General features: G+C 38.7%; 1 protein-coding gene across 1 annotated transcript; it reads left to right on the top strand.

Annotated features, from left to right (window-relative positions):
- Window positions 1–38,793: 38,793 nt before the first annotated feature.
- On the top strand, window positions 38,794–133,444 carry COL6A5 (collagen type VI alpha 5 chain). The gene is made up of 40 exons (XM_025376711.1): window positions 38,794–38,860; window positions 41,403–42,002; window positions 44,592–45,224; window positions 50,272–50,832; window positions 54,038–54,592; window positions 56,650–57,225; window positions 60,341–60,916; window positions 62,668–63,008; window positions 63,115–63,196; window positions 66,351–66,493; window positions 67,078–67,170; window positions 68,932–68,985; window positions 70,892–70,963; window positions 71,297–71,323; window positions 71,435–71,479; window positions 71,571–71,624; window positions 74,611–74,673; window positions 75,292–75,357; window positions 75,762–75,815; window positions 79,124–79,159; window positions 79,648–79,710; window positions 81,216–81,278; window positions 82,330–82,392; window positions 84,441–84,503; window positions 86,698–86,748; window positions 86,870–86,905; window positions 88,269–88,331; window positions 89,388–89,450; window positions 92,024–92,059; window positions 92,177–92,213; window positions 95,396–95,407; window positions 97,300–97,784; window positions 104,995–105,088; window positions 105,639–106,298; window positions 108,970–109,057; window positions 111,583–111,794; window positions 125,193–125,879; window positions 127,267–127,363; window positions 128,064–128,308; window positions 133,416–133,444. Exons 1-40 carry the CDS (start codon window positions 38,794–38,796, stop codon window positions 133,442–133,444), a joined length of 7,845 nt encoding a protein of 2,614 aa, XP_025232496.1.
- Window positions 133,445–144,179: the final 10,735 nt, after the last annotated feature.

Below are 144,179 nucleotides of genomic sequence, written 5' to 3'. Positions count from 1 at the left end.
ATAAACTTTTTACCCCTAATTAGAATATTTTAATGAATTCTCAATGTTCTTAGAATAAAGACTAAAATGTATCTTCACAAAGTCTGTGAAGACTTATTTAATGTAACTATAATTTTACATTTATTTGTGTTATCATTTTTTAAATGTCTGGTAGCCTCCAAGATAACTGTCCCCCACCCAGCCCAAGATTCTTACCTTCTGGTATTTGTGCTCAGTGTAGCTCTCTCCCATATTGAATGAAGCTGACATATATGAAACTTAGAATATTGTGGAAAAGATAATGTGTGACTTCTGCAGTAAGATCGTAAAAGATATCTCACTTCTGCCTTGCTCTCTTGGGTCACTCACTCTGGAGAAAGTCAGCTGCCATGCCATGAGGCACTGAAGCAGCCATATGAAGAGTTCACATGGTAAATAACTGAAGCCTCCTGCCAGCAGGCATGTGAGTGAGCCATTTTAGAGGCACATCTTTCCTCTGCAGTCAAACCTTCATCTGGCCAACATTGTGACTGTTAGCTTATGAAAATCTTTGAGCCAGAACCACCCAATGAAACCACTCCTAAATTCCTGACTTACAAACTTTGTGAGATAATAAATGATAACTTGTTTTAAGCTACCAGGTTTTGGGATAATTTGCTATACAGCAAAAGATAATAATAGATAACTAATATAATGTCCATGTCTTCCCCTACACTGAATACTTCATGAAGCAGAGACTGTGTCTGTTTTTGCTTACTCTTGCATGCCCTGTGCCTGGTGAATAGCAGAGACTTAAGAAATATTTGTTGAATCAACAAATAAAGCAATGAATGTAAAGATTGTATATCCTTAGTCTCTAGCAAAGATTTCATGACAAAAATGCCAAAAACAATTGTGACAAAAACAAAAATTGACAAGCTCATTAAACTAAAGATCTTCCGGACAGCAAAAGCAAAAACAAAACCTATCAACAGAGTAAAGAGACAGTCTACAGAATGGGAGAAAATGTCTGCAAACTATGCATCTGACACAGGTCTAATATCCAGAGTCTAAAGGAACTTAAATTAATAAGCAAAAAACAAATAACTCCATTAAAAAGTGGGCAAAGAACATGAACAGACACTTCTCAAAAGAAGACATACATGCGGCCAACAAACATATCAAGAAAACTCAACTTCACTGATCGTTAGACAAATGCAAATTAAAACCATAATGAGAAACAATTTCACACCAGTCAGAATGGTTATTATTAAAAAGTTAAAAGATTACAGATGCTGGCAAGGTTGCAGAGGAAAAGAAACACTTAAACACTGCTGGTGGGATTGTAAATTAGTTCAACCATTGTGGGAAGCAGTTTGGCGATTTCTCAAAGAACAGAAAACGAAATACCTCATGTTCTCATTTACAAGTGGGAACTAAACATTGATCATACATGGACACAAAGAAGGGAACAACAGACACCAGGGCCTACTGGAAGGTGGAGGGTAGGAGGAGGGTAGGAGGAGGGTGAGGATTGATCACCATTCAACCCAGCTTCCCATTTTTAGGTATGTACCCAAAGGAATAGAAATCATTCTATCATAAAGACACATGTATGTGTATGTTCATTGCAGCACTATTCACAATAGCAAAGACATGGAATCAAACTAGATGCCCATCAACAGTAAACTGGATTAAAAAAATGTGGTCCATATACACCATGGAATACTATGCAGCCATAAAAAATGAGATTTTGTCCTTTACAGCAACATGGATGCAGCTGGAGGGTATTATCCTAAGCAAGCTAACATAGGAACAGAAAACCAAATACCTCATTTTCTCATTTACAAGTGGGAGCTAAACATTGATCATACATGGACACAAAGAAGGGAGTAACAGACACCAGGGCCTGCTGGAAGGTGGAGGGTGGAAGGAGGGCGAGGATAGAAAAACCACTTATCAGGTACTATCCTTATCATCTGGGTGATTAAATAATCTGTACACCAAACCCCTGTGACATGCAATTCACCTAAATAACAAACCTGTACATGAAATCCTGAACCTAAAATAAAAGTTAAAAAAAGAGAGAGATGGCATGTCCTGTGCAATAGAAATGACCAGAAGAATCCTATGCTAAGAAGCTGCTAGAAAAATTATCTTGACATTATATAATGACCAGTATTTTCCTTAGAGACTGATAAATTTTAAATTTGGAAGATGTTTATGCAGAATCTGCTGAAGTTAAGGGGTTTTCAAAATATTTGGGCAGTAAAAGATGACAACAGGGATCAGGCTAAGTTGTTCTCATCATTGAAGATCCTTAAAAGGAAACAAAACATCACAAATGTTTAAAAATGGCTTTGGTTCTATTTCAAAGTAAGAATTAAAAGGGGAAAGATAAACCAGAATTTGAGTATGTGGATGTTCCTGGGTATGGGTGTATGTGTTCGTTGCAGTAGTGGTGGTGGCAGCATTCGTGGTAGTAATGGCTCTGGGAATGAGGGTAGAAGTGCCTCACCCCATCCTTCTGCTTATCTAGTCTTGGCCCTTCCAACAAGGAAGGGTTAGAGATTATTCCAAGTGCCTATTTTCCAACAAATAATAGTTCAAGTCTTTCTTCTTCTAGAAAGCTTTCTCTGACTCTCAGGGGCCACTCTCTCCTTTCGATTGCATTTATCGTTTTTAAGAACTTCATGAAGGTCTTAGTTCATTACTTTATATTATGGTTTACCGCCCCCCCCCCTTTTTTTTTCTGACATAGTGCCTCTCTGTCTCTTACTCTCAGGCTGGAGTGAAGTGGTGTAATCATAGCTCATTGTAATCTCAACCTCCTGGTCTCAAGCAATCCTTCCCAAAAAACTGGGATTAGAGGTGTGAGCCACTGAGCCTGGCCTGGTTTATGCATATTTATAAGTATGCTATGTACTTGATTTCCCTCCGTGGAACAGAAAGCATTATCAGCAGAAAGAAGATTCCCTCAGTTAGAGTTGCTATTCAGAGCAGTGGGAAATACACACAGTAGGACTGGTGGAGGAGATAGTGGAGGTCATTCCCAGAGTCCTAGAGGATTGATTTCAGTTTCAGCCTCAAGCGATAAGTGCATAGCCAGAGAGAAATACTATGATGAGGCAGAGTCAGAAATCAGCCAGGAAGTGGACTGGAAGGCAAGAAGAGACAAAAAGATCCTAGATGCAGGTGCAAAAATGCAGGATCAAGAGTTCAGTCTTATTGGGTATTGGCTGTATGGTCACCAGAGCATATCACCCAACTGAAAGTTGCAGACCTAGACTGACGTCCTTTTCCAAACTAGACTATGTATTCCTCAAGGATTGGTATTTGTACTCATCTCTATCCTCAGGGTATTGCATAGGGCTCTACATATAATAGCTGCCCAGCACATTTATATATATACACACACACACACATACATATATACGTATATACACATATATATACACACACACATATATATATAACTTTGAATTGAATTTTACTGTATTTATATTTGATTTTCATATAGCTAGCTGTGTGAGATTAATCTTTACTAGGTAGATAAAAGGGTTGAAGCTTATTAGTTGTGAGTAATATACATACTACAAAAATAGGCCATTGTTGGTGAATCTCTAAAATACAATTGAAATAAAACCTTTACCTACAACATCATCTGAGCTAACTACATACTGTCATATAGATTACTTGAACCAACCTTAATAGAGGAGTCATTTGTAACCAGGAAATAAATTGAATACAAATAAGATTTGCTAAAGAATGTGGTTTTCTTTTGCAATATTTCCTTATTTGTGACATGTGTCTAAATTATTGCTACTCTGAATTAATGAGGTTGAAAGGAATAAGGTTCAATTGCTGTGTGATGAGTTAAAATATTAATTGTGTTTATTTTTCTATATTTGTTCCTTCTGCCATTTCAAGCAGGTAGCCAGGACCTAGATAATTCCTGTGATTTTAATTCATTTTAAAATTTTAATTTTAATTTTTGGCAAGGCTGAAACCTGAAGCTACTCGAAATAAAAGGATCTTCACATATTTGTTGGAACCTAAATTCACTGAAGAGAATTCCAAGTGAAGAGATTATACCAAGTGCCTTTGAGGAACAATTAGGGAAGAGAAGAGTGGATATAGAACTCTGGCAAGAAATGTGTTTGGAGTGCACAATAGCTTTAAAATGCTTTAATTTAAATGTCTATAGATGGGGTGAACTTTACTCCGATTGACACAGTCCCTTCCTGTTTCTGACATTTGACTTGAGAACTTCTGCTAACAAGCAATAGTAGGAAAAAGGGGGAGGCTTTTCCAGACTGAAAAAGGCAACCTGAGGCCATGAGGTAGGAGAAAGCAGCACCGCAGCACAAGGTGTACCTAAGAAGAGATGAATGTAGATTTGATTTGCATTTCTCTGATGGCGAGAGATGATGAGCATTTTTTCATGTGTCTGTTGGCTGCATAAATGTCTTCTTTTGAGAGGAGTCTGTTCACATCCTTCGCCCACTTTTGGATGGGGTTGTTTGATTTTTTCTTGTAAATGTAAGTTCTTTGTAGATTCTGGATATTAGCCGTTTGTCAGATGGGTAGATTGCAAAAATTTTCTCCCATTGTGTAGGTTGCCTGTTCACTCTGATGGTAGTTTCTTTTGCTGCCATCTCACACCAGTTAGAATGGCAATCATTAAAAAGCCAGGAAGCAACAGGTGCTAGAGAGAATGTGCAGAAATAGGAACTCTTTTACACTGTTGGTTGGACTGTAAACTAGTTTAACCATTGTGGAAGACAGTGTGGTGATTCCTCAAGGATCTAGAACTAGAAATACCATTTGATCCAGCCATCCCATTACTGGGTATATACCCAAAGGATTATAAATTATGCTGCTATAAAGACACATGCATACGTATGTTTATTGCGGCACTATTCACAACAGCAAAGACTTGGAACCAACCCAAATGTCCATCAATGACAGATTGGATTAAGAAAAAGTGGCACATATACACCATGGAATACTATGCAGCCATAAAAAAGGATGAGTTCATGTCCTTTGTAGGGACATGGACGAAGCTGGAAACCATCATTCTGAGCAAACTATTGCAAGGACAGAAAACCAAACACCGCATGTTCTCACTCATAGGTGGGAATTGAACAGTGAGAACACTTGGACACAGGTTGGGGAACATCACACACCAGGGCCTGTCATGGGGTGGGGGGAGGGGGGAGGGGGGAGGGATAGCATTAGGAGAAATACCTAATGTAAATGATGAGTTAATGGGTGCAGCACACCAACATGGCACATGTACACGTATGTAACAAACCTGCACATTGTACACATGTACCCTAGAACTTAAAGTATAATAATAAAAAAAAGAAAAAAAGAAAAAAAAAAGAAGAGATGAATGTAGAGACTACCTTTCAGTATCTGAGACCTAGAAGCTGAATTTACTGCTGGTTTCATAAGAGAGAGCTCTGCTGCACAGGCAGGGCTTCACTGAAAAATGCAACCTGCTATCTGACAATGGGTTGTTGGTAAGTCTCTTTGGGTTGTGTTGTTTCTAGAGGCAGGAGTCGATTGACCTCAGCCTTAGAAGCTGTTTCAATGGAGTGAGTTCACCACTTACTGGTTGATTTCCAAAGTGGGAGGCTGTCATTGATTTGCTGGCTTTCAGAGGACAGTACGTTGCCGCTGAATGGAGTTAGCAGTTCTGGTATTTACTTGTAACTGTGCCTATAGAACTACCAGTTTTTTCGTAGAAGAATGGGATTTTTAGTTTTGATTTTGCTTAATTCTCAGAAAGATGGGACCTTGTTCTTATCTAGGCAAAGATTTACAAGTGCACATCATATTTCTAAAACAGGGAGTTTCCAGACCATGGACGACCACTGGGTTTTGGACATGAGGATGTGAGGGGCTAACACAAGGGCATGGAGGTGAAAGGCCTTCCCTGTTCTCCAGGTGTCATGGAGATCTCATGGCTTCTGCTGTCATATAGAAAAGAAGGTGCCCACAGCAGTTAATAGTGAATTGCCTCCCAACCCAGAGATATGGATGTTAAAAGCAAGATTTGAATTGATTTAAAGAATATAAATAAATGCAGTACTTCTTGCAACCCTGTGTTTGTAGACTGATACCATTTTCCCCATTTTATGAAAGGGGATGTTTATGATACATACTTGTCATTAAAAGATGGAAGAACGTGAAAGGAACAGTAAAAATGGGACTGGGGATTTTGTTTAAATGGGTAAGGGGCAGGCGTTTGTAGCACAAACATTTCTTCCTTGGCCTCTCAAAAGAAATTCACCTTTTCTGAAATGAAGGAGCTGGGCTAAATCATCTCTAGGGTCACTCGCAGATCTAACCCACCAATTCCCTTGATTTTTATTATTATTATTTTTAAATGTAATATTGTTTTTAACAGGACAATCACAGCAGATTCCAAGTTTCAGAATGTAACTGCATCTTGTTAAGAAGCAAAATCTATTCATTCATTAACACCAGGGAAAAGTAAATAAGCTTAGTTATTTTACATACAATTGTAATGTTCTACATTTGTAAAATGACTTCATGCCACTCTTCTCACTTTATACTCAATAAAACTGTCAAACTCTTATAGGGTAGGAAATATTAGAAGTGCCCAAGAATTCTAGAGCCCTTCCGTGGCTCTAGTACTAACACTGGGAGGCGTGAGGAGATGGACACAGAGCTCCTAGACCATCATCCCCAGTACTCAGGGATTCACCATCCTATCTGCTCTGGAGTCTTGCAGTCTATCCTATCATGCCCTCTATCCCTTTTCATATCAGTCACCACAGAAAGCCAATACCTTCGCGTCTTCCAACATCACCTGGACTCCCATCCTCAGGAGGCTCTGAACATTCCCTAATTCTTCTACTCCTCCTTCCTCCTGCTCCCAAAGACCCCAAACCTCTCACTGCATCTCCTGAAGCTCTATCGGTCACCAGCTAAGTCCTCTGTGCCCTCCGCCTCCTCTGTGAGGGTTCTCTTCAATTGCTTGTTCTCACCGGACTCCTAAAGAACCATGTTCCCATAAGGCCTCTCAGGTGAGAGCCATTTTCTCTCTCACATCACTCATACCACCGTGTAGAGAGGCAAGGATCCTTATCGTTGCATCTAGGATGTTTCTCACTTCTCCCTAATGGCCTAACTTTTACTCTTATGCTATTGTAATTCTGCTACACCATCCCCACTGTGAGCCTCAGATACCTTCAGATTCCTCAGTCACTTCATAAAGATTTTAGCTCGTGGCTCACAGTCACTCTCTCCATCACTACCCCTTCCCTCCTTCCCTCATTCTTGATGATATCAGTATCCACGTGGCTCACCCTTCCAATATCCTGGCTTCTCAGCTCCTTGGCTTTTAACAAAGATCCTACCTGCTTCAGTTAAATACTCCCAGAACCCACAACGGCCCATGTCATCACCTATACTGCACACTCCATTATCTTGAATCCAAGCATCTGGGTGTCTGACTGTTTCACCTCACTGCTACTGGTATCCAGAGACCACACTGAGATCTATGATCCATTGATCCTGTCACCTTTTGACAGTCTGCCTCTTTTTCCCGTCATGCCTCCACTTCTTAGATTCTAGAAATCATCGTAATCATTTCCTTATATGCACCTTCAACTTCCTTGTCCCTCTTTTCTGTCTCCATATTCATCTGGAAAACTTGACCTTGGTAAAATACAGCTCTCTACATCCTTGCCACCTGCATCAGGCAGTGAGTGTGGCTGGGAGAAAATGAACAACTATGTTGACCAGTGGTGCTGGCCAGCAAATTGAAATTACATTTTTCTTCCCTCTTGCTACTCAACATGTAGTTCATAGTTCCAAAGCATCAACATTTGAGAGATGATTAGAAATGCAGGATCTCTATCCCCAGCCCACTTAATCACAGTCTGCATTTTAACAAGGTCCCCAGGTATTTCCTGTGCACATTAAAGTATGAAAATAATGACCTAGAGGATGATTTAAAACTTCACTGGCTAGGCACAGTGACTTACCTGTAATCCCAGCACTTAGGGAGGCTGAGGCGGGACAATCACTGGAGCCCAGCAGTTCAAGACCAATTTGGGCAACTTAGCAAGACCTCATCTCTACAAGAGGTAAAAAAATAAATAAAATAAAATAAAATAAATAAGATAAAATAAAATAAATAAAATAAAATAAAAATTACCCTGGCATGGTGGTGTGTGCCTGTAGTCCCAGCTATTTGGGTGACTGAGGTGGGAGGATTGCTTGAGCCCAGGAGGTGGAGGTTGCAGTGAGCTGAGATCGCACCACTTCACTCCAGCCTGGGTGACAAAGTGCAACCTGTCTCAGAATAAATAAAATAAACAAATAGAACCTTCTTTCTTCTTAAACTTCCAATACTTCCAGGCCATCCTTATTCTCAGCTGATGAGTTCACTTCCTGTTTCAATGAGAAAAAAAAAAAAGGCAATCTGAAGAAAACAAGCACATTTCCATTCCTACCTACCAACTGTACAGAATGTGTACCTGTATGCTCTGTCCTTTCCTCTCTAACTGTGGGTGCACTGCCAATTCTCTTTTTTTAAATTAATTAATTACTTTTTTATTATACTTTAAGTTCTAGGGTACATGTGCACAACGTGCAGTTTTGTTACATATGTATACATGTGCCATGTTGGTGTGCTGCAACTTGTCATTTATATTAGGTATATCTCCTAATGCTATCCCTCCCCCCTCCCCCCCACCCCACGACAGGCCCCAGTGTGTGATGTTCCCCTTCCTGTGTCCAAGTGTTCTCATTGTTCAATTCCCACCTAGGAGAGAGAACATGCTGTATTTGGTTTTCTGTTCTTGTGATACTTTGCTGAGAATGATGGTTTTCAGCTGCATCCATGTCCCTACAAAGGATATAAACTCATCCTTTTTTATGGCTGCATAGTATTCCATGGTGTATATGTGCCACATTTTCTTAATCCACTCTGTCATTGATGGACATTTGGGTTGGTTCCGAGTCTTTGCTGTTGTGAATAGTGCCGCAATAAACATACGTGTGCATGTGTCTTTATAGCAGCATGATTTATAATCCTTTGGGTATATACCCAGTAATGGGATGGCTGGGTCAAATGGTATTTCTAGTTCTAGATTCCTGAGGAATCACCACATTGTCTTCCACAATGGTTGAACTAGTTTACAGTCCAACCAACAGTGTAAAAGTGTTCCTATTTCTCCATATCCTCTCCAGCACCTGTTGTTTCCTGACTCTCAATGATCGCCATTCTAACTGGTGTGAGATGGTATCTCATTGTGGTTTTGACTTGCATTTCTCTGATGGTGAGTGATGATGAGCATTTTTTCATGTGTCTGTTGGCTGCATAAATGTCTTCTTTTGAGAAGTGTCTGTTCATATCCTTCACCCACTTTTAGATGGGGTTGTTTGTTTTTTTCTTGTAAATTTGTTTGAGTTCTTTGTAGGTTCTGGATATTAGCCCTTTGTTAGATGGGTAGATTGCAAAAATTTTCTCCCATTGTGTAGGTTGCCTGTTCACTCTGATGGTAGTTTCTTTTGCTGTGCAGAAGCTCTTTAGTTTAACTAGATCACATTTGTCAATTTTGGCTTTTGTTGCCATGGCTTTTGCTGTTTTAGACACCAAGTCCTTGCCCATGCCTATGTCCTGAATGGTATTGCCTAGGTTTTATTCTAGGGTTTTTATGGTTTTAGGTCTAACATTTAAGTCTCTAATCCATCTTGAATTAATTTTTGTATAAGATATAAGAAAGGGATCCAGTTTCAGCTTTCTACATATGGCTAGCCAGTTTTCCCAGCACCATTTATTAAATAGGGAATCCTTTCCCCATTTCTTGTTTTTTTCAGGTTTGTCAAAGATCAGATGGTTGTAGATGTGTGGTATTATTTTTGAGGGCTCTATTCTGTTCCATTGGTCTATATCTCTCTTTTGGTACCAGTACCATGCTGTTTTGGTTACTGTAGCCTTGTTGTATAGTTTGAAGTCAGATAGCGTGATGCCTCCAGCTTTGATTTTTTGGCTTAGGATTGCCTTGGCAATGCGGGATCTTTTTTGGTTCCATAAGAACTTTAAAGCAGTTTTTTCCAATTCTGTGAAGAAAGTCATTGGTAGCTTAATGGGGATGGCACTGACTCTATAAATTACTTTGAGCAGTATGGCCATTTTCACAATATTGATTCTTCCTATCCATGAGCATGGAATGTTCTTCCATTTGTTTGTGTCCTCTTTTATTTCATTGAGCAGTGGTTTGTAGTTCTCCTCAAAGAGGTCCTTCACGTCCCTTGTAAGTCAGATTCCTGGGTATTTTATTCTATTTGAAGCAATTGTGAAGGGGAGTTCACTCATGATTTGGCTATCTGTTAGTCTGTTATTGGTGTTAAGAATACTTGTGATTTTTGCACATTGATTTTGTATCCTGAGACTTTGCTGAAGTTGCTTATGAGCTTAAGGAGATTTTGTGCTGAGACAATGGAGTTTTCCAAATATACAATCATGCCATCTGCAAACAGGGACAATTTGACTTCCTCTTTTCCAATTTGACTTCCTCTTTTCCCTTTATTTCTTTCTCCTGCCTGATTGCCCTGGCCAGCACTTCCAACACTATGTTGAATAGGAGTGGTGAGAGAGGGTCTCTTGTGCCAGTTTTCAAAGGGAATGCTCACAGTTTTTGCCCATTCAGTATGATATTGGCTGTGGGTTTGTCATAAATATCTCTTATTATTTTGAGACATGTTCCATCCATACCGAATTTATTGAGAGTTTTTAGCATGAAGGGCTGTTGAATTTTGTCAAAGGCCTTTTCTGCATCTATTGAGATAATCATGTGATTTTTGTTTTTGGTTCTGTTTATATGCTGGATTATGTTTATTGATTTGTGTATGTTCAACCAGCCTTGCATCCCAGGGATGAAGCCCACTTGATCATGGTGGATAAGCTTTTTGATGTGCTGCTGGATTCGGTTTGCCAGTATTTTATTGAGGATTTTTGCATCAATGTTCATCAGGGATATTGGTCTAAAATTGCCTTTTTTCGTTGTGTCTCTGCCAGGCTTTGGTATCAGGATGATGTTGGCCTCATAAAATGAGTTAGGGAGGATTCCCTCTTTTTCTATTGATTGGAATAGTTTCAGAAGGAATGGTACCAGGTCCTCTTTGTAACTCTGGTAGAATTTGGCTGTGAATCCATCTGGTCCTGGACTTTTTTTGGTTGGTAGGCTATTAATTATTGCCTCAATTTCTGAGCCTGTTATTGGTCTATTCAGGGATTCAACTTCTTCCTGGTTTAGTCTTGGGAGATTGTGTGTGTCCAGGAATTTATCCATTTCTTCTAGGTTTTGTAGTTTATTTGCGTAGAGGTGTTTATAGTATTCTCTGATGGTAATTTGTATTTCTGTGGGGTCGGTGATGATGTCCCCTTTACCATTTTTTATTGCATCTATTTGATTCTTCTCTCTTTTCTTCTTTATTAGTCTTGCTAGTTGCCTATCAATTTTGTTGATCTTTTCAAAAAACCAGCTCCTGGATTCACTGATTTTTTGGAGGGTTTTTTGTGTCTCTATCTCCTTCAGTTCTGCTCTGATCTTAGTTATTTCTTGCCTTCTGCTAGTTTTTGAATGTGTTTGCTCTTGCTTCTCTAGTTCTTTTAATTGTGATGTTAGGGTGTCAATTTTAGATCTTTCCTGCTTTCTCTTGTGGGCATTTAGTGCTATAAATTTCCCTCTACACACTGCTTTAAATGTGTCCCAGAGATTCTGGTATGTTGTGTCTTTGTTCTCATTGGTTTCAAAGAACATCTTTATTTCTGCCTTCATTTTGTTATGTACCCAGTAGTCATTCAGGAGCAAGTTGTTCAGTTTCCACGTAGTTGAGTGGTTTTGAGTGAGTTTCTTAATCCTGAGTTCTAGTTTGATTGCACTGTGGTCTGAGAGACAGTTTGTTATAATTTCTGTTCTTGTACATTTGCTGAGGAGTGCTTCACTTTCAACTATGTGGTCAATTTTGGAATAAGTGCGATGTGGTGCTGAGAAGAACGTATATTCTGTTGATTCGGGGTGGAGAGTTCTGTAGATGTCTATTAGGTCTGCTTGGGGCAGAGCTGAGTTCAATTCCTGGATATCCTTGTTAACTTTCTGTCTCACTGATCTGTCTAATGTTGACAGTGGGGTGCTAAAGTCTCCCATTATTATTGTGTGGGAGTCTAAGTCTCTTTGTAATAAAGTCTCTAAGGATTTGCTTTATGAATCTGTGTGCTCCTGTATTGGGTGTATATATATTTAGGATAGTTAGCTCTTCTTGTTGAATTGATCCCTTTACCATTACGTAATGGCCTTCTTTGTCTCTTTTGATCTTTATTGGTTTAAAGTCTGTTTTATCAGAGACTAGGATTGCAACCCCTGCCTTTTTTTGTTTTCTATTTGCTTGGTAGATGTTCCTCCACCCCTTTATTTTGAGCCTATGTGTGTTTCTCCAAGTGAGAAGGGTCTCCTGAATACAGCACACTGATGCGTCTTGACTCTTTATCCAATTTGCCAGTCTGTTTCTTTTAGTTGGAGCATTTAGTCCATTTACATTTAAGGTTGATACTGTCATGTGTGAATTTGATCCTGTCATTATGATGTTAGCTGGTTATTTTGCTCATTAATTGATGCAGTTTCTTCCTACCATCAATGGTCTTTATATTTTGGCATGTTTTTGCAGTGGCTAGTACCAGTTGTTCCTTTCCATGTTTAGTGCTTCCTTCAGGAGCTTTTGTAAGGCAGGTCTGGTGGTGACAAAATCTCGGAGCATTTGTTTGTCTGTAAAGGATTTTATTTCTCCTTCACTTATGAAACTTAGTTTGGCTGGATATGAAATTCTGGGTTGAAAATTCTTTTCTTTAAGAATGTTGAATATTGGCCCCCACTCTCTTCTGGCTTGTAGAGTTTCTGCCAAGAGATCTGCTGTTAGTCTGATGGGCTTCCCTTTGTGGGTAACCCAACCTTTCTCTCTGTCTGCCCTTAACATTTTTTCCTTCATTTCAACTTTGGTGAATCTGACAATTATGTGTCTTGGAGTTGCTCTTCTCGAGGAGTATCTTTGTGGCGTTCTCTGTATTTCCTGAATTTGAATGTTGGCCTGCCTTGCTAGGTTGGGGAATTCTTGTGGATAATATCCTGCAGAGTGTTTTCCAACTTGGTTCCCTTCTCCTGGTCACTTTCAGGTACATCAATCAGACATAGATTTGGTCTTTTCACATAGTCTCATATGTCTTGGATGCTTTGTTCATTTCTTTTTACTCTTTTTTCTCTAAACTTCTCTTCTCGCTTCATTTCATTCATTTGATCTTCAATCACTGATACCCTTTCTTCCAGTTGATCGAATCAGTTACTGAAGCTTGTGCATTTGTCCCGTAGTTCTCGTGCCATGGTTTTCAGCTCCATCAGGTCATTTAAGGACTTCTCTATGTTGGTTATTCTAGTTAGCCATTCATCTAATCTTTTTTCAAGGTTTTTAGCTTCTTTGTGATGGGTTCAAACTTCCTCCTTTAGCTCGGAGAGGTCTGATCATCTGAAGTCTTCTCTCAACTCATCAAAGTCATTCTCCGTCCAGCTTTGTTCCATTGTTGGCGAGGAGCTGCGTTCCTTTGGAGGTAGGCAAGCAGTCTGATTTTTAGAATTTTCAACTTTTCTGCTCTGTTTTTTCCCCATCTTTGTGGTTTTATCTACCTTTGGTCTTTGTGGATGGTGACATACAGATGGGGTTTTGGTATGGATGTCCTTTCTGTTTGTTAGTTGTCCTTCTAACAGTCAGGACCCTCAGCTACAGGTCGGTTGGATTTTGCTGGAGGTCCACTCCAGACGCTGTTTGCCTGGGTATCAGCAGCGGAGGCTGCAGAAGAGTGAATATTGCTGAACAGCAATTGTTAACTGCCTGATCGTTCCTCTGGAAGCTTCGTCTCAGAGGGGTACCCAGCCATGAGGTGTCAGTTTGCCCCTACTGGGGGGTGCCTCCCAGTTAGGCTACTCGGGGATCAGGGACCCACTTGGGGAGGCAGTCTGTCTGTTCTCAGATCTCAAACTCAGTGCTGGGAGAACCACTACTCTCTTCAAAGCTGTCAGACAGGGACATTTAAATCTGCAGAGGTTTCTGCTGCCTTTTGTTTGGCTATGCCCTGTCCCCAGAGGTGGAGTCTACAGAGGCAGGCAGACCTCCTTGAGCTGCAGTGGGCTCCACCCAGTTCGAGCTTCCTGGCTACTTTGTTTACCTACTCGAGCCTCAGCAATGGCGGGCGCCCCTCCCCCAGCCTTGCTGCCACCTTGCAGTTAGATCTCAGACTGCTGTGCTAGCAATGAGGGAGGCTCCGTGGGTGTGGGACCCTCTGAGCCAGGTGCGGGATATAATTTCCTGGTGTGGCGTTTGCTAAGACCCTTGGAAAAGCACAGTATTAGGGTGGGAGTGATCCAATTTTCCAGGTGCTGTGTGTCATGGTGTCCCTTGGATAGGAAAGGGAATTCCCTTCCCCCCTTGTGCTTCCCAAGTGAGGTGATGCCTCGCCTTGCTTTGGCTCTTGCTCCGTGGGCTGCACCCACTGTCCTGCACCCACTGTCTGACACACCCCAGTGAAATGAACCCGCTACCTCAGTTGGAAATGCAGAAATCACCCATCTTCTGCCTCCCTCATGCTAGGAGCTATAGCCTGGAGCTGTTCCTATTCAGCCATCTTGAATGTAGGCACCAATTCTCTTTTCTAAGGCTATTCATTGTACTTGTGCTCTAGCTCTCCTCCCCTCTGCCCTCCCCAGGGAGACTACTTCAACTGTCTCTCGTGTCCTCAATTTTTCCTTCTTCTAAGTCTTTCGTATCAGCAACCTACCATTCTATAATTTTTCTCATCTTAAAAACTAAGCACACAGATTTTAAAAAAAAGCACTCATCCTTTGCTACATTCTCATGAAGCTGCCCATTTCTCTGCTCCCTTTTATAAAACTCTCCTGAAAGTGTTCTCATTCTCCTCTTTTTTCCCTCCAATCAAGCTTTCATCTCAATACTCCACCAAAACTGCTCCAATTGTGGGCATCAGCGACTTCTATGTTGCTGAATCCTATGCTCAATAAATCCCCTTTTCACTTGACCTTCAACAGTAATTACTCAGTTGATCAAGCCTTTCTTGAAAAAACAAAAAAAGAAAACAAAAAACCCCCACTTTCTTTGCTTGAAACAATAAAAGCCCCAAAATGTGTTTACTTTCTACTTGCAATCAATTCTTAGTTTAAGTTTACAATTCTAGATTAAATATACATCTCCTTTAGCATTGCTAAAGCATTTTTCCTTGTCTTTTTTTAGACTAAAGTATTGTTGGAAAGAATGGTGATACTATAATTCCTGGTCCATTGTATTTGACCTGCTTTTACTTTCTTGAAGACTTTAGGATTTACAATTCGTCACTTGGGTTCAGAAATTTCACGTTGATATGCTTTTTTGTGTGTGGTTTTTTATTTATTATACTGGATTCACAGAAGACTTCTTCATCTAAGTGGTCACGTCCATCAGTTCAGAAAATTTTTCTTAATTACTTTTAAAATAATTTTTTCCTATACTTTCTATGTTCTCTCTTTCTGAAATTCCTACTACTTGGATATTGGATTGCCTACATTGATTCTTTAATTTTCTTTTTTCTTCAAAAATTTTCCCCTATCTCCTTTGCACTTTTTTTTTAATTGTCATTCTACTTTCTGGGATTTCCTTTATCTAATTCCAATTATTATTTTTTATTGTTGATATCATATTTGTAACTTATAGGGGCCCTTTTTGTTTGTAAAACTACTTTTTAATAATTTTTTCTTCTTGTGTAAAGGATATGATTGCTTCTTTTATCTCTCTGAGGATATTAGTTCTGGTCCCACATCTTCCTTCAGTTGTCTCCTTGCATTGCTTCTTGCATCACTTCTATTTCTTCCTAATTTATTTTTTTCTGTTTATTATTTTGTTCTATTGTTTAGTCTTTTTTTCCCCCAAATGTCCTGCGATTGGTAGTCTTGGATTGAATTTAAGAGGAGGTCACTGAGGGCGGAGCAAGATGGCCGAATAGGAGCAGCTCCAGTCTTCAACTCCCAGCGCCAGCGACACAGAAGACCGGTGATTTCGGCATTTTCAACTGAGGTACTGGGTTCATCTCACTGGGGAGTGCCGGACGATCGGTACTGGTCAGCTGCTGCAGCCCGACCAGCGAGAGCTGAAGCAGGGCGAGGCATTGCCTCACCTGAGAAGCGCAAGGGGGAAGGGAATCCCTTTTCCTAGCCAGGGGAACTGAGACACACAACACCTGGAGAATCGGGTAACTCCCACCCCAATACTGCGCTTTGAGCAAACAGGCACACCAGGAGATCATATCCCACACCTGGCCGGGAGGGTCCCACACCCACGGAGCCTCCCTCATTGCTATCACAGCAGTCTGTGATCTACCGGCAAGGCAGCAGCGAGGCTGGGGGAGGGGCGCCCGCCATTGCTGAGGCTTAAGTAGGTAAACAAAGCTGCTGGGAAGCTCGAACTGGGTGGAGCTCACAGCAGCTCAAGGAAACCTGCCTGTCTCTGTAGACTCCACCTCTGGGGGCAGGGCACAGAAAACAATAACAAAGCAGCAGACACCTCTGCAGACGCAAATGACTCTGTCTGACAGCTTTGAAGAGAGCAGTGGATCTCCCAACACGGAGGTTGAGATCTGAGAAGGGACAGACTCCCTGCTCAAGCGGGTCCCTGACCCCTGAGTAGCCTAACTGGGAGACATCCCCCACTAGGGGCAGTCTGACACCCCACACCTCGCAGGGTGGAGTACACCCCTGAGAGGAAGCTTCCAAAGCAAGAATCAGACAGGTACACTTGCTGTTCAGAAATATTCTATCTTCTGCAGCCTCTGCTGCTGTTACCCAGGCAAACAGGGTCTGGAGTGGACCTCAAGCAATCTCCAACAGACCTACAGCTGAGGGTCCTGACTGTTAGAAGGAAAACTATCAAACAGGAAGGACACCTACACCAAAACCCCATCAGTACATCACCATCATCAAAGACCAGAGACAGATAAAACCACAAAGATGGGGAAAAAGCAGGGCAGAAAAGCTGGAAATTCAAAAAACAAGAGCGCATCTCCCCCGGCAAAGGAGCGCAGCTCATCGCCAGCAACGGATCAAAGCTGGACGGAGAATGACTTTGACGAGATGAGAGAAGAAGGCTTCAGTCCATCAAATTTCTCAGAGCTAAAGGAGGAATTACGTACCCAGCGCAAAGAAACTAAAAATCTTGAAAAAAAAGTGGAAGAATTGACGGCTAGACTAATTAATGCAGAGAAGGTCATAAACGAAATGAAAGAGATGAAAACCATGACACGAGAAATACGTGACAAATGCACAAGCTTCAGTAACCGACTCGATCAACTGGAAGAAAGAGTATCAGCAATTGAGGATCAAATGAATGAAATGAAGCGAGAAGAGAAACCAAAAGAAAAAAGAAGAAAAAGAAATGAACAAAGCCTGCAAGAAGTATGGGATTATGTAAAAAGACCAAATCTACGTCTGATTGGGGTGCCTGAAAGTGAGGGGGAAAATGGAACCAAGTTGGAAAACACTCTTCAGGATATCATCCAGGAGAACTTCCCCAACCTAGTAGGGCAGGCCAACATTCAAATCCAGGAAATACAGAGAACGCCACAAAGATACTCCTCGAGAAGAGCAACTCCAAGACACATAATTGCCAGATTCACCAAAGTTGAAATGAAGGAAAAAATCTTAAGGGCAGCCAGAGAGAAAGGTCGGGTTACCCACAAAGGGAAGCCCATCAGACTCACAGCAGATCTCTCGGCAGAAACTCTCCAAGCCAGAAGAGAGTGGGGGCCAATATTCAACATTCTTAAAGAAAAGAATTTTAAACCCAGAATTTCATATCCAGCCAAACTAAGTTTCATAAGTGAAGGAGAAATAAAATCCTTTACAGATAAGCAAATGCTTAGAGATTTTGTCACCACTAGGCCTGCCTTACAAGAGACCCTGAAGGAAGCACTCAACATGGAAAGGAACAACCGGTACCAGCCATCTCAAAAACATGCCAAAATGTAAAGACCATCGAGGCTAGGAAGAAACTGCATCAACTAATGAGCAAAATAACCAGTTAATATCATAATGGCAGGATCAAGTTCACACATAACAATCTTAACCTTAAATGTAAATGGACTAAATGCTCCAATTAAGAGACACAGACTGGCAAACTGGATAAAGAGTCAAGACCCATCAGTCTGCTGTATTCAGGAGACCCATCTCACACGCAGAGACATACATAGGCTCAAAATAAAGGGATGGAGGAAGATTTACCAAGCAAATGGAGAACAAAAAAAAGCGGGGGTTGCAATACTAGTCTCTGATAAAACAGACTTTAAACCATCAAAGATCAAAAGAGACAAAGAAGGCCATTACATAATGGTAAAGGGATCAATTCAACAGGAAGAGCTAACTATCCTAAATATATATGCACCCAATACAGGAGCACCCAGATTCATAAAGCAAGTCCTTAGAGACTTACAAAGAGACTTAGACTCCCATACAATAATAATGGGAGACTTCAACACTCCACTGTCAACATTAGACAGATCAACAAGACAGAAAGTTAACAAGGATATCCAGGAATTGAACTCATCTCTGCAGCAAGCAGACCTAATAGACATCTATAGAACTCTCCACCCCAAATCAACAGAATATACATTCTTCTCAGCACCACATCGTACTTATTCCAAAATTGACCACGTAATTGGAAGTAAAGCACTCCTCAGCAAATGTACAAGAACAGAAATTATAACAAACTGTCTCTCAGACCACAGTGCAATCAAACTAGAACTCAGGACTAAGAAACTCAATCAAAACCGCTCAACTACATGGAAACTGAACAACCTGCTCCTGAATGACTACTGGGTACATAACGAAATGAAGGCAGAAATAAAGATGTTCTTTGAAACCAATGAGAACAAAGATACAACATACCAGAATCTCTGGGACACATTTAAAGCAGTGTGTAGAGGGAAATTTATAGCACTAAATGCCCACAAGAGAAAGCAGGAAAGATCTAAAATTGACACTCTAACATCGCAATTAAAAGAACTAGAGAAGCAAGAGAAAACACATTCGAAAGCTAGCAGAAGGCTAGAAATAACTAAGATCAGAGCAGAACTGAAGGAGATAGAGACACAAAAAACCCTCCAAAAAATCAATGAATCCAGGAGTTGGTTTTTTGAAAAGATCAACAAAATTGACAGACCACTAGCAAGACTAATAAAGAAGAAAAGAGAGAAGAATCAAATCGACGCAATTAAAAATGAAAAAGGGGATATCACCACCGACCCCACAGAAATACAAACTACCATCAGAGAATACTATAAACACCTCTACGCAAATAAACTGGAAAATCTAGAAGAAATGGATAATTTCCTGGACACTTACACTCTTCCAAGACTAAACCAGGAAGAAGTTGAATCCCTGAATAGACCAATAGCAGGCTCTGAAATCGAGGCAACAATTAATAGCCTACCAACCAAAAAAAGTCCAGGACCAGATGGATTCACAGCTGAATTCTACCAGAGGTACAAGGAGGAGTTGGTACCATTCCTTCTGAAACTATTCCAATCAATAGAAAAAGAGGGAATCCTCCCTAACTCATTTTATGAGGCCAACATCATCCTGATACCAAAGCCTGGCAGAGATACAACAAAAAAAGAGAATTTTAGACCAATATCCCTGATGAACATCGATGCAAAAATCCTCAATAAAATACTGGCAAACCGGATTCAGCAACACATCAAAAAGCTTATCCACCATGATCAAGTGGGCTTCATCCCTGGGATGCAAGGCTGGTTCAACATTCGCAAATCAATAAACATAATCCAGCATATAAACAGAACCAAAGACAAGAACCACATGATTATTTCAATAGATGCAGAAAAGGCTTTTGACAAAATTCAACAGCCCTTCATGCTAAAAACGCTCAATAAATTCGGTATTGATGGAACGTACCTCAAAATAATAAGAGCTATTTATGACAAACCCACAGCCAATATCATACTGAATGGGCAAAAACTGGAAAAATTCCCTTTGAAAACTGGCACAAGACAGGGATGCCCTCTCTCACCACTCCTATTCAACATAGTGTTGGAAGTTCTGGCTAGGGCAATCAGGCAAGAGAAAGAAATCAAGGGTATTCAGTTAGGAAAAGAAGAAGTCAAATTGTCCCTCTTTGCAGATGACATGATTGTATATTTAGAAAACCCCATTGTCTCAGCCCAAAATCTCCTTAAGCTGATAAGCAACTTCAGCAAAGTCTCAGGATACAAAATTAATGTGCAAAAATCACAAGCATTCTTATACACTAGTAACAGACAAACAGAGAGCCAAATCATGAATGAACTTCCATTCACAATTGCTTCAAAGAGAATAAAATACCTAGGAATCCAACTTACAAGGGATGTAAAGGACCTCTTCAAGGAGAACTACAAACCACTGCTCAGTGAAATAAAAGAGGACACAAACAAATGGAAGAACATACCATGCTCATGGATAGGAAGAATCAATATCGTGAAAATGGCCATACTGCCCAAGGTAATTTATAGATTCAATGCCATCCCCATCAAGCTACCAATGAGTTTCTTCACAGAATTGGAAAAAACTGCTTTAAAGTTCATATGGAACCAAAAAAGAGCCCGCATCTCCAAGACAATCCTAAGTCAAAAGAACAAAGCTGGAGGCATCACGCTACCTGACTTCAAACTATACTACAAGGCTACAGTAACCAAAACAGCATGGTACTGGTACCAAAACAGAGATATAGACCAATGGAACAGAACAGAGTCCTCAGAAATAATACCACACATCTACAGCCATCTGATCTTTGACAAACCTGAGAGAAACAAGAAATGGGGAAATGATTCCCTATTTAATAAATGGTGCTGGGAAAATTGGCTAGCCATAAGTAGAAAGCTGAAACTGGATCCTTTCCTTACTCCTTATACGAAAATTAATTCAAGATGGATTAGAGACTTAAATGTTAGACCTAATACCATAAAAATCCTAGAGGAAAACCTAGGTAGTACCATTCAGGACATAGGCATGGGCAAAGACTTCATGTCTAAAACACCAAAAGCAACGGCAGCAAAAGCTAAAATTGACAAATGGGATCTAATTAAACTAAAGAGCTTCTGCACAGCAAAAGAAACTACCATCAGAGTGAACAGGCAACCTACAGAATGGGAGAAAATTTTTGCAATCTACTCATCTGACAAAGGGCTAATATCCAGAACCTACAAAGAACTCAAACAAATTTACAAGAAAAAAACAAACAACCCCATCAAAAAGTGGGCAAAGGATATGAACAGACATTTCTCAAAAGAAGACATTCATACAGCCAACAGACATATGAAAAAATGCTCATCATCACTGGCCATCAGAGAAATGCAAATCAAAACCACAATGAGATACCATCTCACACCAGTTAGAATGGCGATCATTAAAAAGTCAGGAAACAACAGGTGCTAGAGAGGATGTGGAGAAATAGGAACACTTTTACACTGTTGGTGGGATTGTAAACTAGTTCAACCATTATGGAAAACAGTATGGCGATTCCTCAAGGATCTAGAACTAGATGTACCATATGACCCAGCCATCCCATTACTGGGGATATACCCAAAGGATTATAAATTATGCTGCTATAAAGACACATGCACACGTATGTTTATTGCAGCACTATTCACAATAGCAAAGACTTGGAATCAACCCAAATGTCCATCAGTGACAGATTGGATTAAGAAAATGTGGCACATATACACCATGGAATACTATGCAGCCATAAAAAAGGATGAGTTTGCGTCCTTTGTAGGGACATGGATGCAGCTGGAAACCATCATTCTTAGCAAACTATCACAAGAACAGAAAACCAAACACCGCATGTTCTCACTCATAGGTGGGAACTGAACAATGAGAACACTTGGACTCAGGAAGGGGAACATCACACACCGGGGCCTATCATGGGGAGGGGGGAGGGGGGAGGGATTGCATTGGGAGTTATACCTGATGTAAATGACGAGTTGATGGGTGCAGTAGACCAACATGGCACAAGTATACATATGTAACAAACCTGCACGTTATGCACATGTACCCTACAACTTAAAGTATAATAATAATAAATAAATTTAAAAAATAAAATAAAATAAAAAAAATAAAATAAAATAAAATAAAATAAAAAAAAAGAGTGATATTAAAAATAGTTAACAATGACTACGCATTGACCAGTCAGAATGGATGTTGATTTCAACTAGTATGGTCAATCCAGTCTGACAATTTTTAAGGACTTTCAAATGGTTAAATAAGTATGGAAATAGATTGACTGTTAATATGATTATTAATACAGTATAAATGAGGTAGGTACATTTAGGAAGAATATTTGAGCCATCAATTGTTTTTAAAATTTAAGAAACAATACCAGGCAGAATAATAGAGATTATATAATAATAGTAAACTTGTATAATTGTTTTGTGCAGGTTTAACAACTTGCCACCAAATAAAGTTTTGTTGGAGCACAGCCATGCAGGACCAATTTATCCATTAGGCACAGTGTTTTAGAAGCCTATGACATGTTTAATTTAAAAAAATTAGAAGAAAAATGAATATTTAGGTCAAAAATTGTTTAATTTTTTCTCACACAAGGAAAAAAATGTAATTGTTAGGACTCATAAGTCTATTAAATTTTGCCTAAAACAGAAATAAATTAAATTGTAAAGTACTTAAAGTTACATTAATAATTTTTAATTTGTTATATTATGGTGAGAGAATCCTATAAAGCAAAAGTGTATGGGACCCACAGCAAAAATAATTTTTAATTCATTTTATTATGAGAGGATTCCATAAGGCAAAAGTGTGTAGGACCAGCAGAAGTCATAGGTGGTTCTGCAGTCACGCTTGTTTGTTTACATATTTTCTGTGGCTGCTTTTGCAAGGGCAAAATTGAGTAGTATATTTGTCCTGGAGACCGTCTGGCCTACAAAGCCTGAAATACTTACTTACTTTTTCTTCACAAAAAAGTTTAGCTTAGTGTATTACCACTCGTGATATTATAGAAAGTTATCTTGATGAACTGGATTTTATTTTTAGTTATTTACTTCCACCTAGACTGTTAATTTTCAAGAAAAGGTTCTGCTTTTAAAGTGTTCACAATTCATGACCATTTGTTATGGGGAAATGTCAACTACATCAGCTCAAAATTTTGAGACAAGGAAAATTACCAAATAACCAATATTTATATTAAATCATTTTCATACCAAACACCAGAAAGAGTATGAAGAGAATGAAGAAAAACTTGAAGTTTTACAGGAAAAATCCCCAATAGATCTCCAAATAACGTGCTTTTCCTAGACATCAGCTGCAAATGAGCATCTGCTTAGTGTGGCATTAATGTAATGCAGTGGCTTCAAGAACAATCCAGCAGGTACCAGTGCTGAGAATATTGTTCCTGTACTCTAATGCCAATTTTTAATAATTTCATTATTAAAGTTTTAATAAAATGATAATAATTTACACATTTAGGGTAAAACTTCTGATTTATTCTTGAATTCTTCAAATTCATATTATGAGGGAGATATTTAAGCTTAGGCCTGTTTTGATCATATGTTGATTTAAGATGCAGACAGCATTCAATTAATGTAGATTATGATTCATTTATGCATAGGGAAACCTTCTGGAAGAATACATCCAACCAGTAGGAGTTTTATTATGTCTCTAGGGAATGGGAATATGTATCATTTGTGGTGAAAGTAGTCTATGCAGCCACAAAGGCTAAGATTGTTACTGACATTGATTAACGTTGCTTGCTCCCTGGGGATAATAAAGCAGGCCAAGTTTGTTTTGTTATTATTTTTAAAGGCTCTGTGCACCACTTCATTGCTAGTGCAGACTACTACCACAGCCCTTCCTTCGTTATACCATTCTTATGATAAAATAATTCATCATCCAAACTGTGCACTTAATGAAGTTAACCCTTTTGAGATATAATTTATATATAATATAATGCATCCATTTTAAATGTACTATTAGAACTGTTTGGCAAATGTATATTTCCACGTAACCACAATCAGTATAGAGAGCATTTCCATAATCCCAAAAAGTCTCTCATGCTCAGACTGAAGTTCTGTTTAAGTTCACAGCAAAATTGAGCAACAAGTACAAAGTTCCTATATGCTCCCCTACCCCAAACACACGAGGCCTCCCCTGCTATCAATATCCTGCACCAACGTGGTACATTTATTACAATCGATGAACCTACATTGACACATCATTGTCATCGAAAGTCCAAAGTTTATCTTAGGCTTCACTCTTGGAAATGTATATTTGATGAATTTTGACAAATGTATAATGACATGTATCCATTATGATAGAATCAGACAGAATATTTTTTAAAATCCTCTGTGCTCCACCTGTTCATCCCTCCATACCTCCTAACCACTGACAGTCACAGATCTTTTTACTGTCTTTATAGTTTTACCCTTTCCAGAATGTCATATAGTTGTGAAAATACAATATATAGCCTTTTCAGATTGGCTCCTTTCATTTATTAATGTGCATTTAAGGTTCATATCTTTTAGTGGCTTGATAGTGTATTTCATTTTAGTCCGAAATAATCTATTGGCCTGAATTACTACAGTGTATCCGTTCATCAACTAAAAGGCATATTGTTTGCTTCCAAGTTTTGGCAATTATAAATAAGGCTGAACATCCACGTGTAGTTTTTTGTATGGACATAAGTTTTCAACTCATTTGGGTAAATACCAAGAAGCATGATTGGTGGATTTTATGGGATGAATATGTTTAGTTTTGTAAGAAACTATCAAATTGTCTTCCAAAGCGGCTGTGCCATTTTGCATTCATCCCTGTCAGCAGTGAATGAGAGTTCCTGTTGTTTCACATTCTTGCCAGCATTTGGTGTTGTCAGTATTTTGGATTTTCACCATACTAATGGGTGTATAGTAGCATCTTACTCTTTTAATTTGCAATTCTGTAATGCCATATGATGCTAACCATCTTTTCATATGCTTATTAGCCATCTGTATGTCTTCTTTGATGAGAAGTCTGTTCAGATATTTTACCCAATTTAAAATTGGTTTGTTTGTTTTCTTATTGTTGAGTTTTCAGAGTTCTTTGTATATTTTGGATAATAGTCCTTTATCGGATACGTCTTTTGCAAATCTTTCCTCCCCCCACCAATCTGTGGCTTGTTTTCTCATTTTGTTGACAGTGCCCTTCATAAAACATGGCATTTTAATGTTAATGAAGTGCAGTTCATTAATTATTTTTTTTCATGGATCTTGTCTTTGGGGTTGTATTTCACAAGTCATTGCCAAACCCGATGTCATCTAGATTTTCTCCTATGTTATATTCTAGGAGCTTATGGTTTTGCATTTTGCATTTAGGTCTGTGACCAATGTTGAGATAATTTTTGGGAAGGGCGTAAGGTTTCCCTCTCTCTCTCTCTCTCTCTCTCTCTCTCCATATATATATATATTTTTTTTTCATGTGGATGTCTGGTTGTTTCAGCACTGTTTGTTGAATAAACTGTCTTTGCTCATTGTATTGCATTTGCTCCTTTGTCAAAGATCAGTTGACTATTTGTGCGGGTCTATTTCTGGGCTCTCCAGTCTATTCCATTGATTTGTCTGTTCTTTCACCAGTATTACACTGTCTTGATTACTGTAGCTTTACAGAAGGTCTTGAAGTGAGGAAGTGTCAGTCCTCCAACTTTGTTTTTCTCCTTCAAAATTGTATTGGTTATTCTGAGTCTTTTGCCTCATCATATAAACTTTAGAATCAGTTTGTCAGTATCAAAATAACTTGCTGACTTTGATTGGGATTGTGTTAAATCTATAGATCAATTTGGGAAGAACTCACATCTTGACAGTACTGAGTCTTTCTATCCATGAACATGGAATATCTCTCCTTTTATTTAATTCTTCTTTGATTTCTTTATTAGAGTTTTATAGTTTTCCTCATATAGATTTCAGACATTTTATTATATTTTTAACTGAGTATTTCATTTTGGGGGGTGCTAATGTAAATAGTATTGTGTTTTAAATTTCAACTTCCAATTGTTTATTGCTAGTATACAGGAAAGCAACTGGATTTTGTATCCTGCATCCTTGTTCTAATCACTTATCATCCCAAAAATTTTTTGTTTATTCTCTGGAATTTTCTACAGCCATGTCATCTTCAAGCAAAGATAGTTTTATTTTTTCCTTCCAAATCTATATGCATTTTACTTTCTTTCTTTGTCTTATTGCATTAGTTTGGACTTCCAGTACAAAGTTAAAAAGGAGTAATAAAAGAGGATGTATTTACATTGTTCCTGATCTTGGCAGGAAAGCTTCTAGCTTCTCATCATTATAGTGTTAGCTGTAGCTTTTTTGTAGATTTTCTTTATCAAGTTAAAAAGGTTTCCCTTTATTTCTGGATGACTGAGGGTTTTTAATAATGAATAGGTTTTGGATTTTGTCAAATCCTCTTTTTCCCTCTATTGATATGATTATGTAACTTTTCTTCTTTAGCCTGTTGATATAATGGATTTGTAAATTGATTTTTAATTGACAAGCCAACTTTACATACCTGGAATAAATCCCACTTGGTCATGATATATAATTTTTAATACATTGTTGGATTTGATTTGCTAATATTTTGTTGATGATTTTTGCATCTGTGTTCATGAAATATATTGGTCTGTAGTTTTCTTTTCTTGTGATGTCTTTGGTTTTTGGTGTTAGGGTAATGCTGGCCTCACTCACTCAATCAGAAATATTATTTCTGCTTCTACCTTCTGAAAGAAATTGTTTAGAGTTGGTATAATTTCCTCTTTAAATGTTTGGTAGTGCTTACCATTGAACCCATCTGGGCCTATTGTTTTCTGTTTTGGAAGGTTATTAATTACTGATTTGATTTCTTGTGTGAGTTCTGTCAGATTGTGTCTTCATGGAATTGTTTCATTTCATCTAGGTTATTAATTTTGTGGGCATAGAGTTGCTCATAGTATTTTTTATTATCATTTTAATGTCCATGGGACTTATGGTGATGCTTCGTCTTTCATTTCTGATGTTAATAATTTATGTTCTCTGTTTTTTTAAATTAGCTTGGCTAGAGGCTTATCAACTTTATCATGTTTTCAAAGAACTAGTTTTTTGTTTCATTGATTTTTCTCTATTAATTTTCTGTTTTCAATTTTATTGATTGCTCCTCTAAATTTTATCATTTCTTTTGTTCTGCTTATTTTAAATTTAATTTGTTCTTTTTCTTATTTCCTAAGGTGGAAGCTTGGATTATTCATTTTATATCTTTCTTCTATTCTAACATATGCATTAAATGGTATACATTTTTCTCTAACCACTTCTTTTGCTGCATCTCACAAATTTTGATAAGTTGTCATTTCATTTTCATTTAGTTCAAAATATTTTTAAATTTCTCGTGAGATTTCTTAGACCCAGGTGTTATTTAAAACTGTGTTATTTAATCTCTTAAGTATTTTGGGATTTTCCAGCTATCTTTCTGTTTTTTGTTTTTAGCTTAATTCCATGTGATCTGAGAGCAGACACTGTATGATTTCTCTTCCTTTAAGTTTGTTATCTTGTGTTTTATGGTCTATTTTGGTAAATTGAGAAGAATGTGTTATTCTGCTGTTGTTGGGGGAAATGGTCTATAGATGTTCATTGCATTCAGTCAATTGATGGTGTTGCTGAGTTCAACTATATCCTTACTGATTTTCTCCCTGTTAGAACTGTCTGTTTCTGATGGAGGATGTTGAAGCCTTCAACTATCATAGTGGATTCATCTATTTCTCCTTGAAATTCTATCAATGTTTGCCTCATATATTTTGGTGCATTGTTGCTAGGTGGAAACATGTTAAGGATTGCTATATCTTCTTGGAGAATTGACTTCATCATTTTCTAATGCCCTTCTTTATCTCTGATAACTTTCCTTGCTCTGAAGTTTTCTCTGTCTGAAATTAATATGGTTATGCCTGCTTTCTTTTAATTAGTATTAGCATGGTATATCTTTCTCTATCCAATTTCTTTTAATCTACATTTATCTATATTTAAACAGGGTTCCTTGCAGAGAACATATATTCAATTTGTTTCAGTTTCTGACAATCTCTTTTAGTTGTGCATTTAAACCATTAAAGTGATTTTTGATACAGATACATTAATATCTACCATATTTGTTACTAGATTCTATTTGTTGCCTTTGTTTTTTGTTCCAATTTTGTCTTCTACTGTTTTCTGTTTTTTGTGGTTTTTGTTGAGCATTTTAGGATTCAATTCTCTCTCCTTACTTAGCATATCAGTTATACTTCATTCTTTAGTGGTTGCTCTAGAGTTTGCATTTATAACTAATCCAAGTATACTTTCAAATATCACTATACTGCTTCACAGGTAGTGCAAATAACTTATAATAACAAAATAATTCAAATTCCTTCTTCCTTATCCTGTAAATAGGACTTTAATCATGTAGTGGTAGATGTAGTGGTAAGGTATGGAGTGAGAAGAAGCATTCTATAGTTCTCTGATTAGGTTTCATTCCTTTAGTGAACCTGTGTTGCCGAGCTATGAACTTTACAAATGCCTCTCATTCTGTCTTCCTTCACTCTTGGGAGGGACAAGATGGTGTAATGGGGACTAGAGTTGGATATTTCCTTTCATCTAGGCCAGTTAGATTCTGATAAAACCCCAGCAGATTGAGTTCTGGTAAAATAGTTTCTCTTGAGAACATGCCTTGTTAAGAAGAACAGCATGCTGTGGTGTATTTAAAAATGATTCCTATTCCCCTCACTCTGCTGAATAATGAGGAATTTTTTCTTTTATCTTTACTGCAAGAGTTTGATAGAGCTCCTTGAGGTAAAACTTAACGAAAGTGTGGGTGCCTCTTTAGCAATTGCTTTTCTGGAATTTTTAACTATTAGATGTGTCCACATTGAACCTCCAGCCATTTGTCAATTACACTTCAAGTTTTCCTACCCAAGCACTGGTTCCTGCAAAGGTTTCAACTCATAAGTTTCTGCTCCAATAAATTGTACTTGTGATTTTCCGTATCCTCCTGACTGTCTCTTTAATTTTGGGGCAGCGGTTTTCCCTGTGACAAAGAAAAATTATTAATTTTCAGTTTGCTTAGTTTTTTACTTGTTTTTAGGATGGAGTGACAACTTAGGTCCAAGCTACCTCATAGCAAACTAGAAACCATAGTCCCAGGGCAATTTTAAGAGATAACTAAGGTGCTATTAATCGTTGCACTGGGACCACAGTCACAAATTGACACTGTCCTGGGAAGCCACATATTCTATTTGTGATTTTTTTCTCAAATTTTTGTTTGTTTTACTCCAGAAAAATAATTTCTAATTTAAGAATGAACCAAAAATATCCTCAACCCCACATCTTAGAAATAAATGCACATGATGTTTTTAAAAATTGGGATCATACTCTGCATAAGCATTTCTGCATTTCCCCCTAACCTACGATATCTTTTAAGTTTAGCAAGCATTTACTTGCTTTGCATTGTATTAGGACAACCCCAAAGTAGAAGAAAACATGGTCCCTTCTCTCAAAAGTTTCAGTGGAGATAGCACTACCAAACATATACACACGAATAAACAGTACAGCTAAATACAGTATATATCTTAGCTATTAAAAACTCGTGATATAGATTGAGTGTTTGGGGCAGATGGGAACACGGAGGATTATATACAGACTGCAGTAGTCAGGGAGCAGGCAGGTCTAGTTCTGAAGTATAATTAGGATTTGAATTTACACTTAAGAAAAGCGCAAATTCCTTCAGCCTTGAAGCAGAGGGAAAAACGATGTGGATACTATGGTGCTTGGTCAGGTGCAAAGGGAATAGGAATTTGAGATCTCTCCAGTGAGTCTAGTTCTGCAAAGTTGCAGCAGGAAAGAACCATCATAGAGGCCCTAATCTTGGATATCCCAGTAGGTCTGGTATCCAGGTATTTTCAAAGGTTGTCAATTGAATTCTGGTCAGGATTCTTTTTGCTCCTGTATTAGTAAAACCCTACTCAAACCAGCTCAAACACAAAATAGAATTTATTGACTGAGACACCTGAAAAGTCCAGGGATTGATCAGGCTGATCAAGCTGCTTAGTTGACATCATCAAAGATACATCTCTCTTGATCTTGGGATTCTTCTTCATGGTGGCAAAACCTGTATATTGGCTGAGGCTCTCTGACTTTGATGGTGTAGGTCAAGTGCTCATTGTTGGATCAGTCACAGTGACTGTAGCAATGCTGGTCTAAGCCAGGTATACTTTCCTGGAGTAGGAGTGAGGTCAAGATTTCAGCAACTACATGGTTTGAAAGTGGGGAAAGAGAATCCTCAGAAGAAGTAATGAAAGTTGGGCAGACAAAATCAACAAATATTTCCTTTAAGATGTTTCCTTTAAGAGGTTTTATATACATGGTCTCATATAAACTTCTCAACAACACAATGTTATAGCTATTATTTACCACAACTTGCAGAAAAAGACATTGAGGCCCATATTTTCTCTCTGGGACTATACCTCTGTGTTTTCTTTTATTTTTTATTTTTTATTTTTTATTGTTATTATACTTTAAGTTCTAGGGTACATGTGCATAATGTGCAGGTTTGTTACATATGTATACTTGTGCCATGTTGGTGTGCTGCACCCATCAACTCGTCAGCACCCATCAACTCGTCATTTACATCAGGTATAACTCCCAGTGCAATCCCTCCCCCCTCCCCCCTCCCCATGATAGGCCCCGGTGTTTGATGTCCCCCTTCCCGAGTCCAAGTGATCTCATTGTTCAGTTCCCACCTATGAGTGAGAACATGCGGTGTTTGGTTTTCTGTTCTTGTGATAGTTTGCTAAGAATGATGGTTTCCAGCTGCATCCATGTCCCTACAAAGGACACAAACTCATCCTGTTTTATGGCTGCATAGTATTCCATGGTGTATATGTGCCACATTTTCTTAATCCAGTCTGTCACTGATGGACATTTGGGTTGATTCCAAGTCTTTGCTATTGTGAATAGTGCTGCAATAAACATACGTGTGCATGTGTCTTTATAGCAGCATGATTTATAATCCTTTGGGTATATACCCAGTAATGGGATGGCTGGGTCATGTGGTACTTCTAGTTCTAGATCCTTGAGGAATTGCCATACTGTTTTCCATAATGGTTGAACTAGTTTACAATCCCACCAACAGTGTAAAAGTGTTCCTATTTCTCCACATCCTCTCTAGCACCTGTTGTTTCCTGACTTTTTAATGATCGCCATTCTAACTGGTGTGAGATGTGTTTTCTATAGAGAGTTTGCTTAGACCATTCAAGATGGCCTAACTTAGTGGTCCTCAACCTTGGCTGCACATTGGAATCACCAGGAGTGTTTAAAAAAAATCCATGTTCAGACCATGCCCCTGACCAATTGAGTCAGAAACTCTGGGAGTGGAACCTGGAATCAGTATTTTTAATAGCTCTCTAGTGTGCAGCCAAAATTGAGAATCACCAGCCCACAGCCTGTTCTTTCTTAAGAAGGTAATAATGAGAAGAGCAAGCCAAGCCATGTTTTGTTTTCTCAGCCACAACCCTAATAATGAGGCACACAAACAGACAGCCAAAGGATCCTAGAGCAGGAAAGCAGGCTACCGAAACTATGGATAGCAATGCTGCTTATGTGGGGTCTTCATGATTTGGAGGGCAGCTGTGGTCCAGTGTCATTTATTTCCATGTGGATATAATGGCCCTTATGACGTTTTGGCAAATAGAAGGATTAGTAACATAAGCAAGACATTCTTCTCTATAGGGATGTTTATTTTTTGAAATCTGGTGTATAAGAAGCTTATGGGTTGGATACTTAAACAATAATTAAGAATACTTGAAACAAAATTCTGATGCCTGGGCTCTGATAGAGGGGGCTTCTGTATATATCAGTGTGATTTTTGCCAATGCTCTTGCAAGAAGGGTGATGTCTTGCCCTTCTGAGAGGCCCAGACCTTGTAGGGCTGGACCTGTTCACTCATTTTATGCCTTTGGTTGAACCCATGTTCCCAGATGGCCTGTACTCTAATTTACAAAATGAGATCATTTTATAGCTCAAGTCCAACCCTCTTGTTTTATAGATCATGGAAACAAGTCTCAGAGAGGAGCTCATGGTTTGAATTATGAGTTCTGATGCCTTGATATTCTTTCCACAATGCCTGATCAAAGTTGTGGAAGTCTTTAGAGTATATCAAAGGCTTTTGTAAATTTCCTTTTGATGCCTTTTTATAAATTGTACTCTGAAGTGCTGTATTTTATTCTTTAAACTGCATTCTAACTGTTCTTTACAATTTATTCTGAAACATCATGTTCATTTATTCTTTTAACAAATATTCACTACTCACCTACTATGGGGTAGGCATTGACATAAATGCCATAGAGAGTCATTGTATGATGGAGCCTGCAGTGACGTTTTAGTCAAAACCAATAGGTTTATGACCTTTACTGACCTTACAAAATAACCTCCATAGTTATTAGGGGGCTAATGTTTGTGAATTTCTATATTTTGTCTTTTCATGTCACTGTCCTGGCTCCCCAAATAGATTGTGTGCTCTTGGAGGAAGTATTTTATGTGTTTTACTCTGTGTCCAAAGCCTATGGCAGTTCCATAAATTATCTATAAACGGCAGTGTTGGATGACTGGGAAAGTGACGGTTGTTAGATGTGTTAATTAAACTGTAGCCCGTGTTTCTGATATGTCTTATTTGTTTTGATTTTAGGAGCTGGTAGCATAAGCATTCCTGCCTTCTGTCCTAATCCAATTTCCTCTGATAAAGATGTTACTAGAATGTGATATCAGACATTTCCCAATAAGAAGAACTTGAGAAATGGTTTCCTTCTGCTGATGTGCTGTGTAATCCAGTTGTAGGCACCTCTCTACCTGGGATCCTTGATCTCTCCTCTTCCCCTTTGTGCATGATATTTTTGTCAATTCCTTCATTTGAAATAATACCTCATCCTCCCATATTTTACCAGCATTTGCACAAGAACTTGCCTTCCGACCTGCCCTCATTTCCTCTTCTCCTTTCTTGTGAATACTCACTTTGCCAAGCCCTGGAAATATAAAGATGTATCAAACATACTTGGTCCCTTAGCAGTATTAGGACATGATGGTCCTAATACTGCTGCCAAACCTCCTAGCCACACCTGCTTCTTCCCTGGGCTGACCCAGGAAGATTTGTAAGGCTTCTGCCTTTTGAAAAGATGGTACCAGGATGGTTTACACAGCCCCTCCTGCTAGAGCAGGCTCCCTGGGACTTGTCTGGAATGCCCCTATATCGTGTTCAGCTTTTCCCCAGAGTTGCTTAAATTAGTGGAGTTTGCTTCCCATGCATAGATCCTTACTTTATCAATCACAGGATATTCCAAACATGGCCTTTTGCTTCTAGAAGTTTCTGGAATTCCTGCTGTGTGAGGTTTAATAGGCACAATAGTTGGATAAATGAGGCTTTTAATCACTTCCTAAGTAATTAACTCAATTCAGCAAATATTTCTTGAGAGCCTGTTCTAAAGCAGGCACTCACCTAAGCAAGTGGGACGTTCAATGACAAGGAATGAAGAGTCCAGTCCTGCCTTCAAGGAGTTTATAGGTGTTAGTGGTCTGTGTGTATGTGTGAGTGAGTGTGTGTGTGTGTGTATGTGTGTGTGTGTTACTGGGTAAGGAGGAGAAGTGGGGGATTAAGAAAGTCTTTCAGTAACTTCAGTACAAGGCAAAATATGATAGGTACCAAAGAAGAGGAGGGACTTGGCAGTCCAGGTGGCTAGAATGAGTGTCTAGGTGTGGACAGATTTGAGAGTGTGGAGGAGTGGTGCCATGGAGGAAACAAAAGTAATGAAAACCAAAGGAAGTAGAGTCATATGGCACCTACAGGATGGACAGCCAGCACAGGAAAATAAGGCTAAATAATTATCTAGCCTCACAGTTTGTTTTGACAGGAAAACTCAATGTGCCCTCCAGATGCTCCAGAAATGGGATAAGGCACCAGGGAGGCTAAGCCGAGAATTTAAGCTTTAGCTCAGCCATGGACTCGTTCTGTGACCTCAGATCCTCAGCTGGGTGTGCGTGAATGGTGCATTTGCAGCCTAAGACTGGAGACTGTGGTTGCTAAAGCTGTGCCCTTCTCCCTCTACTGGAGCTCCATATTCCGGCCAGCTTTTGTTGCATAGATCCTGAGTGAGGGATGCTTAACCAGGGAAACCGGAAGGCAGGCATTAGGGAGAAGGGAAACAGTGTAGAGGACAGAGGGAAGATGACCTGACCTTTATTTCTTACCATATTTCAGGACTTTTTGCTCCTTTGGCTGCAAAAGGAGAGAAAGAGAAATTAAACTTGGTGGTTTCAGAATGCTATAGTTTACCATTACTTTTAATGGTAAAAACCGCAATTACTTTTGCAATATTTGTGACATGCTTGATTTAGGATTTAGCAGTCTAAGCCTCCAATAAACTGTTTACATACTTACTTCTAATCTCATGGATTCAAGAATTACACCAAGGCCTTTGCTGTGTGGTTATAACTCGCTAAATAATTTCTTTTTCCCTTTAGTGTCTGAACCTCTTAGAGGTTTGCAGGCTTTATCATGTGCCTTTATGTTTTGCTAAATTAAGCTTTTTCTCCCTACTTCACCAAGTCACTTTAACACCTCATGCCATAGGTTATAAAATAGATTGCCCCATAAAACAATACAGTTTCTCATTCAGAATGGTGAGATTTGTCTTCACAGATATTTTTAACCAAAGGAATGCAATCAGAAGGAGGGATGTGATTATTCATTAGTCTATTATTACCCTCTTATTTTGTCTCCTGGCAGTGGCTAGGGAGCTTTAGCCCCATCTGTATGTGGCTGATCTACATGTGCTGAACATCCCCACAGGAAATAGCAAGGCTAGCTGATTGTTGCCTAGCCCTCGGCATGTGTGCCTTCTCTTCAGATGTGCAGTTTGGCTGTTGGTCCACCCTGAAGTGGGCTTGGGGTGCCCTTCCCTCAGATGTGATACTAACTTTGAATTCCCAATCAGCCTCTGAGAGTTTGAGCATTTGAAAGTGTGAGAAAGGGTGAGTTGGTTCACTTGGTAGCTATTCAAACTTGGAGTTTCTTTGGGCCCCAAGTCTAGTTTGGGGTATATCTCCTCCAGAATGGCCAATTAATTCCTTAAAGTATCACTCATACATGCCACTCTCTGCCTCAGGTCTTTCCATCATAGAATCACAGGATCAGATAATTTTAGAGTTAGGAGGAGCCTTAGAGATATGATTCAACTCTCTCCAAAGGGATCCCTACTATTATATCTTAGAGTCTGTATATTCTAAATATTTTTTCATTTTTCCTTTGGTATGGGAAACTTTGAATTTTGGAAAAGTTGGAAATTTAGCACTGCCTGCTGACTTCCTGCACCAAATCCAAACTTCAAGATGTTACAAAAGAGACAGGGAGGCTGAGCTATCAAAGGACCAAGAGTCATAGAAAATTAACAATTAATAAGCAGTGGCTTCCCCTGAATAACTACAGGGCTGGAAAAGGGGATTGGGAGTGGTAGAGCCTAGATTATAACACTGGACTTTTTCTTTTCTGAGAGGCTGCCCTCTTCTATCTCCATCTTATCTGGAGGAATACAAACTTTCACTTTGTTCCTGGGCATATATTACTTGCCAAGGGAATTAAAAATAAGCATATGGAAAAAATGAAAAAAATATGAAAAAAATTCATTTCAGAAGCATGAACAATAAAAAAGACAGAGTAATCAGAATAACTTATACCAAAACAGTGGAAATAATGGAAAAGACAAATAGGAATGTGAAGTGAAAATAGTGAGACATACTATGTTGGGGCAGGTAAGGGAATATTATTTGGTACCCAAAGGATGGCAATTTGGCAGTATCCAAAGAAACTTAAAGTAAATATACTTTCGACTCAGCAATTCCACATCTACAAAATTAAGCTATTGACACTATTTTGGAGCCAAGACATGCAAAGTGGGAATTTGAGCTGAAGAAAGAACGGGAGCAGAGCTAAGCCAAGGGATGTGTGCACGAATGGTCACCTGGGATATGTGCTATGGGCTCCAGTGTTCATAAGTAAAACTCTGCTGAGCTTTACTGGGTTGAGACAGCTTAATCTTACTCTCTAAACATACCACCAACCTAAAGAAGGTTGTATACACAGCTCTGAACATTTATTGGCTTCGGAATTCACGTGGCTGTACAGAAAGGTCTCCTCTTTATCTTTGAATTCTTATGATCTCCTATATTTAAAGAACATCAGAGAAAATATGAAATAAGATCTCAAAATTCTGTTCTCCATAGAAAACCCATATTAATGGATTGTAAGACAATATTAAGATGCTAAAACTCCATAAATTTATCTACCTGTTCAATGAAAACCCTGTCAAAATCCAGATGCCTTTTTTTTTTTTTTCCAGAAACTGACAAGGTGATTCTAAAACACATATAGAAATGCACAGGGCTCAGAATAGCCAAAACAACCTTGAGAAAGAACAAAGTGGAAGGACTCACACTTTCCAACTTCAAATCTTTCTTAAAAGTAGCATAATCAAGACTATGTGGTACTGGTATAAGGATAGAAATATAGATAAATAGAATACAATTGATAGTCTAAAAATAAACTCATCCACTCATAGTAAATTTGTTTTTGATGAGGGTGTGAAGACAATTCAATGGTGAAAGAAAAGTATTTTCAACAAATGGTACTAGGACAACTGTAATTGTATATCCACATACAAAAGAGTGAAATTGTATCCCTACCTCACACCACACACAGAAACAACTTAAAATGGGTTAAAGAACTAAATGCAAGGCTAAACTATAAAATGTTTAGAAGAAAATATACAAGTAACCGTTAGTGACTGTAGGCAACGGTGTTTTAGATATGACACTAAAAGCATTAGGAACAAAATAAAACAAAAAAACCCCCAGATAAATTGGACTTTATCAAATTTAAAATCACTTGTGCCTCAAAGGACACATTTAAAAAGTGAAAATACAACCCACAGAATGGCAGGAGTATATTAGCAAGTCATATATCTGTGAAGCATCTAGTATTCTAACATCTAGAATATATAAAGAATTTTTATATTACAACAATAAAAGACAAATAACCCAAGTAAAAATGGGTAAAGCATTTAAATAGATGTTTCATCCAATAAGAGATACTAATGGCCATTAAGTACCTGAAAAGATAACATCATTCGTCATTAGGGCAATGCAAATGAAAACCATTTATACCCACAAGAATGGCTATAATAACAAAATGGAAAATAAGTTGATGGCGATGTGGAGAAGTTGGAACCTTTATACATTGCTGCTGAAAGTGTAAAATAGTACAACCACTTTGGAAAACAATTTTGCAGTTTCTCAAAATGTTAAACATAGTGTTATGATAAGACCAAATATTTCACTCCTAGGTACCTACTCCAGATAAATGAAAACATATATTCACATCAGCAAGTACATAAGTATTCATAGCAGTATTATTTATAATAGACCAAAGTAGAAACAACCCAAATGTTCATCAACTGACAATTAATGTTTTAAATGTTATACATCCATACAATGGAATATTACTCAGCCATAAAAAAGAATTAAGAATTAAGTACTGATACATACTTATACTAAATGAAAGAAGTCAAATATAAAGGCCACATATTATGTGATTCTGTTTATATGAAATGTCCAGAATAGGCAAATCCGTAGAGAAAAAAAGATCAGTGCCAGCACCTATAGAAGGGTGGCATGGGGGAGGGAGTGGGGAATGACTGCTATGGGTTTGGGGTTTCTTTTTGGGGTGATAAAAATGTTGTTTCCTCTTAACTGGGGGCTTAATCTAAATGATTTATAGGGTCTTTTCCACATCCAGCTTCCAATGATTCTATCAATCTTCCTTAATGAGTAACAATTTCAAAAGAGCTCTAAAAATCAGCCCTTATACCTTTGGTATCTGTTTTAAGGCAGATCTATTTTTTGAGTATTGGCCATTTTAATCTATTTCTATTCTTATAAAGAACAAACTCTGATTTGGTTAAATTCCTGAGATTTTAATTTCCCAGGAAGCGTCTGATTGATTGTGAACTATGTGGAAAAACCAAACCTGAGGTACTTTGTGAAATTGGTCATAACTGTAAGTGAGGAAGCAGTATTCACAAGGACTCAGTGAAGGAAGAGACATGTGTAGCTGTTGGCTTTTTAAGCCAAATTATGAACATAAATGATAGTGGCATAACAATAAAGGGTAAAGAATAGTGACTATGTAAATTTTTGAGGACACTAATTTTGTATAAAGCTTATGACATAGTGGTTAAGAGGTTGGGTGATGCAATTGCTTTGTCTGGGTTAGTACTGTGGATTGATCTACCTCTTACCAAGACATTTGGTGCTTCAGTTTCCTTATCTGTCACGTAAGTGTAGTAATTGTACCTCCCTATAAGATTGTCGTGAGAATTAAATTAGATGACACTTGTCAAGCAAGAGAAAGGTGTTTGGGCCTTAGCCAGGGCTCACCAAACATTAGCATTAATATTTTCAACAAATACTCCAAATGCTTGATGAATTTTATAAACACACTTGGCACTGCTTGACAAATACTTGTTTACAGTGTACCATGCTCTAATACAACTATCTTCACAGTTATTTAATGGTAAAAAATAAAAATTTTCATATTGTAAATAATTCTTTTTTGCAGAACAAAAGTGAAAATCTTCACTAACAAAATGAAGATCCTGCTAATTATATTTGTCCTAATCATTTGGACTGAAACATTGGCAGACCAGAGCCCAGGTACCAGTATATTTTATGTTTATTATTATTTAGGAAATATTTTTATATCTCAGTAAACTTTAATAAACAGAGGGAAATAATTTATTTACTAAAAATCAAAGTATGCAGCATTTAGTAATTGTTATACAATATCAAACAAACTTAAGTTGTCAAAGACAGCACAAAGCCATGAGAAAAAGTCATGAGTTATGTTGCACCTGGCTAGAAAAATTCAGTTATCCATTGATTTGCTTCAGTCTCAATATTACATGTCTCCACGGATTGAGTCAGTCCATTTGTTTATAGATCCATTTGAATATTGATCTTATAAATGAAAGAAAAGGAACCCCACACAGAAACAAATTCTAAGTATTTCATGACTAAGCCATTGCCTTCCTTTCCTTTTACAAGCATGAAATATATATTTACACACAAACACACACACATAGTCATACATCACTTAACAATGGATGTACTTTCTGAGAAATGCATCATTAGGCCATTTTGTCATTGTGTAAACATCATAGAGTATACTTATACCTAGATGGTGTAGCCTACTACACACCTAGGGTATATGATACAGCCTATTGCTCCGAGGCTGCAAACCTATACTGCATGTTACTATGCTGAATATTTTAGGCAAGTATAACACAATGGTAAGAATTTATATATCTAAACACATCTAAACACAGGAAAGGCAATACCTTGCACTGCCACATTATGACAGCTATGATGTTATTAGGTGATAAGAATTTTTCAGTTCTATTATAATCGTTTTTTTTTTTTTTTTTTGAGACAGAGTCTCACTCTGTCACTCAAGCTAGAGTGGAGTGGTGCAGTCTCGGCTCACTGCAACCTCCGCTCCCTCAGCTCAAGCAATCCTTCTGCCTCAGCCTCCCAAATAGCTGGGACTACATATGCATGCCACCACACCTGGCTAATTTTTATATTTTTTGTAGAGACGGGGTTTCATTATCTTGCCCAGGCTGGTCTCAATTTCCTGGGCTCAAGTGATCCTACCACCTTGGTCTTCCATAGTGCTGGGATTACAGTGTGAGCCCAGCCAGCTTAATTATAACCTTATCAGGACACTATCATATATGCAGTCTGTTGTTGACTGAAATGTCATTACGTCATTGTGAAGCACACTACTGTGGGGTGTGTGTGTGTGTGTGCACATGTGTCTGTATAGGAAAAGAGAGAGAGAATGCATGAAAGGCAGGTTTTTCTACTCTATTGTAATTACTAAAAACATCATTCAAAGAAGCATTTTTAACTGTGCATTGTCACTGTGTTACTCTAAGATTTCCTGATGAATTTCTGAGTTACTTTGAAAGAGAGAGCCACTTGTTAGACATTTACTAGCACATTACTAATTTCAAGAGCAGCACGGCTGACCATGACTGCTAAGGTAGATACTATTGGCACCTCCCTTGCCAGACTTTTCTTGTCTGGCTGGTGCACCTACCTCCCAGCTACTGGGAATACTGCTGGCAACAGCTCATGGCTGTGCCCCATTTTCTCAGGGGAACTGTTCTCAGCTTTCCCACTTAACCAAAAGGTTCTGCCTGCAACCCTCTGCTCCTCTCCAACTTCTGGGGACGGTCTGCAGCCAATGACTGACTAATAGGATAGCACAAAAAACTGGCCCTCTTGCCTCAAAGAGGGACAGCTCTGCTGTAATTTAGGCTCCAGAGCCCCTTGCAGAACAGGCCAAAGCTAGACCTTACCTGATGACATGCCCTTCTCTGCTTGTTCCCTGTCCTGTCCTGTTTCTCTTACATTGCATGCCCTCAATCAAGCACTTTCATCTGAAATCCTGGTCTTAGACTGTGTTCTGCCACCTGAGACAATTGCTTACTCTATAATGTTTCCAAAAATTGCTGTAGTCCTTAGACCGCTTTGGCCCATTCTTACACTGCTATGAAGAAATACCCGAGACTGGGTAATTTACAAAGGAAAGAGATTTAATTGACTCACAGTTCCCCATGGCTGGGGAGGCCCCAGGAAAATTATAATCATGGCGGAAGTAGAAGCAAACATGTCCTTCTTTACATGGTAGCAGGAGAGAGAAGTGCCAAGCAAAAGGGGAAAAGCCCCTTATAAAACCGTCAGATCTCATGAGAACTCACTCACCATCACGAGAACAGCATGGGGGTAAGCACCCCCATGATTCAGTTACTTCTACTGGGTCCCTCCCATGACATGTGGGGATTATGGGAGCTATAATTCAAGATGAGATTTGGGTAGGGACACAGCCAAACCAGTCCAGTCAGGGACTTTCTGGGTTGGGACAAGATCAGAGTTTGGGGTTCCAGAACTAAAAAAGAAAAGAAGTTTATTGTCTCTTGTATATCTGTTGGCTAACTTTACTAAAGCCCTTTTGTTTGACATTTTAGCAAAGGCAATTATAGTTTCTTCTGTTTGACCTCCAAAAGATACTTTTCTTGGGATTCTGATGTATACTTAACACTAGGGCATAGTCTTAAATAAGTATTGTGATGTAAAATATAAAGGCTGAATGATAACTTTGTTTTTGCTTGTTGTTATTTTATTTTGATAGGGCCAGGCCCTGAGTATGCAGATGTTGTGTTTCTGGTGGACAGCTCCGATCACCTGGGACCTAAGTCGTTCCCATTTGTCAAAACGTTCATCAGCAAAATGATCAACAGTCTCCCCATAGAGACCAACAAATACCGTGTAGCCCTGGCCCAGTACAGCGATGAGTTTCACAGTGAATTCCATCTGAACACCTTTAAAGGCAGGAGCCCCATGCTGAACCACATCAAGATGAACTTTCAGTTCATTGGTGGGTCCCTGCAGATAGGAAAGGCTCTTCAGGAGGCTCACAGGACCTATTTCTCTGCACCCACAAATGGGAGAGACAGGAAACAATTTCCCCCAATTTTGGTGGTCCTGGCTTCGGCTGAGTCTGAGGATGAAGTGGAAGAGGCTTCAAAAGCCCTGCAGAAAGACGGGGTGAAAATTATCTCCATGGGGGTGCAGAAAGCTTCTGAGGAAAATCTGAAGGCCATGGCCATGTCCCATTTCCATTTCAACCTTCGGACAATCAGAGACCTCAGCATGTTTTCCCAAAACATGACACAGATCATCAAGGATGTAACTAAGTACAAGGAGGGAGCCATCGATGCTGATATGCAAGGTAAGGAAGCCTTTGGTTGAAGAGGTGGCTGATCCCCAGGTGGTCTACATTTGTCCACTCTCACCTCTTGCAACTCATGTTAGGTTTTCATGATTAGCCATGTTGAAGTATTGGAAACTTCTACACATCATACCTGCTCACTTCTGCCTTTGCTTGTGCCATTTTTTTCTGACAAGAGCTCGATCTTATTGCACTCCTTTGTTTTCTTATAGCTTGAATAACTCCTGTCATGACATAAATCTCATCCCTACATCCTTTTCCTCTTGGAATCTTTCCTTTCTAATTTCTTTTTGGGTTTCAGTTCCTTGCACACAGCTTATGACAGCAGCACTTTCCGTTTAACTATCCATTTCTGTGTTTGTCCTCCTTTCCTTCCCCACCACCACCGAGCAAGAAACAGGTAGCACATGAGGGCAGGATTGACAACTTATCTCTCTATCCTTTGTGCCAAGCACAGTGCTTGACAATGAGCTGGTGTTCTATTTCTTAATGAATTAATACATGAGGATCTTATAGATAAAGAAATAGGATCATTGTCTATTCTCTTTCCTTCACAGTCTTGTTACAGTATGAGGCTCACAATAAATATTCAATAAATGCTTGTGAACTGACACATAGTGATACTCAGTGAGAAGAATGATAACCTTAGAATGAGACACTATTAGTACATGTTCATATTTTGTGTTCAACCAGGAAGAAGAGGGGATGCCCTCAGTGGTGCAGTAATGCAATGCAGTGGACTGCATTCTGCTGTGTTGAGCCCTGCATCTGCTGTGTTGTCTCATCCTGGACTTTTAGAGTTTAGGACCAAAGACTTTGGAGTCAGGAAGGTCTGAGTTCAAACCCTGGCTTGGCCACTTAGGACATTGAGTCCCTTACTTAACCCTGAGCATCAGTTTCCTTACCTGTAAAGTAAGGATAATAGTGTCTACCATATAATATGAGTGAGGTGGCTTGTATGGCATTTGGCACACTGTTTACTGTTATTAATAGTAACAACTATTTGCAATCAATACTGACCTGAGAAGGTCATTCTTGGAATTTGTTTAGCTAACTGTAGGGGATTCAGAGTAGATTGGTAGATTTATGAGAATTATTTTTAATTCCATAAATATTTTTGAGCTCTCACCAGGCACCAGGTACTGGAGGGATAGTGATAAGTAAGACACGCTTTCTGCCTTCTCAGAACTCACAGATGGGTAGTTCTTGGCAAGGTTGAGCTTATCTCTTAGCTAGCTTTCCACACCTGCAGTTCATCCACCTGTGCTTGGAGTCTATGTTTTATGTGAATTTGGCATACTTTCCCTTAGATTCCAAATTTGTATAACCAACTGATTACCTGGCATCTCCTCTTCAATACTCAGTAGTTTCTCAAACTTACCATGTCTGAAACAGAATACAAATCCCCCCTGTAACTTGTTTTTCTCACTATCTTCCCTGTCTTGAAAAAAGACACCACCACCATTCACTCAGTCGTTCAGGCCAAAAACCCAGGATTTTTCACCACTTCCTCTTTTGTTGTCAATACTCACATCCAATTTATCCAGCTTTCTGTTCTACCTCTAAGTCATGTATCAAAACTATCCTTGTCATTCCATCTTAGCAGCTGTAATACTTGCCCAAGAATCCTTATCTCTTTCCTGGACTAGGACCATTGTTTCTTAATTATTATCCCTGAATTCATTATTTCCTCTCAGCAACTGGAGTGATATTTAAAATATTTAAATAAGATCATGTGACTCCCAGAATATCTGGGCCGTGCTTCCCTCTGGCCTTATCCATCAGCGTTTCCCCTCACTCATGGACTCCAGCTACTCTGGACTTCTTGCTTGTTCCCACCTCTGGCCGCTCTATCTGCCAGAATTCCTCTTCCTTCAGAACTCCACGTGGCTGAATTCCTCTCTCCAGTCATTTCTCAACCCATATGTGATCCTCTCAGAGAGGCCTTCCCTGATTTCTTCATGTCTCAGGTAAGTTAACCCTCCTTTAGCGACAGTGTAGTTAGTCAAGTCACCTGTTTCATTTCCTTGCTAGCACTTATTGCTATGTGAAATAATACAATCTAGTTATCTGCCCTCCCCAGAGAATGTGAACTTCCTGTGGTCAGAGATATTTCTGCTAACTTATCCCTGCATCCCAGTTCTTGAGAGTGGTGGTGGCAGTGGGAAAGGTAGCGGTGATGGTGGACGTGGTGGTTCCTTCACTTCACTAGCAGTGAAGGTAGTGGTGGCAATGGTGGTGGTGGTGGTGGTGGAGGTGGAAGTGATGGCAGTGGTGGTGGTGATCATACCAGTGGTGATGGCAGTCATGGAGATAATAGTGGTGGTGGTCATGGGATATGGTAGGGAAATTGGTCAGAAGCATTCTTCAGACAGAGGGAACAGCACATGGAAAGCTGTTGAAGTCAACGACCTTGTAAGTCTTATTTAGAATTTTGATCTTTTGTTCACTAAAAGAAAACAATGCTGTCTGCATCCATCATGACTACCTCTATCCTAACTAATGTGCTTGACAATGTAAAAAGTACCTTTCTCTCTCTGGGCCAGTGGTGTATACAACATAATCCTCACACTTTTTCTCTCTCCATAGTTCCCTTCCCCATATCCTGTCAGAAAGACTCACTTGCTGACCTCGTGTTCCTGGTGGATGAGTCACTTGGGACCAGAGGAAATTTAAGGCATCTTCAGACCTTCCTGGAGAACATTACCAGCTCCATGGATGTGAAGGAAAATTGCATGCGACTTGGACTGATAAGTTACAGCAGTAGTGCCAAGACTATTTCTTTTCTTAAATCAAGCACAACCCAATCTGAATTTAAGCAGCAAATCAAGAATCTTTCCATCCAAGTTGGGAAATCCAATACAGGGGCTGCCATTGAGCACGTGAGAAGAGACGGCTTCTCAGAGTCATATGGCAGCAGAAGAGCACAGGGAGTGCCTCAGATTGCAGTCCTGGTCACCCACAGACCATCAGATGATAAGGTGCATGATGCTGCACTGAACCTTCGGCTGGAAGATGTTACAATGTTTGCCTTGAGCATCCAAGGGGCTAACAATACCCAGTTAGAAGAAATAGTGTCTTACCCTCCAGAACAGACAATTTCCATGCTGAAGTCCTATGCAGACTTAGAAACTTATAGTACAAAGTTCCTGAAAAAACTCCAGAATGAAATATGGTCCCAAATTTCTACTTATGCTGAACAAAGGAATCTTGATAAAACTGGTATGTTTTTAAAAATACTTTTCTAATTATAAAAGTAATATAAGTGGTTACCTAGGACTGAGCAGGCGGGGGGAGGGCAGTAAGGATCAACTGTAATTGGATAAAGGAACTTGTGGGAATGTTCTAAAGCTGGATTGTGGTGATGCCTATACAACTTCAAACATTTATCAAAATCATCGAACAATACACTTACAAGAGATCAATTTTATAACATGTAAATCATACCTCAATAAAATGTAAAATATACATGTTAATTATAAAATACCATAATAGTATGGCTTGACATACAGAAGAAAATAGAATCACCTGTAATTCTATCTTCAGATAAAACCATTAATACTTTTCATGTTGTCTTTAGTCTCTTCCATCCCTCTCTCTTTCTCTCCCTCCCTTCTCCCATCCCTCCACCCCTCTCTACCTCTCTGTCTTCCTTTCATTCATGCACACACAGACAAACACAGAGTTTTTAAAAATGATATCACATTGTATATATCAGTGCTGTCCAACAGACCTTTCTGTGATGCTGGAAATGTTCTTTATCTGTGCTGTCCACTAGGTCAGCCACCAGCCACATGTGGCTACTGAGCACTTGAAATGTGACTAGTGTGATGGAGGAACTGAATTTTAAATGTCATGTAGTTTTAATTCATTTTAACTTTTAATAGCCAGGTGTGTCTAGTGGCTATCATAATGAACAGTATAGGCATAGAGAGTTGGGTAACTTTTATTAGTTACAACTATATTTGGGTGTAACCACAGAAGAAACCAAAATTACAGTGATTGAAACAGGGTAAGATTATTTTTTCTGTTTCACAAGTAAGTCCAGAGGTAGGCAGACTGAGCTAGTCTGGTACACCACAGTGTCAGAGACCCTGTCTTTTTCCACATTATTTTTTGCTGTTCGTGGGCTTAATTCCTAGGATCGTTGTCCAAAATAATGGCTCCAGGCATCACCCTCACATCCAGAAAGCAAGAAAGACAAAAGGGAAGAAAAAAGGGGCAGGCCTCTTCACCTTTTCTTCAAGGATGCTCCTGAAAGTTATGTGTACCATTTCTGCTTACATCCCATTGGCCAGCACTTGGTCATATGTCACACCTAAGTTATGAAAATGGGAGCTGGGAAATGTGACCTTTATTTGGGGAAGCCAAGCACCTAGGTTAAAACTGGCAGTTCAATTGGTGTAAAGAAGGAGAAAATGGATATTGGAGATAACTAGTAATATCTGCCTTACCCACTTTTCCATCATCTTGATATTATGATCGTTTGTCTGTTTCCTTAAATATTCTTTTGAAACAATTCCTTTAGGTTGAGAAAAATATTCCATATAATAGGTATACCATATTTAACAAAACATATCTTAAATTGTTGGATATATAGGCCAATGTTTTGTTTTTGTAAAAGTCTTGCAGGGACATCCTTTTACCTGTATTTTTATGCACAATCATGGTTATTATCTGACATTTTGATCCTATTTTTTTCTTCTATCATTCCAGTGAAGGATCTTCTAGTTAAGATTCTTTGTGAATCTGCTATAGTTCTACTGAGCTCTTTTCAAAAGTACATGCCAAGAGATACTTAATATGACTTTGAGCTTATCTAATTCTGAGATATCTGCTGTCTTCACACATTTTCTCCATAGAGAAAATGCTTCCAGACAATTGAAACTGGAATTTGGCAGCACGTAACATGGAAAGGAATTTTAATGTTCCAATGATATTAAAGACTAATTTTAAACCAGACCAGCTTCAATGTAATACTGGTATTAGGGCATAGAAGGGATGTGTGGCATAGTCTCTCTCAGGAGTTTGCAGTGATGCCACAAAAAACTATTATTGTCATTACAGAAATTGTAAATGGGAAGATGTGGGACCAAAGCTAGGGTACAAGGCCTCACTATGTAACTCCTTAGTAATCCAGTTGTTTTAAAATGTTGGTACCTGACTTAGGTTGGGCTCCTCAGAAGCAGATGCCAGGAAACAATTCACATGAAATTGATATATTAGGAAGCGTAACCAGGAAAAAAAAAAGGAAATTGGTAGGAAAATGAGGAAATGGGAATAGGAAGGAAAGGACAACAAGAAAAGTCCCATGGATAGTAATGTTAGCTCAATTCCATGGTGTCATTCTAGAGATAGTGTATATCAAACATCATAGTTGTCCCAGGCAAGGAAAAAAATATATATAACTAGAGAATTTACATTTAAGCACATGCAGGGAATGTAAATTTCTGGACACTTCTGGTTCAAGTGCCAGGCAAAGAAGTTTCCAGAAACTCAGGGGCAGCTCACCCCAGATATAGCATTTGCTATTGGGAGTGAAAGCAAAGCACCAGCAGCCAGTTTGCATAAAAATGGTAAGAGATTTGAGAAAATATAGGCAAAAACACCAACAGTGTCTGTTGTAAACTTAGAGTCTTTTGAGGAGCTTGTTAATAATTCAGTTGCCCAAGTGTCACTCTAAAACTACTGGATTGGTCTCTGAGGGTAGGGCCTGGGCCCATGCATTTTAGTGAGCTCCCTAATGAATTCAGGCTAGCAACATTTAAGACCTACCACTTTAGTGATGTTCCTGTGGTCTAGAGTGTGGTGGCCAGCTTTGCAATTTCAGAATGATCAACGCTCAGAGAAAAATCTATATCTGGCTTAGTCACTGCTATATCCACTACATCTGACACATAGTAAGTGTTCAATTTTTATTCCATAAAACTTCATTAAATCAAGGCTAAATTCACATTAATCAAACTCAAGTGACTGATGTATGGAAAAAGAATGACAATTCTCTACGTAAAAATGAGAGCTATCAATGCCCAGGGGCTTGGACATTCACATCTTCCAAGTGGTACATTCTCTCCCTATAGACATGCCAAATTAGAAGCTAAATTGTAATCAAAAGTCTGCGTGGGGTTGTGGAATCAGAACAAGAGAGTTATTGTAGTTTTATAATTGAAATGTTTAGTAGCATTCAATTGGGCAAATGTTTCTACTTTAAAATTAAATACATACATCTATATTTTTATATATATCTGTATATATGAATGCACAGGTGAGGCCTTGAGCCAAGGGACACATTCTTTGGCACTGTTTAATTGAAATTTTGTAGTGATAGAAATATTCTCTATCTATGCTGTGTAATAAGGTAGCTGCTAGTTATATGGAGCTGTTAAGTACTTGAAATGTAGGTAGTGTACTCAAGGAGATGACTTTTAATTTTATTTGATGTTGGATAGTTTAGATTTACATTTCAATGGCAACGTGTGACTAGTGGCTAGTGTATTAGATAGCACAGCCCTAGGCAGGGATGGATGGGCATTGCTGCAGTTACCTACTTACATTTTTCTCTCCCTCATTGCTGATCACCACTACCTTTCTTTTGCTCAAGACTTAATTCTTCTTTATTAGATGTATAAATTAAAGCATTCTGGTTACTTTCAAGTTTTGTTGGCCTGGGATCAATCCTGTCTTCTGCAGATAACCACTTATCTTTGCCCTAATGCTTTATGTATTGATTTTATAGTTCATTTCTCAGGGTCAGATTTCTTTTCAGTATATCCGATTTCCTAAGGAGCAACTGCTGTGGGCTGAAGTAGTGTCAATAGCTATAAATTACCTAAGAGCTGTCAAGAAAACCAGATAATGGGCCGGGCGCGGTGGCTCAAGCCTGTAATCCCAGCACTTTGGGAGGCCGAGATGGGCGGATCACGAGGTCAGGAGATCGAGACCATCCTGGCTAACACGGTGAAACCCCGTCTCTACTAAGAAATACAAAAAATAGCCGGGTGAGGTGGCGGGCACCTGTAGTCCCAGCTACTCGGGAGGCTGAGGCCGGAGAATGGCGTGAACCCGGGAGGCGGAGCTTGCAGTGAGCTGAGATCCGGCCACTGCACTCCAGCCTGGGCGACAGAGCGAGACTCCGTCTCAAAAAAAAAAAAAAAAAAAAAGAAAACCAGATAATGACACACACAGCCAAAAATTTTGAAAATATGTTATTTCTCTTACCCAGTTTCTACGAATGACTACATAAAGTAGTAAATAGACTGCTAAGAAAGCAAAAGTAGTTTTTCATAGATTCAGCTTAACAAAGGAAGGAACATTGAAAAGTCTTTTATTAAAAAAAAAAATCGAACTCCTATGATATGCCAGGCCTATTGGGCAGAAGCAGAGAAATAAACAAAGTCTTTGTCCTCATGGATTACATTCTGCGGTAAGAAACAGGCCATGCTCATGAACAAATGAAGAAGGTAACTTCAGAAAGTAACATAAAGAAAATAAACACTGTAAGAAGATAGACAATGACAGGTGTGCTTTAGATAGGGGGAAGTGAAGACCTTTTTTAAGAGATGACTTGATAACATCCATGATGGGAAGGAAGCAGCCATGTGAATATTTGGGGGAAAGAATATTTCAAGAAGAGAGGAGGGTACGTGCAAAGACCCAGGGACACGTTCTGAAAACAGAATGAAGCCCAATGTGGTTGGAGCACAGTGAGTGAGATGAAGAATTGCTGGAAATAGGGTCAGAAAAGCAGGAGACAAGATAAGGCCAAGTTTTAGTTTTTAAGTTCCAAATGCAATGATAGATCATTTAAGAGGAAGAACAATGTGATCTAAGTTTAGCTTTAAATATCTTGTTCTAGTTGCTCTGGGAAAAAAAGATTATTGGTGAAGTAAGAGTAGAAGGTCGTCAATCCCATGCCTTTTTTCAAGAAATGATAGGACATAAACTGTCTAAGAAGGCAGGTGTCAATGCTAGAAAAACTATTTAACTTGGAGCCTTGAGTCTCGGGAATTTGGTCTTTACTCTTTAATTTACTGGTTATGTGACCTTAGACAAACCACTACGTTTTTCCCTGTTTCAATTTTCTCACAAGGTTGTTGTACATTTCAAAGGAGAAAATGGGCATGAGTGTGCTTAATGAAGTGTGCAGGCTGTATGCAAAAATGAAGTCTTCGTTCTTTAGAAATGCCTCAACCTCATGTTACTTCACAAACCCTCTTGCAAAGTTCTCTCTAGGTTCTCTAATTTACAGAGAATGCACTTTGTTTTCCAGGCTGTGTGGATACCAAAGAGGCTGATATCCATTTCCTCATTGATGGCTCAAGCAGCATCCAGGAGAAAGAGTTTGAGCAAATCAAGAGATTTATGTTGGAAGTGACAGAAATGTTTAGCATTGGCCCAGACAAAGTCCGAGTTGGAGTTGTGCAGTATTCAGATAATACAGAAGTAGAATTTTATATCAGTGACTATTCTAATGACATTGGCTTAAGAAAGGCTATTTTTAACATTAAGCAACTAACTGGTAGAACTTATACTGGGAAAGCTCTGGATTACATACTACAAATAATAAAAAATGGAAGTAAGGATAGAATGAGCAAGGTTCCCTGTTACCTCATTGTGTTGACTGATGGGATGTCCACGGACAGAGTCGTGGAACCTGCTAAGAGACTAAGGGCTGAGCAAATCACCATTCACGCAGTTGGCATTGGGGCAGCTAATAAAATAGAACTGCAAGAAATTGCTGGGAAAGAAGAAAGGGTTAGTTTTGGGCAGAACTTTGATGCTTTGAAAAGCATAAAAAATGAAGTTATTCGTGAAATCTGCACTGAAAAAGGTAAGCAAAACAAAAAAGCTTTATTCTCCACATTTCATCAGTTGCTTTAGGCAGATTAATGGCTAAATTAAGGCTGAGACAAGGCCTGATGTGACTAGCTGTCTGGATAACATTTTGCTAGCTTCCTTTATCACCATGGAGCGATTCAGCCCCTCACTTTTAAACTAAATGCCAAGACTGGAGAATCCCTCTATAAACAGTTGCCCCAAGGCCATCTTGGAAGTCATAAGTGGGAAAATTGCTAAGAATGTTGGGGCCTTGACAAAGCCCACTACTGTGAAGTGAAAAAGATTCTATTCTGCATGTGAGGTATGTGTGTGTTTATGTATGTGCATACACAGATGAGTACAGGGGAAGTACAGTGTGTGTGCACAGTTGGGTACAGTGGAAGGAAAATGGACTTTGGCTCTAGATAGCTTAGGGTTTGTCTCACGTACTTCCACTTGAGCCTGGAACATTGTCATTTATAAAATGAGGATAATGCCTACATCAGAGAATCCTTATAGGTTGAGCACCATAAATGCCAACCATTATTTTTATATTAAATGCATATCAAGTATATATGTAATAATTGTTCATTTTTATTTATAACAAAAACACATATTTGCATTTTTGTTCTAATTAGAGATTAAGTACCAAAATTAGGAGAAACAATTTGCAAATTTCCATATCTCGTTGTTTGTTATTTCTATTATTAATAATGGCCACTTACACCGCTTATTAGTTAAGATGGTATGTGTTGATTGCTGGTATTAGCACATGAAAATATTGCCTGCTGAGAAGCACATTAATTTACTGGTAAAGAGGAAAGATGCTAGAGTCAGAGTCAAGGTTCACACTCTAGCTTTATCACTGATTAGCCATGACCTTGAATAAATTACTGTCTACTTGCCTTGGTTTCCTTGTTTGTAGGCTTATTGTGAAGGTTAATGGTGATAACACACATGGAGCAGTTAGGGGAGTGCCTGGAACATAGTAAGCGCTACACAACAGTTAGCTGTTGCAGAAAGTGGTTAAGGTGTTCATCGATGAGGAAAGGAAGAGAATTCTCACTTATTTGAACTTACTAAAGTGAAAACGTGTTTGAATTTTCTCTGAGCCACTAAAAAACAAAAATAAAAAATAAGTAAGCAAATAAATAGCATTAATAACAAAATCCTAAGTAAGTAACAACTTTGTTCATTTTTCTCCCTGTTATGGACAGTAACAGAGTTGGATCTTTAGGATGTCTTAGAAAGAGTGCAAGAATAAAAGATTCCCCAATGTTTCCTGGAGTTGATGCTAAGAAAAGTAAAAGGATTCGAGGAAGCATAAAGTAGGTTGTATCTCAGATCCTTTCAAGGGAAAAGGTCCTGGACAAATCTAGGGAGGTACAGTATATCCTTTGCACTTCAGGTAGTTGCAGTTGAAGTAGTCAAACTGAGCACTATCATGCCTGGAGGAGAAGATAAGTTGTGGACAAGGAAATGAGTCATAAAATGGCTATCAGAGAAGCAGGAAAACAAAGGAACCAAAGCTTCCAGAGCTAGGAAGACACTAACGAGTCTCAGAGCAGATGCAGATGGAGTGAGGCACAGTGTATTAATAGGGTGCAGGTTAAGCTGCAATAGCGAAAAGACCCCAGATTACACAGCACAGAATATTATTTTTCTCTTACATCATAGTTTAGGGTGAATAGTCCAGGTCTAGTAGAGAGGCTATTCCATCCTCAACACATAGCTTCCATCTTTAGGTCAAAACTGAAGATCCAGTTCTTATCACCTCCTGTCCATGGAAAGGGAGAAAGGACCAAGGGAGCCTACCACGCTCAACTGTTTTAACGTAAGACCCAGAAGTGGCCAGATCACTTTTGCTCATACCTTTTGGTTAAAACTTAGACACAATGCCACAGCTAGCTTCAAAGCAGGCTGGGAAATACAATCTTTAGATGGACAATCATCTGCCTATCTAAAATTTTATTAACATAGAAGAATGGAAAGATAGATATTCAGGGACATGAAGTAGTTTCTGTCACAAATAGATACCAGGAGGTAGATCCTGTGAATACTAAACTGTATGTAAAAGCCTATTTCTTTTATATGTGTTACATGGAAGGGACTCTTCCACACTTCACCACAGTGGTCAAGGCCACTCTATCAAGGCCACAAACATCTTCAGCAATTTCTCCTCTCATGACTTTCAAGATGGTTCTGAGGCAGCTTGAATCTTAAAATGGTGGTGTAGTCCTCCTGGTGGATCAGAATGTGACCTTACACTTTATTAAGTAATAGTTAACATCTTTTCATTTTTTAAATATATGGCTGATGCTGTGTTTATTTTTAGGAAGTATGGGATAGACTTCAGAGTGTTGAGGGAGAAACTGTAAGAGGAAGGCAGAGATTACAGATAGAAAAAGAGATTAAGACTAAAAAGATATATGCTAAAGATAATATATTTACATATATATATGCAAAACATATGTATCATGAATTAATACTGTTTTTAATAGATTATAGAAATTGGTTTTATATATGTACATATGTCTATCTTATATATAGAACAATGAATGTACATACATTAGTGTGTATATATCTGTGTGTATATATATACATATGTATATGTTCATTTCCAATCAGGCTGTCTAAAGTTTATGTATAAAGGAACAGTCCATGTTGAATGAGTATGTGCTTACTGAAGCACTTATCTCTAGTAAAAAGTTTTTCTTCAATTTCCAATATTGATTTATAGTGTTTATGAAATCACTTAGAATTATCCCAGAAAATAATGCTGTTAAAAAATTATTTGAAATTGTGTTTCTCCAGAATATACATAAAACCCTGGAGTGTTAGTACTATGAGCGCAAGGAATTGATTGCTTTGGCTCTGGTTCCTTTTTTGTATCACTACTGCATCCTTAACACATGGCTGGATGCTTGGCATTTTATACACCTCAAAATTATGAATGAATGAATTAAATATGAATAAATGAGTTATGCATGCATGCATGAATGAATAAATACACATTTTGGAAGTTGCATTTCTGCTTCAGGGTTCTAGTCAACCAGCTTCTACTAAAGAAGCAAATACAATTTTCAAACGTAACAACAGTTGCTTGAGTTAACTTTCAATGTTTTCTCATTAATACATTTGTTTCTGCCTTAATGCCACTTTGTGAGAACCATTCCAACCTGGTTATTTCTGATCCTTTTTTTTTTTGTAACATGCAGGATGTGAAGACATGAAGGCTGACATCATGTTTCTGGTGGACAGTTCTTGGAGTATAGGAAATGAAAATTTTAGGAAAATTAAAATCTTCATGAAAAACCTATTAACTAAGATTCAAATTGGTGCAGACAAAACCCAGATTGGCGTTGTTCAGTTCAGTGATACAACTAAGGAAGAGTTCCAGCTCAATAGATACTTTACACGGCAAGAAATTTCTGATGCAATAGATAGAATGTCTCTCATCAATAAAGGCACTTTAACTGGAAAGGCACTAAATTTTGTAGGTCAATACTTCACCTACTCCAAGGGGGCCCGTTTGGGGGCCAAAAAGTTTCTCATCCTCATCACAGATGGAGTAGCTCAGGATGATGTGAGAGATCCTGCTAGAATTCTTCGGGGCAAAGATGTGACCATCTTCTCTGTAGGAGTATACAATGCCAATAGATCTCAGCTAGAAGAGATCAGTGGGGATGGCAGCCTAGTTTTTCACGTTGAGAACTTCGATCATCTGAAGGCACTAGAAAGGAAACTTGTCTTTCATGTGTGTGCTCTCCATGGTAAGTGACCCTGTTATCTGTCAGGACTCAAGAATGTGAGCTGTTGACTTTATAATGAGAAATAGTATATGGCACTCTGGCCCTGGCCTCTACCTGGACTTAAATGTTAAGTTTTAGTCTTCTTTATGTTATATTAAAATGGCTGTGACCTCCAGGGATGTTTCAGACTAACAATTTTGGCGTCTAGTTTGGCACAAGTTAGTATGGCATTGGTGACTTCAAGTATATTCCAAAAAGATCCCAGAATTTTACTTTAAACTTCCAAATGTTTAATACCCACACACCTGGATTTTTCAGAGCCAGTTTTGAATCCCAAATTATTTTCTAGAATTGTTTCTTGGCTATTTATAGCCATTGTTAAGCAGAAAATAACTAGAAATACAATTTCGTCTTTCTTTTAGTTAAATTTTATCTAGTATCCTAAGCACCACCCACCAAGAAAACCCTGGGTATTTTAAAGATAGTTTATTTTCATTACTTCACATTATTATTCTTAAACTCTATCAACTGGATATTTTATATTTGTCTGTTCATGTATCCATCCCTTTGGAAAACTGTAATTTGTCACTTTTCTGATTACTTGGAGTCATCATTGTATTCTTACAAATTGTAGTGCTTTTAAAATTGTACTGCACAACCTTCAGTTTGAGCCTATCAATTTTAATGTCTTTTGAATGAGAGCTTTTTCTCAATCCACACATAGACTAAAACACCTATGTTTTAAAATCTATCATGTGCTATTTTCTGTGTTTTGGATACAACTAAGAAAACAAACCAGGGTAAGTTTGTTTTGTGTTGTTCCTCTGGCAACATAGAGATTTTCACTGGACTTTATTCGTCAAAATTGTGCATGTGGAATTTCCAGAAACTTAACAAAATGTCTTACAAACACGTAAGTGTTAGGTGATAGTTCTAAAGTTTCCTTGGTAACTGCTTAATTGGAATTTTTTTCTTCCCCCAAAGGTGGCAGTGATTCCAAAACTCTTGATAATGTTGGGAGGTGTACCTAAAGGCTATAGCTTCAACTTTGAAACCTGCAAGGCTCTTCTTGGCATTTCTTCATTTTGATTAATGTAAATGTGGAGGCCTTGTCTACAGCATAACCTGAAATTCATCTGACTCATGCATTAGATTGTCTCCTAAGTATCAGGTCATGACTAGTCACCAGTTCTCAGTGGGTCATTGACCAAGGGTTTTACAGATATAGCCTGGGGATATTCACAGTATCAGAAACTTAAAAAATTTGAGACTTTATTATTAGAAATAAGAGTTGACAATTAGCTAGGCAGGTGGAAAGTGGAGAAGCAAATCTTTGGAATACATGCGTGTAAGTTATTGAGGGAAGGAAAAGAGTGGGGAAAGAGTCCACACGTTGGAAAGCCAGCCAAAACAGTCACTTGTCTTATAATGTGGAGGAGGGTTTGGGGTCAGGGAAGAAGTGATAGGAGTTTTTGCTCTCCTCCTACTTGGGGCCACTCCTTTCTGAGCTCTAATTCACAACGTCAGGGAGAAAAGCATAAATAACTGCAGAGAGATATGATACACAGGGATGGTTTGCATACCTGAGGGTCCAAAGATACCTGGAGCCAGAGGGAGTAGGGTAAAACCACCAAGTTATACAGTGAGCTCTTGAGCTTTCCACAATAGCAGGTCTGTTTGGCAAACATCAGTATGTCTTACCATTACATTGACATTGAACTAGCTTCTAACATTGCCTTTCAGTTGAAAGCCTGCTTAGTAAAAGACATTACATGTCCTAATGAGATATAGCAAAATAGAGTGGTGTGGCATAAGGACCACTGATCCTGGAGTGATGTAGATAGGGTACAAATGTCCTTGGAGTCATGATGTAGGCAAGTTGCACTTCTCTGAGCCTTGGCCTTTTTTTTTTTCTTTTTTTTTCTATAAAATGGCAGCAGCCACCTCTAAGAACTAAGTGAGATGTAGTGTCTGACACATAGTAGACTCACGGCAAATGCTAGTTCGCTTCCCTTCTCAGCACCCTGCATAGAATGCACTGCAGAAAGTTTGTGACTCCTGTTTTCGTCTTCTTTCAGATTGTAAAAGGATTACAGGACTAGACGTCGTGTTTGTGCTGGATCATTCAGGTAGCATAAAAAAACAATATCAAGATCACATGATTAACCTAACTATCCATTTGGTGAAGAAAGCAGATGTTGGCAGAAACGGAGTTCAGTTTGGAGCCCTCAAATACTCTGACCAACCTAACATCCTTTTCTACCTTAATACGTACTCGAACAGATCAGCAATAATTGAGAATCTGAGGATGCGAAGGGACACTGGAGGGAAGACCTACACTGCCAAGGCTCTCAAGCATGCAAATGCCCTGTTTACAGAGGAGCATGGCAGCCGCATCAAGGAAAATGTGAAGCAGATGCTGATTGTCATCACTGATGGGAAATCTCATGACCATGATCAGCTCAATGACACAGCATCAGAACTGAGAGACAAGGGCATCACCATCCTTGCAGTGGGTGTAGGAAAGGCCAACCAAAAGGAACTTGAGGGTATGGCAGGGAATAAAAACAATACTATCTATGTAGATAATTTTGATAAACTGAAAGATGTTTTCACACTTGTTCAAGAAAGTATGTGTACTGAAGCACCAGAAGGTAAGTTGTTACTTTTAAAGTTTCTATGGGGGTAGCAATAAAAATTTAAACAAAAAGTAAATCATAAGTCTCAGGTCTCCGATTGCCTGGATGTTATGGACTGAATATTTCTCTGCTCAGGCTATCAGTTTTCTCATCTCTAAAAGAAATGGGTTGATTGAACAAGATCCCAAAGATTCCTTCCCACCACAGCATGCACTGAAGAGATTATACAGGAAAGTTCCAGATGCATTCCCTGGCATTTTGCTATTCTGTTGCCTTTTTCTGGCAGAAAGAAATTCTTCTTAGGGTCGTATTCACCTTACCCCATGTAATGGCTGCTTATCGTGCTCCATTTGGTTAATGGTCTCAGTGCAGCCACTGGACATCAGTTTCAGGCCAAACTCAAGTGGACAGTTTCATGGTTTAAATGGATAGACTTTTGTCTTCAAAGATCTAGGCCCTCTAAATGGGATCATAGGCATTCTAGAGAGACATCAAAATTCAAGTGGTCTGGTGTGCTCTTCTGTGTGAGTGCCACCAGTATAGAGGGCAGGATATGAGAGTTGAATGTGGGGTAATGGAAGCTGGCTGAGAGAAACAGGGAGGGAAGGGAACTGAGATGATTACCAGCTACCACTGAAGTTGGTAGGCTGGTGACATCACATTTGAGTGAGGACAGGGTGAGATTTGCCACTTGTGGTCTCAAAAGCAGTAGAGACTGATAAGTAACCCAGGAAGGGCTGCTGTGCCTAATTGGAAGGTCCGAATTCTTGTGATTTGTGTATTGACCCAGTCCTCCCAGTCTGGCAAATGAAATAACCAACTTTTGAATTTCCTTTCTTCTTTGCTTCCTTCCTCCCTCCTTTCTCTCATTTCTTTCCTCCTTTATTCCTTCCTTTCTACCGACGAGAAGCTCACTTTTGTAACTAATATAAATCATGTTTCTAAAACTGACATTAACCCACTTCCATATTTGTAACTTGTCCAACTCCAGACAAAACCTTCCCTCAAATCCTGTGTCAGATCAGCATTTGCTTGGCTAAATAAAACTATGCCTGACCACCATAGCTTTACCTTATTAAGTAAGCAATTAATTCATCTTCTTGGTTTCAGATATTGAATGATGGTATCATCTTTACCCAAGGAAAATTATGATTTTTCCCAAGGCAGCAGGACCACCCCAGTTCTTCTGCCCATTCCATCCTCTTCCTGGACTCTCACCCTGAAGCGTAGGCTCCCCTCCTTCATTCCTGACACCTGCCAGTCCACTTAACACTGAGTGTTCTTTCTCCTACACACTGGATGCGGTCCCTCTTCTGCTTACAGTTTTTTTTGTTTTTGTTTTTGTTTTTGTTTTGGAGGCCTCCCTGTGCCCTTGGAACAATTTCCAAACTCCTGAGCTCTATCTAGCCCCTGCCCACCTCTGCAAGCTCATTGATCACCTCTCCCCTCTTCAAATCTACCCTGTCCTTCTGAAATTCCTCCACGTCTTTGTGCACACTATCCTGCCCACCATGACCACTCCAGCCTACCACTGTGCCTGCCTACATCTCACTTTTCTGTCAAGTTTCAGTCTTTGTGTGCTTTCAGTCAGGCCCAAACCTGACCTCATGTCCCCACTGTATCCCCCAACTCTCACACCTTCTATTTTCCAAGTGGTAGCAATTGACACATATTTGCTGTTTTCCTACCTGTATCTGTCACAAGACTACAAGCTCTGCAGGCAGGCTTAATCTCATTTGTTTGTTGTGTCCTCCAAATCTAGTACATTACTAAGACTTCAGTCTTTTCCTAGGAGTGTGAAGGCTGTTTTATTCTCATTTCCCATGCCTACATTTTTGAAGTAGTGCTGAGATGGAGTTTGGGATGCAATATGTTTATTAGGAATCCACACCTGTAAAATAAATGGGGAAAGCAAGATGGACCAAATAACTCAAAATAGTGACATAGGCTAAACAAAGCTCCAAACCTAGCAGAGAGCTCTGAAGCAAATATTGCCCATGAGAGCTGTCCACCATCAGCCTGAAACGGCTGGGACTAAGGGAGAACTCCCTTCCCACTTAGTGCCTGGACGTGATGGCCCTAAGAAGGGCATGACCTTTGGCAAGGCATCTCTCTATAGTGAGACAGACCCTGAAAGTGCTGACAGTTGGAAGCTGTCTACTGTCTGCCCATACTCCCATAGCTGGGAAGTAAGTTCTTCCTTGCAGGTCTAGCCAGGCAGCCCGTCTTTGTGTCTGCCACACCACACTTACAAGGAATTGTGTGACCGTGAGTAACCTACTGTCTCAATTACCTTTAGTAATCACCATAGTGCTGCTCCTACCACAGCCATTGAGTTTGGTTGGAAATGAGTATAGAAATGTCCCTTCGATTTTGGGACATTTCAGATTGGACTTCAGGGAGCTGACCATATGCTCTATTTACTAGCCATTCACACTTCCTCTGAGAAATTCTAATATTTGAGTCATGGTATTTTTAAAAAGCATTGCACTAGAAAAAAGTGCTAAATTTAAGGGTAAAAAGGATCTAGAGGTCCAGATACCAGCTCCACTCCGTAGTAACTGTATGCTCTTATATGAATCACTTAACCTCTAAGTTCTATTTCTATATTTATAAAATTAGAATAATTAGTCGTAAGGTGATTGTGAATATTAATGTTGTTATTATGTGCCAAAAGCATTTTTAAAATGCTACTCCTCAATATGGATGTAAAGTGATAACATGAATAGTAATAGGAGTACTAATAATAGTACAGTAAGTAAGTACTATTATCTTGATGGGGTAGATGTCCCAATCTTGGTGTTTTGAAGGGATGTCTAGCCTTTGTAATAACCTTTTAAGGAGTACATGAAATTTTTTCAAACTTCTTACTTTCTTTCTCGGATTAGCTTCCAGTGTCTTTTCAAATGGATTGCATAAATAATTAAACTTTGAAAAAACTCTCTAATCTTTCCTCCTCTTGCTGTTTTTTCTTCTTTTTGAGGATCAGTGATTCTTTCTCTTGTTAACTTATCTCAATTTGCTAATGTAAAGCAATTGAAGTATTTAGCAAAGCAATTTAAGTATATGAGGAAAGGAAAAATTTAGAATGATTCATGAGGAAAATAATTTATTCTTTTTTCTATTGCAGTCTGTAGTCTTCAGGAAGCTGATGTGATTTTCCTTTGCGATGGCTCTGACAGGGTATCTAATTCAGATTTTGTTACCATGACAACTTTCTTGTCAGACTTAATTGATAATTTTGACATTCAGTCTCAAAGAATGAAAATTGGTATGGCTCAATTTGGAAGCAACTACCAGAGTATTATTGAGTTGAAAAACTCTCTGACTAAAACCCAGTGGAAGAATCAAATTCAGAATGTCTCCAAGAGCAGTGGGTTTCCGAGAATTGACTTTGCCCTTAAAAAAGTGAGAAACATGTTTAATCTATATGCTGGTGGGAGAAGAAATGCTGGTGTCCCCCAAACTTTGGTTGTTATCACATCTGGAGATCCTCACTATAATGTGGCAGATGCAGTAAAAACCCTGAAGGACCTTGGAATTTGTGTCCTGGTTTTGGGCATAGGAGATGTTTCTAAGGAATGGCTTCTGCCAATAACAGGCAATTCTGAAAAAATAATCACTTTTCAAGACTTTGATAAGTTAAAGAATGTGGACATGAGAAAAAGGATCGTCCGTGAAATTTGCCAGAGCTGCGGGAAAACCAGTAAGTGCTCCTTGTTTGGTTTTCTTCCATGGAAAACTCATTTCTCCATTTCCCAAGTGTGTCTAATGGGCTAGCTCTAGCAGAGCATATATTTAGAACATATATTTAGTGAGAATATCTCACTTATGATGCAGTGATAAGAGACTTCTCTGCTTCCAGGAAGTTTGGATAACTCAGCCTCCCTCAAAGACAAGGAAAGGGTGCAGAGGCTAGAGGGGACCCCTGGGCTGTGTCCTCTGGTCAGCCCTGTTCCCTCACGGCAATCCAGTGTTTATTCTCCTTTTAGCACCTGGATCTCTGTCTCCTATTTCTGTCCTCCTCGTAAATGCCCTGCATCAGCAGGAAGTAAGTAAAATAAACATTTGCTGATTGGAAGTTTTATTATTGTACCTTTGTTAAACCATCTTGTAAGGGACTCCTGTGTGTGTGTGTGCGTACAGTGTATTTTTCTTCTTTTAATGATTACATTCATATAATCATAGGCTACTAATGATCTGAATTGTCCTCAGAGGTTATTTAAGCCAGAGGTCACAAAGGCACATGGCTGCAAAGACCAGGTGGGTAATGGAGATGAGTCAAGTGAGTAGAGTATGAGGACAGTGAACTGGAAAACAATGATGCATCTCACAGGAATGCCACCGTTCAGCTCCAGCTGAGATTGGCCACGGGGGACTCAGATTCTCTAAATTTGAGGCTAGGAGTTGGGAGGACAGCATATAAGGAAGCAGTAGCGAATGATTCCGGTTTGTGGAATTTGCACAACATGCAGAAATTCCTTCAAGTTCTTATGTTTCTAGAGTTGTTATAATTGAAGTCACTTCTTTAACAAAATGTGTTAGTCTTTCCAAACTCTCCATATCTTATATGTCCCATTTGTGGTGCTCAAGTGGAGGCAGATTACAGTGGTGGAAAGAGCCCTGGTCCTGGAATCAGAAAGCCAGAGTTCTAACTCTGGTTCAGCGGCAGCAACCTCTGCACATCACTGTTTCCTCATCTGTAAAATGAGCACCTGGGCAGGATCAGAGTAACCAAATGGCAGCTTGCAGTTGCAGTTTGTTTATCGCATCCAGTGTTGATGAGTTGCTAAATTAGTTGACAGCATTCACACTGAAGGTTCTACATTAAAAATGTAGACATCAGGCTCCTCTTTGAAAAATCAGAATATCTGACAACACTAGGCCCCATCTCCCACATAGCTACTCTCAGCTGGAACTGAACAGTGAACAGACCCAGAAATGGGTCATTGTTCTCTAGTTTATTTTCCTCACACTCTGCCCACTTGAATCATCTATCTTATCTACCTGCATTTGCAGCCATCTGTGTTTGTGATCTCTAAAACTTAAATAATCTGAAAAGACAGCTCAAAACTTTAATGTATTCTGATTATATGAATTAAAATATGTCACCATTAAAATGCATGCTCACATGCGTGGCACACACACACACAACAGAGTCACTGAGGATGAGACTAAACTATGGTTTGAACTTCAAATAGCTATTGAAAGTTTTAATATTTTAAAGGAGACAGAGAAAACCCCTGTGATATATGTTAGTATCACATATATATATGTGATATACATACACACATATATGTATATGATAAAGCAGTCAGTATCTTCCTTCTTGAACACTTTTTGGAGACTAGAGACCCTCTAGCTCTGGGGTATGACAGTGCTCCTTTCTTCTGCCCTGTCTCTCCTTCCTTACTCCTGTCTGCTCATTAATCTTGACCCTGTTCCCTTGATTTCCAGATTGCTTTATGGACATAGTGGTTGGGTTTGACATCTCCACTCATGTGCAGGGGCAGCCTTTGTTCCAGGGCCACCCCCAGCTGGAATCCTACCTCCCAGGCATCTTAGAAGACATCAGCTCTATCAGGGGGGTGAGCTGTGGGGCTGGCACAGAGGTGCAGGTGAGTTTGGCGTTTAAGGTGAACAATGACCAAGAATTCCCTGCCAAGTTCCAGATCTATCAGAAAGCAGTGTTTGACAGCTTGCTGCAAGTCAACGTCACTGGGCCAACTCATCTGAACGCACAGTTCTTGCGGTCTCTTTGGGACACATTTAAGAATAAATCTGCATCCCGGGGCCAGGTATCCATATTACATTCTATTTCCCATCTCCATATTCTTCCATTTTTTCTTCATTCCCCAATTATATATTTAGCTATTACACCACACCATTTTCTTATTTCTCTAGGTGCTGCTTATTTTTTCAGACGGTCTCCAGAGTGAAAGTAACATAATGCTTGAAAATCAATCAGACAGGCTCAGAGAAGCAGGTATTGAGTAGAATTTTTTTTGTTTGTTTGTTTTTGAGATGGAGTCTTGGTCTGTCACCCAGGCTGGAGTGCAGTGGCACAATCTCAGCTCACTGCAAGCTCCACCTCCCGGGTTCACGCCATTCTCCTGCCTCAACCTCCCGAGTAGCTGGGACTACAGGCGCCTGGCTAATTTTTTGTATTTTTAGTAGAGATGGGGTTTCACTGTGTTAGCCAGGGTGGTCTTGATCTCCTGACCTCGTGATCCACCCAACTCGGCCTCCCAAAGTGCTGGGATTACAGGCATGAGCCACCGCACCTGGCCGAGTTGAAAATTTAAACAGTGAAGCATGGAATATGCTTAACAAGTCTCTACCTTTACTCAGATGCTGTAGATGTTGAGATCTGCCTGGCTACTTGTAGCAGAGGCTGTTGATACCTCGTCTAATCCCCTTGTGACCAGCCCTCGCACTCCTCCCCAAAATGCTGCAAATGCTATGGCCAAGTGCTTAGACTTATGACCTTCTATACAGACATATGCCCTTGCTTGACCTGAACCATATACCTGGGCGTGCTTGGAATGGGTGTGGGGTTACCATGCCCCACGTTGATGGTGGGCGGGGGGCAACTATGATATAGGGATACAAAAACCTGGAACTGTTGCTCAAATGGATCAACTCTAGTACAATTTGCACTCCAGAGTCCCTCATGAATCAGGCAAAGGCTAAGACTTTATTGAGATGTATTCCTAGTTACATCTCCTTCCCTTTCCTGGTCTCTCTCTCAATACAGATACCACATACATACAAAATCCTCTCTCAGATTCCAGTTCTAGAGAACCTGACCCAAGACAGCTCCTACTGTTTCTTATTTTCCATATGAAAGATAGCAACATGGATTTGGAAAAGCACTTCTCACTATATATTTTCTGTCCGTGTCATAGCTTCAGACTGAGCCGGAAGCTCAGTGCAGAAGTTGAGAGTAAGATGCAGCGATGGAAGACTCCACTAATTGTCAAATGAGATGCATTGTTTAAGAATTTCTTGGTGTAGCCCAGACTGGCTTCTAGGGTTCAGCTTCCACAGGAAACCTCCCTAAAGGCCACAATACATCCTGTTTTATTGCTCGGTTGTGTCTCTTTCTCTGCACAGATCCCTTCAATACCTTCTCATTGTTCTTGGGATATAGATCAAATTCCTTAACATGGCCTGGGAGCGTTGCAGAACCTGGCCTCTGCTTCCAATTTCAACCTTCATTTATTTATTTATTTATTTTTAAGACGGAGCCTCGCTTTGTCACCCAGGCTGGAGTGCAGTGGCCCAATCTTGACTCACTGCAAGCTCTGCCTCCCGGGTTCATGCCATTCTCCTGCCTCAGCCTCCCGAGTAGCTGGCACTACAGGTGCCTACCACCACGCTCAGCTATTTTTTTGTATTTTTAGTAGAGATGATGTTTCACTGTGTTAGCCAGGATGGTCTCGATTTACTGACCTTGTGATCCGCCCACCTCAGTGTCCCAAAGTGCTGGGATTACAGGAGTGAGCCACTGTGCCCAGCCAAATTATTTCTTATATTCAACATTCCAGGCATATGAAATTATTTTTACCATTCTTCCTCCAAGGTTATACATATATGTAATTTTTTTAGATGGATTTTTGTTCTTGTTGCCCAGGCTGGAGTGCAGTGACACAATCTCGGCTCGCTGCAACCTCTGCCTCCTGGGTTCAAGCGATTCTCCCTCCTCAGCCTCCTGAGTAACTGGGATTACAGGTGCCCATCATCATGCCTGGCTATTTTTGTTTTTTCGTATTTTTAGTAGAGATGGGGTTTCACCATGTTGTTGACCAGTTCGCTGGTCTCAAATACCTGACCTCAGGTGATCCACCCACCTCGGCCTCCAAGAGTGCTGGGATTACAGGTGCGAGCCACTGTGCCTGGCCTCCAATGTACTTTACAGCCTCACTTCTCTCTGTCCTTGCCTAGAGCTTCCTCTATTTCCTTTCCTACCCAGGTACTCTCTCCGTCTTCTTTGTCTGGCTCTTTCCATTGGCCAACGTGCATTTATCCTTTAGAATCAGCTTTGACATCAATTTTTCCGAGAAACCTTCCATGACTCTCCAATAATGGGTTAGGATCTTCTCCTCTAGGCTTTCATAGAACCCTGATGTTTCTCAGAGCAACTATCCGATTCTTGACCCTCTGTTCCATTAGACCAATAACTCTGGGAAGGAAAGAAGCCTGACTTACTCATTTGTATCTCTGTATTATACAATGATTAATGCATAATAGGCTCCTATTAATAATTTAAAAATTTGCTTAGTGAAAAGATGAATAAAGTAAATGAACTAGTAAATGAATTAATGAGTGAATAGATGAATTAATGAATGAACTGTATGTGGTCAGGAGTTCAGCTGAGACAATTGCCCTGGGTTTTCCTCATGTTCTCAGGGCCTGGCCTCCCAGGGGTGTTTGAAATTGGGAATAACTTGAGAATTATCATTAATTTACATTCAGGAAAATTCAGAAAAACTCTCTGAAGATGAATAATGCCCTTAATCCCAGCACTTTGGGAGGCCGAGACGGGCGGATCACGAGGTCAGGAGATCGAGACCATCCTGGCTAACACGGTGAAACCCCGTCTCTACTAAGAAATACAAAAAACTAGCCAGGCGAGGTGGCGGGCGCCTGTAGTCCCAGCTACTTGGGAGGCTGAGGCCGGAGAATGGCATGAACCCGGGAGGCGGAGCTTGCAGTGAGCTGAGATCCGGCCACTGCACTCCAGCCTGGGCTACAGAGTGAGACTCCGTCTCAAAAAAAAAAAAAAAAAAAAAAAAAAATCACTTTCCAGTGTCCAAGAATTGCACCAACATTGGTGGTAAGATGTGGAACACAGTTTTCTATTAGTGTTTTTCTATAGATTTGTAAATTGTTTCTCTTGAATACTTTTATCAGGGGATTTCATGCAAAAGTCAGGGACCAGAGCTGGTGCATATTCGTAAAATGCAGGCAAATTCACTGTTAGTTTCTTCATATGTCAGGAGTACTTCTTCCTCTTATGTTTGTTTTTTCCCCTTTTCAATTCTTTAAATCATGTTCACTGAGCAGAATTATTATGCCTTCTTCTTTTTCATGTACAACCCCTTTGCTTTATTTATATTGTGGTTCTTACCGCATAGGACTTGATGCTCTGCTGGTAGTGTCGCTTAACACAACTGCTCATCATGAGTTTTCTAGCTTTGAATTTGGAAAAGGATTCAATTACCGGACTCATCTGACTATTGGAATGAGAGAGCTGGGCAAAAAACTATCACAGTACCTGGTGAGTTGTTGAACAAAATCCCCAGTTGTTCAAAATGCCATGGGAACTAAATTGGAATCTTGATGAGAACTTTCAAAGACTGCCTTTGTTTACCCCTACTAAATTAAGGGCATGGTCCTTAGTATATAAAAATGTGTGGAAGACCACAGCATAGTATTTTGTTTTTACGTATTCTTTCATTCTTTGTCATCTCACTAAATGAATGCATAAGGAACTAAAAAACCAACCAACTCATAACTGAATTAAAAAACCCCCAACTGTGTTGCAGAAATTCCAGGAAACAGAAGACTGTCAACCAGAAACCAACAAGTCTTAGGCAAAGTTGGGTCATGGCCATCCACATACTGGATGCCCTGTCTATAAACAGAGGTCATTTCCTTTGGAGAGGCGATGTTGCCAGTGCAGTGCCTGGCACCCTCTCTGCAGTGTTAAATTCAGAAAGCACCTCTTATTCTCTGCAACCCCTCATCCAAAGGGAGAAGATGGGCTTGTAGGTGGTGGATTATGATTTGTATGAGTACAATTCTTATGAAATAAAGTTTCTGACAATTGTTATTCACTTAGCTTTACTTTTTTTTCCCCAGGGAAACATTGCAGAAAGGACTTGCTGCTACACATTCTGCAAATGTCCAGGAATTCCAGGACCTCATGGGACCCGAGGACCACAAGCCATGAAGGTGCCACTCACCTGTGATACTATTTTATCTAATGTGCTTTGATTTGGTACGGGTAGGACTGAGACTGACTGACTGATTTTACAACCTTCACTCCATGCTAATGGAATTCCTTTGGACATTTCATATGACTTTTTTGGTATAAAATCCAGGTCAGGAGAGCTCACTTTTGATACTGCTAGCAAGAATAACTCCCTTTTCTCTTACATACCCTTGGCGATGTTGCTTCTTGGTTTCGCAATTTATACTTTTGTACTTGCTTTAGAAAGTTTGAAAGGTGATAAGAAGTAAAAAATAGTGGAGATGAAACTGGGTGTAGTAGCTTGCACTGGTAATCCCAGCTACTTGGGAGGCTGAGGTGGGAAGATCACTTGATTGTTCAAGACCGGCCAGGGCAACATAATGAGACCCTATTGCCTTAAAAATAAGTAAATAAGTAAATAAATAAATAAATAAGAATTGTGCTTCATCAGCAACAGAATGAGATTGAACCACAAAACGATCATAGCATTGCAGATTCATAGCCCTTTAAAACACAAATTATAAAATATTATACAATAATAGGATGAATAAATATGTCATGATATTTTCAATAATATATGCCAATGAAAATTAATGAACTACAGCTACACACAACAACATGAATAACTTTTACTAACAAGGTAATGACCAAAAGAAAAGCAAAACACAGAATACGTGTGGTAAAATTCCATTTATTAAAAGATATTATATCTAGGGAGGAATACTTAACTGGTGAAGTATTCTTAAAAGGCAAGAAACTATTATCAGAAGTCAGGAGTGCCCTTGTGGAGAGGGGCCAGGGGTGAATTGTGACTTGGGACAGGCGCTGTGCTTGGGACCAATAATGCTCTATTTCTTGACCTGCGTGGTGGCTACATATACCTTATATATAAAAATTATAAGATTATTCTATAAAGTTACTTTATAATAATTAAACTATACACTCATATTTTATATACTTTTATGTACGTTTCAAGTGGATTTTAGGTATCACAATAAAAATGAAGTTTTTCTTTAAAAAAAGAGATCAACAATGCTTGCTCATGAGTTCTGCACTGTCCATCCTTATGGAAGGACAATTTATATTGAACTTTTTACTGCACTGTGATGTTTTGTTTAGCACAGTGTTTTCCATTACTTTGCTCAGGTCAATATTAGAATTATGTTCCAGAAGCACAAACACCCTGGTATATGATCAGCCAGCTGGGCCTGTGTTAGAGGGTGGGGAAAGCAAACCCAAATGAAATGTTTGCCACAGGTAAGCCATGACACAGTTAAACCACACGTGGCTAAGGGAGAGATGACTGCAATTAAAATATATGCAGTCTTGTTGAAAGTGCCTATTCTTCCTTGAGCTCTCAAAATAGCAGAACAAAATAAAATAATCCCTTTGGAAATGCTATAGGTTTGTCTGCTAAAAGGGTTGTGGCTGGCGCGACTGTCCTCCCTGCAAATCACTCAGGCACAGGTGTGGCTCTGTGGGCCTCATCTGCTGGTGGGTTCCAAAAGTCAGCCTCCCGCAAGGATTAGGAGTGTCGCCTCCTGCAGAGGGGCTTCAGAGCTGAGTGCAAGGACAAAAGCCAGCTCCAGATGTTGTCAGATTCTCCCCAAACTCACGGCCACATCTGCAAAAACTGCAACCAAGTTGGAGGAAGGGACTCGCTTAGAATGCCTAATGATTTCACAAGTTTGACTTGATGGGGGGGGGGTGACTACAATTTATTGTTCTGTCTTTCTTCCCAGGGTTCTCAAGGTCTAAAAGGCAGCAAAGGACACAGGGGAGAGGACGGAGACCCCGTAAGTTTTTATGATTCCCCCTCACCCCCCTGCCACTATACACACACTGTACACACACATACACTCACACACACACACTTACTTTCTTTTTCATTAAAGGTTATTTTCATACAAAAGGGGTAGATGGAGTTTTGTTTATATGTTTATTTTTATATGTTTATGTTTATTTTGTTTATATGTTGATTTTTGTGCATTTTTTTGGGAAGAAGGGTTGCCTTTCTTTTCATTTTTCCTTGTCTGAATTATGAGGCAATTACTAAGTCTAAGTTTGGGGTAAGGAGGGAACAGGCTTACACATGTAGCCTGGCATGTTTTTATTGGGCACCCTCCTTTCTACCCCCAAGCAAGGCACAGCAGGTTATCTGCCAGGGAGCTCTCTTTAGACCTAAAACCCAGTGCTTAGTACATGGCTTTGGGCCAAGGCCGGAGTATACTCCCTTCCATGGAAAGGGAAGAGGGCAAGGCATCCCTCAAGATGGGAGGCATGGCTTCATGGTCAAACGCTGCACAGAGGTTTGCAGATCTCCATGTTTAAAACCAGAACTCTCACTTTCTCGTGAATCAAATTATGAGAAAGAATTTGAAGAAACGGAAATCACTTACGTGCCTCTGTTTGGGATGGAAAAAGTTCAGAAAACATCCAGACTGGATTTCTGTCACCTTAGATCAAGGCCAGTTCCTCATCTGGGCAGCAAGTTATAAGGATTGAAAGCAAAGACTCTAGAGTCAGATGCTAAGAGTTGGCCTAGATGTGGGTCCTTGAACAAGATACCTAACTTCTTGACCCTCTGTTTTCTCATCTGCAAGCAATTACAAATTCCACTACAATCTAATGGCTGACCTAGTTTACAAAATGACCACTAAGGGGGTGCTGTGAATCACCTACTCTGCACCCTCCGAGGGTTCTTGGAGACTACCAAACTAGCATGAGAGTGCTTTCAGTGTGGGGAATAGTGTCACCCACCTGCCTGGCCGAGCCCACCACTGGCAGAAAGTCCAGGCAATGGGAAGCCATAGGGCTAAGGTACCTCTCAGCAACCTGTGGCCATGGGCAAGGCCTCCTCCTTTTGCAGGGAAGGATCCTCAGAATAAAGAAAGCAAAGCAGGATGAAGGCAAATCCTTTCTCCCTCTCTTACTGGCAAAGCAAGAATTAAGCTCATTACTAATTAATTATTCATGCAGCAAAATGGGAACACCTGTTATGCACCTAGACATGAACCAGTCACAAGGGACATGATGGTGAAAGACACGGTTGAGGTTCCTGCCCTCAAAAAGCACAAAACTGTTCCTTTCTTAAGATCCATTTTACTTTAGCATTTATCTGTATTTAAATATTTCCTTGGAGAAGCAGGGTTGTTGGGAGACACAGAAATCATTGACCTTCAGTGCTCATCCCTGCACGGATAGTCTGACTTTGGGGGTCTTTAACCTGGTGATTCCTCTTGTGAGGACTGGCTTTTCTCACCTTTGCTTTCTCATTCTCCTAGTAGTGTCACTTTCCAGCAACTGTTTCTACTCAGCAGCAGTACCCTAGCACTGACTTGTGAGTCTACTGTCAGTAATGCTGACTCTCCCAGTATAGCATTAGGGCCCTAGATGAAATTACTGGAGTCTTGGAATGTGGCTACAAAGTGCAGCCACTGTGCTGTTTGATCAGGTAGGGAAGTGGCTGAGCTCTTCTTGCACCTTTTTGTGATCTTGGGTCCATAAAAAGCTCTGAAGATTAACAGGAAACATGTTTGAATATAGAGGGGAAAAACAGACGTAAATGAGTGAGGTTGAAGAGAATGCACTTTTTCTAAAGCTCATAGTGCCCATGTGCTTTGTCTTAACTCTGAAAATAAACCACTGGCAGCTTCTGGCAAAAACATCACGTTGGGTACCTGTCTGTGCTCCTTTTCTTAGGGAGTACGAGAAGACGCAGGACCCCAAGGAGATAGAGGGATTGCAGGATGTCCAGGGGAGCAGGGTGAGAAGGTAAGGCTCTTCTGTAAATGTTATTTCCAATTCTCTATAACATTCTCTCCCTCTCTTTCCCCATTCCTTTCCTCCCTTGTTTTCTCTCTTCCATCACTCCTCTCTCTTTTCCTTTATCCAGTTATATCGATGAGTTTTCCTGTCTGCAGATTAATTCTGCTTTTTAATAATGTCAAGGAGTCTTTAGCATTAATAAATTCCATCTCTAACCTCTTTGTAGGTGTATAGCTCATAACAAGTAAAGAAATACATGCTCACTCACTTTAGAGAGGCAGTCTTTGAATCCACACTCTGTCTTTGATATGTCAGTGAGAGATATTTCATCTTTTGCAGGGACCCAGAGGATTTTCTGGACCTCAGGTACTGGAGTTTTTTCTTAGTTTAATTTGATTTCCAAATGGGATTAGTTTCCCAATAAGCGTGTGGCAGAGACCTGCTTTTACCTAACAGCTGTCTATTGTCGTCTCTCAGGGAGGACATGGAGACGATGGGATTGATGGACTTGATGGGGAAGAGGTAAGCCATACTTCTTTAAGTATTATAAAACTGTCATGAGGCTGCTAAAATTTTTTTAAGTAGCAATTTTGTTTTTCTTGTCTTCTTTTAGGGCTCTCATGGATTTCCTGGAATAAAAGGAGAAAAAGGTGATCCAGGATCTCAGGTAACACTTTTCCTTTCAATACATCGAAGAAGGAGAATTTGGTGACAGAGACAGTCTTAACGGCTGTGTGTCAGTGGTTATAGGGGATAAAATTTACAACTGACTTAACCACATAATGAAGGCCTATTAATACTGAATATGTGCTGCATATCTGATTGGAGCAAGGGGGTAACTATGTAATTTTCAAGAATTTCCACCTAGAAAAATTTAGCACACACGAGGTTATTCTATGGGCATCTTTCTCATGTATGAAAATGAATGCTTTTACCTGTCAGTGGTTTCTTTTGTTCATTTGTTTTTTACCACAACATTTCCGTCAATGTCAGTAATTTCTGTGTTGTCTTTATTATGTCAGAAAAAAAAAGCAAGAGAAAGAGACAAAATTATTTTGGTGGCTGTGGTGGCAAATCACTGTGAAACATTTTTTAACTTTACATTTATTTCAACACTCATTAATGTGTGTCTACTTGATTTCAAGCAGCTCTACTTTTATGTTCTGATCCATTTATTTATGAAATATTTTTGAGCACCTGTCATTTGTCAGGCTTGTCATGTGCCAGACACCTGTCATTGGCCAGGCATATATTCTTATTTAATAAGAATCAGAGGTGAACCACACAGCCCTTGTCTTCAAAGATCCCACAGTATAGTTGGAGAGACAGATACATCAATAGAATTACATAAAATGTGATTGAGGTCATGTTTTAGATATTTACATGGGAGTCCAGAGAAGAGCATGTAACTCAGCCTAGGGGCAGGGGTTGTCCAGAAAATCTTCTTGGAGGAAATGACCTCTGAACTGAAGAGAACAGGAATTCAGCAAGGCAAAGATGTGGAGGAAGGGCATTCCAGACAGAGGGAGTAGCATAAGCAAAAACATGAGGGTTCAGGGCACTGCCAAGTTTTTCTTCCTGGAGGGAGCATTAGAATACAGGCACTGGGAGGTGAGGTTCAAGACATGGTGGGGAGAGATCAAGAGATTGGGAGGGCACTAGCGAGCGATGTGGAAGAGCTTGGTTTTTAACCATAAGACAATGGGGAGCCTTTGAAAGATTTTAAGCAGAAGAATCACAATCAGATTTACATTTTAGAAATATTACTTGCAGTAATGTGGACAATATTTTGGAGATGACATAGATGCAAGGCAAAGATGAGAGGTAGATCTGTAGAAATCAGGTGAGAAGTGATGAAGCCTTCAAGTAAAGCAATGATAGTGAGAACAGACACAAAATATGCTAAAGTTGTAGCAGGGCTCAGACTGAAGCGAGGCTAACAGGACACCTAAGGTGCAAAAGGGGCAGAATTATGTGGAGTAAATACCTACCTCAATTCTGCATCCTAGGTGCCTCTCTCATCTCACACTAGTCCTGGTTCTAGGACCTGAAATCTCCAGATATAGGCGACTAGAGGAATAGGAAATAGAGAGTCAGTCAATATGCCTGCAAGGATCCTGGCTTGGGCAAGTTTAATTGGAAATAATTAGGTTTGAGATGACAATGGAACATGTTATGGGAAGTCAGGGAAGCCGAATGGAGGGGCTGGCTGAAGCCACGGCAGAAGAACATAAATTGTGAAGATTTTGTGGACATTTATCACTTCCCCAATCAATACTCTTATAATTTCTTATGACTATCTTTACTTTAATCTCTTAATCCCATCATCTTTGTAAGCTGAGGATGTATGTTGCCTCAGGACCCTGTGATGATTGCATTATCTGCACAAATTGTTTGTAAAGCATGTGTGTTTGAACAATATGAAATGAGCACCTTGAAATGAACAGGATAACAGCTATTTTCAGGGAACAAGGGAAATAACCATGAAGTCTGACTGCCTGCGGGGCTGGACAGAAGAGAGTCATGTTTCTCTTCTTTCAGAAAGCGAATAGGAGAAATATCGCTGAATTATTTTCTCAGCAAGGAATAACCCTGGGAAATCGAATGCATTCCCAGGGGGAGGTCTCTAAAATGGCCGCTCTGGGAGTGTCTGTCATATGGAGTTGTAGATAAGGGATGAAATATGCCCTCATCTCCTGTAGCATCCCCAGGCTTGCTAGGATTAGGAAATTCCAGCCTGGCGAATTCTAGTCAGATCGGTTGTCTGCTTGCAAACCCCGTTTCCTGTTAAGATGTTTATCAATGACAATGTGTGCCCAGCAGGACATGGATCTTCATCAGTAATTCTAGTTTCACCCTGGCCTTGTGATCTCACTCTGCCTCTTTGCCCTCGTGATATTTTATTGCTTTTGAAGCATGTGGTCTCTGTGACCCACTCCCTATTCGTACACCCCTCCCCTTTTGAAACCCCTAATAAAAACTTGCTGGTTTTGCGGCTCAGGGGGCATCATGGAACCTGCCGACATGTGATGTCACCCCGGACACCCAGCTTTAAAATTTCTCTCTTTTGTATTCTTTCCCCTTCTTTATCAGACCAGCCAACACTTAGGGAAAATAGAAAAGAACGTATGTTGAAATATTGGGGGCTGGTTCCCCCAATAGAACATCCTTATGGAAGTTTCCAGTGGGCAATTTAATAACAAATGTTAGAAGTTGTTAGACTGGCTAGGATGTCCAATATCATAGCCACTAACCACATGTGATTATTTAAAGTTAAATTTTAATTAATTAAGAAATTAAGCTTTTTAGTGGCATTGATTACATTTTAAGTGCTTAATAGCCACATATGGCTAATGGCTACCATATCGATGAATGCAGATATAGAACATTTTCATCACTGCAGAAACTCCTATTGGACAGTGCTATGTTAGACCATGAGAAGTTTACCAGTTTCTGAGCCTCAGTACAAATAATCCTGACCATAGGCTTAAAACTGGACTTAGTACTGCTTGAGAAATCTAAGGGAATCTGACTGTGATGAAGGACAAAGAGCATTTTATCTGATTAACCCCCCTACACACAAAACTTCACATTTAACACCATTATACAAACCTCTTACAAGCTAACTCAGAAATTTGTTTCATTTTTTTCAGGGCAGCCCAGGTTCCAGAGGTGCTCCTGGGCAGTATGGAGAGAAGGGCTTCCCAGGAGATCCAGTAAGTTTTCAGGGCCCAACTGGCCCTGAATTTTATACTTGCTCCACAGGTCCTATCTTCTTTCCCTTTGTGTTTCCTGCTACCCTGTAGGCACATGCTTGTCTTAGGAGTAGAGGTGATAGGTGTTGGCTGAGGCTTTGGGAAAAGTCTGTTTGCATCTTATCTGGGTTAGGGCCATCTTCTGAGTCCTTATGGTACGTTGAGACTTTCTGCTTCCTTTGGGAGAACATTTCCATAGCTTTATTTATTGGACTTCTAATCTTGCAGACCTATAGATTCACTATTTGCAGACTCAGTTACAGGGGAATCTTTTTACACCCTTGAGGGAATAGCCTAAGAATGTTTGAACCAGTGCACCAGTGAAGCTGCCATCATAGAAAAGGGAAAATCTCAATGTAGCAAGAACTCTTTTAATTATTTATTTATTACCAAATCTTCAAACTTGAGGAAGTACTGCTTTTATTTTTTTTCCAAAATCCTGCAAGTTTCAAATGTGAAAAATTTTCTCACACCTCTTATACCTTGACCCAAATTAGCTTAGTACTTGAACATCATACCATTTTGGAGAAAAAGCTGGTATTTCTGGATTCTAAACTACTTTTAAAAATCTTTCTTTAGGGTAATCCAGGACAAAACAGTAACATCAAAGGACAAAAGGGCTCCAAAGGAGAACAAGGAAGACAAGTAATTTGATCTATTTTATCTATGAGTTGATTAATTCTGTTATTGATCCAAGTAAATTTAGTAAGATATGTAACCTTTCTGTAATTGAACAAATGCTCTTAAGACCACATTTAAAAGACCTTTATTTTTTGGTATGCATATTTGTAGTAGGATACACTTTTATGAGCAAAATTATGAAGTTTCTGGCAAGTGATATTATTTGGGAAAATGTAGTAGCAGTGCATGTTGCTATGCTTTTTTCTTCTTTAAAGGACGTGTATAACTGACTGTTAATATGCAGAATGATCACAGTATGACATGTTTATTCTGCCATTTTAATAGTGCTTGAGGTTTTGATGCTGATGCCTTTATGATTTATTCAGAATTTTTGCCTTTTGATCTTGAGGGAATTATTATATTTTTAGGGTAGAACTGGACAGAAAGGGGTGCAAGGCAGTCCTAGTTCCACAGGAAGCAGGGTAAGTATTTCTGTGGACATTTATTTCCCCTCCTTACCACTTGAAGATGACAGAGGCATTCAGAATATTTGTTGCACAGAGTTGACTGATTCAGGGCTGAAATATTTTTCAGGGCTTCTCCCTCTTGACACTATTGAAATTTGGGGCCAGATAATTATTTCTTGTGAATGGCTATGCTATGCATTGCCAGATGTTTTGCAGCATCCCTGGTCTCTACCCACTAGTATCAGCAGCACCACCCCTCCCCACTGCCCACTGGTGACATTCAAAAATGTCTGTAAATATTGTCAGATATCTGTGGTGGGTATAGTAGTGGTGGACTTGAGAGGCAAAATCACCCCTGGTTGAGAAACACTGAAATATAGTCGGCCTTTCCCTTTCCACCTTCCAGGTGTTTTGGGATGTCTTTGAAGAGAGCCAATGATTTTAACACAAAAGCTCTCCTTTGGTAGCTTACATAAGAATGTTATGAACTAGGTAAATATACTTTCTCTTTACATGTTGCCAATGAGAAAGAGGACTCATGAATAAATTCTTCCTGAATGGACCAAAGCACTGGCAATTAGGGTCAAGTGGCAACCTTGAGGTGCTGGCATAACTTTACAGCATCCCATATTATACCAAGCCTGTCACAGCAAAAAACGGAGACATTGGACTTCTCTATCTTTTTAAAAGGAACAACCAAGAAATAGCCTTTCTTTCTGTGGACTACTGAAGCTAGAAGTGATATTTATAATGTATTAAAAACTCCTCTCTCATGCGCTTAGCATGGACATCATTAAAAGAGAATAATGGACAAAGTCCTAGATTTGGCTCTGAGTTTTGTTCAAGAAGGAATTGAAAATGCTTGGATTTCTTTTCTAGTACAAATTTGGAATCTTCTCATTATTTTGAAGGCTGTGGCTGATTGCCCTTCTCTCTGGGATAGATGGTGAAGAAATGTGTTTTTATACCACTTGCCTTTGTTTATCTTGAACCACAGTTCTTGAAGGAGAAGAGCTGGAGTTGGAAGGGGTTAGGCTTCCCAAAGCTTCTGGTAAAATCTTTGGGACTTTGCCATTTTCTTCACACGAGAGAATTAAAATGTAATAAGAGGAAACAGTAGAGCAGCAAGATGAGCTAAATGCTATAAATTTTAAAGATAAGTGTGTATTTTTGTTGGTTTAAGAGGAAATACTTTTAGTTTAAAATAGCTTTATAACTGACACATCAATCAGGTACTTTAAAAAAAGAGATGCCAGGAGTGGTGTAGGCAATAAATCATGGACAAACCAGCCAATTACCTTTAAGTCATTCTAAGGACATGAGGCTCTCGGCTCCTTCCTCATCTTCTACCCATTTCCCTGCTGACCTCCTCCTTTGTAATTTCTTTTCTCCTGAATTAAACAAGGTAACATTGATATAAAACAACATCAGGTTTTCTACCCTCTCCCCCAACTTTCCGATGCAGAATAGAATTCTCTGTGAGGGCGGGAGCATCTTAAGTGGATGATAAATTTTAAACAACATAAGCCAATCCAAGACATTGCCTTCTATGTGACAGAATTTCAACTTATGTAAATTAATTGTTTTACCTGTTGTTGCCAAAACAGTGGATCCACACACTGAAAACCACACTGGAATCCACATTCCAGGCCCTATGCTTTTTGCCTGCCATCCACAAAGAATACTTCTATAGCATCTATTTTGCACCAGGTCTTGCTCAGATCACATTCAAATATTAATTCATTTAATCCTCATAACATACCTGTGAGGTAGATACTATTATTATATCCATTTTTTACAAATGAAAAAAATCAAGAAACCTTGGGCAAGCTGCCCAAGGTCACAAGAGCTAGTAAGTGGCACAGCTGGGATTTGAATTCAATCCGTCTCCCTCCAGAGTCTGGGCTGTTAACCACACTGGGTGAGGTTTATTGGGCAATTTCCCTTTGCCACACAGGCTTTAAAGAACAAAACTGAGCTCAAGTCTGCCTGACTTTTAAGGACATATCTATAACCATTGTGCATACAGTCTGTTACACAGAATACACATTATTTTATCCTTGCTTTTTAATGAAGACAGAATTGTGATGTCATGGGAACCGTAGCCTCAATCTTTGTTTACTGTCTCTTCTCTGCTTTTTTATGTCAAGAGCTTTGGAGATTGATTCTGGGTACAAATAGCTGAAAAGTTTCAATGGGTAACTTCTTTCGAAGAGGATTTGCATCTTAAAAGCAAAAAGCCCCTTGAATCAAGGGGCAGAACCTCAGTGGAATCACTGTAAGCACTAGCCAACCTGGTGGAGCTGACACTTGATCTGGTAGTTTATTCTAAGGACCTTCAGAAGGTGGGCAGTTGAAAGAAAACAGCAGTTCTAAAATAATTTCCATGGCTACCTTTCTGAATAAATGAATGAAGGAATAGAATTTTTTAAAAAATACTTGCTTTGTACCTAAAGTAATCATAGTTGTTTATCACAACACTAAGTGAATTGGTGGTCAAGATGTTCCACGGCTCTCTCAAAGAAGCAAGGACAGGGGTTGAGGGGGTGATATGAGGGTGCAAATCTTATTCTTGCTGTTTAGGGATAAGGAAGTTAGGATCTGGGGCCTGAATCCTTTTCCCATTTGGTTACCCTCTGGAAAGGAGACTGTGTGACAACCACGAGGTAGAGGGCCTGAGCTGGCAATGTGAACTTGCTTCCGGATAGGCGCAGACAGAGATTTGGGCTTCAGGGATCAGCCAGGCTTTTTTGTCCTCTGTTGAATCCAGTGGTAGCCATTTGGACATTTGGATCACCATAGTTGAGCAGACCCCATCAGCCATTTATTTCTTGTAGAATTCTATAGACACTAGCCCCAGTGGGCCCATACGAGACACTAAATCTAGAAATTTTTTACCTTCTCCCAAGATACAATCACGGGCCCAGGACAGAGAGAAAGGGATGTGCCACAGCTCTTCTCCCGTGGGAAAGCTCTGATTAGCAGACAGTTCTTTTTGGAATTTGCTGGAGATGGAAATACAGAAGACAGGATCTTCAGGATGATTTGATTCTCTAAACAGCCTCCTGGATAATTGTTAGAGGCTGTCAGACTGGAACTGGGTCTGTAATGACTTTTAGATTGGTTTGCAATCAATCCTCCAAATGTTAGTCTGTAATTAAGTGCCCAGTGTGAAAGCTTGTCTATGGAAAACACCTCAGGGAAACTGTTTCTATGAGCTGCTCATTACTTATGTCAATCAGAGAATGAAAGAGGCTGATTTGCCTCAAGGAACCCCTCCATTCAGAGATCCACATACTAACATTTTGCCTTTTCTGTCCCAGGGAAGAGAAGGTCGAAGGGGACTCCAAGGTGTCTCAGTATGTAACCTTTACTTCCTCTTCTCTGTGGTTGATGGGACCAAGGACGTTTCTCCCATGTAGGTGGTGCTGGGAATCAAATCAGTAAGCATTTGACAAGGGTAGAGGAAGTGCCCAGTAGTGGACATTATCCCCACTGACCCAATGATCACTGCAGCTCCCAGGAACAGAACAGTCCTAAGGAAAAGCCTGCCTGATAGATACCTGGTAGACAGGCAGAACCTGTGCAATTCCAAATATTGTGCGTTTGACTGCTCTTCATGTGCTTTGGGAATCAGCTTCAAGAGGTAAAAATTCCTTATTGGAATAAGAAACAAGTTTATGTTCATTCCTTAGACAGTCTAGAACAGTAAAATCCTAGGCCAAGTAGAGGGTGAGCCATGAGTCAGACAAAATAGTACCTATTTCTGACGTACACACTATAAAGAGAAAATCTATATGGAAACAATGTGTAGAAAATCTTGACACTGGAAATTCTTGTTCATCAGGGAGAACCAGGAAATCCTGGACCTACAGGCACATTGGGAGCTGAAGGATTACAAGGCCCACAGGTGTGTTGGAATATTTTGTAAATATTGATAAATGCTGTAAAGTTATTCTGATGGGAAGAAGGCAGGTATTTCTGTATAAAAATAAATAACTGAGAATCTGCCCCCTGCCCTATTTTGCATTCCCCATCATGGGGTGGGGGATGATTTTGTTCCATCAAACTTGATTCATTATTTGCAGGTCACTAATAAGCCTTTGTAGGGGAAAGATGTGCTCTTGTGCTCACCTGGAATTGTGTCTTCATATTAGTAATAATGAATGATTAATACCTTCATATTACATTAGTAATTAACACCAGGATCAACAAATTGATTTTCCATAGCTGGAGTCCTGCATATACAGGCTCCTACAAAGGAAAATTAGTTGGAAGTTGGAAACTGCTACTTGACTTGCCTAAAGCTAACTCTACAGGGGTATCAGTATTTCTGAAATATGACTGATAGGGCTTTCTGTGAGCCATTTGCATCTTTCATGGTCATATCATTGGTAATATGAGCATCGGAAGTCAGCATCATAGTCTTGCTTCCCTCCATGCCAGAAGGGGAAGCTGTGGTCATTCTGCACATTCTGTAGCTTTGTAACACATTGTTGTTTAGTCGTCTTATGAAGCCCACTTTACATGAAGCCCAACTTAAGCCTGGACTTGTATGGAAGGGCCTGTGTAGCTGTGCCTATTCTAAGGTCTTCCCAGGAATTCATTTTTTTTTTTTTCTAGAAAGTTCAGATATTAGGACCAAATTGGAATTTGGGATTCTCTTGAGTGGTTCTGGGGTCCCTGAACCAAACCATGAGCTAGCAGTTTCTCTAGATTGGCTAGGGATGGGACCAGTCTAGATCCATTCCCAGGCTTTGGAGTGGATGTGGGGGTGGGAATGACAGTTACTTCAGATACCTCAGACATCCAAGCGTCCCTTTGACATTGAGACAGTGAATCAAGGCTCACCTGGTGGCTCCTGGGCAGCCCAGGGCCGTTTCACAGCTGATACTTCAATAGGAAGAAACGTTTTTGCTTCTATATGAGAGAACCACATGAGAACAATGTGTTTGATGGCAAATATGGCAGAAAAATAGACTTTGATTCTTCTGATCAGGGTCTGCTGCTAAGATGCCCTTTTGTGCTAACTTGAAACAACTTTACTCTCTATTTTACACATTGATAAGGGCTTTGGCTCAGGTAACCCGTCCCTTTAAAGGAATTCATCTGACTGTTGTTTGCATCTTACTTCCTTTTCTTATAGGTTTCATTTCCTGCTTTGGCCTATTTTTATTTCCTCTGTAGGAGAGGGATGAAGGTCTTATTTCCAGGCAGGGAATTCCTTAAAAAGATCTGGACCACTGAGTCCACTGGGCCTGTCCTCAATTACTCTTAACACATGCTTAATCTCAGGGTTAAAAGGCTGTGGGAAGGGTTGGATCATTGCTTTTCTGCAGGATGTTTCAAAAGAAACACTGAGAAGTAAGCTTTCATTGACATCATTGCATTATATTTCCTTTATTACCACTAAAGGGGTCACAGGGAAATCCTGGCAGGAAAGGAGAAAAAGGAAGCCAGGGGCACAAAGGACCTCAGGTAAGTGACAGAGACATTAGGCTCAATGACTCTCAACAATTATTTTCCTCTTACTGCAAAACAATCTTCACATATAATTTTTTGTATTATTTACATATACATTATTTCATTTCTGGATTATCTGGGGCAAAATTTTAGCACAGTTCAGATTCCTCATACATAGCTAAAGCACTCCTCTTTCTCCTTCACTGGGGTTTTACTCTGAAAGCACAGATCCATTTCATCAGCCTAAAGAAAGCATTTGGAAGAATACAAATATTGCCCAATCATAACATTTCCTCCAAAAACTGATACATTATTCTGCTTTTTCTAACTTTTAAAATTTATACGTGCTATGCACATATATCTCCCTTGACTACAGATATTTAAAATTGACTGTACAAAGATCCCTCGCTACTCAAAACTACTTGATTCCTACATTCACCTCTTGAATTCATTATCTGAATCTGTTTTTTTCCTGAGAAATAATAGTTTGGATGGCAAAGGATTCATAGGAAAAATGTTCTAAATCTATTCAGTTCTGCTCAGACAGCGAGAGTTCACAAGGCAAGGGATACCCATATTTCTATATTCCTAGCATGTGTGGTCAGTTATCTTTCGGATAATATGTGTGCAAAAGACACTTCTGCCCATTTTTTTATTGGAAAGCTGAAACATATCCCACATGCCGTTATGTATACGCCTGTGGTACGGTGCACAAAGGTGGCAGCAAAGTGTCTTGTTCTAAAATAATCAGTGCATTATGACAATTTCCCCACATTTGAAAATAGCATGTGTTGACTCAAGGGTGCCTTTTCTTTTTCTCACTAAGCCCCATATGGACTAGTGATGTCCCTGCAGATTAAAACATGTGGTCCTCTAACTAGGACTGGGACCTGAGTCATCTGGTTCAGCCCTGCCATCTGCCTCTCTCCTCCTGAGTGGCTGGATCTTTTGTTAAGGCTGCATCAAGGAGTTGTTGGGAATACCATGAAGGAAAGTGAAGTGTTTCTAATGGCCTTTCTAGGAATTACTATGGTGCCAACTTTTTAGTCTCTAATATTTTTTTCAGGGTTCTCCTGGGCTAATGGGAGCCAAAGGGAGCACTGGAAGACCTGGACTTTTGGGGAAAAAAGTAAATATTATTTCTGTTTTTTAATTCTTTTAAAAAACATATTTTAGATTTAATGGATAATTAATAATTGCATATATGTATGAGGTACAGTGTGATATTTTCTTTTTTTAAATTATACTTTAAGTTCTGGGATACGTGTGCAGAACAGGTAGGTTTGTTACATAGGTATACACGTGCCATGGTGGTTTGCTGCCCCCATTAACCTGTCATCTAGGTTTTAAGCCCCGTATGCATTAGGTATTTGTCCTAATGCTCTCCCTCCCCTTGCCCCCCACACCCTGACAGACCCTAGTGTGTGATGTTTCCCTCCCTGTGTCTATATGTTCCCATTGTTGAACTCCCACTTATGAGTGAGAACATGCAGTGTTTGTTCTGTTCCTGTGTTTGTTTGCTGAGAATGATGGCTTCCAGCTTCATCAATGTCCCTGTAGAGGACATGAATTCCCTCTTGAAAAAAGTAAATGTTATTTGTTATGGATTTCAAGTACAAAAGTACCTCAATTTTCTTCCTGATTTTCATGTTAATTCCTCACATGATTGAATCCAAGCACCATCAGCAAGTCACCAGCATTCCGCTAATGTGTTCTCTTCCTTCCATTGAGCAAAGAGTTTCTAACTGCTGACCTCTCCATGAAGCTGCTGTTTCCCTAGGAGAGAGTGATCTCACCCATCAGAAACAACTCTAAAAGATCGCTTTCACTCCCTGATTTCCTGAATTCAAGAATGCACGTGGTTGCTGAGTTGAGTGCAGGATGGGTGGTGTCAGAACTCAAATCCGTTAGTGCATGCGGTTCTGAAACCACGACTGTCTCTGAGGTGGCTCTGTTGGGGACTGTCAGAGAGCAAACTATTCACCTCATCAGAATCTGACTCCCCTGTTTAAAACCTTTCAATGGCCCCCTCTCCAGGGTCCTGTGACCTGTGCAGCCACACAGGTGGCCTTGCTGAGAAAAACCCCCTGCTGAGTTTAATGCTCTGCTGTCATGGTCTTGAATCTCATTTTTTAAGCAAAGGGCCTGAGTTTTCTTCCTTTTACACTGAGCCCAGCAAATTGTATCATGGGTCTTGGCTTTCCCATGGCCTCCACGAAAATATTCAAACTTTAAGGTAGTTACAGCATAAGTAAATTCTGGGGAGCTAATGTATAACATGGTGACTATAGTTAACAATACAGTATCATATACTCGAAATTTTGCTAAGAGAGTAGATCTTAAATGCTCTCAACATAAAGCAAAAATAAAAAAGGAAAAGTAACAAGATAAGACAATAGACACATTACCTAACTTAACTGTGGCAATCATTTTACAACATGTATGTATATGAAATCATGTTTACACCTTAAACATATGCAGTTTTTTGTCAATAAGGTAGGGAGTCATTTACACGGTCCTTTGCTATTTGCCCCATTTCATTCTAAGGTTTCACTGCTTACCTCCCTCCTGTGTGCCTGCCTCAGGCCTCTCATTAATGCCTTCCCTCTTCCTGGATCACTCTCACCCCTTCCTTGCCCAGTCCCCTGACATACAACTCATCCTTCAGTCCTCAGCTTCTCTGCTCCTTGCCTTTCGGCAGCCTCCTCAGGCCCACCAAATCTGACTTAGACTACCCTTCTGTTTGCTCCCATAGCACCTTGAACCTTATCTCACAATATGATAATTGCCTGTCTAATTATTTCTCTTTCCAGCCAAGTGAGGGCAGGACCACCCCTAATGTGTTTATTTTGCAGTTCAATAAGTAATTGTTGGATAGGCAAATGCGTCAGCAAATGAGTCAACTTTCCCTGGAGTCAATTTTCTACTCTTTGCCTTTTCCTTCAGTCCTTTTATAACACTGGAAAAGCAGCACATCAGTCCAGCTCTGGGCTGTGCTAGGCATCTTCTGCTAGCTATGGAAAAACCATAATTTGTGCCCTACTCTCATCCCCTTAGTGAGCACTGACCCCTCACTGAGAACTTTGAGTCTTCTCATCGAGTGGACAGAACCAGGTTTGATGGTAGGAACCAGGTTTGATTTTACTGATCTGAAGCTCTTCTTGTCCCACTTACTAGGGAGAGCCTGGACTTCTTGGAGATCCAGGGCCAGTGGGGCAAACTGGGCAGCGAGGAAGACAGGTATGAAGTTTTGAAGTCCCTCCCCTCCCCAGATCTGAGTATTCAGTTCCAAGGTAAAGAGAAGGGGTTGACACCATCAGCTCAAGTGTGGAGGGCATGGAAGGTATCTCAGCATCTAGGAAGGTGTGTGAACATTTCTCCCACCTGCTAAAGCTCTCATTCCATAGACAGTCTGTCAATGTGAAGGAGAACAGCAAGCAGGAGAAGGGGGGTAGGCAGAGAGGATAATAGATGAGTTAGAACAGGGCATTTCAATACCTTAACAACCAGCGTGGCCACATAGATGCATATCCTTTGAAAAACAACACCGCCCATTTCTGCTCCCTTCTTGCAAAAGTCTAGGGTGACAATGAGAGATAGAGGAACAGGGCTACGAAATGGGGCATTGCATTTTTAGGCCTGCACTCTGTCCTAATGGCTTTGGCTGTAACAAGATCTCAGCTCATGGAGCAGCCAGTATAGGAACAGTTATTTCATTTTAAAAAAATTAATGTTTATTACAAATGCTATACATAGATATCATAGAAAATTTACCAAGCACAAACATTATTCACAATAGCCAAGAAAATATGGACTCAACCTAAGTATCCATCAATGGATGAAAGGATAAAGAAAATGTGGTATGTATGCATAATGGAATATTATTCAGCCTTTAAAAAGAAGAAAATCTGGTCATTTGTGACAACATGGGTGAATCCAGAGGACATTATGTCAAATGAAATAAACCAGGCATGGAAAGTTAAATACGACAAGATCTCACTTATAGGTGAAACGTAAAAAAAGTCAAAATCATAGAAACAGAGAATTAAAATGGTAGTTACCAGAGGTGGTAACTGGGGAGATGTTGGTCAAAGTATATAAAATTTCAATTAGAAAGAAGGAATAAGTTCAAGAGATCTAGTGTATATCATGGTGACCACAGTTAATAACAATATATCGCATATTTGAAAATTGCAAAAAAAAAAGAAGAAAAAATATGGCAAATAAACATAAGGAGCCAGAGAACAAGTGATTAGGGCAGAGCAAGTTTTTGACTTATGGCTACACCCACAATCCTTTGCCTCCATAAAGGCTTTCAATCTTCCTTCATTGCATTTTCTATCCATAAAATTAAATGCTTGTAGAATGGTCCAGCAAGTCTTAAAAATTGTTTTTTTATGTGATCTAATTTGAAAACATGAATCTAAAAGTAAAGGAAGAAAGAAGGAAGGAAGGAAGAGAGGAAGGAACGAGGGGAAGGGAAGAGAGAGAAGGAAAGAAAATTTACCCAGAATAAAAGATAGGAAAGAAAGAAAAAGTACGTATAATCCATCATTTTGAGCTATTTATCATTATCCTGGAAATTTTTAAAAATCACTCTAAACAACGTATTGTGAGCATATTTTCATGTCATTACATTTTTCCCTCAACATCACTTTTAGTAGCTTCAAAATATTCTACTAAATGCATGTACATTCATTTATTTGACCAATATCTTGTTAATGGTTATTTAGCTTGCTTTCAGTTTTTCACTGTGATAAACAACACAGCAATGAACATTCATGTACCTAACTAAAATTTTGGACAAAGCCATAATGAATTTCTACGTAGAGATTTCTAAAGTAGCATAGCTGGATCAAAGAATATGTACATGTTTCATAAAGGCTTTGCACTCCATTATAAAGTGCCCTTAGGAAAATTCAAACAGTATGTGGATCCACGTGTTATTTTAGAAGAGTGTTTGTTTTAGGGCATCCACAACAACAGGTATTGTCACTTTTTTCCATCTTTACCATTGACAAAAATACGATCTCATTGCAGGGTCAAATTTGCATTGTTTTGTTACCAGTGAGGACGAACATTTTTTCTGTATGTCTATTGACTATTTATAATCCTTCTTCAGAGAGTTCCTCAGCTGTATTGTTTGGATCAGCTCCTAATTTTCTAGGCAAGAAACTGCCACTGACTCCACAAGTCCCGAATGACCACTCCTCTGCTTCCTGCAATGTTTACAGAATGGAACTGGTCAAAGAAGTACAGGGAACATATCAGGGGGTGAGGAAAACACAGCAACACAGGGTTCAAGGTTCACCAGTTAGGCCCCTTCTGCATGGAAGTCCCCAGTGCTTCTCTTTTGACACTGTAATCTCCCCAGTATAGATTAAAATTAATTTCCACTTTTGAGAAATTGAAATAAATTGGTGTGTTTACACAGGGAGATTCTGGCATCCCAGGCTATGGTCAGATGGGACGAAAAGGAATAAAGGTAAATATGGAAAGCAATTATTTTTATTAATTGATGAATCAAACTAAATAATACAAGAAGAAATGATCATACTGCAGAAGTGATATGTTGATGTGTTTTTGTTCTGTGCTGAAAATTATAGGGCCCAAGAGGATTCCCTGGAGATGTGGGGCAGAAGGTATTGTATGCATGACGTTTTGAAATTACCGTGATCTTAACCTTCTACTTGAGAACTGAGATAAACCTGTAGGTCTGAATGAAATGGGAGCAATAAGGAGAAACCCAGGACGGTTGTTTTCCTTGGGCTTCCTGAGGAAAGAACCATATTTAACCCCTATGAATCTTTACATTGGAAAAGATTGTTCTGTCCATCATTGCCTGATGCCTCTGCCTTGAAAGCCTACCTCCGGGTATCCTTTCAAGTTCAGTACTCTCTTCTCTTCTTGATTTTCTGCCTTGGTGATTTCATTCAATATTCTTGGCTTTGGTTGTTGCTATTTGTTCTTCATTATTGTGCTCTTTATTTTCTCTCACGAGAAAGATTACAGTATCCTTCTAATTGGGTTCCTACTTCCATCTTCTCCCTGATTCAGTTAATTCCAAACACTACTGTCCCTTGATTTTTTCCAAAGCATAGCCAAATTATGCAACTTTCCTACTCAAACATCTTCAAGAATTCCTCATTGCCTGCCAGATTGAAATCCATCTTCTTGCTGTAGAAACAGACATACCTTTCATCTCAACCCGAGTAGCTCAAGTTAGGTCTGTTTTATACACTGGAATTCTGTAAAAAGATCTCCCTTTTGAAAAAAAAAAAATGTCCAGAACAATGTCTTCTATATAAGTGATGCTTATATTAAAATATAAAATATGAGTTAAAAATAGAATATCTAATTAATCAAATAAAGTATAGGAAAACTGTCAACTGTTGAATCCTCTTAAAACTGTTTTTAGTGAATTGATTACCAAAAGAGATTCTTAAGTACAAAAGGGTGGAAAAGGGACAATATAAATAACCATTAGGAAGAAAGCCCTCATTGTAGAGGATCAATTTTCCAATTTACTGATAAAGGGAGAAAATTAGCATAATTCAACTTATTGATAAATGTGAAATAAGCATATTGATAAATAACTGTCAAAATTTTTAAAAATCAGAATATATTATTTTCACCTTCAACTTTTTCATAAATGTTTTATGAATTTATAAAGTAATTCATTATTTATTATTTCACATAGCTAATACTCCAAATGTTTTTCTGGGTTTTCAAGCATTTTCTTTGGATATTTTTAGTAACTGGATGACCACTGAATTGATATGTAGATGTAAATATTTATATTATTAGAAAATTTAAAATAGTTTGAAGAATAAGTGTACCAATGACTTAGTTCCAAATGACAGGAAAAGATGACATTAAATATTGCATTGGCCTTCATCAATATATAATTGTGATAATATCAATTAATTTTGAGTTTAGAGAGTTTTTAAAATTCTTTCATAGCAAATACTTCAACATCTTAACTTTTTATATCTGAATCTTCAGGGTGATATTGGTGATCCTGGAATTCCTGGGGGACCTGGACCCAAAGGATTTAGGGGACTAGCAGTAAGTAGCCTATAATTCCAGAAATGATAAATATTCCTTTGGCAGACTTTGGCTTTTATGTTGTAATAATAAACGTGGGATTATTGATTCAACCCGAGGGCATCTGAAATGCCACTTGCTAGCTGTGACCTTCAACACATCTTTTCAGGGTCTCTATTTCTGTAACATAAGAATTGAACTTAGTGATATGTAAGGTCACATTCAGCTCTAAAAGTTTATGGTTCAATAAATCAGAACTATTTTAAAGATTTACAAACTGATAACTTGCTGTTCCAAGAAATGTCAATGCCTTCCAGTCTTTTCTAAGGTGCATATTAAATCCTGGCATATTAACGCTGTGAGTGGAAATGAAGGTGACGGTGGGAAGATGTCCTTCCCACTGTGTCCCTGAGAGTTTCTGACGATTCCACTATACATCACAAGGTCATATGGGCTGTTTTGAGGAAGGCTATTGAGATCTTCTAATTAGCAAAGTGAAGAGTAGAATATTATGCTTACTTACTTAGAAGCAAAATGCTGAGACAAGCAGTCTTTCATTTGAAAGTTTGAGTGCCATATCAGTGGTCACCATCAGTGTGAATAAAGATGCAACTCAATGGATACTTTCCATCTGGCTGGATGAATTTCATTAGTATTCATATCCATCACTTTGAGGTATGAGAATGACCTAACCCACTCATGTCCTCTTATGTGTGTAGGGAATCATTTTTCTTATTTGATCTTTTACAGATGTGAGTTTTCTTATTAGATCTCTGTGTGCCCTCATATATTGCTTTTCCTATTAGCACCAATCCCAATTTATGGCTAATTAAGATTGAAATGCACAGCCAGTGCCAGAACAAAGTATATCACTATTAAAGAGGCTAGGAGGGAAATGGATGTTTACTAGTCATTAAAAATACATTGTTTATATCACAAGCAATTTACCTGACTTCAATTAATAGCTGCTGTCTTTAAAAAATTTTTTTTTTTAATTAGAAAGTCTTATAGAAACTGAAGTAGTCCCCGTAGATAGACAATGTTGAAACTAATGTATTGATATATTCCTATCTGCAGCTCACTGTAGGCTTGAGAGGTGAAGAGGGATCTCAAGGACTCCCAGGCCCTCCTGGACAGAGAGTAAGTGTACCCATAAGAACTAAGTAGGACATAGTAGTTTCCAGTATGTTCCATGGAAAGGGCATAACATTTAAAGTCAAATGCACTGGATTTAAGTCCAGATTCTGCTTTTTACTAGCTGTATGACCCAGTCACTGGGTCCTTCAGTTTATTCGTAAAATGAGGGGATGACATATTCTATCCTAACTACTTCAAAAGGTAGCTGTGAGGATCAGATAATCAAATGTGAATACTCTTTGTAAACTGTAAGGTTTACAAATAGTAATATTACATTGCAAAATAATTAATAGTAAATAAAATATATAAAGTACAATGTAAATAGTTAATATTGGTTAACTCCAGTATTAACTCCAGGTTGATGGAGTTTACCAAAACCACGATTGTTGCCTTCCTATCCTCAAAATTTAGACTTTAGAGAGATTTGGAAATATAGGCGCAACTTCCCCCTATGATTCCATTAAAGAAAAATGGCACCTCTGGAAGCGTTCCCAGGCAGTGTCAGGCATATCTCCCACTGACGAAATAGCCATCTCTCTATTTTAGTGCCTCCCAGGTTGTTGTAATGGTTTAGTTACACGTCTGTCTCTCCTAACAAGCACAGTCAGGTGAGAATTAAATATTGCGAGCACCTGTGTTTTGTGGCGGAGGCCCAGGCAGCATTGTGTAAGGAATGGATAAGCTGCTTATCTTGTTTTGTGCATTGTGAGTTTTTTCTGATTACTTGAAGAGGTTCTTGAACTTGGGACTTTATTATAAAAACAAAAAATATGAATGGTTTTGTGGACAACTGAATCCATGTTAGAATGACAATCAACTAACTTTAAGGATACTCTGATACAATATTTACTTTTTTGGCATTAGGCAATGCGTGAATATTCCTAGTCACGTGAGTGAGAATGTAGTCTCTGGGCCGATCTGGTCTGTTCTGGATTTATCTCCTCAGATTCTGGGGCTCTCATCTGGGGACACCCACATCTTCCTGGTCTTGTGCTTGGCCCAGCTAGTCTGGACTGGAATTTGGCTTGTCTCAGGCTCTTGATCCTCAGCCTCTGCTTAAGAACTTGCTCAAAGTTATTCAAGGGCTCGCTCTTTCAGGACATCCTCTCCATGGTTCTGTGTATTAGCCAGAAACTGTTTATCTCTCTGTTTACATGGTCATGTATTATTTTCTGTTGTCTGCCATAACTTGTAAAAGTAAGAATGACACTACGTGTTTTTGTGGATGAATAATTTCCTGATTTGAGTTAGAAAGTTAGTATGTCCCAATGGGTACAATTAGGGATGTCACAACAGTTCTGGTTAACTCCAGCAATCCACAATAGGCCACGTAGACATTCAGCAGACCTTTAACTGTTTATTGGATGGATGGACCAATGGAGAAGTGACCCAGTTGTCATTTAGGACAGAGGTTCTTATGCCGACATCCCTGGTTGAACCTCTGAGGGACTCGATGAAATTGTACAAGTGTAAGCATGAATCACGTTTTTTTTTTTTTAAGTGAGCATGCAGGCATTCATTAATTGCCCAAGGGAACCTATATATGCAAGTATATTAAGAATCACAGCCAAGGAGAAGCCTGATCCTAATTAATGGAAGTAAGAAGGAGCAAAGAGAAAAGCTCAAGCTGCCAAGAAAGACTGACTGCTTTCAGGAAGTCTTCCTTGATTCATCTCACCAAATTATTTGTTTTGCTTTGGTCCATAATCTATTGGCATTTATGAGCTTATTGTAATGATTTAGTTACACTTCTGTAACTCTTCTTTTATGTAATGTTTATTTTGCTGTGTATTTTGCTGTGTAATTGTCTTTGGGTCTTTCTCATATGTAGAGGCTGTTTCTTATTTCCTGTGTTTTACACTCTTGATGTGTAATATAACTGTTCCTCTGAATTCCAATAAATTACTCTCCTTGGCACTGCCCTTTGGAAAGTATGCTGTTTATAATTTTAAGTATTCTTATGAGAAATGCCTTCCTCTAAGTATTACATCTTTAGTACAGATATCTTTAAGAAATACCTTTGTTTCTTCTTATCACTGAAGAAAAATAATTTCATTAACTTTGGTAGACATTAGCTTACCTGATCTAACACTGAAACAAAAAATTTACACCCTCGATGTGAGTAGAGAAAATACATGGCAATTAATCCACTGGGTTCAGGAATATTTTAACTACTCTCTACCAGCTGTGCTTTTAAGAAAGATTTTTGTGGCCGGGCGCGGTGGCTCACGCCTGTAATCCCAGCACTTTGGGAGGCCGAGGCGGGTGGATCACAAGGTCAGGAGATCGAGACCACGGTGAAACCCCGTCTCTACTAAAAATACAAAAAATTAGCCGGGCGCGGTTGTGGGCGCCTGTAGTCCCAGCTACTCGGGAGGCTGAGGCAGGAGAATGGCGTGAACCCGGGAGGCGGAGCTTGCAGTGAGCCGAGATAGCGCCACTGCACTCCAGCCTGGGCGACAGAGCGAGACTCTGTCTCAAAAAAAAAAAAAAAAAAGATTTTTGTTTTCTCTTGTTTTATTACTAAAGACTTCAGTTGGCATACCACTAACTTGCTCTGTTTTTGTTTTTCCTAGGGCATTAAAGGCATGGCAGGGCAGCCTGTATATTCTGTATGTATCTCCTTATTCACGAAAGAAAACTCAACAAGTTCACTGGGAAATAAACACAGCTACTCAAAGGTCACTGTACTCATGTTTCTTTTCTCTCTCTTTTTTCCACATTTACAGCAATGTGATCTGATCCGGTTTTTACGGGAACGTAGTCGTGAGTATCTGTTATGGAATGAGAGCATCCATCAGTGGTTGGTGAGGCACTTAGGATTGTATGCAGTGTGAGTATGTGAGATCAGCAGACTGAGTTCACTGGTGGGAAGCCTCTGTAACAAGTTTGCCTGGAGTGCTTACTGTAGAACATCGCACATTAAAGGAGAGAGGAAAGGGGGTATAAGTAAAAGTGCCTTCGCTCATGGGGGCAATGCAGACATCAAAAGAAAACATGCATATGGGCAAATTAGAGAAAAACCCAAAAGGTGTGTGAATTAACTCACATTCGTGTAACAGTTATGAGCAAAAGGACTGGAGGGCATGGCGTTACAGGGATGATCATGGGGGTTTGGGACTAGTCGGTTAGTTACTCAGTTAATAAAGGATGTTTGCATAGGGGTAACTGAATCCAGCTATGGGAAAGTGATGAGAGTGGCAAAAAATGGTTTCAGAAAAGAAATAAAGCAGGAGTTGACATAAAGAGGTTGTCTTTGGTTATAAAGAAGGAAAAATAAGGTAGAAAAGCCTAGTGATATCATTTCTGAAAATTTGTCCCAAGGACATACAGCAAAAGCAAGAAAAAAATATAGGTAAATATGATTGGTGGAATATTATTTACTAAAGCAAAGTGATTATACATTTAGACTGTTTACACTTATAGAAAAATTAGGTTACAATATATCATCTTCTGAGAAAATATTAACCAAATGTAGTTTTTATGAAGACAATCAAACTTTGAAAAATACAGGCATTACATATTATAAAATGAAATTGAATCCTCATTATTTTTGCATGTAGGTAAATACATACATAGAAACAAGTACTAGAAGCAATAGTAGAAAAACAATGATTTACTGTGTTCAAGGAGATAGAATTTTAGGAGATCTGTCTTTCTTCATTATGTTTCCATTGTGGTTTTTAAATAATCATAATCAGAAGAATGTAAAAGGGGAAAATCAGAGACTTTACTGAAGGAGACTAGATAAAAATGTTGTCATTGCAAGTATATGGCAAGGAAAGAACAGCAAAAAAGCAGGTTTAGAATAACTGTCAGGCTAGCAGAGGAGAGGCTGAGTGTCACCAAGGATGAGTAAGCAGAGGAGGAATTGTGAAGGGAAATCAATTGGTTGGAGAAGATGGTGAGTTTACATATTTTGGAGGTAGAGGAATGTTGTGTAGACCCTACATGAAATGATCGACCCAGTGAAATGGGGCTTTTGTAAAGGTGAGGGAAGGAGACTCAGATGTTGAAATCATTCAGTGCTAGTGGTCCTTAAAAACACATGGATGGATGAGGTTTCTCAAAATGTAAAACTAGAGAGTCAGAAACAGAATCTCAAGAGGTTTCTGTTTCTTGGCAAAAAGAGTGGGGCCAAGGTACAGAAAAATGGCATTCCAGAGATGTGAGAGTCCTGCCAAATGTGGGCAGCTTGAAAGGAGGCAAGAGGAAGGAGGCAATGGAGAGGAGATTCAAAGGGAGGAGATAGCGGGAAAGGCTGTTCAGTACACAGGAGGAGATGAGAACTAGGGACTGGGACTACAGGGAGAGAAAAAGGGAAGAACCATTGTAGGAGAAACGAATGTGGGATCAACCTTCCTCAAGAAGTTGCCAGTCTTCTCAGTAAAATCAAATGATGTCTTCCCAAAGAAGACCAAAGTTAGGTGGAAGGGGCTGGGGAGGTGAGGACCAGCCTTGGAGGGTTTGGAATTTGAAGAGAGAAGTTTTCCAACATAGAATAAAAGGAGTTAGCCCATAAAACAGGAGGTCAGAGAAGAGTAGGCAAGTTCTATAACCACACAGGGCACTGATTGGATAACACAGAACTCCAGGATGCAGACTGGAGATAAAGATGCAGGCAACAGGCTGTTAGAGCTGATCTAAATGGCCTCACTTAATAGCTGACATTTCCAAGGTTTCTCATCTAACATCATTTGCTCCTCAGTCCAGTAGCAGCTCTGTGACACACAGGGGTGAGGGCCAGGCTGAGACCTTCTTTGGAGAATAAAAGAAGGTGTCTAGGAGGCTGGGGAAAATTAAGAGAGAAAGGGGGTGGTTGAGAATAAAACAGAAGAGCCCAAGTGATTAGCATTTTGGAGGGAGATACATAAATAAAGAATTTTAGGAAAAATCAACTTAAAGGAAATTGCTCAAAAGAATTTAAGTAATTTTCCCCTAAGTCACCCAGCTCTACCAGACTCAAACCCAGCAGGTGTTTCTGCTTCTAGAGCCTGTGCTTGTAGCCTTGGAGCTGTGTTTGAAGTGAACAAGTGGAAGTACAGGAAAAAGGGGTCTGTGTTGAGCCTCCAGATGCAGAGGCGGCTGTGGGTTATGTGTGCTGTCTGATGGCAGTTAGCGTCCCAGTGGCCGTGGGGTTAAGACAAACAAGAGGTGTTCACAGGGTGGATGGCAGGGGACCACTACTGCATGACAGCAAGACAGAAGGCTGGTGTGTTGCCAGTGTTAATAATATCTTTTATTATATTGGAGTGACTCATTTGCTTCCTAGGAATAGAGTGAAATGAACATGGAAATTGTTAGACCTGTGGTTTCTTAAAGATGTATCAATACTTGCCCTGATTCCTCTCAGTTTTACAGAGTAAATCAGAGAAACCAGATGGTGTTTTGCTCAGGAGAAACACTTGGGGTTTTTTCTTTCTCCCTCTGGATGTGGAGATCACTCAAACAGAGGAGCTGTGCTTTTTATCAAAGACAAAATTCACTTGGAAATCCCCCCATGGTTGTACGGGAAAATAAAGGCTCCCAAGATATTCATCAGGGAAGAAAATAAGAACCCATATTTTAGCCTTGCGTTGCTGAATGACTCTCAGAAGGCTATAAGAAGAGAGACAAAACAAATTGAATTTCAGCTATCTTGCTGTTTAATCAGAGGCTCATCTATTTTTGCTTCTAAGACGAGTGATCAGTGTTTCAGTTTCAACCAAAATTCTGCTAAAGTCTGCTGGCTGTGGTTTAAAAATGGAAAAGGTTAGGAAGGCTCACAAATTAATAAAATTCTGTTGACATCTTCCTCAATACTTTAACCTTGGCTTCCTGTCAAGAATTAGCCTCATTTGCAGTTAGACTCAAATCACATTTTCAGCTTTGTTAAAATGATGTATTTTGAACTATTTGTAGTCTTGTTCCAAAAACATAACAAACTTTTCCCTCTCTCCTTTTCACAGCTTGCTGGAAAGGTGAGTATTCTTACCATGCTCTTCCCTGCTGAGATCATTACTGCATTCCAACATGACCAGTCTGAAAGAAGCCCTCACCCCCGTGGGAAACAGGACTTCTTCCTTCCATGCAGACAGTTCTTTCTTTTGATTATGACTATAGTTGTCAGTGTCATGATTGACCTGATTATGAAATGGTGACTGAATCCCAGCCCCAAGCCTGGGACCCACCACAGTTTACAACTCACTTTCTCCCCAGAGCCGGCCGTGTGCTGCTGGGGGATTCAGTAAACGTGGCTCTCTGACTAATCCACATTCTGCTGCTCTGTCTGCCGCTGTTGCCCTTGACACTGGCTTCTTGGGTGTAAGATGTGTCCTTTCCTCCCTCTGGCCCACGCTCATACCTGTCATCTCACTGAGTGCCCACTACTTGTAAACCTTTCCTGCCCACGGCTGTGGATGATATTCCACAGATTCGGGGCTGCACCGCGCCTTAGAGCCCTTGGATGGCAAGGCCACTGGAGCCAGTGGCTATGTCAATTTCAAAACCTCCTGGTCTCCTAGAGGCCTGCTGATGTAGACCCTCAGGGTCTTTAAGTGTGGTGCAGGTTTGGAACTAATCACCTTAATTCTGCAAAAATATACCTTGCACACAGTAAGCGCTCAATACAACTTTATGGATTTGGATTAAATGTATCTTTCATTTTTCTTATTCTATTGTTCATTATCAGCTTTCATATTTTAAAATTACTGAAATTTCTTCACCGTAAAATTCTTTGATTCAAAACACTTCTCTAAATCAATACTTCCCTATTTTTATTACCAAGAACAGTGGTTGGGATATGGGATATTTTGAGTGTAATATGCTTTGGGAGTTAGCCAGATTGGGGATGGATAGTAGAACAGCCTGAGCAGATGGGAGTGCTTATTAAAAGAAAAATCATTTTTCTTTTCCTGTGTTCAGACTTTAACAAGGACATTGAAAAGTGAGGTTTGATACATAGGGTAGATTTTCTGTGAAATTCTAAAGTTCAGTCATCATAAGACATGAGTATCGAGCTGGGAATGGCAGATAGTCCCATTTTTGTAAGAGCTTATTGCAAAATTCTCCTCTGGTTGTGGAGAACCTTCATTGGTTCATGTTGCTTCCTTCCTCTTGCCACCCTGGTCTTCATTGAAAGCCAGCTTTCCTGAAGCCCCTGAGATAGCCCCTTTTGGAAACAGCCTCTTTATCCTCTGAATCCTCATTAAGAATAATCTTTACTCTATACCTTATAGTATAATGATGCTTGCCAATACAAGTTCCTCCAGGGCAGTGCTGCACTTGGTTCACCTTTGCATGTATTTCACAGTGAATGTTATACTGCATTTCATGTGGTAGTTACTCAAATATTTGTTGCAAAAGTGGATGGAAATCTTACAACTATCTTTATAATTAATAGATTATTTTGGAAGATTTTGGGGGAGAATAGATTTTCAAGATCCCCAATCAGCTATAATTTCATTTTATTCATTTTTAAATTTTACACACAGTAAAATTCATTTCTCTGTGTATGTGTTCCGTTTTACCACATGCATAGATTCATGTAACCACTACCCTGGTCAGGACACAGAACAGTTCCATCATCCCAAGAACTCCCAGCAATTTCACTTTACACAGCTGACTGATATGATAGCGGGCTGTGAAGTCTGAGCATTATATAGCCAAATATTCATGCTCTGCATTTATGTGACGGCTTCAAGTTTGCAGACCAGATTTCTTTCCTTTCTTTGTCTGTGGGTACCTCTTGTTCTAGAGCTGGATGAAGCACTTGCTTTGCCTCTGTATGAACCCACTTCATTGGAGTAAAGGGTAAGGGAAAGGATTTTGATCCAGTGAAATAACTTAATAGTTCTGCTTTTCTTTTTTCTAGAAAAATGTCCAGTATATCCAACAGAGTTAGTATTTGCTCTGGACAATTCCTATGATGTCACAGAAGAGAGCTTTAATAAAACACGGGACATCATCACTTCCATTGTCAATGACCTTAACATCAGGGAAAATAATTGTCTTGTGGGAGCAAGAGTTGCCGTGGTTTCCTACAACTCAGACACCAGCTATCTCATCCGTTGGTCTGACTACAATAGGAAGAAGCAACTCCTCCAGCAGCTTTCCCAAATAAAATATCAAGACACCACAGAGCCCGGAGATGTTGGTAATGCAATGAGGTTTGTGGCCCGCAACGTGTTCAAACGGACATATGCAGAAGCCAACATGAGGAGAGTTGCTGTGTTTTTTAGCAATGGTCAAATGGCCGGTAGGTCGTCCATCATCACGGCCACCATGGAGTTTAGTGCCCTGGATATCAGTCCAACAGTCTTTGCTTTTGATGAGAGAGTTTTCCTTGAAGCTTTTGGGGTAAGAATTTCTCTTGGCAACTTCTTTATTTTTAAGATAGTGGTATTGTGCTAGGGCAGGATGGGAGTGGTAGAGAGTCAAGGAATATATGTGGCCTCTTGAAAACTCCTTTACAGTTTTCACAGCTAAATTGTTTTCAGTGTCTGTGAAATTCAATCCTGAATAATAACAACAGTCAATGATAACAGCAACCACATTTGCTCAGTTCCTGCTGTACGCCAGGCACTGTCCCTAGAGCTTTCCGTACGTATTCACACATTCTCACAGCCCTCAGAGGTCAATGCAGCTGTCATCTCCATGTTAAAAATGAGGAAACCGGGGCCGGGAGCGGTGGCTCATGCCTGTAATCCCAGAACTTTGGGAGGCCAAGGTGGGAAATCATGAGGTCAGGAGATCGAGACCATCCTGGCCAACATGGTGAAACGTCATCTCTACTAAAAATAAAAAAATTAACTGGGCATGGTGGTGCGTGCCTGTAATCCCAGCTACTCAGGAGACTGAGGCAGGAGACTCACTTGAACCAGGGAGTTGGAGGTTGTGGTGAGCCAAGATGGCGCCACTATGCTCCAGCCTGGCAACAGAGAGAGACTCTCAAAAATAAAATAAAATAAAATAAAATAAAAAGGCAACTGAGGCCCAGAGGATTACTAGTGACTTAACTATATACCACTACTAAGTGACTAAATTGAGATTCCAACTTAAGTCTACGTGATATAAAGGGCCATGAACGTGGTGCTCTACCAGCCCTCTACTGCTCTGGTGTTTCTCAGATTTGTTATCTGCTTGCTGTAGCTCACAGAACAGCTGGCCTTAACCAGTGATGGAAGAAGTTCAGGGGATCTTTGGACCCCTATGGTCGTGCAAAACATTTGATGTATATGAACATTTTTCCCAAAAGTGGTCGTGTCACTTTTGGATCCACAGATTCTCAAGGGATCAGTGCTCCCCTTCCCTTCCTCCTAAGAAACTTAAAAACCTCTTCATCTGTTCTACAACTTTTCAATATATTCAGATTATCCATAAAATACATTCTTCTGGAGCTGTGTAAAGCCATCATGTCCTTCAAGAGATTGTAAAGGTCTATTTTTATAAAAAATGTACAATTTCTACCATATAAAGAGAAAGAATCTCTCTATAACATGGAGAGAATCAATCTGTTCCTAACACATCCAAGCATTTTTTGGAAATAGGAGCCACAGAGAGTTACAACAGATTCTGACAAAAAGGATTGCAGGAAGTCAAAGTCCTGTGGTTTTCAGTTTTTCTTTTTGAAATTTTTCTGCCTCCTTAATTTTTCTCTCTGGGGAAAATAAGTGACATTTCAGCTTTGAGAGTTGCATAAAATTCCAGAATACAAGAAATCTGAATAAGACATCAAATTTAATCCTTCAGATAGGACTGTGCCAAAGCCCTCAGAATCCCCAGTGAGAAAGAGCCTCCAGTCACTCTAGCTAACAAATCATTTTAAATTTGCATGATGTCTACAGAGAAGGTGACCCAGGAAGCTATCTGGTTCTTATCACTCTGCTCTTACCAGATAATAACCCCACACAGTCATTCTGACTGCATATCACTCCTTGAGCAGTGCTCCCTTTAGTCATTCTTTATTCTTCCCTGCCTTGCACTCTTCTCCACTCAGGACATCCTCCTCTCTGTTCCCCTCTCTCAACTCCCTCCTTCCAAACCTCTTCATCAAGTCCTCACTGCTTCAACTCTGAAGGCATAGAGCTGCTACCCTTGATGTCTGAGAGTGTCTGTTTCCCCACATACCCATACTGGATTTTACCTATTGAGCTTTTTAAATGTTTGCCAATTGGGTAGGTAAATAAGAGTATCTCGTTGTTTTGATTATATTCCTGTGTGAGGTTAAGCATTTTTTCATATGTTTATTGCCCATTTTTATTTTTCTGTGAAATTCACCTCATATCCCTTGTATCTCTTGTTTTTGGCATTATTATTTCTTTTGGCAAGTCTGCTCTGAAATAGTTTGCCTTACTTTTTTTTTTCTTTATTTCTTCTAAAAAAAAAGAAAAAGAAACAGGATGCATGTGCAGAACATGCAGATTTGTTACATAGGTATACATGTGCCATGGTAGTTTGCTGCACATATTGACCCATCCTCTAGGTTTCCTCACCTCAACCCCTACCCCTCAACAACTCTGGTATGTGTTGTTCCCCTCTCACGGTCCATGTGATCTCAAGGTTCAACTCCCAATTATGAGTGAGAACATGCGGTGTTTGGTTTTCTCTTCCTGTGTTAGTTTGCTGGGGATGATGGCTTCCAGCTTCATCCATGTCCCTGCAAAGGACATTATCTCATTCCTTTTTATGCCTGCATAGTATTCCATGTGTGTATGTACCACATTTTCTTTATCCAGTCTATCATTAAGGGCATTTGGGTTGGTTCCATGTCTTTGCTATTGTAAATAGTGCTGCAATAACATATGTGTGCATGACTCTTTCTTGTTAAATGATTTATATTCCTTTGGATATACACGCAGTAATGGGGTTGCTGGATCAAATGTATTTCTGATTCTAGATCCCTGAGGAATTGCCATGCTGTCTTTCACAATGGTTGAATTAATTTACATTCCTACCAAGAGTGTAAAAGCATTCTTATTTCTCCACAGCCTTGCTGCATCTATTGTTCCCTGACTTTTTAATAATCGCCATTCTGACTGGCATGAAATGGTATCTCATTGTGGTTTTGATTTGCATTTGTCTAATGATCAAGGATGTTCAGCTTCTTTTCATATGTTTCTTAGCCGCATAAATGTCTTCTTTTGAGAAGTGTCTCTTCATATCCTTTCCTCATTTTTTGATGGGGTTTTTTGTTTTTTTCCTGTAAATATATTTAAGTTCCTTGCAAATTCTAGATATTAGACCTTTGTCAGATGGGTAGATTGCAAAAATGTTCTCCCATTCTCTAGGTTGCCTGTTCACTCTAATGATAGTTTCTTTTGCTGTGCAGATGCTCTTTAGTTTAATTAGATTCCATTTGTCAATTTTGGTTCTCATTGCAATTGCTTTTGGTGTTTTAGTTATAAAGTCTTTACCTATGCCTATGTCCTGAATGTTATTGCCTAGGTTTTCTTCTAGGGTTTTTTATGGTTTTGGGTTTTACGTTTAAGTCTTTAATTCATCTTGAGTTAATTTTTGTATAAGGTGTAATGAAGGGGTCCAGTTTCAGTTTTCTGCATATAGCTAGCCAGTTTTCCTGCATCATTTACTGAATAGGAGATCCTTTCCCCATTGCTTGTTTTTGTCAGGTTTGTCGAAGATCAGATTGTTCTAGATGTGTGGTGTCACTTCTGAGGTCTCTGTTCTGCTCCATTGATCTATATGTCTGTTTTGGTACCAGTACCATGCTGTTTTGGTTACTGTATCCTTGTAGTATAGTTTGAAGTCAGGTATCATGATGCTTCCAGCTTTGTTCTTTTTGCTTAGGATTGTCTTGGCTATATGGGGTCTTCTATGATTCCATATGAAATTCAAAATAGTTTTTTTCTAATTCTGTGAAGAATGTCAATGGTAGTTTAATGGGAATAGCATTGAATCTATAAATAACTTTGGGCAGTATGACCATTTTCATAATATTTATTCTTGCTATCCATGAGGATGGAATATTTCCCGTTTGTGTCCTCTCTTAATTCCTTGAGCAGTGGTTTGTAGTTCTCCTTGAAGATGTCCTTCACATCCCTTGTTAACTGTATTCCTAGGTATTATATTCTCTTTGTGGTGATTGTGAATGGGAGTTCACTCATGATTTGGCTCTCTGCTTGCCTATTGTTGGTGTAAAGGGATGCTTGTGATTTTTGCACATCGATTTTGTATCCTGAGATTTTCCCGAAGTTGCTTATCAATTCAATAAGTTTATGGGCTAAGATGATGGGGTTTTCTAAATATACAATGATGTTGTCTGCAAACAGAGACAACTTGACTTCCTCTCTTCCTATTTGAATAACTTTTATTTCTTTCTCTTGCCTGATTGCCCTGGCCAGAACTTCCAATACTATGTTGAATAGGAGTGGTGAGAGAGTTAGCCTTACCTTTTTATCCTGGATCCAGTCTCAAGTGGAATTTAAACTTGCAAAGCCCTACTGATGTTCTAGAAATTTCTAAAAATTTTTAAAAGTATTAGCAGGTTAAATCTCTATAAGTCTGATTTTTCTCTATAGAGTATATCTTTTTAAAAATTACCCATGATCTTTCCTCTTGTGAAGTTGGATAAAATGGACAGAGTTATTAGTTATTCGCATTCCCCTATTTTATTATTTTTATTAGTTTTATATATTATCATTTATTATATTATTTAGTATTAGTATTATTTATTAGTTTTATTGCTGGAAGAGACCCTCTGTCTACTATAGACTGATTTTTTTCCCTCTCTGCCACATTATTCCAATCAGGAGAGAGAAATAAAACAACTTTCTGACCTAGATTTTCAGTTACTGCTTCATTTCTTGGCTCCCATATAGCAATATCCTAGGGGAAAAAAGAAATTGTCTATATTTGCTGCCTCTAGTGCCTCTCCTAGCATTCTTTCTTGAGATAATCCCAGTCACATTTTGATTCCTGCTACTCTCCTGATATTGCTCATGGCAAGGTCAACTGTGATCTTCATGTTTCTATACCCAGTGGTTGATTCTGTTGATTCTGTCTGCAACTCACTGAATTTATTTACAGTATACAACATTGTTGATTCTGCCCTTCTTTGGGAAACGTTTTCTTTTTTGGGCTGACTTTTAGTATACCTCATCTTCCTGGTTTTTCTCTTACCTCATTAGTTGTCCCTTCTCAGTCTAGTTTTCCGATTCAGCTTCATCACCTTGGCCTCAGAATGTCGGTATTGCCCAAAGCACATGCCTTAGCCCTCTTCTCTATCCTTATGCAATCTCTTGACACTCTCATCCAGACTCAGGGTTTTAAATATCCTGAATGATATGTCTTATCTCTCATCCAGACTGTATCCTTGAACTCTAGATTCATACACACAGCAGTCTATTCAATACTTCCACTTGCATGTTAATGGATATTTCAAACTTACCATATCTAAAATGAAGCTTCTAATTTTTTCCCCAAACTTGTACAACGTACAGCCCTCTCCATCACAGCTAATAAAAATCCTATTCTTCTACTTGCAGTTATCTAAGATTCCTCATCTCTTCTTATATCCAACATTCTTAACTTTAATGTGTGTATATATGTATGTTTGTGTGTCCATGTATACAAAAGTGCATATATGTACATATATACACTAAAATGTGCATATGTGCAATAAAGTATATTAGTACTTATTAGTAAATATAGCATTCATTTAAGTACTAGTATTAAGTATTGGTATAAGTACTAATCTTGGTATTATTTGTAAAAAATATATATCCAGAATTTGACCACTTCATAGTGTCTCTGTCTTTGACACCTTGATCCAAACCACCATTATCTTCTGCCTAGACTGTGCAATCACCTTTTCCTTAGTGGCCTTGTATTCGTTCTGGCCCTGCTACAGTCTAAACACAGCAGCTAGAGTAATCTTATGGAAGCCCTAAGCCACCAGGTTATTCTTCTGCCTGAAACTCTGCAATTTATCATTTCTCTCAGAGTTAAAACTAAGTCTTTACAATGGCTTGCAAGGCTCTGAATGATCTACCACTCAGTCCCTCTTAGTAACTCTCTGATCTCACCTTCTCCTTGTCTTGTTCTCTCTCACCCCATCCCAGGCACGCTGTCTTCCCTGCTGATCTTCACACAAGCTAGGCATGCCCCTGCTTCCCCAGAGCTTTCACCTGGCTATTTCCTACACCAGAAATTCTTTTCTCCATCTTCCTTCTCCTTTGAATTTTTGCTTAAACGTCATGTTATCAGTGGGCTCTACTTAAATGTTATCCCAGATTTTCCCATCCCTATTATCCTGTTTGGTTTTTTTTTTCCATGAAAAATATTACTTCCCAACATACTAAATAATTTACTTTTTTATTATGTTGATGATATAGCTCTCCCACTAGAATGTAAGATAGTGGGTTTTTTTTTTGTTTTGTTTTGTTTTGTTTTTTTTTGTGAGACAAAGTCTCGCTCTGTCACCCAGGCTGGAGTGCAGTGGCACGGTCTTGTCTCACTGTAACCTCGGCTTCCTGGTTCAAGCGATTCTTCTGCCTCAGCCTCCTGAGTAGCTGGTATTACAGGCATGTGCCACCACGCCCAGCTAATTTTTGTATGTTTGGTAGGGACGGGGTTTCACTGTGTTGGTCAGGCTGGTCTTGAACTCCTGACCTCATGATCCACCCACCTTGGACTCCCAAGTGCTGGGATTACAGGCGTGAGTCACCGTGCCTGGCCAAGATAGAGGTTTTATCTGTTTCATTTATTTTCATATCCCCAGAACATAAAACTACACCTATAACAGAATTTGTTTGTCTTCTCTCTTATTTCCTTGAGCAGTGGTTTGTAGTTACATACACTTGTAAAAGCATCTGTTTTGCATGGTGCCTCATATAGAGTAAATGCCCAATAAAGAGTTATTGACTCATTGAATGAATGAGTGAGTGCTGTATATTGCCCATTACAGTGAGTATTAAAGTATTTTAAAAAGTAATCAGGAAATAAGAAATCAGACAGTGTACCACCAGGAATTTTGAATAAAATTCTGTCCATTGCTTTTTGAAATATACTTTTAAGTGGAATTTGTGATTGAGAAGGTCCCCTTGACAACTGAGAGATGTGCCTTCTTCTAGATAGAGTGGACTGGAAATAGTTGGGATCACTAGTGGATCCCAAAGGAAGCTTGGGAATGTACAGTTTATGCAGGGCCCAACTTCAGAAGCTGGCATGTGGTGTATAATCAGCTGGTGCATAATCGGAAGTGTGTACAAATTTAGTCCAGAATTGCAGGCTTGGAAATAAGAGATTTTAATACTTGCCCCAGTGAGTGAATCTGGTCAGGTTATCTCATGGCAGTTTTCTCATCATAATCTAGGGATGATGATACTTGTTCTATAGATACTTTTTGTGTTATGTTTAGGATAAGCAGGGGATTTTGTGTGTGTGTGTGTGTGTGTGTGAACATGCACTGAATGGAACAAGGAGCTATAATGCAAGGTAATAGTGATTAGTTGGGTGTATTTTAAACTAATCCTTAAAGTGACTGCACAGTGGTTTCCTAATAGTGACTAACACAATGAGCAAACATGCATTCACTTCTTTTCCAATGCAGTTTGACAACACTGGAACATTTCAGGTGATTCCAGTTCCTCCAAATGGGGAAAATCAAACATTGGAAAGACTTCGGCGCTGTACACTTTGCTATGGTAAGACCAGTGAAGAGAATTGACTGTGCTGAAGAGCTTAAATGCCTTCTAGATGAGTTGTTGAATGTGGCTTTATCCAGAGATTTCTATTTTTAATCATAGGTTCTATTTTCAGTTTTCTAGTTTTTCAATACCATATATCATGGTTTCAATCTCTGGAATGTTTGGAGTTTCCATACAATGTGAAAATTGGTTTAGAAAATTATCCCAACCAATGTAGCATTTCTTGGAGATGATTGGGTAGTTTATATCAGAAGTCTCTAAAATATCAAAAATATTTTCTAAATGAGTTTGGACATAACTTGTACACTGCAGGTATATGTGCTACCTACATCTGCTTTCAACAAAGCCCTTCCCTTATTGTCTGCTAGTGCCTGGAGAAGTACTGGGACATTGAAAATTTCTCATTAATTTAAATTATGTGAGATCAAAGAGGTATTGATCAAATTATAATTCTTTATAATTAGTCACTGAATCACTTGAAGATCTCAAACAAGTGTCCTGTTGGGTCAGTGTTGAACCAATGATGTGTCTCTCTGTGTGTTTTCAGATAAATGTTTTCCAAATGCTTGCATTCAAGAGGCTTTCTTATCTGAAGATTCATACATGGATGTAGCCTTCCTCATAGACAATTCTCAGAATATAGCAAAGGATGAGTTTAAGGCTGTGAAAGCCTTGGTGAGCTCAGTGATTGACAACTTCAACATTGCTTCAGACCCTTTAATCTCAGACTCTGGTGATAGGATTGCCTTATTGAGCTATTCTCCTTGGGAAAGTTCCAGGACAAAGATGGGTACAGTAAAAACAGAGTTTGATTTTACCACTTATAACAACCAACTCCTAATGAAGAATCACATCCAGACTTCCTTCCAACAGCTAAATGGAGAAGCCACAATTGGTGATGCCCTAATGTGGACCACTGAAAATCTCTTTCCAGGAACACCCTATCGAAGAAAACACAAGGTCATCTTTGTGGTCTCAGCTGGAGAAAATTATGAGAGAAAAGAATTTGTAAAAATGATGGCTTTGAGGGCTAAGTGTCAAGGCTACGTCATATTTGTGATTTCTCTGGGCCCTACACGTAAGGATGACATGGAGGAGTTAGCCAGCTACCCACTTGATCAGCACCTGATACAGCTTGGGAGAATACATAAACCAGATCTGAATTATATTCTGAAGTTCTTAAAGCCCTTTTTATACTCAGTCAGGCGTAAGTTATTATTTCATTGTTTTTCTTTGTTTTAATAAGCTAGTGTTTGTTACTATTATAGTATTGATAACCTATTTTTGTGTCTATAGCTAATCTAAACATAATTTATGAATTAGATGGTGAGATGGGGCCAGGAATGGATCATTTGCTGGTTATACCCTGTTTATATCCTGGTCACAAAATGGCGAGGCCTGAGGCCTGTTTTTATCATAGTGTGTCTGTTAGCCAAACTCTCAGCACTAGAAAGTCACAGAGTGACTAGAGGGCTTATGAGTCACATTTGCTCAAGAAGTTCTGGCAGCAGTTAGGTGATTTCCAGAAGAACATTCAAGTAAAAGTTTCACTTGCTATACCTGTTTTATTTCCAACTTTGGTACACCCTGGAGACCTGTGTGAGGATGTGAAGATAGCAGAGTCCTGGGCAAACACATCACCTAATAACCTTGTTAAAAAGCAGGATGTTCTTCCTGAGGATGTCTAGGGTGAAGCCTGAGATTCTACATTTCTAACAGGTACCGCAGTAATGTCAATGCTGCTGGTTCATGGATCACACTTTGAATAGCATGGCTCTAGGCCAGTGCACTACGAAGGGTTACTCATTGGATGAGTGCCAGGTTACAAGTTGATGTGTGAAGAAATAAATACACAGATTGAGAGTAAACATCTAGAAACTTTTAAGGCAATTTGACATTGATTGCTGTGGCATACAGTTGCATGACCAGTGGACTCTGTCTCATTGAACAGGATTTAGACCAAAAGCATCAGTCTGCAAAGAACTAGAAATGAGAATACCTTGTCCTCTACCACAGACGGTTTGGGAAAACACTCTTCTAGAGCAATTGTTCTCAATATGGCACAATTTGCCCCAGGGGACATTTGGAAATGTCTGGAGGCATTATTTGGCGGTCACAACTTGGGGATGCTACTAGTATCAAGTAAATAGAGGTCAGGGATATTGCTAAACATCCCACAATTCACAGGACAGACTCCCCACCACAACAAAGAATAATACATCCCCAAATGTCGATAGCAATAGCACTGAGGTTGAGAAACCCTTCTCCATAAGATCCCACAGAATCAGAGCTGAACCTTTCCTTTCTGGAAATCTGACAGTTTTAGAAGTAAACTTGGCTGGAATCAATTCTACCACTGTACAATCCCAGTTTCCTTGCTATTCAAAGGATTTCCCAACAACACCACAGTGATAATGTCTTGAGCATTCACTTTTCATTGCAAGGAGAGCTCCACCTTTCTCCTGTGATTCATATTCAATTAAAGAATCCAATAGTTGCCCTCTTGGGAACACTGTTATTTCTTTAAATCTAAGATGCCCTCAATTGTATAATGTAAAGGAAAAAAAGTTTCCAATTAAATTTTGATACCAACTTTCCTATTAGAGCATTTTATTTTACAGCAATTGAAAGAATTCTTTTGGATGTATAGTAAATATATCACTCCTGTGCATGCATAAAAAGAAAATCTATGTGGAATAGGCAGGTTAAGGCATTCCTAAAACAACTTCTTATTCAGAATTTGACTCTTGTGAGCTACTTCTTGGCTCAGAGTCATTGGTATCCATTTTTTTCTATGCAGTATTGTTCTTTGTGCCATTAAGATAGATGATAATGCAACATTTTAAAAGACTATAAAACAACTCAAAGCTGGTCATGTTGGACTGTTAAGTGGCTTTGCAATTATGTAGAGGTAGCCGACTTTTGACTTTCACCTGGGAAGTGTTAAACACACCCAGTTCACTGCCTTCCCACAACCACTTGGTTTGTAGGAGTGAAAAGACTCCTCTGCTGGTATTTATGGGAATGTTTTCAAACTGCTGTCCCCAGTTCTACAAGTTTTGGTGCTGGCATGTTTGCTCTTCCCACTTGCATAGGCAATGACCACTGCATCACAATTCCTGCCCACCCAACAGTAAGTGTCAGATGCAATTAATCAGAGATGCATTTTCATTTTAAAGAAGTAGAAAAAAGGAAAAAAATGCTCATCTTAGAATTTGAAAATGTGATTATTATGAAACTACAGACATTATCTGAGATATTTTCATAGAACCTTGGATCATTCAATGGCTGAAGGCCTTCCTTAAAATCTTTTATTTTCCTGAATGGGGCAGGGTAACATACTTCTCAATATTCCAAAATGTATAGAACAACATCAGGAAGGGGATAAATAGGCATGTTATTTAAGTAAGGTAAAATCTTGTCTGTGATTCTTTTCCTCATAGGAATCAGTGTTAATGGGTGCAGAAGCACAGAAATGATATCAGTATCATGTAATGAAACATTACCTTGTCTCTATTTGATCTGTTAGCATAAGTCTGGGTGAAAAACCTTTGATGAACCAGAATAGAGTATCTCTTAGATTATGTTAGCCTGAGCATGTGAAAATCATGTGTCGCTGCATCACAACTAGCCCTTAGATGAACAATTTGAGGAAGTCTGTTTCCATGATTCTGGTAATCCTTTGGCTGCTAAAACACTCTGAAACCAAATTTTGAGTGCTATTGCTAACTGCTATTATCTGTTTTCACCGCAGCCAAACTTTGCTGAAATATGTTAGTGACATTAATTGCTTCAAGAGGATTCCTGTTGGGATTATCTTTACCTAGGAAACATCATTTGCAGTTTAAAATCTAACTATAACTTTGTTCTCTCAATAGGGGGATTCAATCAGTACCCACCACCAATGCTTGAGGATGCCTGTAGTCTCATCAGTTTAGGAGAGAATGATCGAAATGATGGTTTCCAGTGAGTTAGAAAGCTCTTATATTTACAAGCGACTGTTAATTGACTGATGGGAGTATAACTGGTTAATAACACTTTATCAGGTTGAGTATGCTAACAAGGTCACCGAAGTAGACTTTTTATGCATTCCATTTTCCGTAGCTGAAATTACATATCAGGTATGATTTCCAATTTGATGTTTTTATAACATCATAAGCTTTATTACAATTTTGCCTTTAAATTCATGGTTTCTTCAGAAATTCCTGTATTGAAATTTACCCCAGAATAGAACCCACAATTTATCCTCGATCCACCTCAACCTCACTTCTTATTTCTCCCAACCATGAGTTCTGGTCACACTGAACTCTTACCTGCCTTGTGTGAATTATCCCATTTCACACTGCCTGGGACTCTTGCTCCTTTCGGTGAAACCCTAGCCATCTTTCATGACCCAGATTGAAGCTGTCTTGTGTTTGAAACCAATGTTTACTCCCCATCAAAACCCATAGTCTTTTTTTTTTGCACTGCTGAGGCACTTATTACGGTCTACCCAGGGTCTTGTCTTGCTGAAGTCGGAGGCTACATATGATTCATGTTTCATCCCCAAAAGTTAGCATAAAAGACTACAATATAATCGTGTATATAATGTTCCTTGATATTGTATCCTAAATAAAAATATAACTAATTAATCTGAAGGAATCTTTGCTCTGAAACTGAGTGAAAGTGGCCCGTCTTAGTTGCTTTCTTCTTTTCTATGTGCTTCATCAAGCTTAGATCCCTGAGACCCTGTTTAGACCCAGGTTTAGACCCCTGTGTAGGCCCAGGTTTGGACCCACAATCACCCCATCGTCTCAAATTGCAATTAAGTAAAAGAGCTTCTCAGAACAGATAAGGTCTCTTTGATACACCCAGGAGCAAAATGGAAAGGTGAGTTCTCCAGAATTCATGCAAGCACATGTTCCTCCAATGTCATATTTCATTTACTTGGTAATTATGCAGGGAAGCATCTAGCAGCCAATACCTTCTGAAGGACAATGTGGCACTGATCTTATGTGAAGTGGTGTTTCCCAACCTTGAATAAATCATAAAGTCATTTACAAGCAAAACCAATTCTATAGGACAGCAGACAAAATATTATAATGTTATTTATACATTTACAAACACAAATCTAGCTGCAAATATTATACACTTATAGTTCTTATGCAGCTGTTAAACCAAAACAAGTTAATACATCAAATCCAGACAAACTCAGTGAGACAAAAATTTTCAACACTAACTTAATGCAATGAATAATTCTTCTTTGTCAAACTGGAATTTTTAAAAACCAAAAAAATGGTAGATATTGGTAAAATATATAAAATATGGTGCATGCTGCAGAAGAACATCGACATGCAGCTTGCCTACTCTGTTACGTGATGACATGATTCCCCACCACGTATCTTCACCTGCAGTACTGCAAGATTATTCACACAGTGTGCCATCACACGTGATATCATTTGATTTTCTCCTGGTGTGAACGTATTATTTACATATTACATCTGACTTTGCTTCCTCTCCTCATTAACTCTCAACAGTTAAAGTCGTATTACTGGGTGCCAAACAGTATCAAATGCAAATGCAAACACAGACATTGAAATTACATAAAATTGCATAATCAAGAATAAACTTCTATTGAATATATTTTATATCATCAACCAAATAAAAACACAAACTTCTCAAATTATCACAGAGAACTCTTAAACTGCTATGATTATAAATGTAGACACTATTTTAAGAGGCACTGATATGGGTTATGTTTTATATAATCTTACTTTCTCACAGCAGTGCTTGGTAGATTAAGTTTTTTCTGCATTTTCCATGGTGATTGGTATCAATCTGAGATATAATATGATTGTTCCAAATGCTTGTGAGTTTCTTTTCACTTATCTAAAACTCTTTACATGCTGGACATGGTGGCTCACACCTGTAATCTCAGTAGTTTGGGAGGCTGAGGAGGGAGGATCACTTGAGCCCAGGAGTTCGAGACTAGCCTGGGCAACACAGCATGACCCAATCTCTACAAAAATTAAAAATTAGCCCGTCATGGTGGCATGCATCTATGGTCCCAGCTACTCAGGAGGCTGAGGTGGGAAGATTGCTAGAGCCCAGAAGGTTGAGGCTGCAGTGAGCTGTGATTGCACCGCTACACTCCAGCCTGGGTGACCCTGTCTCAAAAGAGTGAGTCCCTGTCTCAAAAGAAAACAAACAATAAAACTCTGCACAAATCAAACTTGGTTATTCCAAAGTAGTACTTAATAGCCTCTAAACAGATGTAAGAAAAGATAGAATAAGTAGAAAATTTTATCAGAGTTTTAAAAAATAGTATGTGTAATGAATCTCAGTGAATTATTTGATTGAAATGGATTTATATTTTCACCACCCAACTGGTTTTTTAAGGAGATAATTAAATAACTATGTTAAATGTTAGGATTTTTTATTTGCCTCCTTCTCTAAAGTTATCTAGACTCACCAAGAGTTTTTTGGGTTTTTTTTTTTTTTTTTTTTCCTAGATTTACTACTGAGCTACAAGAGGATTTTTCAGGAGAGAATGACTTCATTGGCCAAGAATTAAATTTTGGGAGAGAATCATCTTTTATAAAGATAGAGGACAATGGAAGTGACTATTTGGTTTACCTTCAAAGCCAAATGTTTGAGCCACAAAAATTAATGATCAATTATGAAAAAGATAAAAAATCTGCAGAAATTGCAAGTCTCACTTCTGGTAAGAAAATGAAAAGTCATGATGGAAATGTTTAAATAGCCGGGATCCTCATCTTTTAACACTGGTAGAAAATCACATAAATTAAGGCTGGTATCTAAAGCAACTTTTTTTTAAGTTCATTATGGTAGATACAACTTCTATTTTTATTGAAATTGAATGGTGACGGGCACTGCTAGGGAGATCACTGATAGAACCTCTCAGAAATGTCCCTGATATTCTCACCAAGCTTAAGATTTCTCTAGAATCCACAGTTTAGAAGGTTAGTATGATATAGAAGGAAGCAGTATAGTGAACATCAGAGCAAAGGAGGGATTAAAATGACCTTTTTCTTGGCGGGGGAGATGGAGTTTCATTCTTGTTGCTCAGGCTGGAGTGCAATGGCACAATCTTGGCTTACCACAACCTCCGCCTCCCGGGTTCAAGCAATTCTCTTTAAAATGACTTTTAAAAGTTGGCCTGGCCAGTGTTCCAGAATTTGTGATAAGATGAGAAAGTATGTTTTATTTTTGTGGTACCCAGAAATGATACAGCATAAACTCCCTTGATGCCTACTCTATACAGCAAAGCAATAACTTTTGTAAAAATGTAATAATTTCAAACAAATCAGATACAAAGGAATATATCTGTACTTCCATTAAAGAGTGTGACGGGAGGTAGGAATGGTTAATGGGTAGAGAAAAAGGAAAGAAAAAGGAAGAACTACTATTTGATAGCACAACAGGGTAACTATAGTCAATAATTTAAAAAATTTTTTAAATAACCAAAAGAGTGTAACTCAATTGTGTAATACAAAAGCTAAATGATGAGAATGAGGTACCCCATTCTCCATGATGTGATTATTATGCATTGCATGCCTGTATCAAAACATGTACCCCATAAATACACACACCCACTCTATACCCACATAAATTAAAAATACATTTATTTTTAATTCCAAAGAGACTATTCAGCCATTCCACCTATGCATCTGGAATCTTCTAAAATGCTTATTTGGCAGAATGTCAGTATTTTAAGCATTGTTCCAAAAGTATCATATGGTAGTTAGAATAGGTAAGTACAAGAGAAAAAGGGACCAATTTTGTACTATAATATTCATTCTCAGTAGCTTCCCCAGATAAAATTTTTTTCTTGGGTTTAACACTTACATCCCCACAATTATTTCTAAAATATAGATATTTGAACCTTATCTTTAAAACAGCTAAACTTACCTTTGTACAAGCTACAATTAAGGATAAAAAAGACAATCATTAGTTGAAAAATAGGCACCTTAGCTCAAAAAAAAAGTGATGCAGTAAAACTAGATATATGTAGTACCATGGCATTAAGACATTCAAATGTGTATTTTTTTCAGTTAACACTTTTTTTATTTTCTTGTAGACACAGACTAAAGAAGAAAATTAAAGATTTGTACCTTTTAATGGATATTAATTGTGCATGTTCATTTTAATGAATAGCAAATTACAGTAGCCTTCAAGGCACAAGAATTTGTTATGGTTTGGTTTAAAAAGGGGAAAAAAGAGAAGAAGAGGCGTTTTGGCAGAGGGTTAGAGTATCAAATTGTCATTTGTGATAGCTTTGTTAGAGCTAAGCATTCCAGAGTCTAGGAATTTAGAAGCATGAACATTTTCAGGAAAGACAGATATGACTGGATATGAAAGGAAGGAAGGAAAGAAGGGCATCTCTGCAGCCATTGTTTTTTTTTTTTTTTTTTTTTTTTTGAGACGGAGTCTCGCGCTGTGTCACCCAGGCTGGAGTGCAGTGGCGCGATCTCGGCTCACTGCAAGCTCCGCCTCCCAGGTTCACGCCATTCTCCTGCCTCAGCCTCCGAGTAGCTGGGACTACAGGCGCCCGCCACCACGCCCGGCTAGTTTTTTGTATTTTTAGTAGTGACGGGGTTTCACCATGTTAGCCAGGATGGTCTCGATCTCCTGACCTCGTGATCCGCCCGTCTCGGCCTCCCAAAGTGCTGGGATTACAGGCTTGAGCCACCGCGCCCGGCACTGCAGCCATTGTTAATGACTGATGTTCAGTATAAAAGAAAGACTTTTCATTGGTTTTTTTCAGCTCTCTGAGAATCAAGATATGTATAGTTAGTGTAAGGCCCCATTTGGCTGAGGAAATAATTGTTCATAGCTCTAGCAAGAAAAAAAATGTAAATCCTACTGCACCCAGTTTCTCCTGCAGTGAGTTGAAGTATGCTGAGAGTTCTGGGGATGATTACGTCAGGTTGGGATAGCCTGGCAACACTGAGTGTTTCAGACAGAAGGATAATGTGTATTTTTTAATCCTTTAAAATAAATGTGAGTCTAAGATCATAAGTGTTTTCTAGGAACTTTGTGCTATTCTTTTCTTTCTTTCTTTCAATCATCTTTAGCCAGTTGCCAAAAACTGCCGAGATCTTCCTGTATAGTGTGCTGTCCTGTAGAGTGAGTTGTAGTTCAGATATTTTATTCAGTCACTCAGAAATGAGCTTTGATAAGTTCCAGATGTATGGCACAAATAAAAGGTTGGTAAGTTTCACAAGCACCTCCATATGCTGTGTTTGTTACCCATTCATAATCCAATTCTTTTGGCTGATAGCTGATCTGTCTGTCCTTGAACTGAAAGGCTGGGAAAAGTCAGGAATCTTAACCATTTAAGAAATTTGTAGTACCCAGAGTCCTGTGAGCTGGCAATGAGTTGTGCATCGCTCTCTTTCAAAAGAAGCACAATCACTGACTATCTTCTTACCTATGCCTCTTTCTCTGTTTCTCCCCATCTGCTCTGGTTTGAATTGAAATCATCTTCAATTCTATCACCTTTCTTGGCCCTCCTTTTACTTACAGCAGCCCAAGGACAACCCATATCAGAATTACCTGGAAGCTCATTGTAAGCACAGATTCCTAAGCCCTCCTGATAACTACTGTTTCATATTTAGGAGTGTGAACGAGGAGGAGAACGCTACAAACTTTATAACCACTATGGGTAATATTTGTATGCCCTCAAGCTTGAGATCAACTATGTCAGTGGTTCTCAAAGAGTTGTTCCTACACAAGCAGCATCAGCATCACCTGGGAACTCATTAGAAACACAGATTCTCAGCACTTGCCCTGGACTACTGAATCAGACATTCTGGGAGCAGGACTCACAATCTGGGTTTTAACAAGAAGCTCAGGTGATTCTGGTGTTGGCAGAAGTTTATGGGTCACTGCACGTTTGAACATTTTGGTGTGCCAGATTTAATCTGTGCTCTCAATGGAGCTGAAAACAATTGGGTATCTAGAATCACAGAATAGAAATGAGAATTTGTGTTGCTAAAGAGTTCCACGTGAAGTAGATTATAATTTTATCTTATTCAAGAACATCCATCCATCTATCCATCCAACATCTATCTGACAAAACACATTTAAGATCTAAATATGTAGAGATTATCTAGAGATACTAACAGGCTTTTTGAACATAACATCTGCAATATAAAAATCCCTTGCAACATGCAGTCCCTTCTAATTTCTTGCCACAAAATGCACTTTGTTCTTTGACGTTATGTAACTTTAAAATGGGTTGTTTAATTCTAATTAAATTGCAACTATTGACCCACTGGTAAACTAGCACTTTCGTCAAAGATGCTGTATTATGCTTGCAGATGTTTTCTTGTGAAATGTTTTTTAAATGCTGTATTAACCAGTACTTAAGATACAGCTAATCTACTTTCATAATTAAAAAACAGGATAATTTGTAGTGCATTTTAAATACCAACCCAAACTCAGCCCAGGGCCTGCTCCTAGCTTTAAGCAGCCCCAGGCCTTAGGATAACTTCAACTGATGTTCTTTTCAATGAGCTCATTAAGAAATGAGAAGCAACACTTGCTGCTTCAGACTAGGCTGGAGTTTGCTTAAGGGAATTTACACAGGTTTTGTTTTTCTGTTTAATTTTTCTAACTGTACTCTTATTCTGATTTATAAATTGTTTTGTTTTTAGAGCCAATATATATGTATTTTTTGCTTTGAATTACTCCTAGGATAATAGAACTGGAAGGGTATTAGTGATGACCTGGTAAAAACTCACCTGGGAGTAGCTCTACCCTACCCCACACAAGGGGACATATTGCAACGTCTGGAGACATTTTTTGTTGTCATAATTGGAGGACCCCACTGGCATCTAGTGAATAGAGGTCATTGCTAAACATTCTCCAATGCACAGGACAGCCCCTCAGAACAATGAACTATCAAGTCACTCTTAAGGGAAGTGTTTTAGAAGAAACCTCATGCCCCCAAGTTTGTGGAACTGACAGACTCACTAGACAGGCTCTCTACTGCTACACCCTGTCCACTGTTCCCTTATGACATGTCCAAGATTCTACTATGTATTTTTTACAAATGATAAAAGTACTATTATACCATATAAAATTCAAATACCAAGTTTCAAATCAAACAATTTAGCAAATTGAGTTATTTTTAATGCATAATACGTTCTTTTGTTTTTCCACAGGCATATAGGTTTACAGTTTTATTTAATTGCATATCCTGCTTTTCACATGATATTATGTCACAACATTTTCTATATTGCTGTAAGCTTCATACTGATTTTTTAAATGTTCTCAAAATGTTCCTTTTGAGGAATGAATGCATGTATTTGACCATTTACTTTTTTTGAACACTTGGATTGCTTCTAATTTTTGCTGTCATGTATCAAACTTGAATGTATATTTTTACTTGGGCTAAATTTAAATCTGCACTGGAATAAAATGCAGCAGTACTGGCTTCTGAGTCATCCAAGGAACATCAGCTGAATGTTCTGCTTTCCTATCAGTACACTTTTCAAATAAGAAATCAGCAGCAGAATTATAGTAATGTCTGGATTTTAATAACATGTTTTATGAAATAATTAAGAAATCTTAACCATCGTATTGCTCTTTGTAGAATAAACTGAGTCTCCCATTACTTCATTTTAAGCTGTAAACTGAGATGGCTACACTTCCTTTTGCTTGGCAATTTGTCATTAATATTGTCATTATAGTTTTGGTTTTCTTCCATGAAAGTTTCACATGTGAACAAGACGCATGTAAACTGAGGGTTCAGAATAAGCGGACTATCTGAATTCAGACATACACTGACATTGCTTCTGTATGTTTTGTGCAATCATTTGTTGCAACTAATGAATGTTCTAGAGTGTTGGTGGCATTTTATGTTATGTGACCCTTTCTAATGGAATAAAAACTTGAAGTATTAAGTAGGTGATGATGGTGGTGATGGTGATGGAGGCGGTGGTGATGATAGCATTGGTGCTGGTCATGGTAGTAGCAAAGATGATGGTAGTGAAGATGTTTGCTGTTGCTGATGGTTGTGGTTGAGGTGGGTGGTAGGGATGGTGGTGGTGATAATATTGGTGGTGATGGAGATAAAAGTATGAAGGTGGGGTGGTGGTGATGGTGGTAGTGATGATGGTGATAGTGAGGAGGTAATAGTAATGGTAATGATGGCAGTGGTGTGGTGGTGGTGGTACTGGTGATGGAAGGAAGATATGATGGTGGAGTGGTAGTGAGAGTGGTGGTGATGGTGATGGCTGTGGTGGTAGTGGTGATGGCAAGTTAGTTGGATGATGGCAGCCCTCATAGAGGGCTTACTATATGAAAAGACTCTTAGATTTTTGCGTGGATTTTTCCTTAACTATTCAGACATTCTTTCATATAACAAATATGTCTTTGGCTCCTGTTCTGAACTAAGCCCTGAAGTGGACTTTTTGGGGAAATTAGGGAGATTTTTAAAAAGACTCAGACATAAGCTTTGTCTTCAAGAAGCTTGTCATCTGTCGGGTATATTCTGTGTGTGCAAAAAATGACTACTTCAATTCAGAATGTATTGAATTTAATTTTTTAAAAAGTGGCATGCTTTGGGGAATCAACATTCATTCCATGCAGGACACCTTTCAAAGTATTGCATACACAGTATCACTTGACTGATGAACAATGAATGAGGAATAATAGTAATCACAGAAGCTACTGCTTATTGAGGGCAACCATGGGCCAGCCACCATATAAGCACTTTATAGACATGATTTTATTTAATCTTTATTAAATTAAATCTATCATTTCCTTTTACAAATGAAGACACTGATGTAAAGGTTAAGAACTTCATACAAATTCATGTAGACTGTGAGTGGCAGAGCCAGGATTCAAAAACATGACCATCAACACACAAACACGGACTTTTAGCAACGTATGCCATGTTGCTTGGTGTTGGTCATTTCTGCATTTACAAATGAGGAGATATATCCGATGGCCAAATTTGAGTATAAACTAAATCACTAAATCATGTAATCATAGTTTTTGTGGCACAATTCTATTTTTAAATTTAAATTAAAAAAAAAAAACCTTCTTATAAACTCATCCGGAGGCATGGAGCACAGAATAAATAACTCCATTTAAACCAACCTGCCATGTCCTAGGTCATTTGGGTGTAAATGACTCCTAAGACATGCATTGCCTTTTCTCAGTGTGCTGGTCCCTTTCTGCAGACTACTGTTTCAGAGTAGGAAATGACCCACAAGACTCACTCTTATCATCTAAATGCCACCTAGAAAAGTCTAGGCCAAAAAGACATGAATTATAAGTCTTTGGAGAAAAGGATGAAATCTATTTTAAGACAGTCATCCCTACTTATTCAGGTAAATGAGGGACAAGGACTTCAAACAGCAAAACAAGAGAATTTTTAATATGTCTACATTTCCCTTAGGCATAAAATCAATGACATCCATCAGACACATACGTATTTGTGCCTGCCTCCTTTGTTGCCCCAACTCGTGCCTTTAGAACTTGACCAGTGACTTTACCAGACAGGAGGGGTGATGGGCCTAGGCTGGCAGTGATAAGTGGAGAGGTGTATGAATGATTGCCTACTCCTTGAAGTTAAGCATGTGTCAACACAACAGAATGAGAGTTCTCATTTCTGAAAGCATCTGTACACTTGTGCATGTGTGTGTAAATTAGACCAGCTGACTTTGCTTTTTTCAGTAGAAGTCCCGGTTTGGATAATATACTGTCATGGGAAGGATTTTCAGATGCCTGAGACTTTTCTTTGTTTCTTTCTAAAAATTATATTTGTGGAGTAATTAGGATATGCAAAGCATGGTGCAAACTTTAATTTTCTCAAAAACCTTTTAAGGTTGTGGTATATTATTACATATTTTTAAGGTAATGAAACTGAGGCGTGGAGAAAACTCAGGGTCACAAAGTTAACAAATGACAGAGGCAGGACTCAAACTCTGAATATTCTGCTGATAATCACTGTTCTACAATGCCTAAGAAGAGAAAAATTACAAATTGCATTTAATTCATATGTAGTTGCTTACTTTTGGAAGAAAACATTCTCTGGTGGCTTCAGCCAGAAGGAACAGCCATTGACTGAGAAGCACATTTTTCACACCAGGTCCCAGGGCCTTAAGTGAGCTGGTTGATGAGTCACTTCATGTTTCTGCTAGACTCTCATCTCTAATGACCAGTTCTTCTGAAGGAGCTAGACCAAGCTGGGTTCAAATCCTGCCTCTACCACTTATCAGCCATCCTTTCTTAGCCAACTCATTCACCCTTTCCAAGGCTTGGTTTGCTCATCTGTAAAATGGAAATGATGATTATTCTACCCTCATAGTGCTTCAAGGAAGATTAAATGAAAGAAGACAAGCATAGAGCTGAGCACAAGACCCGAAGCAAACTAAATGCTTGATTAAATACTAAGAAAGTAGAAAAGCCAAAAGAAAGTACTGCTAATCTCATGGGAAATCATAAAAAAAATCAACTTGGAAAATACTAGCTACAGTTCATCTGGACAGAACCTCACACATCAAGTAGCCTCAATTGTACATGTAGCTTGCCTATGAAGAACACATGGTTAATTTTGTCCCCTGAACAAATTTCAAAGCAGGCCACTGGATAACTCATGCATATCTTGAGATTTCCCACAAATGCCATGAAAGGCAGCATAGCATCCTCACAGCATATCTCATCCCAGTCCAGATGGCCCAAGTCCTTCAGAGCCTCCCTTCTCTAAGTTTCCTTTCCAGCCCCGCTTCTCCCTAACGTTACTGGAGCACATCTGGTGTTGTGGCTTGAGTCACTGGCCAAAGTCAGGCTACTGTCTGGGGGTGCTTCCCTGGAAATTCTGCTGAATCCCTAATTCCTTCCAAATCTTGCCCATAGGAAAGTGAGTCAGTTCCCCTTCCTCTGCCATTCTAAGGAAATTCTTTCACAGAGTTGAAGAAGAGAATTTGGCTGGGTTGACATTTCCAGAAAATACACAGCACCATTGTGAGCTGTGGGTATATTTTATCCACACTTCTGCCAGATTATCTTGAAAGAAAATATTTTTGAAGACCTTGTCTCCCTAAGTAAGATGAATTATTCTCCAAGTAGAATAATCACACCTTGGGTTTGACTAAATTTTAGAGTTTTCAAGGTACATCATCCACATTTAGCCTCAGAGATTCTCATTCTAGTCCTGTAAGTTGGGAAGGGACCTATTTTTAGACATTTTGTAGATGAAATATACCTCTTTACAAAATAGTTCTGAGGGGTATTTTAGAAAAGGATTGAGATTTTGCTTATTTATAAAGAAAAAACTGGAAAAACAGTAATATTTCTGGTATGGGCTTGCAGAAAAAAATATTTCACTAACATGGTAAGTTAACCCTTTTGCTTCTACTAGAATATTTATGAATCTACTAGAATATTATGAATATCTTTTTCTTTTTCTTTATTTTTAGAGATAGGATTTTGTTCTATTGCCCAGGCTGGAATGCAGTGGTGTGATCACAGCTCAGTGCAGCCTCAAACTTCTGGGTTCAAGCGATCCTCCTGCCTAAGCCTCTCAAGAGTAGCTGAGACTACAGGCACACTCCACCATGCTGGGCTAATTTTTTAAATTTTCTGTAGAGATGGGTCCACTATGTTGCCTAGGCTGATTTTGAACCCCTGGCCTCAAGTGATCCTCCCACCTCAGCCTCCTAAAGTGTTGAGATTACAGGCATGAGCCACCACACCCAGCCATGCTTTTCTTTATGTTTAACAAACTGTGTTGGTTGGCCTTTTTAAAGAAACTGAAATGCTGTAGTTGAAAAACAGAGATCACGGTAACATCACAGGTAATGGTTAGTCAACTCCAAAACTCCAAAAAGGATCACAAACTCCAAAAAGTTTGAAATGTTCATTTAATTAATCTTCACAATTCCTAACACGCTATGGCTGAGAACTCTAGAAGTGTTTTTGGTGGTGATGTGCAAAGAATACAAAATATATGCTGTGGTCTGCACTTCTAGTTTCATGTTTGGTTGTTTAATCAGGGACCTCAATCTTGACCAGAAATTCTAAGAAGAGTTTGCCACTGGGTTCCTGGTGGAGAATAGGAGGCCCATAAATTTCAAACATGCTTCTGCAATGCAAAATCCTGTTCAATTACTATAAATGTATTTAGTGATAAAGGAAGAATGTGGTGTATATATGACCAGTTCTTAGTCCTTTGTAAGAAGGAAAAGAAGCATCTCAAACAAGATGGTCAGTTCTCATCTTTTAGAACTGTCCAAGATGGAGTAAAGTAGTTGGATTTACCTCACAACTGTAATAAACAAAAGAGAAAATGCAAACAAAATATATGAAATAACAACTTTTAAGACACTGGATATTAGGAAATGAAATACAGTAATCTTTAGAGAAGGAAAACAGATGAACGCTACAAGTGCTTCGGCTTATAGCCTTGAGTGCTCTCAGGCCATGGTACAAGAAGAGGGCATTGAGGAGGAGCCCATTGAGCTCCTGGAGCTGAGGAGTCAGAGCTGAGAGAACAGGAGGACCAAGACAGTGAGAGCTGACAGAGTGGGATACCAGAGGGGGATAACTGCACAGAGAGTAAACCCCAGAGGTCTGCAGAGGGTCTGCCTGGGTTATTCAGAAGAGTATTGACAGCACATGCATGTTAAGGAATTACCTGAGACCAGGGAAAGAACCCTCTTAAAATAGTGCCATTTACTCAACAGGATTAGGAATCATGTTTTTTTCCCACCAGCAAGACTGGAAAAGAATATAATTCACATAGTAATGGGGAGAAAACTTAGGAAGGTCTTGGCTCAGCAATAGGAAATAATTAGCTCTGAATTAACCACTGCTTTAGGCTCACCTAGCGAATCATAACAGCAAGATCCAAAAGGATCAAACTCTTTCCATGTATCTTAACTGCCTTCCAGAACTAAGCACATGGATATTTACAAGAATACAAAAGTATTTCACACCTAACAAGGAAAATTTCACAATGTCTCTCATAAGAAGCAGAAATGCACAAAACATAATGAAGAGTATAATCACTCAAAAACAAACCACAACAGACATAGATGTTAGAATTAGCAAAGATATCAAAACAGTCATTGTAACAGTATTCAATATGTTAAAAAGTTAAGTGGAAACATGAAAGGTATAAAAAGATTCCAATAGAATTTGCAGGGTCAAAAACCATTGTGTCTGAGATGAGCCATACACTGAATGGGATAATGGAAGATTAGATTTGGCAAAACAAAAAGATTGGCAAACTTGAAAACATAGCAATAGAAATTCTCCAAAATGAAACATGAAGGAAAAAATATTTAAAAAATGAAAAGAGTATTAGTTAGTTTCAGGATCTTCTCCCAATAATTGATTAAAAAAAAAAAAAAAAGAAAAAGAAAAAATCAGCAGGAATATAGTAGGCTTGAGCAACACTGTCAACTAATTTGGCCTAACTGACATTTGTAGAACACTCCACCAACAGTAGAATATATAATCTTTTCAAGTGCACATGAAACATTTACTAAGATAGACTATGTTGTGGACCATAAAACAATGCTCAACATTTTAAAGGATTCAAGTGATAGCAAATGTGTTCTCTGACCGAAACAGAATTAAATTATAAATCAATAGCAGAAAGATCTTTGAAAACTCCCTAAGTATTTGGAAACTAAATAAAGCACTTTTAAATAGTCTGTGGTCAAAGAATAAATAAAAGGGACATTAGAAAGTATAATATTTGGAAATAAAATAAAATCAATATGCCAGAATTTGAGGTTCCATTTAAGCAGTACTTAGGAGGAAATAAATAGCATTAAATGCCTATATTGACAAAAAAGAAATGTTTCAAATCAATGATCACAACTTCTACCTTAAGAAATCAGAGAAAGAAGAACCAGATAAACCCAAGGCAAGTGGAAGAAAGAAAATAATAAAAATGAAGTGGAATTCAGTGAAATTGAAAAAAGAGAAACAATAAAGTCAATAAACCCAAAAGTTGTTTCTTTGAGAAGATCAATAAAATTGATAAATCTATAATCAAACTCACCAGGAAGAAAGAGAAGACACAACTTCCCAATATCAGAAATGAGAAGGGAGATGTATTCCAAGGATATTAAAAGGATAACCAGGGAATATTATGAACAATCTTTTGTGTATAAGTCAGCTTAGGTAAAATACACAAATTTCTCGCAATGTATAAACTACCAAAGCTTACTCAAGAAGAAGTAACCTAAGTAGCCTTATACCTATTAATGAGATTGAATTTGTAGTTCAAATCTTCCCATAAAGAAAACTCCAGGTATAGATGATTTCACTGGTAAATTCAACTAAAAATTTAAGGAAGAACTAATACCAATTCTATGAAAACTCTTCCAGAACATTAAAGAAAAGGGAATATTTCACAACTCACTTATTTCATTTTATTATTTTTAATTTTTATGAATACATAATAGTTGTACATATTTTTGGGGTACGTGTTATATTTTGATAGAAGCATTCAATGTGTAATGATCAAATCTGGATACCTGGGATATCTGTGAATAAAATGGTGGTTAACAGAAGCTAGGAAGGCTAATAGGGAGGCGGAAATAAAGAAGTGCTGGTTAATGGGCACAAAATACTTATTAGAAGGCATAAGATCTAGTGTTCTCATGGTTAACAATAATTTATTATATACTTTAAAGTTAACACCAGTTAACAATAATTTATTGCATATTTCAGAATAACTAGAAGAGTAGATTTGGAATGTTCCCAACTCATTTTTTGAGGCCAGATTACCCTGATACCAAACCCACACAAAGACATTACATGAAAGGGAAACTACCGACCAACTACAGAACATCGTTCATACGGATGTGAACATAGATGCAAAATTCTAAAGAAAATTTTAGCAAGTTAAATCCAACAATAGATTTTAAAAGAGATAATATGGAATTTATACTGGAAGGCAGGGCCCATTTAGCCATCAAACATTATCTAATAAAACATTTTCACAGTTAATAACTTCACCCATGGTGGTGGGGTATTTTTTTGACATTTTATTTCTATATTAGGTTTATAGTATTAATAAAGGTTGACTCATTTGTTGTTGTGAGAATTAAAATAATGTAAAAGTATCTAATAAAGGGTTGAGTAGAAATGGAGATCAATGGATTTCTGCCAGTTAAAAATCTACTTTTTCTTGATTAGGTTCACAAATTCCCTTCTTTCATAAAACCAAAGAACATTGGCCATCTACTTCCTGTCTTTCCGAGCTGGCATTTCCTGTTGCCGCCTCACCAATCAGCCATCGTTAATATGATTGTAGACAGGCTTCATGATCCCTAAGGCTTAGAGCAGAGCTACTTGAAGTGCTGGTCTGCAGCAAGATAAGAAGCTTGTCTCAGAATATAAATCAAGACAATGTTTTCTTCAAAGAGAAAGTCTTGCTATGAAAATAAATAAATAAATAAATGTCAGCTGAACTAATCAGTGTGCTTAGTAATATAGTTGACTTACATCATGGTGCAAACTCCTTACCTTAAAGTGGGCTGATGAACTGTTTGCAGGCACTTTGAGTACCAGCTTCTTAGAGTATGTCATATCTCACACAGCATTTAGATTCCAAAGTCAGCACTTGTTTATACTTGCTCTCACGACATTGCTGTATGGTATATATTTTTAATACATATATAAAGGTTTTTGTGCTTGTGCCACCAATAAATGTAACTTTAGTATCTATACTTTCTCTTGAGGTCATTATATATAATTAAATTTCATGCAAATGTGTACTCCAAATTTTTTAGCCATGTGGAGTACATTAAAAATGAATGTTTCTCATCTTGCATATTAAAATCGCTGGAGGATAAATCAATCCTTTCACAAAGATCTGAGATAGGATAGCAAATGGGTTTTTTCTTATGTGACAATATGTGTCAAATGGTAATGGCTCTGCATGTGCTATGTGGGTACAGATTTGGAGGGTGCATCTGGGAACAAGCAATGTGATTATTGATGTCTGCCATGAGTATGGAAATGAAGCATGGTAATACCCTTATGCTGTGTATTTGCCATCTATGACTAGGAGCTCCAAACTTATCTTTCATTAAAAAGAATGACTTGAGTTATTCTGTTGCAGGACATGAAAATAATGGCAGAAAAGAAGAACCAGATCATACTAATGAACCTGGAGATGTCTCTCTTCAAGAATATTACATGGATGTGGCTTTCCTTATAGATGCTTCCCAAAGAGTAGGAAGTGATGAGTTTAAGGAAGTAAAAGCTTTTATAACCTCAGTGCTTGATTACTTTCACATCGCCCCTGATCCACTGACCTCCACCTTAGGAGACAGGGTTGCTGTCCTGAGCTACTCTCCCCCAGGCTATATGCCTAACACTGAAGATTGCCCTGTCTACCTGGAATTTGATTTGGTTACTTATAACAGTATACACCAAATGAAACATCATCTCCAAGACTCTCAACAGCTCAATGGAGATGTTTTTATTGGCCATGCCTTGCAGTGGACAATTGACAATGTCTTTGTAGGAACCCCCAATCTAAGGAAAAACAAAGTTATCTTTGTAGTATCTGCTGGCGAAACCAACCAGTTAGACAAAGATGTCTTAAGGAATGTGTCTCTGAGAGCTAAGTGTCAAGGCTACTCCATATTTGTGTTTTCCTTTGGCCCTAAACACAATGACAAAGAATTGGAAGAATTAGCCAGCCACCCTCTGGATCATCACTTGGTCCAACTTGGCCGAACCCACAAGCCAGATTGGAACTATATCATCAAGTTTGTCAAGCCATTTGTCCATTTAATCAGACGTAAGTCATTAATTCTCTGATTGCTTTTGCAATAGATTTAATGTTTCTGTGTACAGTCCATCAGCAGACTTAGTAAAATGATCCTCACTTCAGTTAAGGGTGGTAGAGTATAAGTGAGTAGGAGGCAGTAAAAAATCTCAGAGAAAATTCCCAGATTTTTTGACCATGAGCCTTGCTGCTGCACTGCCAAAGTTTTAGCCAGGAAATCCTCAAATGGATGAAAAGTGCCCTTTAGCCCTAACCTGTGAGTGTTTACTATGTGTCAGGTTCTATAAATTGATTGTGTCATTTAATCTTCAGTGCAGTCCTCAGAGGAAGGTATTTATAACCCAATTTTGTAAGTGAAAAAACTGAGATTCAGAAATGTTAAATAAACTGCTTAAAATCTCACAAGTAATAATTAGTAAATTCTAGACTCAACCCCTCACATTCTGACCCTAGGGCTATGCTCTTGTCTCGTAAATCATACTTTAATTACTAAACCCTTAGCAAGGTGTACTGCTGTAATAAATAATATCGCAGTGACACTGCCCTCCACCTACTCCAAGGACTTCTATTTTGTCTTGTCATTATAAATTAACCTTAGTTCTGACTTGAATTCTTATGAGCCATAGGGACAAATCTCTGAAGCCTCTATTCCAGACAGCTGGCAGGGATTTTTAAGGGTGTCTTTACACAGTGGGGCTTTGAGGGTGGCTGCTCCAGCCTCTGCCCATGTGTTGTGACTTTAGACAAGCATATAGCAGCACATCCAAAACCTTGTAACATCAAACAAATCGTAGCCTGTGCTGGGAATTAGGAATGTGGCAGAGGTTACATTGAATGGTCTCTGCAGCTGCTGCAAGTTTACTAGAGAATCACAAGGATGCGGGTTTTCTGGAATGCATAAAGCCCCAGGGCTTACATAGTTCTCAGGAATCTTGGAATTTAGCGGTTATATTTAGTAGCAAGTAAAAATGTGGCTTCTCCCAACCCCAAGATAAATAGGGCAGACAATTTCAATAGCTAATAGAGTCTTCTCCCAGAACTTAAAGTGTAATTTCAAAAAATAAAAATTAAATAAATAATTTTTTTAAAAAATAAGAGTCTTCTAGAAAGATCTTCCTTTTATAGAGAGAGAAACAAATGATAGGAAGAATTTAGAGATGTCCTTAAATTATATCACAAGTTTGTGATAGAGCATTGGAATTCTTTATTCAATGACTGTATCTTCTTGACTCTGCCAAGAACAAACAATTTCCATGTTAGAGTGTGCCTATTTTGCCAAGTCCGTTATAAAAGTTGTTCTTGAAAACACTGCCAACCATATGAAAAGATGAACTGACTTTGGGTGAGATAATAATGTAGATGGGTAAAATTTAGACTAACCAGCCCACTCTCTCTCCAGGTGCCATCAACAAATATCCCACCAAAGATATGAAAGCCACATGTGTTAACATGACCTCTCCCAACCCAGAGAACGATGGCACAGAAAACACTGTATTGTGAGTTGAGAAATTCCAAGTTTGCATCATACCACAACTGGAAACAGTCCTTAAGAAAACTGTGAAATGAACAGCATTTTAGTTTTCAAGATCCAAGTGTGTGTGTGTGTGTGTGTGTGTGTGTTTTAAATGCTACTTGTTTGTGATGATAGCACAGGTCTGAAATTAATCACAGATAGAACAGGACTTATATTTGAAAGAACTATGTTTCCATTTCTGTTTGTTTTACCAAAAATGCCTCCTATTAGTACCTTATCAGTAACTAGATAACGTAACTCTAATATTGGTTACTGCCAAAACAGAAAACTTATATCAAAGATTCCATGTAACAATTTTAGAGCAGAATAAAAACATAAAAAACAAAACACGACATTTGGCCATTTAGAAAACAAAACACATATGAGGATTGGCAGGAAAGATTCTTTCAAGTTTGATTTTACAAAGTACAACCCTAAGTACTCAATAAAAATTTAATGATAGAAATTATATTGGTTTGGAATTCTAAACTGCAGAGACAAATGTCTAATTTCCCTTCAGAATATTAGAAAATTGCACAAGTCAAATTTCATTCGTGAACTGCACTTGGACTATTCCAATCACATACATAAAATGGGTTCCTCTTATATTATCTGGTATTCACATTTAATCTTTCAGGGGACTTGGCTAACTAATTTTTTATCTCTCTTCTCTATTACTTCAGACTTATTCCTGGGATATATGAAATAGAGACAGAAAATGGTGAGCTGTTTGATGAATTTTATTCCCAGGTGCAACATTTCCTTGTATTAGGGAACAATCATAGTAATGGTTCTGGGACAGCTACTGATTTGATGCAGAAGTTATACCTGCTCTTTTCAACTGAGAAATTGGCAACGAAAGACAAGGAAAAAGCACATTTAGAAGAAATTTCAGCTCTAGTGGTTGATAAACAGCAAGAAAAAGAAGGTAATCTTGAGTACCATAGAGTTGAAGACCCTCAAGTACCTTTGTTTGGATTTTCCCCTGGTGGAAGATGAGCAGTTAGAATTCACTAGGAGAGGCAGAGATGACAGGATGAGGATAAAAGAGGGGCTTATCATCTAAGGATCCAAGGGAGATAAAACTTCAGAAAGGCAAAAAATAGTCTTTGTTGACATATTCAGAATTACAAGCAGGTATAAATGCTTGGTGTGGAGTCAGAAAATTGGGAAGTGGGAGGGACAAGAACAAGGACAGCAGATCCCAAGTAAGCAGGAGCAGCCCTGCATCTTTGTCCAAGATCGGGGTGAGGGGGAACTGTGCAAGGAGCCTCCAGAGTTTTAATATTCGATATCTGCTCTCTCCTTTAGCAACTAGAGCTTTTGTGGTTTGAGATGGAGGCCCCTAGCTGAGCCTCAGCCTCAGTGGGACATGGAGAGGACAAGGCCACCATGGTTCTGAGATCTGTGTGGAGACTGTGGGCAGCTTTATAGGCTGGGTGGGGAAATGGACCTACAGCTAAAAGCAAAATAGGAGATGGACAGCAGGAAGCTATTGGCTCTACGGCAGTGATTCACAGTCCTTTCTGTGTCCCAGAGTCATGTGGGAAATGACTTTAAAATAAATATTCCTGGGTATCTACTAAAGCTGAAAATATGTATATCCAATGACCCAGCAATTTTACTTCATTGTATATACCCAATAGAAATATACATATTAACCAAAAATCATGTAGTAAAATGTTTATAAAAGCAGAATAAAAAAATAAATTTTGGATATTTATATAATAAAATCCCATACAGGGGCATGTATGTATACTTCAAAAAAGTTTATATATATATATACACACACACACACACACACATTTATAAATATAGATATAGTTAAAGCTCTAGATATATATATACACACACACACATACATAAACATATGTATAGTTTTAGATATGGGTATAATTGTAGGTATATCTATATGTAGAGAGAACAAAATCAGCAAAATGATGGAAAATAAGAGAAGTGAATATAGAGAAAATAGGAAAAATACAGACACACAGAGAGAGAAGATAGATATAATAAAAATTAAATATAAGTATATTGAAATATCTGGTTCTCATCAAAATGGAATAAGTTCATTTTTGTTTCAAAATGGAATAAGCCCATATCACTTATCTTTTCCACTGATTACAACTGAAAATTCTGGATGAAATACAAAAAGCAACTACCTGAGGACTCTGAAAAGTAAGCAAAAGCACGTATATTGTGAAGGGGCATGAGTTTCTCATTTTCTTTTCTCTTTTCTTTTGAGGCTTTATGCTGAGGGCAAGTCCAAGTACAGGAACTGTGTGGCAGTGAAGTAGATGGCTGAACCTCCTTAGAAACCCCATCTTTTTGGCCAGAAGAACTAGGAAAAAAGAGGCCCTCTGCATTAAAGACGTCCTACTTTTTTCCCCCTTTTCTCTCATGGGTTTGCCTTGAAGGCAGGCATCAGTTGGCAGCTAAGTGGAAAGCTAGACACTTAAAATTAAAGAGAAACCCTTTCTTTCTTGCTGAAGGCTGAAAGAGTGAGGGTTGTGATCAACTCAGTATACCACTGGAGGCTATTTGAGTAAACAGCAAACTGTTCTCATAAATGCAGAATGTTGGCAAACTGACCCACTGCATATGCCACCCAGAAGGAATGCTGAGGGCAGTCATGCCCCAAAAGCAAGTGTTTCTGTAATTAGGTACATCTGAAGCCTGTTAGTAATGATATGAACCTGCGATCAATTAAGCAGCTGTCCCATCATTACCTCTTCCTCTCTGCTCTTGCTACTCAATAAATACAAAGGGCAGTGGAAGCTCAGGGACTGACTTTGCTCACTAGAAGCAGGGAGCTCTCTTCTTCCCTTGTTCCCCTTCCTTTAAAAGTTTCTTTTGTCTTAAGTTTTCATTTCTACGTTTGTCCCTTTGTTCAGTCTCATAATTATGGTCTCAAGCAGTAACAGTAGGAACTTGTAATGACGGTCTCAAGTAGTAACAGCAGTAACTGTCGTAGTGATGGTCTCAAGTAGTTCTGGCCAGAGAAACTGGAAAAGAAGACCTCGTGGGCCAGCATGTGTGGGTAACCTTAGAGAGAAGAGAGCTGAACAAAGGAACACTCTACTTGTAGTTAGGGGACCTATATAAGTCTCAGGCTCTTCCCTAACCTGTACATGGATAAGAAAGACCCAGAAAGGATAGCAAAGGCCCTAGAAACTAAACTGTGACTGTTACTCACAGATAATCAGACAGCACTTGCATGCTGAACCTGAGATGATTGCCTGCTAAAACAAAAATATTCTACAGAGAATCATAACAGTACTTAGAGTCTAAACAACATAATATTCAAAATGTTCAGGATACAATCCAAAATTATGCAACATACAGAGAACCAGGAGATGTGAACAATTCTTAAAAAAATAAAAAAGACAACCAACAAATGCCAACCTCAAGGTGACTCTAATGTTGCAATGATCAAAGACATTAAAGTAGCTATTCTAAGTATGCTCTATGAGGTAAAGGTAAATAACTTTAAATGAATGGAAAGATAGACATTTTCAAGCAGAGAAATAGAGATCACAAAAAAGAACCCAAAGGAAATTTTAGAAGTAAAAAATACAATATCTAAAATTTTAAAACATTCACTGGATGAGCTTAATAGCAGAGTGATGATGAGAGAAGAAAGAGTCAGTGAAGGCTGAGTGCAGTGGCTCACACCTGTAATTCTGGCACTTTGGGAAGCTGAGGTGGGCAGATCACTTGAGCCCAGGAGTTTAAGACCAGCCTGGGCAACATGGTGAGACCCCATCTCAACAACAACAGCAAATTAGTCAGATGTGGTGTCTTGCACTTGTACATAGTCCCAGCTACTCAGGTGGCTGAGGTGGAATAATTGCTTGAGCCCCAAAGGTCAAGGCTGTAGTGAGCTATGATCATGCTGCTGCACCCCAGTCTAGGCAACAGAGTAAGAACATGTCTCAAAAAAAAAAAAAAAAAAAAAAGAAAGAAAGAAAGAAAGAAAGAAAGAAAAGAAAAGACAAAGAAAAAGAAAAAGAGTCAATGAACTTGAAGAAAGATTAATTATAGAGTTATACAAACTGAAGAGAGAAAAGATTGAGAAAAAGGCAAACTGAACCTTGGAGACTTGTTGAGTATCAGAATGTCTAACATTTGTTTCACTAGAATTCCATAAGGGAAGTAGAAATATTCATGCCAAAAAAAAATATTTTAGGAAACAATGACCAAAAATTCCCCCAAATTGGTGAATTACCCCTAAATTGTTAAAAGATATAAATTTACAGATTTTAACAGCTAAAAAAAAAAAACACAACAACAATTCAGACACATCATAATCAAACTGCTGAAAACCAAGGATAAAGAAAAAAATATTGAAGCAGCTAAGGAAAAACTATGATACAAAATAAGGGAACAACTCAAATGACTGTCGATTTCTCATCAGAAACCACGGAGGCTAGCAGACAGTGGAACAACTTCTTTTTTTTTTCTTTAATGTACTGAAAGAAAAGAACTATGGACACAGAATTTTATATCCAATAAATATATCCCTCTCCCTCTGGAATAAAGACAAAATAAAGGTATTCTCAGGTGAAGGAAAATTAAGAGAACTTGTCACCAGCAGACCTGTTCTAAAGGAGAAATATGTGACAGCCAGGGAGTTGGAGTGAGGTCAAATGACCGGTGACCCAGTGGGCAGGAGACATACTGGGCAGGTGAAATTAAGGAAGGGACACAAATGAGAAATCAAGTGGGTGGTTGAAAGGGAGGAAAGCTGAGTAAGAGAAAGTGGTGAGAACCAGACACAGATTGCCCATGTGAATAGCTGTACTGTCTGTAAGATAATTTCATACCCATGGTTTCATTGGATTCCCTTAAAAACCCTTTGTGGGAGACAGGAATTAATATCCCTAGTATGCAGATGGAGAAACTGAGAGTCAAAGAGGTTTAGTGCCTTGCTAGTGACTCTGTTTTGGTAACTTCTGATTCAGGAAGCTTTACAAACATCTGGAGGAAGGAATAAGGGGTAGATCAGAAACAGAAACAGTGGGTTGAAGAGGAGGTGTATTAGTTTACCTGGACTGCCGTAACAAAGACCATAGACTGGGTGGCTTAAATAACATTGATTTATTTTCTCATGGTTGTGGAGGCTGGAAGACCAAGATCAGGGTGCCAGCCTATAAGGTTCCTGATGAGGGCTCTCTTCCTGGCTTGCAAATAGCTGCCTCCTCTTCTTGTCCTCACATGATAGAAAGAGGATCTTGTTGTCACTTTCTCTTTTTATAAGGGTAACGATTCTGTAAAATCAGGGCTTCACCCTTATGACCTCATTTAACCTTAAATGCCTCCTTAAGGGCCCTGTCTTCAATACAGTCACATGGGGTTAGGGCTTCACTATATAAATTTGTGGGCAAGAGACACATTTCAGTTTATAGCAGGGGATATAATTAAAAATTACTCACAGGAAAGAACCCTGTAAATTGGTGGTTCCCAAACTTGTCTGTACATTAGAATCACCTAGTTATTTTTTTAAAAGTCCAAAGTCTTGCCCACACCCCATATCAATTAAGTTACATTAGAGGTAAGACACAGGCATCAGTTATTTTGTTTTTTTGTTTTGTTTTGTTTTTTGAAGCTCTCAGGTGATTTCAATGTGCATTCAAGTTTGCAAAACACTGCTGTAAATCCTGGTTGAATCATTCCTGTTAGACAGCTTTACATATCTCAAGGTGATTTGCTGCTGAAAATAGTAAGGTTGGTAGAATCAAAAGGATTATCATCAAGTGTGCATTTTTGTTGTTTGTTATTATTCTTCATTATTTTCTCCAAAAGTTTTCTGCATTTTTCTATTGTAATGATATGTTATACATCTAGAAATAGATGATGTCTTTAATTCTTTTTCTTTCAGATCTCTAGCCAACAGCTTGGGTTAGTTATACTTGGCCAGTCCTGCTCCGTGAAGTCAATCTGAACCTCTTCAGAAAATATCAGCTTGACTTTTTCTTGCACTCATGAAAGCTTAGTGACTGGAAATCACTGAGTTGTACTTTATCTTTTTGCAGATAAGGAAATGGAAGCTACAGACATCTGAAGCATCTTACCTAAGAATTCACAGTAATTAATCCAATACTTTCATCATAGTGATTCATACCCTATGTTTATAGAAAATAAGTTTACCTTAAAGTTAGGCCATGAAACAGAAATAATAAAATCTATCTCTGAGTTGTTGAAAAGTTGAAGATGATGCATATAAAGCTCAAAGTACACACTATCCCTGGAATATAATCAACTAGTATTATCCCTATTTGAATTATCTAAGTCTGATCATCTATTTGACAATTAAAAATATAAATCCATTGTATAGAATTATCACTTTATGTTATTTTATTCATCTTTTGTTTTCCTAAAGAGATTGAACTTTCCTTTTCACCTGTCCATTTGTTTGATATTTTCATTATATATTTCTACTTAAAGGACAGATTTTCTGTTTGCTCATTATAAAGTACATTTTCAACAATTTGATGTAGATATTTTTAAGTGGAACTGTATCTTTTTTTCTTTATGCCAAACCCAAGGCTTGTTTCTTAGTCTTTATTTTTCCAGTATCAACTGTAGTGTTTCTCAAAGTTTATGCCCTGGACTAGCCACATCACCATCATCTGGGAACTCATTAGAAATGCAGATTCTTGGATTGTATCCCAGACCTACCGAATCAGAAATTCTGGAGGTGGAGCCTCCAGAGTTTGAGAACCACTGACCTAGTGTTATAAATATCAAGTCTAAATCAGACTTCTTTAACAGGGGTCCTTTCATTGGATGTTAATAGGTATTTGGGAAAAAAATCATTTCTCTAGAAATCACTGATAAGTAGATATGGGTTTTTCTGCAGGACTTTTTATTGTCTTTAATGGAATATTAAATTATATTAATATTCTGAGAAAACAGCTATAATCAAACCAATTTGGACACAGAATCTTTTAACAGCATTTTATAGGGCTAGTGTTTTGTAGTAAACACTTCAGGAAACAGGAGTTGAAAGAGTGAATCCTGGAGCCAGCTGTAAATTTGAATCCTATTTCTGCAATTACTGGTCATGTGATCTTGGGCATGTCACATTACCTCTCTGAGCTTCCGTTTCCTCATCTGCAAAATGGGGATAATAATATAACCTATGTCATTGGCTAATGTAAGCAGTAAATGAATATGAAGTACTTCAAACAGCTCTTAGCATACAGTAAAAGCTTAATAAATGTTAGCTACTATTTAAAATTGTGATCATGTTGATGATGACAGTGATGATAACAAATGATATCAGAGCTAGTGGTTATGGTGAAAAGAACACCAGATTGGGAATGAGGAGACTCCAGTGCTAGTTTTAGTTCTGTCACTAACTGGTTTTATGATCTTGAGAAGTTACCTGATTGCTCTGGTCCTAAACTTTCTTCTCAGTGTAATGAAAAGCTTAGACAAGGCCAGTGTTTTTTATACTGGGGTATACATATTGGGTGACACACAAAGATTTTCCAGTGCGTGGATTTCAAAGGCTAGCCTTAAAGGGCTCCATCTACCTGAGAATGTACTTGTGTCTGAGGAATCACAGAAGGGCATCTTTTTCTGCATCCCCTTTTAAAAACATCCCCCACTTCACACACACTAAACAGCACATCTCTTGGCCATTCTGAATCTAACTGTGGTGCTTTGCCCTAGATGTAAAACCCCTCTAGGGAGGTATTTGGGGTGGGGTGGAGTGGGGATTGTCAAACTAGGAGTCATTTAAAAATATTCTGTCTGTAGTCTTTCTTTAATCAAAGCACCATAAACCCAGGTAAGGCTTCAAATCTTTTCCATCCTGTACATACTTCTGTTAAGGAAGAAGTGTGTTGCTAGAAATGGAGTATTTGAACTCATGTTAGAACGTTTTGAATTCCGGTGTATCATGGAGTGAGGGTGATAGCAATGATGATAAATTTCATTTTGTAATCTGGCCCCTCCCATTTCCCAACTATTGTCAAAGGGTGTATCTCTCCTGACTGGGATTTCCATGAGAACAAACAGTGAGTGTATTAGAGATAGACTGATGAAGAATGCTATGGCCTGAATGTTTGTGTCCCCCCAAAGTTCATATGTTGATATCCTAACCCCTAAGATCATGGTATTAGGAGTTAGGACATTTGTGATTAAGTCGTGGGGGTGGATCCCTTATGGAGGGATCAGTGTCCTTATAATAAAGGAGGCAAAGGGACTCCTCTTCCCTTCTACCATGTGAAAATTTAGTGAGAAGGCACGACGTTTGAACCAGAAAGCAGGTCCTTCACTAGATGCTGAATGGGCCAGTGCATTGATCATAAGCTTCCCAGCCTCCAGAACTGAGAGAAATAGATTTGTCTTGTTTATAAGTCACCCAGTTTATGGTAGTTTTTCATAGCATCCTAAATAGACTAAAACAGAGAGCAAGCATTCTTTTGTCAGGCAAAAAACAAAAAAACAAAAACAAACAACAACAAAAAACAAAAGCCACAAAACAGAAAACAAAACAAAAACCCACTATGGCAAGAGCTATCAACCTATCTTGGGATAGAATCATAGTAAGGTATCGTCACAGGAACCCCCAATACCATAATTATTTCAACTGAGAGATGAGATTAGACTCTTTCAAAGGCAGAGCGTGTGTGGATTGGCTTTTACGATAAAGACCATTTCTTCCAGTTAGGCTACATGGGGAACATTTCTCATAAAGTGAATGAACTAAATTGAAGTTTCAAAATTCTGAAGTAAAAACATACAGAAAAGATGATTAAAATATTTTATCAAAAAATATACTAATAATGTAAGTGTCAAGTGTGCTTAATTTAGCAATATTAAACTTTTGCAAACATTTTAGTTTTTCAAGATAAATACAGTGCCTCTCTGTAAAAGAGTAACGGGTATAATTAATAGCCGTTTGATAAATTTGGTAAAGCACTTTTAAAAAAATATTTCTCAGAAATTAGAAAATGTCATCTAAATGACTAGATAACTGATTCTTTTGTAAAACTTTTTGAAAGATTACTGAGTGATTTTTGGGATATGATTCAGAAAGAATTCAAATAGTTGTTTGACATTGCTCTGATAAAACTCCTTCAAGATCCATTGATATAAATAATATTTATCAGTGCTTAAATATATAACAATAGATATTAATAATTCTATCAATTCTGATATTAAATCTTGCCTTACTCTAGCAAAAACAGTAATAAGTAAAAATAACAGGGAAAAACTATCCATTTCATTAATAAATGTATTTTGAGCAAAAATGTTTACTTTTTGTCTTAATAGAATTACCAAAATTTAAATATATATATTGTTTTGATAAATTCTAATGATAATTCATCTTTAAAAAGTGTTAATACATAGAAACTTATCGTCATAGAAAATAAGAACATACACTTAAATATATATATTTTTACAGAGAATTATGATTAGGCAAACAAAATATTTTAAAGCATATAAACATATTAGAGTTAGAATGAAATTCTATGGGGAAAGTGGAAGGGAAATACAAATTTAAGGAGAGAAATGAACACTATAAACTACCTGACATTTAAACATGAGCATGTTTGCATATATTTTTGGTAAATAATGGTAGACTCTGTTGGATAAGTTAAGAGAGAAATGTTGAGGTTTTATTTTTAAATGTCAGTTTTTATAATATGTCACAATGTACATCTTTTTCAACCACTTAAACTCATAATGAAAAAAATAGATATTTAAAATGTTCAAGGCAAGAAGTAGATGTTTTGTTTTCCTTTGAGGTGTGGCTGTAAGCAAAATTTTTTAAGACAACTAGGCTGGAGCCTCTCTAAGATTCTGTTTTAGACCAGATTCCCCTGAAGCCAACCCAGAGTTGGGAATTTCTGTTCATGTGAGTTATTGAGGGAGTTCTCACAGGAGAACCAGTAAGGAAGGAAGCAAGACAGGGAAGGAGTGGAAGGCAAATAAGGGTGTCATCTCAGGCGAAGTCCCATAGAGGGCAGCTTAAGCCTGATCCTTCAAGGAAACGCAGGCGTCTAAGTTAGGCTGCAGAGATGTTCTGAGCTGAGGCAAGAGAGTTAGGCTTTCTTTTTTTTTTTTTTTTTTTTCTTTTTTTTAATCCTTTAAGTTCTGGGATACATGTGCAGAATGTGCAGGTTTTTTACATAGGTATACATGTGCCATGGTGGTTTGCTGCACCCATCAACCCGTCATCTACATTAGGTATTTCTCCTAATGCTATCACTCCCATTGCCCCCCATCCCTCGACAGGCCCCAGTGTGTGATGTTCCCCTCTCTGTGTCCATGTGTTCTCATTGTTCAACTCCTACTTCTGAGTGGGAACATGTAGTGTTTGGTTTTCTGTTCCTGTGTTAGTTTGCTGAGAATGATGGTTTCCAGCTTCATCCATGTCCCTGCAAAGGACATGAACTCATTGTTTTTTGTGGCTGCATATTATTCCCTGGTGTATATGTACCATATTTTCTTTATCCAGTCTATCATTGATGGGCATTTGGGTTTGTTCCAAGCCTTTGCTATTGTGACTAGCGCTGCAATAAATATACGTGTGCATGCGTCTTTATAGTAAAATGATTTATAAATCTTTGGGTATATACCCAGTAATGGGATTGCTGGGTCAAATGGTATTTCTGGTTCTAGATCCTTGAGGAATCGCCATACTGTCTTCCACAGTGGTTGAAACTAAGTTATACTCCCATCAACAATGTAAAAGCATACCTATTTCTCCACATCCTCTCCAGCATCTGTTGTTTACTTTTTAATGATCGTCATTCTAACTGGCGTGAGATGGTATCTCATTGTGGTTTTTATTTGCATTCCTCTAGTGACCAGTGATGATGAGCCTTTTTTCATTTGTTTGTTGGCTACATAAATGTCTTCTTTTGAGAAGTGTCTCTTCATATCCTTTGCCTACTTTTTAATGGGGTTGTTTTCTTTTAATTGTAAATTTGTTTAGGTTCCTCATAGATTCTAGATATTAGCCCTTCGTTAGATGGATAGATTGCAAAATTTTTCTCCCGTTTTGTAGGTTGCCTGTCCACTCTGATGATAGTTTCTTTTGCTGTGCAGAAGCTCTTTAGTTTAATTAGATCCCCCCATTTGTCAATTTTGGCTTTTGTTGCCATTGCTTTTGGTGTTTTAGTTGTGAAGTCTTTTCCCATGCCTATGTCCTGAATGGTATTGCCTGGGTTTTCTCCTAGAGTTTTTATGGGTTTAGGTCTTACGTTTAAATCTTTAATCCATTTGGAGTTAATTTTTGTATAAGGTGTAAGGAAAGGGTCCAGTTTCAGTTTTCTGCATATGGCTAGCCAGTTTTCCAACACCATTTAATGAATAGGAGATCCTTTCCCCATTGCTTGTTTTTGTCAGGTTTGTCAAAGATCAGATGATTGTGGATGTGTGGCATTATTTCTGAGGCCTCTGTTCTGTTCCATTGTTCTATATATCTGTTTTGGTACTAATACTATGCAGTTTTGGTTACTGTAGACTTGTAGTATAGTTTGAAGTCAGGTATCATGATGCTTCCAGCTTTGTTCTTTTTGCTTAGGTTTGTCTTGGCTATATGGGCTCCTTTTTGTTTCATATGAAATTTAAAGTAGTTTTTTTCTAATTCTGTGAAGAAAGTCAATGGTAGCTTGATGGGGATAGCATTGAATCTATAAATTACTTTGGTCAGTATGGCCATTTTCACAATATTAATTATGAAATACATGAGCATGCAATGTTTTTCCATTTGTTTGTCTTCTCTCTTATTTCCTTGAGCCGTGGTTTGTAGTTCTCCTTGAAGAGGTCCTTCACATACACTTGTAAGTTGTATTCTTAGGTATCTTTTTCTCTTTGTAGCAATTGTGAATGTGAGTTCACTCATGATTTGGCTCTCTGCTTGCCTATTGTTGGTGTAAAGGAATGCTTGTGATTTTTTGCACATTGATTTTGTATCAATGTGCAAGAGACTTTGCTGAAGTTGCTTATCAGTTCACTAAGGTTGAAATGAAGGAAAAAATGTTAAGGGCAGCCAGAGAGAAAGGTCGGGTTACCCGCAAAGGGAAGCCCATCAGACTAACAGCAGATCTGTCTGCAGAAACCCTACAAGCCGGAAGAGAGTAGGGGCCAATATTCAACATTCTTAAAGAAAAGAATTTTCAACCCAGAATGCCATATCTAGCCAAACTAAGCTTTACAAGTGAAGGAGAAATAAAATCCTTAACAGACAAGAAAATGCTGAGAGATTTTGTCACCACCAGGCCTGCCTTACAAGAGCTCCTGAAAGAAGCACTAAATATGGAAAGAAAAAACCAGTACCAGCCACTGCAAAAAACATAACAAATTGTAAAGACCATCAACACTATGAAGAAGCTGTGTCAACTAATGGGCAAAATAACCAGCTAACATCATAATACCAGAATCAAATTCACATATAACAATATTAACCTTAAATGTAAGTGGGCTAAATGCCCCAGTTAAAAGACACAGACTGGCAAATTGGATAAAGAGAAAGTTGGACTTTCTTACTTCCTCCCAAGTTATTGATTGGTCAAGAGCTGCTGTCAAGAGGAATGTAAACTCCAGGTACTCATGGTGCATGTGGTTAAAACAGGTCCAGTAGCTAACAGCAGTCCTCGAAGAATAGTAGGTGCTGATGTTGGAAGCAAAAGCTCATATGGCAATGGTTGGGGAGGGAGGCCAAGAAGGGGAAGACAGAAAATGAAGGAATATTGTCCTAGAAATTAATGTTAAAAAAAGAAAGATTAGAAGGATTCTGGACAGAACCTTGATATTGTCTGTTGCATACCCCTTCAAGCACCTACTTAATACCAACCACTAAATTTGCCAAGCATGGAATGTCAAATCATTAATGTACCAGCATTCTTCCAGGAAGAATTATGTCTGTGATTCTCCTTATATATTGTTCATTTATTTCTATTATCACATCACCCTGAGCTGGACTTCTATTTTGACCATTGAAAATGACAAAACTATTGTGTTTGTTTTATATGTGGCATATAAAGGAGCAGACCCTGGAGGAACATTTTGAACAAATGTAATGACATTAAAAGCAGTGAATATTTTTATATTTTGCAGATGGCGAAGACACGAGGTCATCATAGGAGAAAAGAAGATAGCTCCACTGACATGTGTAATCCCATGTGGTTCTATCCAGAATGTATAATCATCTGTTAGAGGTAGTGGTAAACGACAGGGACTTTTCACAAAAACAATTGGCTAATAGCATGCTAAATTTGTTCTCCATCCCAAATCTGAGGAGAAGCATTTTCTGAGTGAAGACATCAGTAAGAAGACCTGACAAACCCGGAGTGATTTCATTTCTCCTGAGAACTGGGGAAACCTACCTATAAGAGTTAACTTTTCTTTGAAAGCTCTGCACAGTTCAGGCATCGATTTTGATGATGTATCTGTCTGAAAAAGTGTCATTATTTTCCTTACATCTGTATCTCAGATTGGACTCCCCTAAAAGCATTTAGAATTGGAATTTCCTAGGAATATCTTCTACTCATTCTTAAAACTGGAAAGCCCATATCGTTGGTTCTGGGATGAACCTAACATTTCATCTAGCAGTGATTGTCCTCTAAAATCCACCTGTCAGGATACTATCACCCATAGTTAATGTTTGCTCTTCACAAGGACATTAACAAAAGAATGGAACTGGTGAAATAGAAAAAAGTGATAAGAGGCTAATTTTATGAACCTCTATTTTGTGCTATAATCTTTTGTTTATATTTTAGAATGCTTTGCTTTGTGTATACTGAATGTTTGCAGCAAAAGAATTATGGAAAAGCACAGATACTCTATGTGACCAGAGATGTTCTTGGGAATTATAATGTAGCAAGAGATAATTGCTAAAATAAAAACAAGTCTGACTTGGAAGTTTGTTCTGATCATTATTATTTAGCTACAGTCTAATTCAACCCTAATAGAACACCAGTAGAAGACTAAATATATTTGGAACATTTACATAAAATGTAAAATTAGCTAACAGTGAATTAGTTTTAAAAATCATTCAATTTGGCTAAGGCAACAAGTAATTACCAAGTCAATGAGCATCTATTATATTAAAAAATGAAATGACCATGTTAATGGGATAATACCATAGGCTATTTTGTACTTTTCCTTGACCTTACTGACGTTATTTGTATAATTGTCCTTGACTTTACTGATGTTATTTGTATAATTTAAAAATAATCCAATTAATTCTAAGTTGCTGAGATTTTTATAGTTACCATTTATTGCTGTCTGAGAAGTTCCAGATTCAACTCTACTCATTTAGTAAAGTTTTGTTTTCCCCTAAGAACTCTGATATGTGTAGGGGTGTGTGTGTGTGTGTGTGTGTGTGTGTGTGTGTGTGTGTAAACATACGCATGAAAAATACATCAGATACCTAAATCTGAAAATGACGTGATTATCAAGAATGTGAAGCCACAGGAACTCACCCTCTGCTGATGGGATTGTAAATTGTTTAAACAGCACTGTAGCAATATTTAGTTAGATGGATGATATGCATATCCTAAAACCCAGCAAACCCACTACTAGATCTCTACAGCTATGTGTAAGAAGCTCTCACATATATATGCCAGGAACCAAATACAAACATGTTCGCTGCAGCACTGTGTGTTTTAGAGAGGAGGTGAAGCCAACATGAATGTCCTAATGTGGTCTACTCATACAATAGCATATGATACAGCAGCTAAATTGATAAACTGGAGCTGTATCTGCAAACAGACAAATTTCAGAGATAATATTGAACCAGAAAGAGTTGCAGAAGGATACATTATGACATCATTTATACAACATTTTAAAACCTGAGAAGCAATACCACATAATGTTTATGGCTACTGACAACTGGAGTGAAAACGCAAAGGCATATGTGGGGATGACAAACACCAGATTCAAGACAATGGTTATCTTTCAGTGGTAAGAGGTAAAGTGGGGGTCCAATTATCATCATAATGTTTTATTTCTTAAACTGGGTGATGGAAAAGATGTACTTTCCTTATGAAATATGTATATTCTTTATACATATTTCAATGCCTGACATTCCATAATTTAAAAGAGTAAATTAAGTAATAAAACTGCAAAATTCAAGTAAATCCTTGTGCTACATCCAGGACTATGTTAGGAATTGAGAGGGATTTTTTTTTTAATTAGATAACTCCACTTGACCTTGAGGAGTTTGCACTAAGTCAAGGTCATTAGAGTTAGGTAACCTTCTGAGATAATGGTTCTTCTTAAACATTGACCATCTGGGAAACTTGTCCCCTTCATTGATATGCCACATAATGTTGATCAATATATGAAATTAATTTTATATCTGGTCATTTGAGGAGGCATAGAGCACAGCACAATTTGATGCACATAAGAGCCAAGATGGGTGATACTAAGTGGCATTGTTTCCTTGGAGGAGCAATTACACTGTAAATACAGAGAGCTTTAAAATAAATTTTGGGCATTCAAGCAAAAAATATAATACCTGAATGTGTGCTGTGGGCACAAAATGTCAACAACCAACATCAGAGAATGACCATAGGTTAATAAAAATACAGTGCATGAATTCAGAGTCAGGCTGCTAAGTACAGCCAGTAATTGCTTTGGAAATCAAAGAAGGAAAAAAAAAATCACCTGGGATTTAAATAATTGAAGAAGACTTCAAAGAATAAATGGGATTCACACCAGGTCTCCACTTAAAGGCTCACAATGCTTTCCTTCCAGTTTCTTCATCATAACAATGAAAAATCCTTTCATGCCTTAGAAGGAGTTTCTATAGGTTAGTTTCTAATCTGACCTTTGCTCGCCTTTCCAGCCCAATCTGTTCTCACTGCAAGGAACCTCTCCCACTCTCTACCTCCTATTTATTCTTCCAGGCTGGCTCTCACCTGCTTAGGAACACCTTCCATACAGTGGGGTTGGTAATCCCAACCCCACCCCACCGTATATTCTCCTAGTACCCGGATCTCTCCCTCGGGGCCCTTATTAGGGAGAGTTATAATGACTCATTCACTTGTCAATATCCCCAAGAGGCACTGAAGTGAGCTTCTCCATCTTGTTTATCGCTGTGCTCCCAGTACCCAGGATGGTGCCTGGCACTTAAAAGGCATGCAATAAAGATTTGATGAATGAGTGAACGAACTCGCCTTGAAGGATAAATATGGTTTGGTTTGATGGCAATGAGGGGAACTGGTATGAGCAATGATGAGAAAACAAAAGCTAGAAAGAGCTGTGTGTCTGTGCACTAAGGCAAGTGGAGAAATTGGCTTGTATGGAGGCCAGTGTGATTGGAAATTTGAGACCACAGCACGTATGGTGAGGGGCTGAAGTGCCTTTTTTAAAAAGCCTTTAAAAGTAGCAAATTAAAAAAAAAAAATCTTGAACCATTCCACAACATCCAGTTTGAATATGGGATGATCTATAAGCAGAATAGCATGCCTTCAAAAAGGAGCCATGGTATGTGCATTAAGCACCCATTTTTCCGAGTTCTATGCAGAAATGACCCATGGTCAACCCACTGCAGCCTTACGTGACATGAGAAAATGTGCTGTAGAACAGCTGGTCAGAATTACAGATGACTAAGAATCCTGTGATAGCTCTGGAAAACTGCAGTTGACATTTCAAACCTAATTTCTAGATCTTTTATCTGAGTGTAAGCAGTGGGGGTGAAAATTTGAATAAGCACAGTTGAAAGTTTGTGCAGCTCCAGTCAGCCTCCCTAAATTGGAACCCTTTTCCATCTTTCTAGAGTAACCTGTCTGTACTTCCAGAACACCTCTCCCACTGCAAGATTACCA

This window comes from Theropithecus gelada, chromosome 2 (genome assembly GCF_003255815.1).
Source record: "Theropithecus gelada isolate Dixy chromosome 2, Tgel_1.0, whole genome shotgun sequence".
Lineage (NCBI taxonomy): Eukaryota > Metazoa > Chordata > Mammalia > Primates > Cercopithecidae > Theropithecus > Theropithecus gelada.
The sequence above is the reverse complement of the archived record's forward strand: the minus strand, read 5'-3'. Positions and strand labels throughout refer to the sequence as shown.

Excerpts from the sequence above, each read along its gene's own strand:
- COL6A5 (XM_025376711.1), top strand. The coding sequence starts at position 38,794 with ATGAAGATCCTGCTAATTATATTTGTCCTAATCATTTGGACTGAAACA. Across the intron at positions 45,225-50,271 it reads AAGGAATCTTGATAAAACTG|GCTGTGTGGATACCAAAGAG; the intron begins GTATGTTTTTAA and ends TTTGTTTTCCAG. Across the intron at positions 106,299-108,969 it reads CTTTTTATACTCAGTCAGGC|GGGGATTCAATCAGTACCCA; the intron begins GTAAGTTATTAT and ends TTCTCTCAATAG.